A 144,179-nucleotide genomic window follows, 5' to 3' on the forward strand; every position below is an offset into this window, starting at 1 on the left:
TTTCATGAACTTGACGAAATTTGTAAAATCACTGTGACAAATCAAAACGTGTCCTTCTCGAGTAAACATAGCGCGCTATACATTTTGTAAGATATATATAGATGGTGCATACATGCATTGAATGGACAATCACAAACTCGTTGATGATGTTGTGACTGAGAAAATCTAACGCTAACGGAATTTAATGGAAATGAATCAAACATGAGTAATGACTGATGCGTTTTTCACCCTCCTATTTATCTATCTGACTTCAACCAGGGCACAAAACCGACAAGAATTGCCGGAATTTTTTCTTTCCAATTGCTGAAATGGCAAAACAGGCAAATAGAAAGGGAGACCAAAACAACCCACGACTGAAAAAGTGTACACTTCGCACTAGCGACGCAAGACCTTCACACACACGCTCGCAAAGCACCTTGACATACGATCACGGACGCCATGAAAGATTTCCAGTGAGGCTACACTCAAAATGGGGTTGAGTTCAAGAATTTCTCATTCGCTTAGAAGGTCACAATAGGTGACACATAAAAATAGTTACAATGTTTGTTAAGTGCATCTAATATAAACTTACTATAGGTGTGTAAAATGTTACCCTGTTCAGAGTGTAGACCGTAGTGATAAAATTGTAAATATGTTATACTCGCCCCATATACATGGCAGCTTGATCTAAACGTTTTAACAATAATACATCATCGGTGATGGCAGTCGCGTGACAGTTTGATGACATTTATTTTTTCAGTCTGAAGCAATGACAGAATACCTATGTCTCATAAATGGCATTTTTTGATCGTACGCTAGACTGACATCAATCAGATAAATTTATTATTTAGTACCAAAACGTCCACACTGTAAAATTTGCGAAAGTGCATTGACATTGATGTAACTGATAAACTCTTTTGTACAGGAATAAAATAACATCACGTGGATCTTGTTTGTTCATAGTGTAGACCTTGCCCCATTTGGCACACGGCATTGTACCCTGTTTATTACAAATTCGTAAATTGGCAACGGCGCTGCTTTGGCCATTTCATTTGAGTTCAAGTTCAAGTTAACATGATTGTCGCCGAAGAGTCAGAAGGCAACATAAACCTGAACATTGTAATGACTGCGAAACAGAGAACGTTTCATTAAAACCCTCGCTGCGGCTGAATTTCCAGGCGTCTTTCATGCACGCCGGCTCTGATTACTTCAGATATTTCTGTCCCTAAACCGAATCTACATTAGAACATCATTTCTGTATCATTTTCAGTTTTCTAATAAAAATCGCCCCATTAGTTCCATATTCCCTCATTTTCTCATTCGATCGGCAAACATTTCTGAACGAACTATATTGTTGATATAATGCTAGACAATTTCCGACGAGGCTTTTCAGACATCAAAGTTGGGTCACATTACCGAATGAAAATATCTCAATTGGTCATGTGGTTCTCGGTATTTCTCACAGCGTAATTACCTTAATGGATCGGATCAATTGATTATAAACCTCTGTCCGATACTTAAGTGTTAGTCTTTGCGTCGCCATTTTGCAAAATCTTTCTGCGTTCTCGAAATTTTAACCGTCAAACAACCCATCCGATGAGATCTAACGCGAGAAATCTAGAATATACATTGCTTAAAATGTTCAATTGGTTTTTGAAAGGATGAGCAATAGATGCAGCACATATGTGGTTTGTGTTAAAAACATCTTGCATATTTACATATCGTTCATTCGCATTAGAGAGAGAGTTTGCTACTATGATACCTCCTCAGAAGTCTGGAAAAAAGGGTAAATGAGGATAGACCATCAACTTCATGTCGATCAAGTAGTATTGCCACGAGTAATTTCCGGGTTCGGCACCTCACTGTCGTGAACGCTGATTCTGGACGATGTACCGACAAAGCAGGGTTTTGTTTTGGCGGTTAGAGGAATGATTCTGGGCACTCAGACGTCATCATCGGTAACGAAGCGCCACAGACCGCATCTTACATCGGCCACACAACATTCTTGTAAACGCTGAACGAAACTCCTTGTTGAAGATGGTGTATATGACAGGGTTGCAGCAACTGTTCGCATACCCGATCCAAATGATGAAAGCTTCTGCGTGTTTGTTCAGCGTACAGGTTGAGCAGAATGGCAAAATTATGTACATGATGAAAAAAGGCAGCCAGCAGAGAACGAATCCCCCCATGATGATACCAAGAGTCCTGGCGGCTTTTCTCTCTTTGCTGACCGATATCCGCTGTTTCTCTTCTCGCATCTGGTCTATCATGTCCTTGACGCTAGAGTTGGCGGTCACCGTCACGGACGGCGGTCCAATAGCGGAGGCGTTTCGACTCGACCCATCGTGCAGGTTGCTGTCACTGCTTGAGCTGGGCTTGAAATGAGTCGGCTGGCTAGTAAAAGTCGCAGTGCTGGCGTTTCGGCGTTTGCGTAGCCGAAGTCTGGCAGCCTTATAGATGCGGAAATAGACAACGGCCATGACAACAAATGGCACGTAGAAAGAACCCAAGGCGGAATATATGACATACCCTTTTTCGGACGTCAAGAGGCAAAGTCGCTGCCAGGGCAGGATATTGTAGACTCTGGTGTGATCGTTCCAACCGACGAGGGGAGGCATAGACACCAGAGCGCTGAGTCCCCACACGAATGCTATGATGACTAGGACCCGCTTTTTTGTGCGCTTTGCTGCGTACGAGATAGGGTCGGTGATGGCCCAATAGCGATCCAGGGCAATAGCACACAGGTTGAGAATGGATGCCGTACACAAGAACACATCGCTGGTAAGCCAGATATCACACAGGGAATAACTGAATATCCAGTATCCATAGAGATAATTTATTGTAGACAACGGCATGATGTAGATCGCCACAAGAAGATCTGCAACCGCCAGCGACACGATGAAGTAATTCTGTACGACTTGGAGGGAACGCTGAGTTAAAACTGACGTTATGACAAGAAGATTGCCGAACGCGGTGGCTACGATGAGGGCACTGAAGAGAGTACCAGCGACGACGGCTTCTGGTAGCGGCGTCAGTATTCCGACATCTAACGTTGTGTTGTTGAGAGGTACCATTCTCGAAGATAACGTACTTGTCCTAATACCGAGACGGAATTTAGAGTTCGAAAGCGACGCAGAAGATATATGATGCACTGATCAGATGTTGCCAAGCCCCTGCGTGGGTAACGATGCTCTGGGCACTTCTCTAAGACTGCACACACAACCTGACGGGACCAAGACGCGATTACAGCATCACCGTTGTCAAGGGAGTTTCCTCAATAAACCGTCATTGCAAAGACACCTGTCATTCAGAGGTTCGTCGGACATAATGTTAAAAATAGAGAGAATTCCACCTGCTCTTACCGAAACAGGTCCGAATCAGGCACGCCGCGAGTGGCTGACATGCGTTGTCTCTGCCGTCAAGCTCGTAGAGGCGCATCAACGTTGAACGGACAGAAAAGTCCGACTGAAACACACGCTGGCGTGCTGCTGCTTTCCGTGGTAACCGTCACACAAAGGCTTGTGCTCTTCATTAAATATTAATAACCGAGTCAGAGGTTTTGGAAAACGATAGCGATCAACGGCTTTCAATGCAACCCGTTAGAGCGCACTCCTCGCAGTTGAAACACGTCTCTGGTATGAAAAGAAGTTGCTTATTCGGTTAAAGGGAGTCAGCTCAGCGTTGTGGACAACAGTCCGTCCATCAACAAATAACGTCCATATTGATATAACATAACATTAAAAAGAGTCGGTCACGCGAGAACTCATTCAAGTTAATACAAAAGGCAACTGTTGCGTCACTATGCATAAAGCAGTCTCTCGTACATTCTACGGATAACTCCGGAAGATTGCAGACCAATCTAACTACCAAGGGTCGACAATAGAGTATCGACATCGTATTCCATATCGGCGCACACAGGTAGTTTCTGCAACGATGGCGAAGCGTGGCAGCGGCGTACAACAGAAAATCAATTTATCATTCGGTCATCAAAATGTCGGTACGGTTCAAAGGTATACGAGGAGGACAGACTCGGAGAGGATGTCAGTGGATCAATCTGGAAAAGAAGTAGAATAATGAATAAATTGGTTTGCATGTTATGTGAATTGTTTGACACCACAGCAATTAGCAATTAGCAATGGCAATTCAATATTTGGGAACTGGAAGACATTGGCTCGATCAAAGCACAATTATAAGAGAATGCACTGCTAACACGATGTTAAATCGATCACACAATTATGGAATTATGAGGCAGGTTGTCTTGGTGCCAGATAGCGGCCCCTCCATTTTATGGCAATCGATACAGTGTATGTAGGGTTGCATTACATGGTCTTAAGGACCAGTTAGCTGCTTCGGCCCGTCAAGATCGATCAAACCAATCAACTTACTTAAGATTAAGGAGAGTGGTATTAAAGGCTCCGCCTGTCATAGGTTTGCGGTGCACATTATTGATGAAAACTCAGCCTTTAATTGAAAAAAGAATGCATAATCCCAATATCGATATCAGCCCAAAGGGCGATTCGATCGAGCCAGGTGCTACAGATGTCGCCATGGCAACAATTTCAAAGGGGGTAGTAAACTTGGTCGACCCTTTATTTTCAACCTTGCCTGTACACAAGTTTATCGATAAATAAACCAACTAAGAGACGGACTAAGATACTTCATTTTAAACACACACACGGTACCCACGGCTGTGTGAATCTTAGATTGGGACAACTGTTATTATCTGATCGTGCACAATTGCCATACCTCGTCTTTTTTATTTTACTTTTTTATTTTATTTTTATTGTTTATGACTGTGTGAGTCGTCCAGAATATTATGAACATATACTTCCTCTTGCAGTTCTGCATGTACCTTTAAGTTAACAGAAATTTTTCTCGACCCTTAGGGAAAACTTTCTGTCATCGCTGCAGATATACTTATAAATGCTGTCAGAACTGGTCCAAGACATTTTCCGTCACGTGACTACACTGGCGTGATAGACAGCTGAAGATTGCGTTGCATTTACAGGACATTTGAGCAACTCTGTCATCATAACTGAACCGATAAAGTCATCCCTTTGAGGCTTGAGGACTGACTGATCTGCATATGAAGTGTTTACTTGAACACTCAGTTGCGAAGAAAGTTCAAACTCTTTTGTCAATTTTGGTGAATTAGCGGACTTTGGTGAAGCGTTGAGCAAAATATTAAGAAACGGTAACAGAGTCCTAATGTTAGTTTTGGCGATGACCCTTACAGATTGAATTCCAGTGACACAGAAGCTGCTCAGGCAGTTCGATATGTCATCGTTTTGATAGTGTGGCAGTGAACCAGAGCCTCTTCCCTATGCGGACGCGACTATAAACTTTACAATCTAGTTATAATTGAAACGTAATCAAATTACGTCAGAAGGACGTTGGTTTTCACATTTTAATCGGACCGGCAACAATTTTCATTCAAACGTCTTTCATTTACATTTCCGGAGCAAATTGAAATCGTGCGATGAACAATAATGCATGGCTTCCAGTATAATTTATGTAAAAAGCCCCGCGTCGTCTTCAGCTGACGTTTACTTTGAAATGTATGGAGCTAAATCTGATGTCGATTAAAACATGACATTTATTTTGCATAATGGCACCATTCTTATAATTTACGATGTCTCACGAGAAAAAATCGCGCCACGCCAGACATTTCGATTTGGATTCCGCGAATATACTCACGAAGTAACCTTGCTTCAACCTTGTCGACAATTTCACCGACCCCATATGTCTCTGCCTGGCTGGTGCACCATGGAGGCTTAACCCCATTCACAGAGTCACACATAGGACTTCCGTCGTTTTGAATATTCCTCAAATGTGCAGTCATCCGTAAAACAACCTGCCTGTACTCGTTGTGTGAATCTGCACCCGGTAGACTTCCGTTTCCATGGCATAGATGCGAAACGAACGTGTTCTACAATCTCATCGATTGTGACGTCGGCAGGTGAAAATTCATAGATTTAGATGTGCGATGCCGCAAACAAGAGTGAATAAATTCACTTTACACGGCACGCATAACAGGGTCATCAATCAACGACGGTAAAGATCATAGGTAGACATGCTTGGCCAGGATATGAACCTATAACTTGTGCAAAGCTCATTTACAATATACCCGAAAAACTATAAATAATATGAAGCTAGTTCTCATGCACTGAGTTGAGCTCACAGTTTGAATGTATATACATCAGTGAAATTAATGCAGTAGCTCACTGAACGTAGCGATTTTCAGATCAGGAGCAATAATGGCGAAGAAGGGCAAATATAGGTCTAACCCCGATAATCTTGGTTGACCTTTACCGCTCCTATAATGTATAGTTCTTAATATTCACTCTATCTGAAATTTATCAAATAGACATATTTTAGCGATTTCCGCATGGCCAATTCCCCGGACCCTGGAGCCCTTGAAAGCGTCTCATGCGAAGACAGAAACCGCGAGTAAGGGTTATTGTTGAAGTGCATTTGTTCGCACGACGGTGTAAACATGTCGCGCTCTTCGCTACGCCCTTGATAGTGATCTTGAAGTTTGTGTCTGTTGCATACCAAAGAACCGAAACAGCGATCCCTGGAATCGACTATTTCTTCATCAACGAACAGAGAAAACTCTCAACTATTTTAGTGACTGCTTTTAAACGATTATTTTTTCTGTATGAGATTAACTATAGGCCTATTCCAATGCATACCTTTGGTGAATTACACCAGGCGGATTTATCATATGACCACTGCAAATCATAATGAAAAAAAAACACTAAAAGCTTAAACTTTGATTAAAAAATTGCACTCGATGAACCGTACTTTATAAGTTAACTTTAATTGGAAGCTGTTGCAGTGACGAGCCGCGTACTTTGCATGAATCGGATGGGGATTGCAGTGATGTACCATGTATGTAGTATGTCTTTGTTCGGTATACACCAACAATAAAGATTATTTTAAAAAAAACTAAATAGTGGTAAAATATGGCATCCCAGTGGTAACATGTAAAATAACCCCCTACTTAGTCACACCCGGCCGGATTGTAGAAAAGCTCGTGGGCGTTCTGGATTTTTCAAAATAAATGAAATTAAAAAATCGGATTTTTCCTCGAGTATTTAACAAAATTAAAAAGATATTGTTGGTGTTCAGCTAGTCACCGTGCACAAGTAGGATCGGAAAATACATGCTCGAAGTAGCACTACTGTCAGTGACTAGATAAGTAATGGACATAATATATAGTTCCCAATGTGGGTGACTTAATAGTGCCGGATATAACTGTAAATGAATTATTACTAGCGCGAAGAAAACGGAAACACAAGCTCGGTGTCCTATTCAGAGATCGTAAACCTTGCCATTAATTATGTAACCTGAATTCATGGCTTTATTAGCGCAGATTTCTTAGCTCCGATAGCTGGGATATTAGCTTAAGAGTTTGAATCTACTACATAATTTCAATGCAGTGGAGGAAACATAGATCTGTGGAAACGGCAATACATTGTTTGCGAGTAAGGATTACAGATACAGTTTTGCGTTAACAGTTGCTACGTTCTGTGTCGGGATTACCCTATATTTTGACCACGCTGCATGGTTTCCGACGAGAATATCATCCCTAAAAGCACTAGCGATAAAATTAGAGATAACGCAATGTGTATGTACCCTATAACCTGCATTCAGATCAATTAGTATCCATTTCAAAATAATTTTTACTTCTGTTCAAATCCGTGAAAATTTTCGTAGCTACCATGAGGTCGTCACAATTCCAAGCGTGTAAGTTTCTCAAGTATTGCTGGCAAACTTCTCTCTAAAGCGAATTAAGTCCCAATATTGTATTCTATGGTGTTATTTTTTCAGAAAGTGTGGATGCGTCACGATGTACCATACGTCAGTGATTGACGTCATTTTCATGCTAGGGCAGTGCGAGTATCCTTAAATTTAGCGCGAGTGCTTTGAGGGTAGTCGCTCTATTATATGCGTCGAAACTGCTAAAAGCACGAACCTCTGCAATTTTTGCCCAGTCCCTTCTGGTGATAACTGCATTAATAATACTATTCACTGACAAAGATAAGGGCACATGATTTTATAAATAGCGTAAAGGTGATGGGAATCTCACGAGACACAAATAAATGTACCATTCGACCAATATTTCGACGTCTCCATTCAGGATTCCAGATCACCTAACAGTGATTGACTATATTGCTTCAGGAATGCAGGATGATGATATACAGCCCATGCGTTTGATGACGCAGTAATTGATTATGCAGAAGAGAGGCGGTGATTTTAAGAGGGTTTGGGTCGATTTTTCATTGATTTCAGATTACCCTATCATAGTTCGGTAAAGAGAGCCGCCTCTATCCATTTAAGTAGAGAAATGAGGATATCGATGGTACCTCTTGGAGTTCGCAGGCCTCCGGGCGATCGTCTGATAACAACTGACGCTCTTGTAAAGAGAGCTAGGCACCAAATTGCACAATGGCTTCCCAAACCTCGTAACGAGCTTTTCTGTAGTGTAGCATTTATTATTCGATGCATATTGATCTCTTCAATTTATTTTTACATGTGTACCCAATAAAATATTGCACGGATATTACTGACTTCATGCAAGACTACACGTTCTAAAAATACTAAACAATACATTTAAAATGCAATATAATTTCCTAAGTTAGTCCCTGTGTGTACAGTTTATACAAAAAATCTTTGTAATGTATTGGCCTAATGTACAAAGGTATGTTCGTCCATTTGTGAGCATTCGTCTATCTTATGTATGTATGTATGTATGTATGTATGTATGTATGTATGTATGTATGTATGTATGTATGTGTATGTATGGATGTGTGTGTTGTGTGTGTGTGGGTGCGTGCGTGCGTGCGTGCGTGCGTGCGTGCGTGCGTGCGTGCGTGCGTGCATGCATGCATGCATGCATGCATGCATGCATGTATGTATGTATGTATGTATGTATGTATGTATGTATGTATGTATGTATGTATGTATGTATGTATGTATGTATGTATGTATGTATGTATGTATGTATGGATGTGTGGGTGGATGGATGGATGGATTGATTTGTGTGTGTGTGTATATGTGTGTATTATTATATATATATATATATATATATATATATATATATATATATATATATATATATATATATATATATATGGATGCATGTATGGACGCTTGCTTGCTTTCTTAAAATTGTACGTATGTAGAAGCTATAACCCTGTTTGTTTTGAGAAGTATGTACCCTCCCGTTTTGTTACTGTCACATTTTTCTCTTCCCGACCGAACGAATCTAGTCTAGCAATATGACGACACTTCGGCGGTAGTTAGGTAGGTAGGTAGGTAGGTAGGTAGGTAGGTAAGTAGGTAGACAGGCAGGTAGGAATATGTACCTACGTATGTAAGCATGCACAGACGTGCACGTAACATTCAGTTTTTCGTTAGTACAGTGATGATATAAGGGTTTGCAGAGTGTACATGTATCGCAGAAATATATAACCCGGGTTTGTCTGAAACTGCGCAGAGAACATCTGCACCTTGGAGACAGGACAAGCACCAGCGATGGCACTGTTTCGCATGCCACTAACAATACTTCAAGTTCTGGTGTGGATGGAGATCTACTTTTCAAAACAAATACTGTTTGATGAAAATAGCGATGATTTTGGCGTTTCCATGAACATGTCAAAGGAAGTACTTCGATTTTGTAAGAAGTAGCATGTGTGTTCAAGTATATAATCTTATCACAGATCGATCCACGCTAACCGTACGACAGACACACAGCAGCGTCTAAGGGGGTACTTTGTCTGGTAAAAATAGCATAAGAACAGCTGTCAGAAATTTACTCTATTTGTGGTTTAAGGGGCAAATTACGTCAAACATCCTTTTGAAAAACAGCCGGCGACATACTTATAGAGAAATATACACAAAGCGAAAAGATATAAGATGTATGAGACGATGACGTCATGTTAATGGAAAATTACTGACATAGTGGTGAAAATGGAAGCATACGTCACATTGTCGCGCTGGATGAAACCCATTGTAACTTATTCAACATTTTATTGATGTCAGAAAACATTAAAAAACGAAAGTGCAATTATTTGAAAAGGAAAGACAGATCACCTGATTTTGCAATGCTGCTTTTTGATCAAATACTAACCCGCCAGTCCGGCGAACCGACCGAACGACCAGATCACGTTAGACATCAGGAAAAACGGACAAAGGTGATTACACTTTGCATTCTGTTTCACCTGGAGACAAAATTATAGATTTCTTGTCATTTCTCCTCAATGCAGACTAGCTGTCAACATGCACTCTTAGTGTTAGTCCTATTGCTTAATATACTGGAAAGGTTGCCAGACCATGTTGTTAAAAATCGCTGGCATTAGCTTAACATTAACAAGTGACATGCGTCAGTATGGATTTCTGAACAAATTTTCAGCCATCTTTCACTGTCATCACATCATCCTACCACTAAGAGTCAAAACCAATCCAAGTCTAGGACTCTCATATTCAGAAATAAATCATTAAAATCTGAACGCATGCATAATTGTTGACGTATATATGTAAGTTATTGCAGTTATTACCTAAATTTAAAATTTAAACTGTAAACACAGAAAACTGCAAGAGGAATGGATATTATGTAGTTAGGTAGGTAAGTAGGAAGGTAAGTAGGTAGGTAGGTATGTATGTATGTATGTATGTATGTATGTATGTATGTATGTATGTATGTATGTATGTATGTATGTATGTATCTATGTATGTATGTATGTATGTATGTATATATGTATCTATGTATCTATGTATCTATGTATTATGTAGGAAGGTAGGTAGCTAGACAGGTAGGTAGGTCTGCATAGAAATATTCATATAAGTGCATACTCTTATGGAGACAAATATATGTCTGTATAAACTCTTTCAATGAGAGAGAGAGAGAGAGAGAGAGAGAGAGAGAGAGAGAGAGAGAGAGAGAGAGAGAGAGAGAGAGAGAGAGAAGTTGACATGTAGCTGTGTGTTTGATGTTCAGTGTACATCCCGTCAAAATTCATCGTTCAAGAGTCAATATACAAGAAATCTAATGATCGGATAAACTTTAAGCTGAACACACATCAATAATTCTGGAATTCTTGAAATCATGCGAGGTAGCGAGGTATGTACGTTGTTTTTGATTGAAAACAGTGCAAGTCAAAAGGGAATTTCGGTTCATATGTTGCTATGTATTTGATTCTGGAAATTTGCGATGAGGTTGTGGCACACTTGAAAATTAAAAGAATGCTCAGTACGTTATGTCTTTCATGTAATTATGCCTTCTTTAAGATATCACTTTACAGGTTTTGGTAGACTTAAACTGACGTTAATTGCAAAAGTGTCAGTTGTACCAGTAGTTCCTTCTTGTCGATTTTGCAAGCTCTGAGCGCCACCTACGACTGAACAGAGAATATATTGGATTCTCATGTAAGACAGTAAAATTGTTGATTGAATTGGAGGCCTTTGGACAAAGTGAGGCTAGAAATATTCACATAATGAAAAGCTTGTGATAATTCAGATGAAATTTTTTAATGATGCAATGGGCTCTTTGTCAAGACATACATAAATATATACATACATACATACTCCATCCATCCACCCACCCACCTGCCCGCCCGCCATAATTAGCTACCTACCTACCCATCCACCCACCTACCTACCTACCTACCTACCTTCCTTCTACCTACCTACCTACCTACCTACCTACCTACCTACCTACCTACCTACTTATATATCTTAAGTTCTGCATCTCAGTTCATTGAGATGACTGAATTGAATCCCATCGTGTGAAGGAAAGCTTTGAAAGCAGATGCAACTGATTTGGCTGTGAAAGACCTTATTTCGGAGAAAGCCGCTCTCGACTTTATATACATAGTTATTTGACCGGTCGATGACTCTACCACAATCATGTTGTTGACGCTTGCGCAATGAAAAGTCAAATAGAATATAGAATAGAATAGAATAACTTTATTTTCCATTTATGGTAAAGTACCTTTCGCTTCACCAATAACACATTGCAACCTTAAGTGTTAAATATTAAAAATATGAGATAATTTTCCAATGGAGAAAGGTCTATATTGAGTATAGTTATTGCACTTCGAACAAACGATTTTTTGAAAAGGTTATTTCGAATTACGGGTATACTCTGTATCGCCGTCCGGATGGCATCTTCTCAAAATGTAAATGTACACAATGAGAAGTGTCATTGATAATTGCATTGGCTTTTCTGTGAATGGCGATTCTATACAGATCGATTTTGTTTCTTGCCGATTTTTTTTCCTGCCATGCTGACGACAGGTGTGAGCTTATGCGTACACGTGCAAATACGTGCAAGTAATGAAACTGGTCTTACAGTGGTCATCATTTTGCAAAAATGAACTACTTTGGGCCAAATTCGTCAAAATGGCCCATTGCCTATCATCAATGCAATATATATTATGTATCATTGTTTTAAACATTTATATACATCTTCAGAGCCCAGAATTTGAACAAACCAAATTTTCTGAAAATTGAATAAAATTTTCACTTTTCGACGAAAATAGGTCAAACTGGCAATTGTGTATAGACGGGTCCAATAAGATTGCTAGAATCAGCACCACATTTTACATAGAAAAGGCTTCTCAAACCTTCCTCAACTAAAATTCAGATTAAAGCAACCTATCTCTTACAATAATCAGTTTGATGTACGCAGACCATTATTTACCATCTTTTTCAACGTCGGCTTCCTAACAGCATCACCATATTGAGGACTTTACATAGCAACTACAATTAAACTGGAATGGTCGGCAAGACATGGCATTTATCAGCGGTAAAAACGAAACGTACAGGAAAACGGACCCATTGATTAAGGACGAATGTATGTACATGTATGCATGTATGCATGTACGTGTGCTTATTAACAAAAGTGCTAATAATTAGTGCACTTTACACAATAAATCTCTTCACCCAAAAACTGTTATAGATATCTTAAGCCAGGGGAAATGGTTTGTATATTTTGACGCACGAGAGCAATCGTTCCCGTTAGATCTTCACCGCTACGGTAACCTTATATTCCTCGTTTATGGTTGCGTTTTTATTTTTGCATTGCTTTTTGCATAGGTACAGATAACCGGATTTTCTTAATATGTTTTGTCTGAAAAAACGTGCATATACTATTTAGAGAGAAAGTTTGTCTCAAAACCGCAACTATGTAAAATGTGTACTTTGAAGAACTGGTCAGGAATAACTTAGTGCCTCGTAATGACCAACCATGATATCAGATGATGTAAATTTTGACACATTACTGGACTCTTAGTAACATGACAGGAAAACGATGTAATTGATCGATTCTAAAATCAGACAGGAAAAAGTTAAATCCGTGAAAACTCCCATGTTAATTTCTCATGTTTGTTCGATGTTCCACAAAGTACTTAGTATTGGTATGCTTTCAGTACAGAGCGACAGATCAAATGGCTGATCAAGATAACTTCGATGGCCACCGAAATGGAGCAAAATTCCAAGCCAAAAAATTGCATTACCGGTAAAGGTTTGTGTAAAGCTGTCTCGAATACATATTTGAAAAATCGGAATGAATGTCTTACGCTGACGGAAAGATACCCGTAAAGTAGATCATGCTTTGCAACTCGTAAACATGACTTTATGGCCTATTTTTATGATTGTCTGCAATGCGACACAAGCTTTACCAAACTGTTACCAACAGTCACATAAATCATCCGTACGAATCTCCCGATAATAACCAAGATATAATCTTGTCACATATTTTGAAATGTGTAAGGATCGTCAGACTAATAAGAGCAAATCGTGAACTCATCCCTTGACACCAGATGATGTTTGTGAATGTTATATCACAATCTCGCTAATTTATGAACCGTTTTCTTTACATCATAGCAGATGTTATGATCGAAAATAGCCAAAAAGTTTCAAACTAGCAAGACATTCGCTACGCTACGACAACAGGAACACCCAATCGTCGCGTTAGCCCAATGCTAATTTGACTCCTTGTACTAACCATTCACCGGGGGGATCTGATATCTCAACAATAATAAGCATAATCTTCTACAGTTAGTGCATAACGATGGCAATTAACTCCAGCTATATTACGAAGGGGTTATATACTACTTCAAATACACAGTTTGCAATAAAGGAAACAGTAAAACTCAACTTTCTGTTCTTTAAATCGAGGAAGTTCTGCCAGCCAGAACTAAGCTACATTTCCTTAGACCTATCTCGGCTTCTATGTAATGATCACTTCTCGTACGCACGGCTGCCTTTCTAATTCTCTTGTTTCTCTCCGAAGAGTTTTAAACCCTTTTTATGTGATTTTCTCCGTTTCATTTATTTCATCTCTTCCATGATATTGGAAAAAGTCTTAATTTTTGCTAATACGTAGACATACCCCTTTAAAGGAACTCTTATACATTAAACTTGCATTGATTAACAGCCTTTGAATGCTAATTGTTGTGCATCGGATATTAACAGTACAGTCACGGTGTGAGTCATTTTGTGCAAAGGTTTTTTGCAGGAAACATCCTCCATAATTGCAGGATCAATGGAAAAACAAATCGACGAGAACAGATAAAAGCGGAAATTTATTTTTTGGTGCGAAGCAGTGATTGAAAAAAAGGCATTAGATTTGTGAGTCAACGCCAGGGAAAGCTTCGTTAGGAACAGCGATCTTCTTCGAGTGGTAATTGGTCATACATGTAGCGTTTTTTCAGAAAAGCATGTTGTGTAGCCAAATTACTCTTTTACCGGCCACTAACCTAGCCATGTTACGAACGACAGACGGAAACGGTAGAAGCAGAGACCGAAAGAATAATCCCTCCCGACGGTTGTCGAGAAGTTAATGGAGCTCAAATCTTATGTTCCTTGCAAGGAAAAAAACGGTTACCATCACGGATTTCTACTTAGGCGTTAGTAGCTGTTGGCGTTTTTTCTCATAAGCACGCTGGGTTTTCCATATCCACCGGGAGTTTTGCAAGCCACTTTAAGGCAATTTCCGAAGATTATCCCAAATTGACGTCGGAACAGGAAAAAAGTGCGCACGTGATCAAACTTGGCAGAGCAGTAACTGGTTCTCATGACAAAGCTGCACAAGGATTTGTACAATTGCGTTCTTAGTATGCCAGCATAACGTAGACTTGGTCGACAGAAATAATCACAACAAAGGGAAGACACTTCTGAGCGTGACTATGATCACGGATGAAGCCAAAATGGGCACCTCGATTTCGAAATGCGCGCTTGCCAAGTGAAATTCGATTTCAAGGATGCATTTGAGGTGATTTAAAGTCTAAAAATTTGTAAAAGACATTTTCAGGATAATATTCTGAAAATGTCTTATACAAATTTTTAGAGTTTGACCAATTAAGTCGCCTCATTTTGACACTTTTACCTATACAATAATAGAGACGCTTGAAGACCTACAAATACACACGTTTAAACAACTGCTTGAGCACGTCCAGCGAAACTTATCTGGAATACTTCTCATCCCATACTTTCCCTTCTCCGCGTATCTAAACGCTCTTATGTTGATTTTAATGTCATTAATTTCCATCAGTCGAAAAGGAAGATTGATGGCACATCGCTTTACAGAAGTAAGAATGCCATTAGAGCTTATTCAAATGTCTCTACACAGTTACAACAGTAAGTAATGACTGCTGGAGAAATGAGATTAGTTGATGGGTCGCTTGGTGTTTTTACTTTTTAAAAGGCTGGCGCCGGTCAGCTTTCTATCTCGATAACAAAACAAGATACCTTTGTTCCTTATAGACTCGGATATTTTTATTTTTTTCTGGAAAAAAAAAACAGACTACAAAGTGCTCATGCTATGGATGATGGTGTTTATGCATCAGGGCGACATGCAGAACATTACCGACGAAAGGCGGGAACACACTTCCCCAACCTATACTTTTTATTAATATTTCCTCAATCGAAGAGTGCCCAGAGCGTTGATTTCAGCGAGGTTACATTTTCTGAAATGGTGACATGTAATATCATGAGCATAGGATTCTGAGGATTTTGATAACACAAAGGACAATCCATTATCACGTGTACTCTACCCCTTTGTTCATGGAATACCCAAATGAGTTGGTTGCCGAGGAAACTCCCACCTAAAGAGAGGAATTTCTGTAGATCGATTTCAGTCCTTCAGAAATGACGCAATCGAATAAAAGTACGACCAATGCTGCCCATATGAATATCAAGTAGCAAGGAGTATGTTGGGGTACTGGTTCACAATAGCGACTTTCTTGGAACATGCGTGAATATGTTGACCATTTATTGTTATTATGTATAAACAAATCTGATCATGAAAACATGGCTCTGATAAAGCTAGATATTATAATTCAGTATTCAACTATCTATAAAAAGGACATAACCCATACGCATGTTTTCATCTAATTTGCAGAGAGGAATATATCCTATGTGACACTTTGATTTTGGAGAAGGGTGTCAAAATGTAAAAGTCTAGGGCAGTTGTTAGAAGGCTTTGACTAGTCCAATCCCTTTTTGGCAGATATCGATAATTCAGGTTCAGACTTGATAATACGCCATCCATGTCAAGCGTGGCTGGTAGGTTCAGACCCCTCAGATGCATATAATTTTTGCAGTTTAAGGTTCATAAGCACGTCATCATGCAGACCTATTAACGCGTTGACCAGGCTCTTCTTGCTCCAGCAGTCTTGCCTGAGACCACCCTTAAACAACAAATACTTGTCATTGTGGTGCTACTCGCTTTCCTAGCAGCATCATCATGGACTGGTTGGAATTTACTGGCAATAATTCTCATCTGTTCGGCACGTACTCCGAATTGGGCACAGCTGCGCCTGTGCACTCGACGATTATACATTTGTTTCCATGTTGGTTTTTATAGTTAGGATTAATCTATTTCAAACCAAACCGCTACACTGCTGTCCCCATCGATCGGACAAGCATGTCGTAGTGATTAATAACATATAAACGGAAGTTTAGCAGCTTTAAATCGTCATTTGTTCTTCGCGCTACAAGCTGTAGGAAGGGCAACAATTACGTGGCGTGTAACACAAATTTTTTACCGACTCCAATTTTAGCAGAACAGCTAAAACCAATACCAATTTAACAAGAAGATCGATGAGATCGCGCCTTAAACAGATAAAGTAATGAACCCTTTAAAAGGATTAAGTGAACCGTAAATAACAAAGGTTAATATGATACTTAAATCGTTTAATCAGGCCGTGAAATGATTCGTTTTCATGAGAACTGTCAGGACTGAATAGCATTGCTTGCATTCGAAGTAGAAGGACCGTTGATAGCTAAGCTTAGGATTAGGAGGGGGAAATATCGTACATCACATTCATGTTTCAGATGAAATTTCATCAAAATCAGTATTTTTTATCTTTCAGGTAACTCTGGATGTTAACCGATATCTTTCTCGCGATTGTAAAATTGCAATCACAAGTTTGCAATTCGTAATCGTCGACCGGTTAAACTAGCGTGGCAAATATCTCACTCCCTTGATGACAAGGCATTATACAGTCACAAATCAAGTGCCATAGATGACAGGGCAGTGAAAGTGTTAAGGCGCCAATGGTAAACGCTTTTGAGTAAAACCAAAAAATGCATATAAAGGTAAGTTCTAACAACGCTAGTTCGCTCCCTATTATGCTGTACTTTCAAGCACTCCCAAGCTTGTGCAGACGGGCGGGGATAGATGAGCATTTACACAGGCACATGTATGTTTGACTCTTGAAAATCATTCATATCACGTAGCACATTTGCCGACGTCGACTCTCAGATGAATACTTAATTTATTCCTGTCGCTTACTTAAACGTCAAATCTCTCGGAAACGGGAAGTGTTATTTGCAAGGCTCTTTCGGAAGATGCATGGCTCCGGGACTTTTTATGTCTGGGAATTTCGAGAGCCCATGGCGAAATACAAGACCCAGAAATCATTATCGCGATATGAAGTCACCGTTATTGCTATTTATACCTTTGAGTACGTTAACAACTGCACCCATTCGTAAAATATCGAGACTCTAATCTCCACGATACACTGTTTCGACTACATCATTTTACTCTCTGATACTACGCATAAATGTCATTTCATTTGGTGCAAATCGTTTAGGACGGTGTTATTGACGGCAGTTGCCAGAGTACTATACCGGGAAGAATTGAGTGGGTAGTGTTGATTTCAGCAAGTTTTGGTTTGAGTACACTGTTCATTGCTGTATTCTACCACGGATGTACAAGTACGAGCCAGACGTGCTTATCCATAAAGTCTACCATCAGCCAACTCCATGTTGTGATTCCCGTCGCAATCTCCTGATCAGTGGGGAATATAAATCCCGTTTTTCATTAGAGGCCAGCTAATCGATCCCCAGTCCTGGGAGTGGTTAGGCATAATTAATGTTTACAACTGAGCAAAAACGGATATCTCGTGAGATTTCAACCTATTCGTCCAGGAAATTACTGGCCGTGCACATCCTATCAGAGTTTTCATTACTGACACCTAGCACTAAACACGGCAAAGGCTGTCGACGGATTTCCACCATTTTGTGCTACCGCCCATGATTGACAGTACTGTATTTGCGTTGTGATACCTAAGTAAAACCAAACTGCTATGACGTATTGGAAACAATCAACTTACTTAAAAGAGAATTGTTAGGTTTTCTTAGCTGTGGTCAAGCATTCACACATAGATTACAAAGTTTGATGCGCGCCAATTCCCTACCGATATAGGAAAGCGCTCTTCTGTAGCAATAACCTGGGTTACTCGTAGTTTGTCGAGTTATAATCTGGGTTGCTTGCATTTCGGAAAATGAAATGATGATGAATTGACATCATGACGGTTTGAGGCTCTTGTCGAGCACAGTGAGCATTAAGCCTTTGAACGAGCTGTAAAACAAAGTTTCAAGATAGCTGTGAGCGACATGCAGCAATACTTGATTGTCGTTTACAGTGCGAAAGTCGCGTTTGCCCAGTATTAGTTCGTGCTAACTCTGAAAATGCTTTGATTACCATATATTTGATGTTGACATTGTTTTAAATGAGTAGACTACAAGACTGACAGACTTGATCAATAATCACCGACCCTTCTTTAAAGCTTTATTTGGTCGCTGAAGCGCTCTTACCTAAATCGAGGCAGCGTAAACATCAATGCAATGTTTGCCGTTAGCGTGACATTAAAGCCATAAAACCCAATGACTGGAGATATGAGCTGTACTGTCAAAAGTTACATGAGCATTGTTGTCTCACAACTGCTGCGAATACATCATGCATTAAAACCTGATATTTCTGGATAAAAAGTAACTTGGCCGGTCTTATCATTGTTGCATTATTTTCAGATTTCGAATCTTAAGACAGGTAAGCTTACAATATGGAAATTCAGTGTAAGGTTTCAAAGAACAGCATGACGTGTGATCATGTTTTAACTTCTTCCGAAACATTTCCTGGTGAGCAAAGATTCACTGTAGGGCCCGCATGTACATGTAAAGGCCTAAATATGACACCAATAAGATAAAAACAGTTCCGAGAAAGTACAATCCTATTGCTTGTAATTTTCGCACTTGAGATATCTCCCTTGCGTCATGAGTGATAAGTGTGTAAAGAGACACTGATAAATGCCTTAGGTAAAGCATAGTGATTTGCTACCTGCAGTTCAGTAGTCGGAGAAGTCTATTCACGTGCATAAACTGCGCCTTGTACACTTTGTGAAGATTATTTTTTCTGTTCCGTGCGCCGTAATTGTCGGGCGGTAGAATATCATGTTTAAAGAGCGCCATGGGAGACGGTAAAATAGGAAGGTATTGTGGCCAAGAAAGATGTCGACAGCGTGTGGTGCCAGTTGTTTTCCCTTGATTTCTCGTCTTTTAGGGTTTGGAGCCAAGAGAAGGAAAAATAGTTATCACCAATATGTATCTGAAGTGTACTAACTTGCTTACGCTCGCGCTCTAGGAACACTCAAATTAGGGAATGGGTACGAAATCAAAAATAATGTTTAGTTGTACATGATTCTGACAAGTTAACAGGGCATGTGAATCCAGTCTTCTAAGGTCACTCATGCCTCTTAATCAAATATTGGACTGATTGTTTATCAATTGTGTGGCCTGGGGCATGGATTCCTGGGTTTTATCGCATTGTATCAAATCATGATAAGGAAGCTGAATAAAATACTGACATTCACTTACCATGCGTTGCTCAAACTTTTCACTGTTTCAAATATTGTAGGGCTCTGGCTTGATTGTCAAAGTCAACTTTTGAAATTTAGAAATCTAGAATTTTTGTGCTGCCTCCGACGCTATCGATACAAACTGCGACACTATCGCAAGTATCTTCCAGCTACGGTAAATCACAACGGACAGAACGAAAATCCAGTTGCACAGGCCTAGTGTTTATTAACATCGGCTAGATGTGACATTTTCCCACGTTTTTCATATAATCTATACTACACATGCATATCAGAGCAAATCCATGACGGGTAAAATGTCTAGGTACCTCCTGTAGGTCCACCTTTCAGACAAGTCATTAACAAGTCCCAGATATATCTATGCCCCAGTGGAACCATTAACCCAAAGGACTCGAGCAGAAAATACTCATCAACAAGTTTTTTGTTCACTGCTTCACACATAAGTGCAAGAGTTATTTTAAGCGAATAAAAATATTTTCTATTTTTGCTGGGATTATGGACATTAAGTATGGCACTAAAACATTTTTGCAACTATTTTTATAGGCTAAAAATGTTCTTAGGGCGCGGAATAAATTCAAATACGGAACATAATTGTGCAGTAATTCCATCAACAAGTACATTTTCGAGAAATTGCTTCGGACATTTGTACGCATCAGTAATTTCCATCCATACCATAGCGCCGCCATTATCATTCACCTTGGCAAGTCTTGGAACTTCCCTGTCACTGTTTTGCGTATCCTGTCATGCATTATCCGGCAATTCAGTAAAGTCAAACTCTTTTCCCTTTTGAACGAAAGTTTTGCATGCAACTGCACACGTAGTGGTAGCTGTGTTGCACACAGCATCTAGCTGCGTTGACGTCCTTTCGACAATACTCATATCACCAGTCTTCAATATTGGATCAATTTTCGACAACGCAAACATGTGAAATGTGAAAAAGTGCCAATATCATCTTTTAAATTAAAATTCAACAATAATAATTCATAGTCTACAATGTTTGATCAAATCTCGAATAAAGGCCGCGTAACATATGAATACTGGCATATCGTTAAACAATGAATATTGCTGTTTCGCGCCGACGATCAGTCTGCCTCATTTACAAGGAATGATTTCAATTTCAATTTCTAGTCTCAAATCTTCGGCGTAATGTTCATGCTTACAAACGTTGCAAATTTAAATATCTCAGAGTGTTCAGCTAGCGTTAAGAAATGTTTACCTTGCGTCTGCCCCAAGATCCACTCGGCTTTGAGAATTGCAACCTCGGATATTAAAACTTGTGCTTTAAAGGTACCCAAACGTCGAACCCGTATATATATGGCCCTACAGTATTCGAAATATTGCGAAACTGTTGAAAAGTTGTCTGCACTAATGATGACTAAATATGATCGGCAGTTCAGGTTCTTCAAGAGTGAAACAGTTCTTTGTTTGGTTGGTTGGACATCGTCATGATTGTGAAACAATCGTACGTGGGATGGATGTGATTTTAAATGTTTGAAGATATCAAAGTGTGTTGGCGTTTCCTGGAAAGCACAGTACATTTACATCTGGTTTGCAATAGATAAGTTTGCATTAACGGACAAGTCAAAGAACCCACTGGAATTACATCGACTAAGAAAGAATATGTAATCAGCTCAAATCCACTGAGAACAAACACGACGATAATCTTTTAAACGGAGGTACCATAATTTTTATCCTGATAAGTGAAGGCACTGACTGAAGAAAACTTTAACTATGTATTCATTTCGACGATTTCTATCTAAAAATGGAAATTTGAAAATGGAAAATATGCTTTAAGAACAGCATTAAGGGTTTAGTTTACACACACGAAGATAAGATCAGCGGATTTTACAGTATTGTGAGTGATACGTCATTAGCTATTTTGTTTGACGGTTTTAAATCACAAGATTACAGAGCAAACATTGTTATCTCGTCTTAAGTTACATGTATTTTCATTTGCATCAATGTTCTGTGTCTACACTTATCTCCGATTATCGAGATAAATTATATTTTAGTGATCACAACATCAGATGAGGGATTCGGTGATGCATGAGTGAAATAGCAGATAACCATCTATCTTATGCCATTAACTGACCTTTAGCTACAGCTTGTATACTTATCCCTGTTCTTGTGCAAATTGAGGAGTTGCTGTATATGTCGCAGTCACCGTTATATGAACGTTACATTCTCACTTGGCGATCAATGAAGGACTGTACGAGAGAATAGAAGAAACGCTAGACTGGGTAAGACGAAGTCGACATTTAGCATAACGGAGATGCAATTGTCAACAAAGCTACATGTACGACGAATCGCCAAGAAGATCAATTCCACCTTCGATTTCTACTATAATACTCTTCATTGATACTGCTTTTGGTATTCAACGTTGGTCAAGGTCATCTGTATTTCCATGCGTTGACGAGTAAATATGTCAGGGGACGCACTTTCATTTTATTTACACGGCAATATTAGGGGAGAATTGTTTACAAATCATAAGGACATTGTAAACATGTGCTTTAGTTTCGCTGTGACTGTAGGAATGAGACGCTGGGGAGATATTAAGAGTCTGTTACAGTAAGAAAAAATAAATCAGGCCATCGTTGGTTTATGTACTCATATTCGTGACACCATGCATCAACTATACCCGTACTATAGCTTTACGTACCGCTACATCCCTTCATCAGATCTGTCATTGACCACAACTGTCAAAATTAATGACTTTCAATTGTTTATTGCTGCCTTATTGAACTTTGGCTGATTACAGTTTTGAAATGGCTCCTTTACAACCAGCTACCCTATGGGCGGATGCTATAATTGATAGTCTTTGTAACCGAGTCTTACAGGGTCTGCATAAATAATTAAAGACAAACGAATTGGAAGTACACGAAGGTAATTACTCAATAATGACATTTGCCTTCAGCAATGCGTTAATTTTCGTGGACAAGAAACTCTGTTCGAACTATGAAATATTTTAGTGTGCGTGCTTCATCGGTGAACCTCATTAAAACGGGGAAATGCACCTAACTGTCAAACGAGCGATTTCAAAACGCTAAAAAAGACTCAAGACACCCGCACCGAAAAAAAGATCAAAGGGATAGCTACATCTACATGAAAATATATAACAAACTATCAAAGTGACGTTGGCCTGTGACACTGATACAGACACTGACCATAGGGCTTAAAATGTGTACGCATGCGCTGGAAATCCGAAACCCTTGATCTTGCTTTTATTCTGCTTCAATGGCCCATTGCCTTATACATGTGGTCTGCTGAATGCAACACGCCGTGATGATTGGTGAATCAGAGTGTTTGTTTGTGTTTTGCTGTCGAACCGGCACATGCGCAAGACTGAAACACACAATGATTCGGCAAGAGGTGTTTACACGTAAGTATATATTGTAATGCACTTTGAACAGACCAATAGAGGAAACAGACTAGCAACGCGGCATGGCTTTTGTTCCATGGTCGTCTCGGTAGACTATGGCCTTTTCATATTAAAATGAGCTTCACAGGTTTAGATTTTTTGGAGACCTTTGTTCGTGGTTGATAATTGCACGAGATTATGCAAAAAGTACGACGAGATGGCATCGTGCTACCAGTCGCGTAGCAACCATACTTACTTTGTGAGCTCTCAGGGCAGAAACATTGCTTCACACCAATCAAAACATAACACGCCCGCAGTTTCATAAACACGTCCTTCAATGACCAACTTTTAATAGATGATTTGACTGGCCGTAAACCATTGAGTAAAACCAGACAGTATCGATAAAAGATTTCAAATTTGGTTGAAACACACTCATTATATATTCATAAAATGTGAGAGGAATTTTTAAAATGGTAAAACTCACTTTCCCGAAGCTCAAAACTTTCCCGTTTTCGCCAGCATGCCGCTTCCACTCAGCACCACATGAAAACAGTAACACAAACTTTGCCGAACATACTTTCGCTTAAAAATTAGCGAAAATCCGGAAACTACCGAAGCGTGCATGGTCGGCACTCTTCGGAGAAGCTAGGCGAGAGCTACCTGAGGCGAGGCGAACATGGATGACTTACGTAACCGCTTCACGCCTTGAACAATACCCGTTGCCAGTCTGTTTCTATTTGTCTGTGCTGCAAATGACCGAATCTGACTTCTGATTTCTCGGGCGTTTTTTCAAAGTTGTCCCTTTGCAGGATAGTGAAATTTTCATGTCCTACGATAATAAAAACTACTGCCCGTCCTTTCCCTGGCCGCTAAAACGAGAAAGCATTCCCCGCCGGAAAACAGCTTTGTTGTCAGCCCCGGATGTAAGCCGAACACGAAACTTCCAAGACCAAAAGCAATTTCGAACCTGTCCATACTCCTATATCTGGGTATAAACGTAACTGCAGAAAGTCTAACATACCCTTGAATATTATTCAATATCAATGGCTCCAGTCTGACAAATGCTGAGAAATGCGCCATGTAAGCAACTATATTACAAATGCAAACTTAATGCATTATTTATGAAGTTCTGATATTGTACATATTAGTTATTTATACGATCGTACATGATCGAGCGATCGTACGATTTTCATTAAAAAGTGTAGGATCCTGTCATTTACTCGAATTCAGATAAACTGTTTATTCAGCTTTGATAACTTTGTGAAATTCATTGCGAAGCTTAATCTCGCGATTACAATATTCTTCACGTAGTGTATATAAAGTCATGGTCATAGCAAAACTTTAATTCAAAAATTTCTTTTTCTTCTAAATTGTTTTCCTGGTTATTGTTTCCACTTCAGTATTTCCATGTATACTATGGTAAAGGTAGCCTTTACCTTCGCATCGCGCATCCTACCTACTTATTATTCCCCGCATTCACACATGTGCGCTACAGTCGTTCTGACGTCCGCCTGTCCGTGGGAATTTAGTAGGTTTTTCCTGCGATTCAAACTGACGACGTACGGTACTCAGTAACCTAGCTAAGACATCACAGTCAAAACCATTAGGCCAAATCCCCATCCATTAGAAGAGTGGTTCAATAACCCAGCTAAGGTGTTACAAAAAGCACTCATTAGTTAAGAATGAAACAGGTATGAAGATTTTGTTTGGAATGGTAAGAACTTGCAAGGTTTTGTCCAGTGTGGCTTGCATATTATATTAAAAACTGATTTTCAAACTTAATGATCCAGAAGAGTTATAAGAACAGTCGTACAAAATTTGTTGAGATATTCTGTAAATGTTGATCAAATAATCATATAACGCAGTGAAAGATATTAAGGAGTAACATGAAAGCGAATTGCAATGATAATGAAATAATGAAAGATATTTAGCAGTTTCATGACAATTCACTGGTAATTTACATAGTTCCCTTTATTTTACGTAGGTCTATATATCAACGGTTACCACATCAAATTATATGAAATCTATAACAGAAAATGCACACAAAAATATATGGGTGAAATGAAAGACACATCGCGGTTTATTGTCAAATAGTTGGTAATTCGCATGTTTCACGAACTTTCACAACTTGGGATATATAATATATTGACCAAGTTCTATGAAACTTACTTACTACACATATTGAAGATACAAAGACATGAAAGCACTAGAAATAAATAACATTTCGCAGGCCCATGTTATTTGCAAAATTGTTAATTTGAACATTTGATTGTATCCTGATGGAAGTTTTGTATCGATGTGATCACACCAAATTTGATGAAACGTGGTAAATATCTTATATTGTTCATCGCAACATCTAAATGAACCCAAAGAATATTACAGGTAAAATTATTGATAATTTGCAACTTGTACGAATTTGCAGGGTTTTTTATCTCAGGTACGTCTGCATCACATTTGATGATGTTTGCTGGTGAAGGTAACCATAAGAAGATATGGGCACATTGTCAGAAGAAACAAAAGTGTAAATATACAGGAAAACTGACCACCCTAGGTATAACGAAACATTGTAGCATTTTCATTCCTCATCGGATACTGTATGGGCCTCAACAGGGGAAAACCTACGCCACCTACTTATCTGAAAATGTCAAATTACGCGAAAAAATGCGTACTTTAAGATTTGCTCAAATGTCTAGCGTCGGACAGCAGAGGCAGTTAACAAAATTGATATACATCAGTAGAATGAGTGTACCGAGACTGTGTAAAAGCAATTCTTTTGTTTTGCCATCAGGCCTATCGTTATTGCCCGAATCATATCTTATCGACTACACTGCAATACCAGATTGGCATTTATGAATGACGTTATCGCAATCCCCCAAAGAAACGCGTTCGCAAATTCGCAGATTGTAATGTAGACTTTACGCCTGAAAGAGAGAAAGAAAAGCACGTCTGTGCTTTATTAGACGCCCGCGAAAATCGGTCGATTTTTTTTCCTTCGGATTAGCAATGCTGCCAGTCTGAGATTAAGTGTCTTCTCCATCGCCTTCAAAATCTAAGTCCTCCTTTTCCAATCTCCTAGTTTCATGCCGTGAATTCTTGAAAGATTTCGCTACTTCTGTGGAGGAGACGTTTTATTGCATTACTTGCAATACGTCTCTTGGACACGTTCGTCATCGAAGGAAGAGTAGTTTGTATCAGAAAGATAACCATATTATTACCTGAGTAACACTTTCAGATATGACGCTAAGCTCTTGGTTAAACCAATACACCGAACATGATTGTTCACAATCTTTAAGATGCGCCTGAAGATGCATCCTCACACTGACATTAACTGGACGAGTATCATCATCGAAAGCACACGGTTCAAATGTACCTAAGTCGTCATTACAAGAATATTCCTTGGATTAGTTCACAGAATATGCACTCGTTCGCACCAGGTCGTAAATGCAATCTCGTGGGGTAAGGTTTTACGCACGATTCACAGACGTAATGTAAAGTTGAAACAGACAAGTGTTGTTCTATATCAGGGTATTACGATAGGATTCAACTCGGGGGATTATGTCGGCTGACTGAAATCTCTTCATCAATGCGTCCTTCTCGCACTATTCAATTAGACCTTTCTCTGCGACCATTTCCGGCTTAACAAACATTGACAATTTTCAGATATTTCTTCACGACACGCGTCGTGACGCATTTACAAATCAGGCGCATTCAAAGCCCAGCCTCGTCGATTTCAATACGCTCTGTCAACAAATGTGAAGACATTCTGATTGTTGTGAATGTTTTCAACACGACTGAGTTTCTGTGTTGCTATCTCAAATCGGGAGGTGAAATGCTGCTACTGTGTCACGCGTTCAGTAGACAGAGACATGTAACTTCAAATCCGCTAAATCCGAATACATTTGCAGATGGAGGTTAAGTTGGCCAACATTTTTGTAGGCGGCATGTTTTTAGACTTGTGATCACTGAACTCTCTGTCTTTCTCTAGCAACGTATCGACGGGATAGCTGGCGATTAGCTCAAACACTTTACACAGACTTGTGTGCGTATGTTCATCTGCCGATTGACAGCTATATATATCTGTTACCGATCGTAATACGAGAGGCCACTGACGAAGAAGTGTAAACATTTTTGTGGATCCTATTTTCATGAAGCTCGGTAGGGTTACACCATTGCAGGTATGATAGTTCAACAAACTTTTATCAGTGACCGCAGTAAATGTACAATTTCAAAAGCTTAAGAAACATATTTAAATTCGGATATAGGCTTTCCTTTTCAGTTATGTGATGTAGTAAGATACTTCTTTTGTCTAAATTGGCTTGAAGGAAATTAAATTGTTTAAACAAGTTTTCACGTGTCGTATTGATGGCGGAATGAATATGTAAACCCTGTCTTCATTAGGATTCTATAAACCATATGGATGTCTTGTGCTGTTTTTACTGGGATCATATTATCCTATCTATTTATGCTGATATATATGATTAAATCACGCTATGATGACTATTTGCTTCATCTGCCAACGTTCATAAAACAACAGAGAGCACAATCAGTTTTCAGCGTATAGGGAATTGTGTTGGCAAGGGCGACGAAAAACCTCAAAGATTATGCTGTGCATTTCCTCATGTTTCTGTTGTACAAAAATGAAATACAGATTCATCTGTGGCCCTGGAGCTGACACTAAAGGTTATAAGGTGAGCGTGTCTGTCTATGTAATCAGGGGGTGGAAGCTATCTGCTCTTCCTAACTAAAACTCAAAAACATGTCCAAAGGGTACAAATCGTTCCCTGCGCGACATGACGAAAAACACCACTTCAACTGAGCAGGTCATGTGACAGTCCCACTCCAATCAACGGCTGTCGCTTCTTTTCGCACGTCCTGACATGTAATATTCGTACAATCGATGAAAGAGCATGTTCATATTTTCGTTCAGCAAAAGAATTAGATCAAGTATAACTGTAGCCCATCTTTGCGATAAGCCCATAGGAAACATCTTTCAAAGGGAGTAAAATGGATTTTACACCGTATAGTTATAGTGATAGATTATTGTGATCTTCGGGAGTTTCCCGAATGCGAGGGGAACTATCTCGAGCGCACAAATTATCTATTTATTAATTGCATTCTTATTATTATAGAAATAACGGACGACGCGCTGACCATTAACGTTTATTTATTTGCAAGGGCGAGGGGAAAGGTAAAAATTAACGGGCGAGGCTTGCTGAGCCCGTTAATTTGGCTTTCCTCTCGCCAGCGCCCATAAATAAACGTTACTGGTCAGCGCTGAGTCTGTTATTCCAATTATATTATCAATGAACCCCGAAAAACCGTCAAAATTTACGAAAATTTCCCGTTTATTTTCTGGTTGATTATGATCTTGGTACAAATCACACTTTTCGTTTCAGCCGTAAAGCTAATATGTTTACGATGTTATTCATATTCATGGGCATGAAAACAAACCATTACTATGTATTTGTGGGCAGTCACGTGGTTCAGCTCGACCAATTAAAACGCAATGAACAGGGCATGGTAATATAATTATAACTTATTTGTTCGTTTGTTCAGTAGTATGTCCCAAACCGGATTTTTTGAAAAACAGATCAAGGTTTCTTTGGGGACTAAGTATATTCAGCTATAATTATGTAATGTCGGATATCTTTCCTTAACCCTTTCATTCTTCATACACGTACGTGAGATACGAGCTTTAAAAATGTATTGTTTACGGAAACAAATCTTTTGACGGGATCATCAATTTAACACTTTAGCAGGAAATGATGTCGGTGGATAATAATACCTTTAAGGTGATGAGTTATTATAAATTGCTCCTGAGGTGTTCTCAAAGCGTGGAATTACCCTTGTAATCCTCATGTCGATTAATTTAAAAGAAGGTATCCATCATAGCCAGTGATTTTTCAAATCTCAATATACAGTTTGGCATGTGGAACTTAACACCTCAGTGGAATTCATAAAGAAGAAAACAAGTGATGCGACTGGTACTGATGAGACGTTCGTCTTGATATCGCTGTGAAGGGTCGGTAATCATGAATACAGCGTCACAATAAAAGCACTCAATATAAGCGATGAGGAAATATATGTCCGATTGTTAGCACCAAAGTCCCACAGGAGAAAAGAACCGAAAAGCTGGGCACGTGATAAGACGGGGGCTTTTCAAAGCTTACACGTTGCCGGTTCCTTCAAAATACTGGCAATTACAATTTTATGAACATATATGGTTGTTAACTGTATTAATTTTGTAGTTCTTCTGAATAAGTACAGCGTTAAGCCGCAATTAGCCTGTAAACGTACTTGTCGCCATCAAAATTTATGCGGATCATTATAATTTAACGACTAGGAAACCTTTAGAAGCAGATCCCTCGGAGCAATCACCAAGGAACATTTCTTAAACTTAAACATTAATGACTTTCGATGCAGTTGAAATATTCCGTGCCCACGTCTTTGCCACTACAGTAGGCTGTCTTTATGCATCAGTACAAGTAACAACTGCTGCCGAAATTGTGTTTAAATGTTTTTGAATGAGGACAATGAAATGGAATGCTTCATGATGAATTCGAGGAAGATTAAAACTTCGGACATTTTCAGTCGGCTATGGTGAAAATATTAAACATCTTCAAAACCTGAAGAATTGACAACATTTCCTCGCTCATGTCGTTTGATCATAAATTCCTATAATTTCCCCTCGGGTGTAGGAGGCATATATAGGTCTCCGTCTGGGTTGTGATGGTTCAGATACGTGAAATAAATTATTTATGGAAGCAGAGACCAAACCACTGGCGTATCTCCAAGGAATGTCTGCATATGTAATTTCTTATTAATAGGGGAGTGTCGATCACTTTCATGTCGCCTATCCATTTCCTAGTATTCATATGGGGAAAATGTCTGTAAATTAACTAAAGGCAAATGATTAAGTGGGATGTCAAAGTGTTACAAAAGTTAGATAAACTAACAGTTGGAATTATAAATCGGGTGGGAAAGCGACGCTATAATATAAATCATAAAATTAATGTTTCAAAGACGGATAGAAATACGCACTGTAATAATTAATCTTGTCATCAAATAAAATTCTAAGGCTACAAAAGATAGATAGGGAGGCAAATATGTTCTGCATTTTCGATTTTGTTTTTTCCATTGTGAAACGTGCTTTTAGAAAAGTTCACATCTTTTAATACGTCATATGACAGCTGTCAGTGATTTTTTTTGTTTGTAATTTAGTAATAAGGTTTATCAATTGAATTTTAAGTTGCATTCAACGTTTTCCCTACGTAGAGCGAGTTAATGTCATCCATCATTCAACATTGGAAGCATAACCGGTACAAGACATCTATGCCTGAAAACTTTAATATTAATATTACTGAAAGCATACATGAGATATGTTTGAGAAAAATCCCGCCGGAATAAGACCAAAAGCCCAGTCTTCGGCGAAGAGATTCGCTTTCTAAGATGCATCAGATCAGATACACTAGCATTGTTTGCTCTATGATATTCATCGTAGTGATCGAGGGAGAGACAGAATTCCTGGGAGTAGAATGCTTTGCTTTTTTGAAGGTGTCGGCGGCGGTCCGTTTGGTGGAAATACAGAAAAAAAACTATACCTCCTGAAGCACAGTGAGCATCAGACATTTCGAACATGGCGGCCAATACTAATGCGCTGTTTGTGGCTTTGCCCGAAATTATGGATTCCGAAGATATTTGAATGGTGAAAAAATATACTTGAATAACATTTCTTCATGTAAAATGACTTAATACTTGCCCTGGGTAACCGTTTCCTGGTCTTTCGAATGGATTTACAAGACAAGCTCATACAGCGGTCCTAGTGGTTATACCGATCACTACAGGCAAACACTCAAAGGTTTACATCGTTGACGGGTATTCGTGAGTTGCTTTAAAACCCCAAAGCTATTCAGACCAAAGAAAATAGAAATGACTTTGGCTGTAGTTAATTGACGGAAGAAAATATTGTCATTTTTCCATTTTAACCTCGGTAGCATTCCATACGTAAATCCTTACAGTATATCCTGTGCGATATTGATCACAGCATCCGCCTGCGGCGAACGATACGTTAACGAATCCCATAGGTCAGTGTGGGTGTTGGTGGACTCAGGGCATGATCGTGTCTGAACCTGGTTCAAAGAAACACATAAAAGCCTGAGAAGCTTTCTTCTTAGGAGCCAACTGAACAAGCGTGTTTAGCATTGCCTACTAAGTACACGTACCTAAAGACAGAATAAACAAGTAGCCACAATATTCCACCGCTCTCTGGTTAAATTTCGGTCGGTCGGATTTTTCCATCACTTTTCCGAAACTTTCTACAAAATGAATAATTAATATCGGCTTGAAACGAATTCAGTCGATTTGGTTGACATGTTGCTACATTGGCGTGGTGGACGACGTGTGGCGTAGTTAATACGACGGAAAGAATTCAGTAAATACATGTATCTCAATCGGATTCGAAATCAGCCCATATTAGCTACTCCGTGAGCCAAGAAGTCAGCAATTAAACAACTGCTACTTCCTATACCCGAAAGAAGATTATTCAGTAACAGTGTCATAAGTTGTTACAACTTTGACCATGACCTCTCCGCGCAACTGGAATACAAGCATCACGCTAGCATGCATCGCACACAAACTCGATCAAAGCAATGAATACGGCTTCTCTATAGGCTGCAGAGAAACATCAGGTCATGCTCATTTTTCGGAATGCCTGAACATGCAGTGAACACGACAATGGTGATTTTCAATGATGTACCAACAACGACCTATAAACCATTTCTCAATAGAGAATAATTACGATGAAGGGAAGGCAACCCCCATTGCTTTTCAGTCGCGACGTGAAAACCGAGTCATTGAATGCTGTTCTTGTAATAATACCACCGTGATTTAAAGTTGTGGTAGTTGGCGCTTTTGCTGCAGCAACATTCTCCATCTCCCTTGCCGAAAGTTAAAAGACATGCACACAAGATGTACTCCTAATCATAAATTTGTACCATATACTTCTAAATGTTTTTTGAACTTTTGAGATACATCAAATATTATAACTATTAACAATCAAGACGACCTTTCACTAGTGGCAAAAATTATGTTACGCACACAGTTTGATAAATAGTGTTTAAATAAATGTTTCTGGATTGGAAATGGGCCACAGCGATGAAACAGGATATGAAAAGCTGAATTGTTACTCAATCACGTCACGCAGTCATACACTAATTAATGTATCATTGTTTTATCGATTTCAAATTTGTAAAATTCCCACGACGTCAAGTCGTCTACTTCGAACAGCGAGCATATTCTTTAGGTAGCCATCCACTCCCGCCACGGCGAGACATTCATTTCAGTCACGGTTATTGCAAGTCGATGCTCAATTGTAAGGAAAGTCTAAAAATAGATCTGAAGAAAAAAACGCAAACCAATTTCGTCTAGCACGTTAAAAGAGCTAGACGTTGGTATCGTCATCGTCATGAAAGAAAATAAAAATCGTTCATTTTCATCCCAGTGTGACAATCTAAAAAGTGCGTCGCAGCATCCATTACTTAATTGCCAATGAAGAAAATGAATCCTGAGTTTCATCTTTGTTTAAGCGAACTAGGGTGTTAGCTTTCAATCGGAAGTGGATGTATTTTTCTTCATATTTCAGCATGTTATGTGATATGTGCCTTACCTATATTGCAACATCACTTTCTGGATCGTGATGGATTACTCCACCTGTCAATGTTGTTTGTGTAGCAATAGATCCGGCAATATGTAAACTTCAAACGAATCCGGGTTTTTAGTTCTCTACCGATAACAAAACACATTACGGCTTTTGTATCGTAGTGAACGCTAGTCGCTGGGATCCAACTCTGCCTACACAAAGGATTTTTGACCTCTGGGTGTGCACAACTTTGCTATCAAGAAGAAATATCGAAGAAGGCCCCTTTCATTAGTCATGTGTGTTGTAATTTACGCAGTGATCACCACGTAGGTGTAAAATGTCAGACAAATGGCGTCGATAGAAGAAAAGACTAGACTGTGTTATTAATGCACAAGGTTCGAAGATAATTTGTTGGCTATTCTGCGTCGGAATATAAGCACGAACTCAACTTGTGTATCACTCGTTATCTCGGATCGAAAATTTTGTCTGACGCCTCGGGTCACGGATTGGTTGGTTGCTCACGGGAGCGGAATGTAGAGTTCTTTTCTAATCAGGCTACAGAAATAGACAAAGAAGACCGTGACCCTTAGAATTTTAACGGAGATGTGCAATGGAGACAACTAAAAACTAGTACCTCTGTTATCGAGGGCTCCTTGAGTTATAGGCAGGAGGCTCGGGCCTATAGTAGTTATTGGCACTGGACTACTTCAGCTTGACCTGTCAGAGAGATGTCAAAGGTAACACTTCCGGTGTGCTACGTCAAAACTAGATGGGCGTGCGTTGAATCCAAAGTAGCATTCAGATGTTACTCAGCCAATAAAAGAACCAGGGGTACTTTAGCACGTTCAGTTTTGAAACCTATAACACCCTAAAAAACAAACAACATGAAAATGTATATCTCCCGTGTTATGTTGGCAGGAATTATTGAAATATTTCATCCCTAAATTCTGTTAATGTTTTTATTCTCACGGCCATATGTCTTCATTAATGCGGTTATGTTTTATCAAGTGTATGACCGACCACGTTCATTGAGGACGGGCCTTTGAACATCTCGCTCACGTGAAATAACATCTACCGCTATCGAATGTCAGCCGGTTATTTTCATGGAAAAACCTCTCACAGATTCTGAATTATTGATAAGTAATCCATTTACAATCACTAAAGTGGGGTCAAAAGTTTCTCTGTTACGTTTCGACAGCACGGACGATATAAAATTTAAATATCAGTACAATATGCAAAGGATGACTAGATACTTTGTACACTTACGACCGATACATAAAGGAGATGAGTCAGCAACTTAATGGAACCGAACACGGGCCAACATTTTGGACAAATGTTGGACGTTCAAGATAGTGTTTGCTTTGCTGTTCAGTGGCAACGCCAATGATTTTGATCGCACAAACTAGATATACTTGCCACCGAACGGATTGCCATGTTTGAACGGCAAAGCAGTTTACACTGCTGATAAAAAGCGTTCCGTCCCATGGCGAGGACGTCCACACCAAATATTTGAGCAGCGCAGAATATGTAAAGCGTTTATCGCAATAAGTGCCATCATGTCGAGTTTATTACAGGTCATAATAACAGATCGCCATAAATGAGTCTTCGTGCGAAGAGTTCCATTATTCAGAATGTCCACATCAGATAAAACAAGATAAATATAGCAGAACATGCTTTGCCTAACAGATATCACATTGCATGTTGGGGATCATTTTAGCTGATCACTACCACCTCTCATCGATAAGCAAGGAAATCGGAAGCAGAGAATAAAAAGCTTTTTGTTCGTATCCGAGGTGTACAGATCTTTGCGCGGCGTATTCAAGGCCAGCACTAGATGCAGATTTTGAATTGCCTGCGGCATCAAAGTGTGCCCGTTACAAGGAAATCGAAGAAACATAGTGGGGAGATTTTGAAGGAAATCGAAAGTAGACCAAAACGAAATTAGTAAAGTCATCATTATGCACTTATAATTCGTGGTCATCGCATTAAAACTCTACGGCTCCAAGTGAAATGATTTTCATTCCTTCTTGATAACAAAAGCTTGCATATTTCGAATGCACATGAAGCACACAACTGGGAGATGATTAAGTATTCATGATGAATTGTCCGCCACCGAGTTAAAGTGAAGGGCCCTTGCTAATCTTTCACTAATGTTGCCATGGAGCAGCGTCTTTGAAAATCCACAGCCAGATCGTCTATTTGACGACTGGAACGTTATAACATCAGCCCGCCAAAATTAAGCAGACGACGACAAACTGTAACTTTTAGTAATAGAGGCCATTTGTTGACGAGCGGCATTGCAGAATTAACATTCTGAACGTAAGCTGCATAAATTTTAAACCTGGAAAATAGATTAGGAAATAGTGAAAGGATAACCATGAAAGGATACCCACGACCATATCCAAAATGTATTTGCATGGAAATGGAAAATATTGAGATCGTAGTAGTTGTCAGCATGAAAAGGTGAAACGAACCTGTCCAAGACATATGCCATGAAAAGAGGTTTTAATACGTTTTCAGTATTAGCTAGATGACACAGATACAATTGGCGGACACGCTGACACATAAAAGCTGATCCCATTTCTGTACACGTGACACGCACAACGGTAGAGTGGGTTTTGAATCGGCACTCTGGCATATCACTTTGAATTGTATTATAACTTCAAAAAGATTTTTGCTTGAAATTACCAATTTAAGGTATTATTGACACGTTATCGTGCAAAAACGGTCGCCTTCCAGTACAGAATTCATTTTGCTTGTCAATGCACAGTCAATAAACTATTGAGAATTATTTCGCAGTGAAAACGGGAAAAAAAGTTCCACAAGATCGAGTTTGGATTGTTAAATTTTTCAGTTTTAATATTCCAATGCATATATCATAAACGTATATATAAGGAAAGGCAAGTATGCCTATTTTGTAATCATAGGCTGTCCTTCTATTCTTTTTACCCTTAGCCAAATCTTTACATACACAGACCTATACAACATAAACTAGACAAACGCATTTATGCTTTTACATGCTTTATGCATGCATTAAGTAGATTTATAGCATACATACATACATACATACATACATACATACATACATACATACATACATACATACATACATACATACATACATACATATATATATAAATACATACATACATATATACTAATATAACTAACATTATATATCTATATAATATATTATGTTAATTATATGTATGTATGTATGTATGTATGTATGTATGTATGTATGTATGTATGTATGTATGTATGTATGTATGTATGTATGTATGTATGTATGTATGTATGTATGTATGCTATAAATCTACTTAATGCATGCATAAAGCATGTAAAAGCATAAATGTATGTATGTATGTATGTATGTATGTATGTATGTATGTATGTATGTATGTATGTATGTATGTATGTATGTATGTATGTATGTATGTATGTATGTATGTATGTATGTATGTATGTATGTATGTATGTATGTATTGGTGTGTCTGTATGAGAATACGAACTCTCCAGAATGCATGACGGCGTCAATAAAATCTAGTCATGCTATCTGTGAAAAGCGATCTCATGTGTAAAATATTGTATGTCGGTTTATCCTAAATGCCCATGCACAAAGTTGGAACATACGTTGTACAAATACTCCATAGATTCACTTATAAGCTATGCATGGCAATGTTTATTCTATCCAAACCTCCCTAGGTTTATTTTGCACTTTACGAATCTTGCTGTTCGTTTTGTTCATCAATCTACTTTGTTCCACATAAAGTAGTTCTTGAACGTTGAGGTCTGCCTTTTAGCCGGAATGTCCATTCTCCGAGCTATACTCGGGCCATTAGCTATTAACTTTCCATCTGTGTTTACTTTATCACAGGCTGGTAATTGCAAGCGTGTGCAACCTTTTGAAGTTTCCACGTACCAGTTTTTTCAAACAATTCTAAAAAGTGTCTTATGTTCACAATGCTTTATACAGAAGTATTATTCTTAAGTGAACTGCAGATGCATGAACAATATGGTACCATCATTAAACAACATAAACATCATCGGACACATAAATAAAGACATCATCGTACACGAAAAAGTAACAAATGATATTCAATTTTCATGCTGAAAACAATATGACCATCCGCTCCAAGGCTTTTACCAAGCCAAGTGTACTATTTACAATGCAAAAGTCTATATACAACGGTATTGAAAACACGTTAAATAAATATATCATCGACCGCTTGGCTGAAGCAAACACGGTGTGAATACTCGAAGTAGTTATATCGTGGTATAATATGTTTTCATATCTGCATTTGGAGACAAATTCAAATTGTTGATTTGTCAGCGTTCATTATGAGTAGTTTCACTTTTAGTTAGAGATGCATTTCTTAGGTATGGATGAGTTTCCGGTTGCTCTTCACAGGATCTTCCAAATATCCTATATGGTTTGTCTTTGAAAATGTGACCCCAAACGTGTATATCTATCTATCTATCTATCTATCTATCTATCTATCTATCTATCTATCTATCTATCTATCTATCTATCTATCTATCTATCTATCTATCTCTTTTCTCCCTGTCTCTAATATTATATATATATATATATATATATATATATATATATATATATATATATATATATATATATATATATATATATATATACACTGTTTTTATGTTTCCAATATCTTTAATACTTTTGCCTTACGTTTCCTTTGTGGCGTCGAGCCTTCTGCTTACGTCAGATGTAATGGATTTTTGGCAACTATGATAATGGTTTTAATAAAGTTAGACGGAAGATAGATTACTGAAATGACGTCTTACTTGAGTAAGTCGTTAATGGCATGTTGTACCGTTACAAAGGACACACTTTGCAATCAATCTCCGTAGATTATTCTAATGTTCTATCGTATGCCTTGTTTGGATATGCATTGTTCATGCATGGTGTGGTGACATGGAAGGAAGTGATTCTGACAGAAATGAAAACTTATATATACACATGCGAGGTTTTTGAATACGCCTGCGGTAAGGCCACGTTTGAAGTTTCAAATACCTGCCCAGGGCATATGTGAGAACCCGTTGATTTACGCTCATTTAATCACAATCAAATTCTGTCGTCACATTTTTCAGGACGACAACACACAGCAAAATGGGAAAGAAGTCTTTGTTGAACAGATACTTCTAATTGGAAGATAACGATATAGCATTTTCGTTCTTTTGCTATAACAATCAGCGACTCAGACACATTTGCATACCTTTTATATAAAATACAAAGGTTCGTAGTCAACTTGTTCAGCTTGAACAGGTCTGTCAATTAGTCGCGTATAGTTGGAAAAAAGTAATTTTTTCTATTAAGCAGCTATTACATCTATTAATAGCGGAACATTATCGCATGGTAATAAATAATTCTCGTGTTTGAGCTCTTGGTCATAATAAAACTAATTTTGTACAGTAATCAATTGATTGTGAGAGAATTTACCGTGTTGTTTCGGCTTGGTTGAACCGACATATATTACATATTTTGACAAAACATCATAGCTACCGATCAAAAAAGTTGACGTTATGCTAGTGACACCTTCGAAGATGTTTGTTTGTCTTATCGTAAGCCTGGGTATGAACTTGAGACCACTGCGTCGGCGACTTGCGCACGGAATAAGCAGAGACTTAGCTGCCCTGTAGGGTATCTCCAGGTCGTTGCCAAGGCTGCGGTTGAGCGCTCTGTCGAAATACTGGGAACAATGTTCATTCGATTTCTCGGCGATGCCACGATGATACATTGTCATGTCTTGTAGAGCAAAAAATATTACAGTAAATGGAAAGGAAAGTACTAAATTTCGCCAACAGCAGTGCACGATCTTGGATATTATCGCATATGATTCGCTTAAGCGTGGCCACTCTGGTCCACTCTTTGCATACATGGATGCATTGGAGTCGAAATTTGGAAAGCATGAAATGTTACCGAAGCTCTAAAATATTGTTGTCCAGTTTAGTTTAGTTTAGTTTAGAGAGGGAGGGAGGGAGGGGGAGAGAGAGAGAGAGAGAGAGAGAGAGAGAGAGAGAGAGAGAGAGAGAGAGAGAGAGAGAGAGAGAGAGAGAGAGAGAGAGAGAGAGAGAGAGAGAGAGAGAGAATTTGTCCAACACTGCAAACATCGACACCAGACATCTTGTTCAAGTTCTTACGTTCCATAGATGCACAGAGTGGATTATGTGTCTGGATCTAACTTTTTACAAGCGATGCAAACGCTATAAAGTCTGGAACATCTGACCCCCCCCCCCTCCTCTATAAACTTCCTCGTTTGTGCGTTCCCACGCCAGGAGAGCTTCCCCTCGCGGTGACTTTGATTGTGCCATCAACGTGCAATATCGCTAATTCATGCTGACACAATATAACTTGGATCATCCCTTTTTTATAAAAAAAAATCAGCCTCCATGTCAAGCCAATATGGAGTTTTAGACAGATAAATGGAAGAAACGGTAATAGCTGATAGGTTAATTTGGACAACATTTTGTAGCATCGATCGACAAAATATACAGTACTGCATCGATACAACAGGGTGCAAAGTTCAGACCAATAGTCGATAACTTTACACTTTGCCTGTCACCCGGATTGATTAGTTTCTACTGTAACGCGGTAAAAATAATTCCTTCAAGGATAAAAATTGTCTCCGTGCGAATGAATCAAACGTAGAATCAAAGTTTACATGTAGATTCTCATAAAGGCCAACAGAGTCAAGCCTTTGAGTGGCAAAGACAACTTTTGTCCCCTGTATACAATATAACCCACATAATTTTTTTTCAGAATTTTTCCAAAATTTTGATCACAAACTGTAGCTAATTGAATAGTGATGTCCATCTAGTCCCAAATTGTCAAAAAAAAAAAAATACAGAGAAATTCAAAGTTAGTGAAATTTTACACTAAAATTTTGGTGGGAAAATTTACAGCAATCATACGGTTAATGTGAACATTTGTTAATTGTTTCATGTGTTATTATGGTTTTGAGAAAGGACAAGTGCCAGAGCAAGGAACAGTCGATGCCACATGAGTAAGCAGATATGCCGGGAGAGATGGGAAGATGGGGAGATGGGAAACGTGAAACGAGACGGACACACAGACACGGAGAGATTAGCATATATATGCTAACAGCCTTTAAATCATAAACACCAAAATATCGTTAACCATATATTATCGGTAAAATGGAAAGGATAACTTAATGAATACTCCTTTTGCAAAAGCAGTAAGCTACTTTGCAGACGATAGCTGGCATTTATGCCCGTTAGTTTCAGTGTTTATCCTTGACAACCACACACAATTTTTTTATATCTCTAACTGTGCACTCTGTATTTTCTGTCCAATTTTGTATGCGCGAACCACGTGTGTCCGTTGTCAAATGAGTTTAGTCATTTGCAAGGCTGCTACTGTTGACACCCAAGGCACGTTTGCGTTGCTAAGTAATGTGTGTTTAGCGGTACACGCAGGGCATACTTATGGCTAGCCTCGAAACCTTTGTTCAGCAAGATAGCTCCGCGTTTCAGACGAGCATCATTCAGAAATGTTTTTTTTTCTTGTACAGACGGGGGTTTTGAAAACAATTTTGGCGCCGTTCTGACGGCGACCTGGAGAGTTCGTCTATTTTGATAAAATCCAGGTGAGAGACGGGGCTAAAGTAAGCTTGTATGTGCAGGGGGCCGTTAATTATATTGCCTAGACAACGTATTTTACCATTATCTGCTCTATCAGTCTTCGCTTTTTTGTCATGCCGACGATCGAGCCAAGTTTTCACTTTCGTGCCGTGAGCACATCTGTGTCTTTCGTCGCAAAGTTATTGTTCGCCACCTCTCCTGTTCAGTCCGTTGAATCTGTGTTATACATGCAGTTTTACTGTTTTAGGCAATGCCATCCATCATATATACAGTGATAATAAAAGGGTTCAGCGGCAAGTGGCCGAACTTTTGGTCTTGTCGATTGACTTCTGGAGTCTTGGTCAGTGTGGCAAGTTTCGCGCTTTCGAATGAAATCATGTTGAATTTTCGTGTGAATGTGCAGTCTTTGAACAACTGTAAACATGATCACAATGATATGGTGTTGCTGTGAACATCTACGCTCTATCTTAGCTCAACTAATCCCTTAATGATGTATTAATATGAATAATCAATGTCAGGTGTGCGTTAATATTTTGAGTGCTTCATCTCAAATACCCGTCCAATTATCTCCATCGTCATGGGATTTATTACCTGAGACTATTTCATCGCAATTCTTTACAAAGCGCTAACATTTAAGCTCTTTGAAAAAGAAACGTGTCTGTCAATACGCCTGTCAGTGTGCTTCGTAGAAACTGACGGAGCATACACGAAGTGCGCATGTAAAATATTTTATTGTAAATGTTGTGCGCATCATATAGTAATACGAAAATAGATGCTTTCCTAACTGTTCGGGAAAATTTGGGCTTGGGTCGGATAAAACGACGCTAATTCTTCACGACAGCATGTGCTTGGATGAAAAAACAGATAATCGGGAAGGGCAAAAGCTATTCCAGCATATATGATACTATCGTTTTCTCTTCTCGAATAAAAGAAAACATACCTGATAAAGCGAGCGAGGCCAATGTAACGACTGGGATTTCTGAAGTGGAAAGACAGAAGATGTAAGCTAAGCGAACTCCATTTACCAAGCGAAAAATGACAAGTATACGTCAAGGCCAATGAAAAAAAATTAACTACGGGTTACGAATACTGAGACCTGCGTGGAACATAAAAGATTGCTCTGATTCTCTGCCTCCGGTGGATATGAACATTAACAAACAGCTGCCCACGGCATAGATACGTGATGCAGTGGTTCTCAAACCGGGGCATAGATCTCTGACGTATCCAGTCGAAATTGTACGGTGTATGTAGTACAACAGCCCGACAGCGCTCCTCGGGTGAAAAACTGGATAGTTCGTCCCTTGTATAAAAGACGTGCATCATCTGTGACATTTCGGAATGTAGCGTATTTGTTAAACGAAAATGTCTGATGTCAGACTGAGATGTCATCTCGTGTGCGCATTTGCCAACTTTATTGCATTCAGTGTCTCGTACTAGCTCTGATGACTCGCGCGTTGAATAAACAGTTTCTCGCGAGACACAAACGATGAGTGTGGTAGTCAGATAGGTATTGTAGAATATAAGAGTTTTGGACAGCTTTAGCGTTGGAACAAACGTAGGTTTCGCTTGGCACTCGTCGTATCGAAGAATTCCAATTAGCACAGGTAAAACTACTATCAACATAAAGGTACGTAAATGAGCACGCGACGATCAGAACTTAATACAAAACTAATTTAGAATGCAGTAAATTTACATCAACATATAATCAACAGAACCAAAGAAGTCGCCCGAGAGATGACTGTATAAAAAGACGAATGATTAATTACCTGCAAATAGTGGAAGAAAGGTCCTAGGTGAATTAGAGGCGATCCTTTGATTTAGATAGTGTTCTGTGATTCTCCGCTCCAATGAATACGTAGCTGTACCAAACCTGGCTTTTTATACATACGCATACGCGGTGATCATGCATACGCATGCGCCTCGGTAGTATGGAAAGAATCGGTGATGGAAAAATCACATTATAATTATTTGGTGTCATAAACGCTATCTCCCCTTTTTTACAAAGACTTTGATAGAATACACGCCAGAAAAGCCAGTCACCAAGATTATCGATTTCGCTATCCTTTGTGATGTCGATGGAAAAAGGCGTCGTGTTGCAACACTCAGCGTAGGACCAGCTCTGATCAGGCTGATGTACTGCAGGGGTACGAGGATAAGTGGACTTTTCAATGCTCAGATGTAGGAGGAGGGAAATGGATATCAACGGTTATTGCTGTTCAACGAGAGGCGTCAAACTCTATTAGCGTCAAAACGGATACTGGCACTCGGTCAGAGCCCCACGTTGTTCCAATTAGGTGCTGCATGCAGACGGGGCGTTGCATATAGTTGGGGATTAGCTACAGCTGCACGGTTCCCCCTTTTTGAAAAAATGCAAAGCTCTACCACGCATGATATGTGTACAGCCCACTCGCAAATGCTGCAAGGATTTCAAAACTGCGTGGAAACAACCCGAATGGTGTTTTAATAAGACCCAAGTGAAATAATAACGGCGTCGATTGAACACACAGTGGCATAAAGTTTTACCTTTCTCGCCTTTAATCCGTCATCCTGATTTCGATCTCAAAACCTACAGTGTGTGTCCTCGATCATTACATCGACTGCAGTTTCGGGAGCGACAATATCGCTTTTCTCAAATCTAAAATTAATCACGAAACATGAGAATTGTGCGGGGTCGAAAGTAGATCGGAGAAGGGAATCTGGCAGTCATAATTGGGAATCAATTTTCTGCGGGTTGTGACCCATTTAAAAGTGTTTACCCGTATGCTGCGCTCTCGTCTGCGAGTAAATAAGGCGATGCCGATGTGCGCGTATTAAAACTTTTCACACGGGGCTTGCCAAACAGTCTGCTGGATATGTAATAAACCGAATTCAATCAGTAATGCTGAATGCTTTAGACGAACAGAAAGTTTCCGTAATTTACAGTATCTACTGGAACGAATACAAAAATTAGATAGGCTGCAAAGCGTGTTTTCCAAATTCAGTTATTAGATTTGTTTCGCAGTCTTTATTCTTTGTCACATGAGCAACGATGCCATCGGATATTTTCACTTATAATGCCACATGGCGAGAGTTACTTTCGTCCATGTAGGTGTCTTGTGGTGGAGTGTGGACCGTACCTACACCATTGGGCGTGATGGCCGTGTTTGCACGTTAATACCATATAGCTCGTTTTATGTAATCATGAAGTTGCAATCTTTGAATTAGCGCGAATAGTACAGCTGTTCAAAACATAACAAACCGTACCTTGTCTGTAAAGTGAATTTGTAAATCGCTTTGCGCACGTGACAACACGTCGAACATATTTTCGCCGCGGTGACGTACGTAGCGTTACAATAGTAACGACCTTATATGCCGTCTCAGACGGTATCGAAAGAAATATAGACATTTGCAACCATGCAATGATTATGTGAACACACAGTGACGCGTTATCCAACTGGACATAAAGCAATTACCGCGATAATTGCAATCATACCGGTAAGAGTTAACACTTGAACAAAAAAAAGCTTGTAGTCTTGAAAAGTAAATTTTCCTGTACAGTAACACTCTTACATTTTTTACTGATTTGCAGACAGAAAGTTATAAGAATGCATATGGTACGCCCCTAAAATCATTACAAAATTATGCTTGAATATCCAGGTCTGCGAAACATTTATGACACGAACAATTTCACTGAAGAAGACATAGTAACGCATGGGTTCGTCAAAGGAGAACTGCCGAAAACGGAGGCAGCACCGTCAACTGGAACCCGTTTTAAAGTTCGACACGTGCATATTAGTGTCCATTAGCTAACATAATCGATGTGTTTTGTGACAGAGCGCCAGCTTGCTTCTCTTGAATGTTGAGTTCAAGATTAGTGGTAGAATAGAACTGGGGAGCTATTTATCCATTGTCGGTTATCCAGGTCATTGGAAATAAATTCTCATGATATTGATGTGGTTAGTACGATTGAAAAGCAGTACATATATTTCACTGCTTCATTGTAAGGGGTCAATTGGACATGAAAGCGATGAGGTCATAGCTGTCATCAATTACATGCACGCTGAGTTTTACATTTGAGCACTCATTACGCATAAAGATTAATAGACCAGCTCTTAGGTAAATAAATCGTCATAAGAAACAATAGTTTGACGACAATTTTTGGACACATTCATAGGATGTTTAAAATTTCATTATAGATAATGAAAATAAATTAGTATAACATTACCGGGAAATCATATCGGCCTTTCGTACATTTAACAGGTAAGGTGATTTATACAATCATCATCATCATCATCATCATCATCATCATCATCATCATCATCATCATCGATCATCATCATCATCATCATCATCATCATCATCATCATCATCATCATCATCATCATCATCATCATCATCATCATCATCATCATCATCATCATCATCACTATCATCGATCATCATCATCACAAATGCTATCACAATTATTATCATCATCATCATCATCCATTGTTGTGTTCCTATAGAAACAAAATCGACAAAAATACTGCCGGCAAGGGAACTGTTTTGGCCTGCTAATAGATTTCATGGATCATGACGAGTTTGTTCGTGGTCGGTTTTGATGTGGAATAACAGAAACATAGCTGAAACGTCCTCAGAAAACACAAGGCATTAAAGAACTGCATGTTGTTGTTGTTTCGTCTTAAGTTGTTTTACTTGATTCACAAACATACTAAAGATTACAAGCGAATAACAGCTGGCATGCGTACAATGTGCAAATAGTATGAAGTATGTTTTGTCGGACTGACTCGCGCCTCCGAGCTCCGTAGTTATTTTCCACGTTGGAAGTTCAATGAAAAAATGTTGACATATTCCTTTAAGCCAAGGACCAATCCTATGATCATTTGCATTTTGACGTGACAAGTTTTTCGTCCACTGATACTGTTTTCATTGCAATATGCACGTAGGTACGCAATGGGTATAGCAGTCAGTAGTCTTGGAAATGATCATACACTGACACCAGTTTTTGAAATGTTTCAGTTATTATGGTGCAATCCACAACAGTTGTACATTAACATGAAATGTAGGCAAACAATGATGCATTCTTTCGATATGCTTATTACACAGGATGGTATTGTCGATTCTTGGGAAAACAGAAGGCCACTTCAGATTATACACCTGATGTTTTTGACTGGATACACTTTGAACGTTAGGTACAAATATTTTGGTTGAAGGTGAAGGGTGTGTGTAATAGATCATGATAGCGCTAGAATACCAACAATCAGCAATTTACACCGAGTGTCGAATCTAGGCAGGAAACACCCAAGGCTATCCGACAATCTGTCACGCTTTCCACTGTATTGCGTGGTTAAGAACCACACGAGTTACCGATGCGAATGTTAAGTGTTACTTAGTCTGAGCGTCGACATAGTTACCACGGCCCTGAGGGCAAATGCGAGGATGCAGTGCGTATGAAAAGTTTTTAATGTGCAGAACCGTGATCGGGACAACAAATTACGACTATCGATGGTCGCAACTTGGCTCTAATTCCCCCCTTGTGTGAGCTACAGAGGTAAATTGGTTGTCAAATCTTCCACATTGAAAGGAATTCGCGAAGTAAGCAGAGGACGGGTACTACATAATACAAGAGATTTGTGCAACACCGGTGCAGACGATGACGAAATTAGATGACCATACAAATCTCATACTACTCCCTTCTTGCCGATTACTACAGTTTATTCGCAGGAGCATATTGGGTTAACTTACACAAATAGGTAATTAAGCCGATGCTTCATTTTAACAAAATATCACGTCATGTTTGTGGTTTCCCGGTGTTACTGCGCTAAATCCCGTTGTATTTATTCACGTGTAAAATTCCATTGGTTCCCACGGGATATCTTCCTCTCATAAGAAGAAATTAATTGTAAAATGATAGCATCTGTCGCCAAACCAATAACATTTGCTGTTTGTCTAAGTAGGCTTAAAGTAATTCGACTCCAATGGCAGCATGTACATGGTTGTCAGGTCACTCATAACAAGTGTTAACGCCACATGTTCGTGTTTTTAGGAGTATCGAAAATATGAAAATTGAGAAAAACGGTTCCGAATCTACACTTGCCTGACACAGAGAAATAAATCTGACATGATGTTGATGCTGCGGACGATACTCTGCAGGATCGTTGAAACACCTCGGCGTTTGTTTTGTTTCGTTTTTGTTTTTCGACATTGGAAGCAATGCCACGTGCAATATATAAGATGGCGTGAGAGTCATCTATCAATAGGAAGACAGCGAAAATGTCTCGGCTTACCTGCCTTGTGCGTTGCTATTATGTGTGGAAGCTTGCCACCAACGCCTCGTCGCGTGAACAAAATGCGAGTGGAGCAACGGCGTTGGCAATAGTCATGAGAGAACATGTGCATAATTTATTAATGTTTTGCAGAAAGTCACGCGAAACGTGGCGTCTAGTAAAGTTGCGGGTTTTGAATAACCAAATTTTCGCCGTCCTGGTTTTAAATATTACAGACATTAAACTCAGAATAAGCCCAAGTGCACTTCATGTATTTTTTATGTCTAGCTGACTTTTCTTACGTTAATCGATTCAAACCCACACATATACACGTCAGATGCTTGTATTTCTTTAATTGTTTATGAACGCCTATTCTGTAGCAGAAGCAGTACACTTCCCGTGATTGGCTGTCGGTCTCAAAGTGAAGCTAAGACACTCTCCAAAGAGCTTCTCTCAAACCTCAGCGCGACCGATGTTGTAAATCCCTTTTCCTCGGGGCAGGTACTCAGAATCAAGTGTGTCACATTCGTAGCACCGGATCAGGTCGTCATGTTGTCAATATGCCTGTTACGATGTTCTCTGATATTTCGTCAAATATACATTATAATGACGAGCTTCAAAATTTCGCGTGATATATTACATTTATAGCCTACGATGGACTCATTGTTAATGGTCAACGTATTGGGAAACCTAATTTACATACCGTGCAATGAAATCGTGCAACAAGAGAAATGGTGTAACGATAAAAAACATAACTTTCTTTCCATTGATAAAAAAACAGTAGTTTGCCAGTAGTGAAGATACTCCTTGAAACATGCATGTCCTTATCCTTAAAACGATGACGTTACGGTATCTCGTGAAAGGTAGTCATACGACTCGCAATCTATGTGAAAGTAAAGTGTAACAGAAGATACCATTGAGACGAAACAAAAAAGCGGCGATACTGGGGAAAACTGCAAAATTGAAATGGTCGTGTTGTAATATCGATCTCACTCACCGAACTGAGAGAATTGCCAGGTAATCAACCCATCATTGTAAAGGAACGCGGAACTAAATATAGCCAACCAATTTCCGACTGATACGGCTTCGCCCCCCAGAGCTGTTGTAAACCAACACGTCAGGACAAACTGCAGAAGATGCGCTGCCTTAGATTAATCATTCAGTGCGTTGCCAGTATCCTGCGCCTTAAATTGGGATGATTAGTCGTTTAATAACACAACGAGGAAATCATGAAAATGAACATGGTATATTAAAGCGATCACACATCTTCGAGTGCACGCAAGCAGCCACACATTAGATGGGCTAAATGAGTTCTCATACCTCATCGGCTTTAATCTGCCTTATGATTGCGTATATTTGCGAATCGATGTCACGGATAAATGGATAGCTAAAGAATTTCCCTTGGATCCTTTAAATGAGCTATTTCTGTATTTTGACAGTTTACGCATACTTTAACCTCACGTCTTGCTGTCAACTAGTAAAGGGTCATCTCAGGGTTAGTTTTCCGCATCAAACCTAAACAAGCATAATCAAGCACAAATATAAACATAGTCAATATTCACAAGAGGTGGCCCTTCAAACATGAATATAATTCTTGTTGATTTTCATGAGGTGGTCGCTTTTTGAAGTGGGTTAAAACATTTATGAAGTGCAGGTGACAATAAAAGGGCGCATTTTCCTCCCTTGGAAAACTGCAACGAAAGTCAGATTTCACGCAGACATGTCAAATTCTAGATGACATCCCAGCTTCCGTTTTTTAGAAATTAATGGAATTTGTGTATACAAAGCCAAAATAATGTTTGGAAACGTATGTTGAAGTGAACTCTCATTCTTGTATTCAGTTTTGGATGATTGATATGCGTGGCTAACGGTGGCCATAAACTTTGAAACCAATTTCATGGTTTGGGGATGTAAACAAATCAACGGCACTGTGATCGAGTTGAATTGTCGTAACTGTGACGGGTAAAGCTTATTGATTTATCTAGTTTACTTATAACGAGAACGCGCAAACTTGAATTTAAATTTGCGGTAAAGTGTGTGGTAAAGAGAGGCTTTAATCTTCAAAACGTTTAAAATGGCGAATGTGCCTTGACATAGTTAAAGGAAGAGTAAGGTTGACCTTGTGTACATAAATATCAAAAAGATAAAATATCTCTCTCTCTCTCTCTCTCTCTCTCTCTCTCTCTCTCTCTCTCTCTCTCTCTCTCTCTCTCTCTGACACAAAATAAAAGTTGGCTTTGCAGGTAATGAAATCACAACAAGGAGAAATATGAAAACGTTCCAATTTTTGCTAATCTAAAAGCCATATCTATCCAAGTTTTGGCATAAGATATTCCTTTGGTCGCTGTAGTTTACTCTCAGCTGACTAATATGAATTACATGTCATTCAGCATTCGATTACATTGTTTTAAAATTGTAAAGTTTGTACAGGCCTAGTGTTTTTGCGGGGACTTAACCTTTCATTGACCCTTCATTGTACGTATGGACATGAGAGCGATCGGTAGCACACAGATTATTCATTCATTTGGCATTTGAAAATTGCTGTATCTCATGCAGCTATGAATATTGAGGACATTTCTCGGAAAAGCACTCATTGTATCTTTGAAATTCAAAATTCATAATCTAATAGCTGTATATGAGGTGCCGTCATCTTTTCCGTCTGTGAGTGATTACGCATGTAATTTCTCCATTCCCCGTTTAATACGGGGTCTTATTTCTAGCGACTTCTCTTCTTTAATTATATTTCAATGAAATATTGCGCTGACCTCTGTAAAAGATGGCTTCTCAGCAGAGTAATAACAATAATGGAATAGGCGATGCTAAAAGGTGCAATAACATAGGTTAGTAATTGCACTTAAGGGACGGGTCTTTGCCATGCCTCAACGCTTTGCATTTGTGAATACACTGGTATGGATCCCCCCAACACAATATCAATCGACGTGGGGCAGTATAGAAAATTCTGTTTTATGCTAAGCCAAAGGAAATATGATATTTGATCTTTGATAATGGGCAGATCAGATGGATCTCGGTGTTTTGCGTCATGGTTTTTCAGAGATATATGAATTTAAGGTCGCCCAGTTCTCCAGGATAATGTTCGGTGAAAAATTGAGGGCAATTTTAGAGAATGTATGCCAGGTTGGATTTACTGGAAAGCTTTTTGACTTCACCACAGGATACCATTCCAAATTGTTAAAGTGGCATTAAGACTTCTCCGTCGCCTAAATATATATAAACCCAATACCGCTGAGAGAAATTATCGTTGGCAATTTCCAGAGGGTTTCATGGCATACTTGTAAATTAAATTGGCAGCAAGAGTAATCTGAAGACTTGGGAGAGTATAGTGACATCAGTGCACCTATTTCATTAATCCAGAAATGAGGTGGCAGATATGGTTCACTGTCGTCACAGCGGGTCGATTCACACCTTGTTATCCTCGACCCAGGAATAAGAAAATGCTCGAAGTTTGTAGCGGCACCTTAGGATGGATAAAGGATTAATCGGCGAAACTTGCTGCGGAGTGTCGAATATATATATATATATATATATATATATATAATATATATATATATATATATATATATATATATATATATATATATATATATATATGTGTGTGTGTGTGTGTGTGTGTGTGTTGTGTGTGTGTGTGTGTGTGTATATATACACAAAATGTATACAATGTGCCCTCCCGGTTATCACCATTACTGTTGCACCATTTCACCAAGTGTATCATATAATATAGAGCCTAGTTAAACATTTGTCCACTGTTGAAAGGAAAGAAACATGCAACAAACACTGCTCCAGTTTGTAAACATCTGGAATACGTCCCAAAAATGAAATGCAGATGTTACAGAAAGGTGCATTTTAGGAAGGGTTGTGTTAGCAATTATATTAGCAATGTAACGTACGGTTTATCACTTAAAGTTTGACAGTATTACCTGACAGAACAATGTGTCCAAAATAGATAGATTTTGTGCCATCTGTTACTATAGATGAAATTATACGAGCACGTTTCCGGACTACAAATGTCGTTTAACTTTAAAGTCGTGTTACGCCACGGATGTGTAGGACCTACAGTGTAGTTAATTTGTCATTTATCAGCAAGTCAACCCGGCGTGCAACTTTATCAGGCGAGAGAAATTTGAAATATTATGATATTAAGGTGGAATGTAGGTCACTGGGGAAGAAGTCATCCTCAAATTGAAGACATTTTATGCAGATGGTGACCATGCATAATTGGGCAACTTAATTAGCATATTTCATGACAAACTACACGACAGTCTGCCTTGCTTCAAAAAATATTCAAAAATGTTCCTCAGTACTTCCATATTGGGTTGCTCTCTAACAATCAAGAAGAATGCAGCCACATGATCGCCAAAATTAGTTGCAACACTTAGTTGACTTTACAGTCGAAGACTTGTGCAAAAGTGTCAGAAAAGTTAAAAAATTGCCAATTACGATGCTAGATGGATAGATTAGAATATAAGGTGTTCGTAAAAGGTGACAAGGTAAGAAAGGTGCTGTCCGCGGGGTTATGGGGATGACGCCGCTATATGTACACGTGTCAAAGAGTTTTGATATATTCGTATCTTTCTCCTGATTTCATGATTTAATATTACGCCAAAAATTAGAAATCTTTCTTTCATCGATTAAGAGAATGTTCCCTCATAATTGGAAAAGCAGCACCGCATACAAATCAGTCAATTAGTAGTCTTGCTGTAGCGATGATACACAATAATGACAATTCGAATTATCCAGCAAACTGGATGAGTACGATCTACTACCTCCATGGCAGGAATCATGCAGTAAATCGCTCTCTCTCTCTCTCTCTCTCTCTCTCTCTCTTCTCTCTCTCTCTCTCTCTCTCTCTCTCTCTCTCTCTCTCTCTCTCTCTCTCTCTCTCTCTCTCTCTCTCTCTCTCTCTCTCTCTCTCTCTCTCTCTCGTCCTTTGTTGCCATTTTCTGTTGTTGTGCACAAGACCGGCTGGCGTGGCTTTCAAGTAAGCAGAGCGTATATATATTGCTTGCCTTGCAGATATTGGACGTTGGCATGAATAGTATTGCTCACAATCAGTTAACTTCATGCCTAGATTTTTCCTTTGATGCGTTTGTAGTCGGCGTAACACCAAGCTGTGAGACAGCTCCATAAAACCCTGTTTTGATGCGAAATTTTGACAAAAATACGAAAACCCCGACAGCCCATGCCCCGCATTTTGCATTTGAACACTAAATGCGAGGATAATGTTCAACTTAAGTTGTTGCTGAACTAACATATGTCGGTCAAGCATCTAAGAATAGTAAATTAGAGCTCAAGCTACATGCTATGTAAAACAAGTTATTCAGTTAGGCCGATAACTATTGCGAATTCGTGGGCAAGCTTCTTGCAGTGGTAGTGGACAGGCAGCAAACGAGTTCACACTGTCTAGCCATCACTTTGATGTTAAACTTCTTGCAGTCTTTTTTCCCAAGTTATTACCTATAGTGGTCGATTTGTCGTCAGCTCACCACACATGGACAATAGGTGGTCAGTTCTCGGGGAGTTAGTATCCCATATAGCCACGCTGGGTCCATTGCTTGTCTAATCAGTAGTCGTGAAGCTAGTGTTGGTTGTAAAGTCGTAAAACCACTAGCAGTTGCCTAGCTGATATTGGTATAGTAAGTCACTTTCAAACAACTATAGTTGTCATCAGGCTTATATTGGTACAGTAGTTAGTAAGCGATATGCATACTTGAAGTGGATCGGCGTAATCTTGGCTATCGGTGACGTCAGCTTGTCAATGAGCAGAAAGGGACAAAGCTGCCGTCTTTCAGCATTATTTTTGTCAATTATGAATCACTAAAGAAGTCACTTATAATGGTCTGAGTATTGAAATACGCCTAGAGGACAGCCAGCAAAGCATTTAAGTCTTAGCATTTCTTGCAGATTAAAGAACAGATTAAATAAAGAAACAATAGATGCTAACAAATACCGTGCCCAGCGAGTCAACAATGTGAGACATTCCATCGGTCAATTGTAGCCATAGCATGTGACTTAGTGTTAGTACTTTGACATTTAAGGCCCTTGAAAATGTGATACACTGGAGTAAAAACGAATATTCTGTGATATTTCAAAACTGGGATTACTTTAATCTCCTCCGCGGACGGTTTGTTGCACATTTGATCCGATTTTGGACAATTCAGATCATGTGTTTTTGAAAGAAACGGCTTTACTTAATTTTCACCCCACAAAAAGAGCAGCCGACAACGAATGTGCTCATATCAACACTGTACTCTGTAGACTTATTCTACACTGAAGCGAAGAGAGCGCCTTCACAATTGTCCGTACTACATCATGTTTTGACTATTGAACCAATAATTTTGTTCAATGTTTAAAATTACTAGAGCAGTTGCTACCAAAACACTGCTGATGTATCCATTTGCTACTTACCTGTAAGGTACAATACAGAGACAGATCCAGTGAACGGATGAAGAGTATGACCAAGCACCACTCACAAAAACACATACACCGTAAGCGACAGCGTTCGTCGTTTTCCTGTTTAATTCACATTTGCTTCTCCATGGTCCAGGGCAACTAAGTCTCGCTGTCGCACAACGTCGTGGTAAAAATGGGGATTTTCTGTGCTTTATGGTATTATAATAGGCCTCGCCCTCTATATTTGTTATTTTCCTCTAAAACCCATGAATAAATCATATTACAGTCAGCGCGTCGCCATTCACCACTTCATTATATGATGCTCTCCGTTAAATTTCCGAACTTTTGGAATACAATACAACAACTGTCCATTCTTTTAATTTATTGTTGTATCTTGTTTCGAAACGTAGAACTTGACCATAGAGAAATGGCCAAAATTTTGTATCGTTAAGTATCTATAAAGATATATATTTTTTCCAATTGAAGGTCAGTCTGGCAGAATAAATCGGTTTGCGATCCCCTTGCTTTATTTGTGAGCATACTTGTAATTGGACATTAAAGTTACATTATTCTGGGGAAAAAAGTTCCTATGCTGACTGTATCTTTGTGAGCAACACACTATCGGCGAGATGAACAACACGGTACTACTTGAATCATACTGTTGATGTCAATTTCTTTCTGAGTGCAAGATATTAAATATTTACACGAGTAATCGGACAAATATGCATTAGATGGAATTGAGTTGTCATGGTTTGTCCAGTGTAGGCGGACGATCAGTACAAGAGTGACGTTGAAAGCAGGTGGAGGCGACGTCTTCGCGATCACACCTCCCGGGAGTATTGCTTCAGCTTCCATTTATATCGTTCCTATTTATACTCAGGTTCTAACACTAATTAACTCTTGTGGAAAATGAACATTTTAATTCGGTTTTGTCTCCGTACGCAAGTGTTTATGTCAATTGAAACGTTACGGTGTCCGTTGGGTGTGATATCGTGACAATCCATTCATCCGAGAAATACTCGTGACTGACTTACTGCAGGTTATTATTTTGAAACACATGATGCAAAGCTGTTGAATTTTAAGGTTTCGCGGAAATGTAATCATGCCTACAGCCTTGTATAGTGGGCGATATACAAATATACATGCGCAAGTATTGGGAAAATGTATAAGGAGAATATGTGCGCTAAAACCTGACTAAGAAGGGTATGTAAAGTCCACTGGCAATTCTCTCTTAAAGGAAAAGTTTCATTTCACCCTCAATGGTGTGTTTATTGATACAGCATAGAAACTTCAAGTGTGCTTCTTGAACACATCGTTTGTAACATAAGGCAAACATTCTCCCGAGCAATAACTGTTCAAGCAGCTGTGAGAGTTGCCCTGGCAGTTCAGTCGCAGAAATAGCATTTTTCAACATTACAGAGACGGAGTCTGTCCTTGTCCTTAACTACAGTCAAGCTGACACAGGGTCATCTGAACACGTTAGCGACATCTAACTGCATGCTATTTAAACGTGCAAAGCATGTCAGGCCATGACATCGCCGATGAGTGTACACGACTGGCTACCCGAGAAACTGAGAATAATAACCGATATCAAACATTATTGTTGACTTTGAGAATGAAGAGATTAGCATTGAGCGGTTAGAAATATGTTAACGGTAGTCGTGTTATCTATACATGACTTATAAACTAAAATCTGGGCCTTTGAAACTAGGCAAAAAGGATATCAAAGCCATCGACCTCGAATCCGATTTCGATTAAACCGGCATATATTGACATATAAAGTATAAACACGTTTTTTATAAATAGACTGGCATCGTTGAAAGCCATTTTTTGCAGTGGCGCCAGAGGGAATCTTTTTTCTATTGGTTTAAGATGCGAAAATATGGTTGCAGGAGACGCATATTTTTCGTCTCTTCGAAGAATGGAATTACAACCAGACGACAATCGTGCACACCTTTGTCAGTACCACATATGGCTGCGCTTTACAACATCGTGGGATTGATACTGTAGTCATTGAAAACGTTCATATGAATAGCTGTTTGTTCGTGCAAACTTCTCGGGAGAAACGGGACACAGCTTGTAGGACAGTTACTTTGTTAAGAGGAGGCAGAGCCATTGAAGTACCGAGGTGAGCGCCGTCGGTGCAGTTCTGCCAGCGGTGTATGCGGAATCACGTTTTATATCGAAGTATCTAGAATCATTATTGTGATCGGTTAGGTTGTCAGATGCGATATGATAGATGTAGGCCTAATACTAATCCCTACAAAACATTGAAACAGAATCTTCCTGATAGTAATCACTGTTTTGTTTGCTATTCAGAACGAGTATACCGCACCAAGCCACGATGCTAGCAGGCCTAGAGGCAGTTAAAGGAAGTATCCCTTACCTGTATGTGTGTGTTCATTTGGCCAGATGTCTAAAGATCATATGACCGAAAAGAAAGTCGAGGACCTTCATAAAATGGAGCCGACTCCATGGTGAGGTGAGATGCGTTGTCTAAGCTCGGACGAATCGCTAGTATTAACAAATGGATTTCGTCGTCACGTCGGTTGTCTCAGGATATTATTTACATACCAACAACGAATCAAAAGGCGACTCATAGGCTTGCGAAGAAAGCAAACTTCATCCGTAACAACGTTAAAATCGAAAAAAAGATTGCGAGTTCATATTGACATATGTATCATTCTATTCGTTTGGTACAGCCGTCTAGATAATTATTATATTTTAAAAGTAGGGCAAAGGAACTCAGAGTATGTCTGTAACGTCAGATATGACTGTCCCACATGCCGCTTCCGAACAAGATCGCCCCTGGGTGCCATCCCTGAGAGCTCATCTCCCCCATCAAGAAAATTTCAATTATTGCGAGACACCAGAACAGCGTGTAGAGAATGTGTATGTTATTACAGTAAAGTAAACATAACCATCACAACATTCAACTTAATTTGATTCGGGCATGACCTACGCCTGTACACGCGCCAGGTGTCTTGATGTTCTTTTGTTTTCATGGCAGGAGAAAATACCATGGCAGAAAGCAGTAGTTTATTTCTTCCGCGATGGCCAAGTGCTATCCTCAACCAGATATAAACTGAAATTGTTCACCTATTTCAGTATATATTGCAGCTGTATATGAATTTAAACATTTGCCACATGTTTGCAACTTATGATCGACATAATGCAAAATATTCACCTGAAATTAATTACAAGGTCAATAAGTATATAAATATGAAATCAGCTGAAATAAAAATGCTAACTTTCTTTGACTGCTGTTATTGTATTATCATTTTAATTGCCTTTTGTCAAGTCCTTCAAGCTATACATGCCAAACTGTGAATGGTCATTAGATATACAAATTATGAATTAGCTGACATGAAAAATATCTTTCACTTATACAACATAATTGTCTCATCAATAACATAGCAAGTTTCATAAACTCTTTTAGGGTTCTTCCAGTCTTATATCTCTAATTGGGAAAGTTAGTTAAATATGCAAATTGCAAGTTTTGTCAACTTTGGTCATGTCAATCCAGATATATCCCTTATAAGAAAAGTTCGTTAAATATGCAAATTAGTAATAACTTTATCTTAAACTGCTAAAACAATTTTCATGACTGTCATAAGTATCTCAAATATACATAGCAAGTTTCGTCAACTTTGATCATGTCAATCCAGATATATACCCCTAATTTGAAAAGTTCGTTCAATATGCAAATTAGTGATCAGCTGAAGTGAAAATGTTCGATGACTTTCAATATTATTTTAACCTAGTATCACCAATGAACATAGCATGTTTCACCAACTTTGATCAATTTAATCCAGGTGTATATCCCTAATTAAGAAAGTTCATAAAATGTGCAAATTTGGATTTAGCTTAAGTAAAAATGCTTAATGATTTTCAGTGATGTTATATCAGTGTATCTCAAATATACATAGCAAGTTTCGTCAACTTTGGTCAAGTCAATCAAGATATATAACCCTTATTAGGAAAGTTTATTGAATATGCAAATTAGGAATTGGCTGAAGTAAAATGCTTAATGACGTCACTTTCAAAAATGTTAAATCATAGTATATTCAATATACATACCATGTTTCGTCAATTTTAATTGAGTCAATTCAGATGTAACACTAATTAGGAAAGTTTATTAAATATGCAAATTAGCAATAAACTGTCATGTCACACCTTTATGTCTTTCATGGCGGTTAAGTCCTTGTGTGACTAAGATTTGTAGCAAATCTCATCCAGCTCTGTGCAGCCGTTGTCATTGTATGTCTGTTTTTACCAAAATCATTAATTATGCAAATGAGCATGAAATATGCAAACCACCCATCACAAACACCACATCTTGCCATTCTCAAACACTATCTATGTACCAAATGTGATTCTCATCCGATGAGCTGTTCTTGAGATATCGGGCACACAGATACACACACACACACACAGACACACAGACAGACACCGCAGCTTACGTGTGTGAACACGTGAGCTTAAAATAGCTTTTAAAAAATTAGTACGCTTGAAACATTTTGTATTTTGAAGACTTCTCCATGCAATTTAACAAAATACATAGGAAACATATTTTGCTAATTACGTATACAATATCACTGTTTTAGTAATGAGTGAAAACCTAGAAGCCGCTTTAATACAGGAGAAATCAGCATTGACGGATCTAACATTCATTATTGTGTCAAGCGAAAACAGGAAACCGCTTTGATTATGCCTCTTCTTATGAAACATACATCTACCAATTGACATTTTAAATGCGCCATCATCCAGCCAAGTGGCTGCGACCGATGTGATAAACACGTATTGCTGAAAATAGAAGAAATCGAATCGATCAACATGGCGTTCGATGTGAGTGCAACGTGATATAGCTACTTGAGAGAACACACGTTCACCGATACATAACTGGTGAGTCTGTAAAGAAAATATTACGGCTGAATTTGTGGATTAAACTTTCATTTTGATCTAAATGTAGGCAACTTCGCTGGAAGTACGACCTAAATCAGCGTGCCTTCAATTATGAGGTTTTTTTGGGGGTGGAGAAAAAAACCACTTATTTACTTACAGGACGTGGTTATGTTTCGCAGTTAGTTGCTATGAGAAAATATGTTTTGTCAAACATAGAACATTAAAATGGTATTTGTATTAAAATGACTCAATGTGTCGAATTGATGATACATATTTCATGAAAATATAGGTAAACATAGCTGGAAATTTCGAAGTTCATGACATCATTTTGCCAAATTAAGATGATAAAGGATAAATGCGAAGCAAACATCGGATAGTGAAGCGTTGTATCATTATCAACACGTCTTTTACGTCTCCAATTATGAAACTATCCTGGCACGCGCTTCGGAGGACGAATGTCTTCAATCAAATGAACAAACGGGCATCGCAGACTGTATTATGAAAGTGCTAAACCTTTACGAGCTCAAGCAATTGAATATCAAAATTTGAGAGATCACGGTAGAGACGGGGTACTTTTCTCCTGATGTGAATTTACAACCCACTTTTTTATTTTTTAAATTAGACGACATGCGATGTTGAAAGGTGACTGACGATTCCCAATTTATCTCTTAATGACCCACACTCGTTCATAAAAGGATCTAAACCATTGTTAAGTGAAAATGTGGAATTATAGATCTCCATAAATCCAACCACTGAACCTGGGATCTTTTTAAAGAACATTATCGTCTTACATCGATGAATAAAGAGCGATGGGTCAGAAACAGATACCATAACTTACTTAAATTATCTATACAGGAGAGAGACATCATTGATGACCACTCAAAGAGGTCTGAAGATGATATCTGCGTGAAAATGATATCCTCACATTCTCAACGACAGGTTACTTGTAGAAATAACAAAATCACTGGCCATTTTCTATGATACTAAATCGGGAAAAAGTAAATGGCTATAGAATTAAATTCGAAAGAATTTTTTTGGCTCAATTTCTTCGACAAAAAAAGTCAGTATGCTTGAAAATGTCACTTACATATTTGAGTGATAAATGAACAGTAACAGTGCACAAATGTGCTCTTTTATTTGCGTTCAAAGGCCTCCGGCCCATATGCGAAGGGGGTACAATGGCTGGTATATTACATGAAAAAAAAGTATACAGAGCTAGCTATCTGAAGTTTTAAGTAGATTACTACAAAAAAGTACTATTCTGGCTACAACTGCCTTCAGAAATTACAATTAGAGCTAGTTTCCGTTCTAATTTTGAAAGCTTGAAATACAAATTGACAAATCTTAAGTGTTATTTCTATATCTGAAATATTCATTAGAGTCTGGAATTTACAAAAGTTTGGTTCTCGAATAAATGCACTTGGCAGATATTTATCTCGTAATTCATTATATAAAGGACATACTAAAAGAAAATGATACTCGTCTTCCACGTCACCCTGCTTACAAAAATTACAAAATCTGGCTGATGATTCAATGTTTTTGTGTCTACCATCTTCAATAGCTAGTGGAAGTACAGAACACCGAAACCGTGCAAACATTTGCATAACTCTCCAGTTACAATTTGACAACATATATTTTTCTGGTTCAAGTAGAGTTTTAAAGCAATTGTAAGTTCTTAATTTTGGTTTACCCATAGCATTAGCTTTCCATTGTTGTTTTAAAATATCTGAAACACGTGTTTTGAAAGCTGATATAAAACTTAGCGTACTGCCAACTTCTTGGGTAAGCCATACATGACCGAACCCATAGGAAAACAAAATGTGTTTTACAGAAGTTGGTGATAAATGAACAGCCTTAGCCGAAAATAGCTAATGAGAATAAAAGACGTCTTGTCTGAGAAGATTTAAAATTCAAAGTACGTGAAGAGATTTTGACGGAATATTTCTTTTCCAATCTTGAAGATCACATTGCAAATTGCTAATATTGACTTAAGATGTTGCTATTTCTTGGAATTTAACTTTTAACCTTAGTAGGGGTGTTACCAAGCTGCCCTGGAGACAAGCCAGGAAGGTCATGATGGTGACTTTGCAGGTAGGCATAAAATATACAACCGGCAAGTTCAGCATTTAAAATCACTTTCTGCCACATCTCAGGTTTTGGAATACATTACACGAAATTCAAAGAGAGGCCGATGTGACCCTGAAGTAGACAGATGATATAAAAACATGATGGGGAGAGATGACAGTGGCATTGGGGCGATAAGGTAATTTTCATTAATGTTCCCATGAGCTTCGTCAGAAGGGCTGGGGATCTTGAAAATTCCAGATCTCAATAGAAGGATTTCCAATATATCTCTGAATAGACCTTGCACACGATCGTCCTGATATTTCGTTTTAGAAATGTATGAATTTCATGGTAGCTTTATCATATGGTGTAATACATTTACGCGAGAGACAACTTGGGCGAGGAAGACAATGCAGGTGCATCCAACGAAGCTGTTGGTGCAAAAAGGTGTTCGAGCTCAGCCTTTCAGAGGGCGGACAATTTTAAAACAATCAGTGGGCGGGAAGAAACGGTCAGTTAGTATAGTGTGCTGGGAAGAAATTTCAGTTTTTACAGTGGGCAGGGAGAGAATTTCTGGCTATTGGTACCGAAAATAGGTAGATAGGGAGATAATGTTGTTGTTGATAAACCTTCAGGGAAGATTAGGCCCCAAACTAAGTGGCGAGCAATGTTCTAAGTTGAAATGATAGGTATACACGGGAATATTTACATCTGGTGGGCTGGAGGGAACTCTCAGTGGTGGGGAGAGGGCAGTGGGGAGCTCGAACTGTTCTTGGAGTGGGCAGACCATAGATAATCGAGGGCATTATAATTCAGTGGAGGGCATGTTTTGCGCATATTGTGGTAAGAGGGCAGTTATGAACAGCATCACTTTACCCTCTAATTTATAAGGTCGGCGTAAAAAATATGTGAAATCAGTATAACAGGGTAAGAAACACGTTTTGATAATTTTGAACAACTGACTGAGTTAGCCAGTTGGCTGCACCTGACTATGTGTCCGTGGTGTTCTTAGTAATGTTCGTTCTATTGGCAGAAACCTTATCCAAAAGACGATCGGTGAGGCATTTTACGGAACCTGGTAATGAGATACCGTATACACGCATTTTCTGTTTTCAATCAAGGAAAAATAATGCGAAATTTTAGGAAAAAGAATAATCTCATTACTCTTCACCCGTGAATCAATAACTATGAGAACCATTAGAACACAAAATCATGAAACGGCCGTTCCGAAACATACTCGTTCGAGCTAATGTAATATGGTCCGTTGTACGGAAGAATTCAGAGAAAAAATACAGACCGATTCTTCCATGCAGCCAGGAAAGAGATACAATTTGTAGTCCATTGGTATTGTCCTATTAGACTAATCTATGAATCAATTCGACATTGTTGTGGCCCAATAGTATCATAGTCATGACGATAAACAAGTATGTATTTAATTTTCGAAGATTAAAACGTTCTTTCTTCATTTTGCGTGCGGGGACTGCACTGCTTTTTGTATTTTCAAGTCGAATATGATTTATGTGAAAAACTAGTAACAAATGTTACAATTCAAGAGTGTGTGCAATTTACCGAGTATAAAAGGTAGAAAGGCTTTGGAAACCCACGTCACGAAAGAATCACTTAGAATAATCACGTTATTCTTGAGCATTTAACGATCTGCAAAACTGCCATCCGAATGCTTATTTCTAGGAACGCAGACTAAGCTGTCAAAAACAGACTTGTCAATCCCAGAATTCGCCAGGCATTTCCCGCAAAAAAAAAAATTGTACTATTGACAAATAATGTGGACCACAGATACATTGTTTCAAAGACTCGGTATTTTTGCTGTCAGAATATTTCATCTAAATTGAAGAAATCCTTTATCGGTATTCTTCCCCAAAGGCAATCTGAAAATGACTTAAGATCTACACCGCTCAGTATGGCCACTCTTTCCTTTCCATAAAACAAAGTCATGCGGTGTCGGCTAGAGTCAATTGAAAAAGTAAACACATTCGATATTATAAAATGCCCTCAATTCGTATTTACCATGACACTGTGATCGATATCAACCGTAAGTCTGATACGGGATATCAGAATACACAACTTGGCAATTTCCTTCCAGAATATTATTCATTCTTAATTTTGCGATACGAAATGCTTTCCTCCGAATGTAATACTTTTGTAATAAGCGGCTTGCCATTGAATGTAGTAAGTCCTCTTCTGTTCTCGTTGCCTGTCCGTACAAAAGCGAAACGAACGGACGCACTTTGGTGTGTTTACACGACGGCTACCCATATCGTAATGTTTTTGCGGCTCATACATAGAAAGTTTGTTCGTGAAATCGAGGGAAATGAGCGGTTTTGTTGGTGTCTTCTGTGCGTCAACAAGCGTGGATGTTGTCGATATTTGGCGCGGATGCCGGTAGATTTTGTACGCAGATTTTGAACGCAGATTCGATATTGTAGATAATTGGTTGTGCTACGTTATAAAGTATTTTGATTGCGTATTTATAATGATTAATGAGCGTAACTAGTAAAGTCTTAGTATACATCAACTTAGTGGATAGGGAACACAATTAATCATTGAATTCTCGATAAAAATTGGTCTAAAAGCTTACATTTTAACGGATATAAGGATAGTCTCATGTAATGAGAAAAATCTTAACTGCGTATCTAAAACAATTTATACAGCGGTGTTGTATGATATTCATGCAAGTCGCCTATAATGTTACCGTAAGATTCGGCTGATTTTTTGTGAATGTCAATCTTTTCATGACGGACTCCTCGCCGCTAGGATCCCGTACAAGAAGACATATGGTAGGCGAACCTTGGCTTATACATGAAAAACTTCATAGGCGAACCGTCACAAATAAATGATTCATACGTACGTATTTATGCGCATAATTCAGGTGAACATGCATTCATTTATGCATGCATGGATCAATACATGCGAGTACTTCTGTCTGTCTGTCTGTCTGTCTGTCTGTCTGTCTGTCTGTCTGTCTGTCTGTCTGTATGTATGTATGTATGTATGTATGTATGTATGTATGTATGTATGTATGTATGTATGTATGTATGTATGTATGTATGTATGTATGTATGTATGTATGTATGTATGTATGTATGTATGTATGTATGTATGTATGTGCCTACTTCTAGGACATAAATTCCTGTCATCATGCGATAATTCGACGTGACAGTAGAGAGTGTATGACCACTTGGCAGGCATTAAGTATAAGAGAGATCGCACGTCAGCAATATTTAATCGTCTGAGCTGAAGACTATTCGATAAAAAAGTGCTGTGTGGATCTCATTTCCCAACACTTAAACTTCGTCGAGCTTATTTCCGCTGTTGTTAACTTGGAACATTACTCGTAGCTGGCATGATATTCGTCTTTACGTGACTAACTTGGTGTTCCTTCATAAACAGAATTATTAAACATAGTAGCCCCATCGTTTTAAATTGTCACTGAATACCTGCACACATTTTCATGGCACGCAGAGACCTTCATATTTACAAACGCATGTTCTAACATACGGATATCAGTACACACATACAGACTTAGCCAAATGTGACATCATATGTTAAATATTATGTGCACGTAAGAATGTACATTTGCGTCAAATAGCTCCAGCTTTTGTGAAAAAGGTTCGTTTATAGAAAGCTTGTGTTTGTAAACTTAATCTAAAAATTCATTTATTTTACCCCGATCTATATAATCGACGGCCCGACTGCTGAAAGATGACAATACAGACCTTACTATGAATAAAAGATTGTTCGAGACTGCTGGCATTCATAGCGTCGCAATGATAACATATGGGTCTGATGTGCCGTGAATCATAAGTAGTACGTCCTTACCCACACGAGTTCTTTGAATTTTCAAAAAAATAAATGTCAGCCTTTCAGGGTTGCTCTATGGCTTCACTTGATTGCGATGGGGAAATTAGACTGCAGGGCGTCGTTTGAAACGTCGACTCCTACGATATCAATGTGATGTACAATAAAATGACAGCGCGTTCAAACGTGCCACTGCCATGACCTTGATTCGACCTTAAATGGGAGACAGAATTCTCTTTCATGTAAAGGTCATACTTCCACCTTAACTGAAGATGTCTGGAGGATGAACGGAGGTAAACCAAAGTGAAGGATTTGTTTGAATCTATTTTCAAAGAATGAAGGGTATGGATGGCCAAATTTATGTTGGCGTTTGTCTGTTGGCGTGATTGGTGTGATCATGCAGGATTTTCACAAGACTGTTATGAAACTCAGAATAAATGAACAACAATTTACTGTACATTGTTCATTTCCATCTGTGTTCATTTTTCTAAAACCACAGCACCTTCAGTTTTGCAACCAGAATGGTCCATCATGACCCTGAACTCTCTCAGATAGGGTCAGGTTACACGATCCGAGGCTGGAAATTGAGGTCAATTTTATAGTTACAGGTCAGCATCCACTCAAATATTTTTCTTAGTCTATTAGTAAAAGATGGAAAATTGTTTCAATGTTGTGAAATGGTTTAAGATCGACAGCAAGTACTATTCTGTCACCTTTGGAAAATCATGCCTTGACATGGATGTTACTTTGATTGCAGTCCTTTGGTACTTTATGTCTCTCTCAGAAGGATAAACAATGACTAGAAGCGGATTACAAATGTATTTATGACAAAATAAAATTTCCTCACATTACCTTTTCGTGAGAAGATTTAGCTCAGAAAGTTTACAAATTCACAAAACGACATTTTTCCCTTATAAATCAAGGCTCGATTCATAGGACTAGACTCCATGTTAACCGCTGTCGCCCCAAACGTCGTAGAAGATTATTTCTATGGTGTTTGGCGTACTCCGCATACATCACAGGTAATGTGCGTTTAATCTTCACTAGCTGTAATGGTCACAAATGTGCTCACAAGCCAATGATCCGTGCCTCAGTCGTTCAATGACCGCGTGATTTTTACGACAAGCGACATAAATCCCGTGATTAAAAAAGCGTACCTTACCTGGCATAGACCCCGACAATAAAGAGTCTCCAATGATCAGGACGGCATGATTTCGCCGCGACCACACGACGCTGCCGCCATTCTTGTCACGCAGTGAGGGGAATGACCTGGCGACGGTAGAAGAATATCGTCACCAGCTTCAAACCCTTTCTAGCCGTCTTTCACCTTCTGACGTCAAGAAATGAAATGTCTCTAGATGTACATCATTTAATCCACAGAAACTGCAGGGCACTTGTAGCTGCCTTTAGCGCTTAAATTATGCAAAGGGGCACCCGTGTATTACCCTTTAACATGTAAGTACCATCGACTGAACACATATCAAAGTCTTGTACAAGACGACGTGAAGTAAATGTCATGTCAATTATTGAAATTAATGTAAATTCCCGCAGTGTTTTGATATTTATAATTTTTACATGTCCCGCTGAAAAGTCTATTCGTGCAGTGTCATGCGCACACGTAATGACAAACACAAAGTTGGTGCCGAGTAGCTGTCATTGAAGTTGTGTTACTGAGGATAATATTCAAATAGAAAACTGAAAGAAGGCTGCTTCCTGTTCGGCATTTTGATTATTTTAGTACTTCGATTATACATTCAGCTCAAGCAGTCTCAACTTAAAATTGTGATAGGTCATCTCGGCAACATGGACTGGGATGTTGCGTCGTCAATAATGAAGGAGAACGAATGATTGCGCCTAATAACTGGGGAAAAAACATTGGAGGCAAGGTTTCAATTCTCTCCCTGTCTGTCTCTATGTCTGACTGTCTATCTATCTCTGAATGAGTATTGTGCACATCTGTTCAACCACTGGCGAATCGGTCCTCTAATGTTTACTCCATGCAACTCATACAGATATAAAACTGACTGGTTCTAAAAAACCTTGTGATGGATAGATGGATGGATGGATGGATGGATGGTCAGATAGATAGATAGATAGATAGATAGATAGATAGATAGATAGATAGATAGATAGATAGATAGATTGGTAGATTGGATGGTAATTTAGTCTATTGATACGCGTAGAAACGCGTAGAAGACTGTCCTCTTCAAAATTTTGAAAGCGAACGCTATTTTCATTAGGTTGGTTCTGAACAAAGTTAAAAACAAGTGGGGTACTCTACAGCAGTAAGCAGGGGATGGTTCCAACTCAATGTTTATTGCCTAAATGTCGATTTGTTCTACTTTATAGAATACCGTACAGTTAACGCCTACGTTTATGGAAACAGTCCAAAAACTTAGTATCTGGATTTAACAAATGAGGAAAAAGCAGTACACGAAAACACTTCCTCTTGGCATTTTCAGTAAACATATTTCTATGTCCAGTGTGCCACGCAAAAAAGGATGCAATGTTTAAAAGTTCAAGGAAATGACTATTTCAACCGATATTGAGTCGGATATTTTGACAATGTTACCACTTAATTAGCGCTGGTGCAGCCATGAATAATGATCCCCCATGCTGAGCCATACGCGAGATTTACGCATTGAATTCCAAAGTCTCAAATACCCAGATAAATGGTGTCACATGGCGTTATCGGAAGCGATACTTAATAACACAGGCAAGTGAGACTCTCACACTCAAACAATAATCCAGAGTAAAGTAATAAATCGCTATACAAAACCGACATGAAAGGCATTATTACCTGTGCAAAGAAAGATGTAATGAGTACGCTTCGTGCGGACTCGAATCGTGAGTTTACATTTGGCGGATTTTCGAGCAGAAGGGAGACGCACGCGTGTGTCTGGTGCCGGGGTATACAACGAGCAGCTGCTAAGAATTCTTGGAAATGTGGACAAAGTTTACCAGTAAAAAGAAAAGTACACCTGAATTACAAAGCCAGCCGACTCAATAGCTGAAAGGAATAACGAATCTGAATAAAGCTGAGAGGCGAGGTCTTCAAACATGTGAGTTGTTGATGGAAAGATAATTATTATTACTCGTGCAAGCTGCATCTGTTAAATGCACGTAGGCGCTAAAAAGAGCGCTATCAATGAACAAACACTCTCTTCAATTTGTCGACATTGTTCTGCACCTGTCCATAGTTTAAGTTTTATCCATAATCAACATAAAAGACGTGTGTACGACCGTACAAAGTATTTACAAGAAGGCTAAACTAATTCACTTCGGAGATCTTATAAATGTAATCTAACAAACACAACACGCGGATAGCGATCACACCTTTTTAATGGAAAAATATTGGAAGACATTTTCTTTTGTGATTATGTCGCCAAAATATACCCACCGGGTATTGCATACAATTTTTCAGTAGTTCTCAATGAAATGGATCGTTTCTTCGTGGTTCTACTGTAATAGTTAGTAAATTACTTCGGCGTTAAAAGGAATTCTGAAACCAAGGGGCTTCTCAAGTGCCCCCAAAGGAGGGAAACGCGCCATCCATCATCATCTGTCGTCGCTTTTTTCACACTTCATATCATAAGACGGCAAGTCTTTTTTAACTTTCTCACGGAATCGGCCGCCGTATCTTTTTTGGCTTGCTTCAGAGCGTGTCTGCAAAATTGTGCTCAAGTCTACGGAGACGAGGTTTGAGAAATGTACCTTGGTGCCATCTGGGTATACTTTGTATTGCTCTGTGTCCATTAGTAATTTTATTGTTTGACCTTTAGGAAGCATATAGAATCTAATAATGTATTGGTACACTAAAAGGCCAGGGGGTATGCAGATATGTGCTTCAAATTACCCTCAAAGATGTCGTTTGCGAGGTAAATGTTGCATTCCTTTATGTTTCATTCGCTTCTCCGACAAATGGAAAACAACTGAGTGATTTAGCAATATTCCCATGTATGTTACCACGTGCATACAAGTATGACGCTCGACTGTTTTGAAATATTTATAAAAGCTTATAAAGATGCATTAACTGCATCCATGCAGTGGTCTTGATCATCGCTTATGTCTACAGAACCCATCTGAATTCATTCAAAATGCAAAAAATTGCCCAGTCATAACAAAGCAATTGATAACTTCTGTGATTCTCAATGATGTTGTGGAACAAATGAAATCCATTCCGAGCTAAATGTTTTTGGTGTATTTTTATTTCAAATTTTGAAACGCATGACTTTTCATCGATGCTGTAACTTTGCCGCATCCGATGACAAGTGGGTTCTTTTTTTGGGGGGGGGGGGGCAAAGGCAGAACGCGAAAATACCCCAAACAACTGGAAAAGCTTATCCTTGATAGGCTGCTCCTCCATAATACTTGTGAATCATTCCATGCAATCAGTGATCTTAACACTTGAAATAAGGAAGCTATTGTTTGAAGTGTGTAACAGAAGTGTCCGTAATAACTTGGCACATGTCTCTGCTTAAATCATACATGTATGGCCATTTTACATGCTTATAAACGGATAACATACAACTCCCGTCAAAATGAGACATTCACTTTCAGAAAGTTCATGGATGTAAATCCTGACGATCGTTGAAGCAGAGCTGGCCTTGTGAACGACCTTAAACCGTTACATTAGGTAAACAATCTGTAAGTACTGGCGTGCTGAAGGTGGGAAAAGTAATTACAAACAGTGGTTTTGTCCGACATACGTCGTTCTAAAAGTCCCAAAGTACGTACATCGGTCTCGCGCTCGGCAGCACGTAAAACTGCCGTCTAACAGGTCAATAAATGCACCTCGCATAAAATTGCCTGATGGGGTAAGGCATGTGAAACGCGACATGAAACCTATTTTGCTAACAGTGGTTCACGATATAGGCACAAGACAAGGTCGGGCCAAGTTTACATCTGATGAAATGGAAAGTGCGCTTGTGTCAATACACGTATGGTGCTCACATGAGATATATCATTTCTCCATCCATGATTTAAAGTTGACGTGTACATGGAATGTGCCAATCACTCCGAGATTATGAGCGTGTGATGAATTTATACGAAGCCTCTTTGTTAGTCGAACCTTGTGAACATGTACAGGCACACGTAGGTTATTAAATGAAATTCAAATTTGACGATGTTACATATTTGTACGTGAGAGATGTTTCCATGGCAACATGCAATTGAATATTTCTGTTGTATGGAAGGTGCGCCATAAAATGTCTCATTATTCATCTACAAAACCTCTTCAACTTCCAGCACCCCATATTCGACCATAAAAGGCCAATTGCGGCAGATTTAGTAGAGTAAAATCATTTGTAGCATGCATGTGTATAGGAATACTGTCACGGTAATTGTGTTGTACCAGAGAAAGAGAAATAATCATAGTTTCAGCATCACCGTATTATTTGAGTTAACAAGCACTTTGAAAATACATATTGTGAACGTTCGCTCGTACTCTGCTTAAGGAAACTTTCAAATTCTATTTTATGATCCGAAATTAAGATCAGGGGTCAAGATTTCAAGCTGACCACCATTCTCTGTGTTACCTCTCGTCTGCATAAAGGTTAAGTTTCGATTTGTGTGTTGGAAACAAGAGAATAAACGCTAAAATTTTCTCGACATGGTACAAAATGAGTCCGTAAGCGATGTTCATATGCGAAGGATTGTGAAATTTTGAGAGCCCTAACAAAAAGGAGTTTCGTTTTGCCGCCACGGATTCGACCTTGATGCTTAATAAAAAATCCATGACCAGACGCATAAAACCCATGTGACGATTACGTCGATCTCTGCTGTTATTGTAGAGACTTTCTAATAAATTTGCCGCTTGGAGTTTAGTAGAGTCTTCGGAACACGATGTTCGAAATCATTCTGAGTATTTCATCGGCGAGCGAAACGCTAACGAGCTAAACGAATTTCGGTAATGTTTACGGCCATACTGTGTGGCCATACTGTGTATGTGTGCGCATGCGCTTATGCATGTAACCATGCTCACATTGATGATGCTCAAAATGAAGTGAAAACTATGGTAAGTGAAAATCGCCCATCTTTCGTCATGTCTCGTTCACGAAAAAGGATATCACAATATTGCTCTCCCACTGAATTATTCTGCCCTCTGATCTATATACCATCCATGATTCACAGTCCAAACAGCCACAAAGTAAGAAAACTGTAGAAATTGTCATGCTGAGGAACAAAAAGCTAAGCTACATTTCTTCTCATACAAAACTGTTCAACTTCGTACTATTGTACATGTGACAGCGTATCTAATATGAAAGTTTATTCGCGATAACCTTCATTTACTGAGATATTACCTAGATGTCACTGCGATATATTTTGTTATTTATCAAACATTGACTGAAATTTTTCTTCAATCACTTTCATGTTGATGTTTTTGTAGCCGATCGGAAGAAATTTTGTGTCAAAATAGGTTGCCCATTGGCCTAGCTATAAGTTGAAAATAGAGAAACGAGAAATGTATTTCTGAACAGACAAAATATCAGCGTCACTTCCCACGCATGCGTCGACTCGGTTTCAATGCTTATCCGAAAATCCTCTAAACTGGTCTTAGATTTATTCCATTCAACTAAAAATCTCTTATCCTATTTAGTGATTATATAGCTCCTATCATCGATTTTAATTGCTGTCCAACGGTCAAGAATAGCACACGTCTATTTTAGGCGAGCCCCATTACTTCTGCTATTTGACGTGGGAAGGTTTTACGATATGATCTGGCATTATCCCGGTATATCGTTTCATCTAATTTCACGTATCAGCCGTGTAAACCATCGACGGGTTCGGATTGAGGTCGCTGTACATCATTGAAGATGTACGCGGTCAATTTACTCTCTAGGGCACAGAGAAAAAAAGAATCTCGTTCAAGTATTTTACTGTTTACTCTCACGGCGATAGTGGATGATAGCAATCACGGCAGAACAAACACTGCAGATATGAGAGAATATCTTAATTAGATTACTGATCAGTGAGTTATTGCAGCGCTTGGCAGTGGTCATGCATCGACAAATACAAGTTAACACTGTTTACAGTCAGTCCGTCTGCCTGTCGGAAGAACATCATCGATTCCTTACATATAATCGCATCTCCGATTCTATAGAGCAGATCTCTCGTACTGTGTAGATTTTCCGTGCAATTCAGAAAACATATACCTCTTTCAGTCGGCTGGACCCACAATATAAATGTTGTAACCGAGCCATTGATCATCAATGTAAACTGACCAGGGGAAATATCACTGGAAATCAAAGTAATATATCAAAGTGTGGCAGTGGTCGAACGAATAACGCCAAAATGATAGTTTGCTGGTGAGTTTACATCATCACATTGTGCAATTAGCTAACATCTAAGTTATTCGTAGTCACGTGCTAGACACACACTAAATACTTCGCGCATAAAATGTAAATGAAAACTGCGTGCTATTCAATAAAATCGTCCTCAGTGTAAGTAAATCGACGCGTGTGCAGTGGATTCCTATTATGTCGGAATACCTCTCCGCTTCCGCACTCATTGTTCCTTTCGGTTGAAGCAAGTGCCATTCATAGACCATCAACCCTTATGAGCAACGAGTCTTCACCATGGTAACCGCATGGAGGTAATCAGCTCTCTCACATTCAAGTTTATGAAAGACCGGTGGAACGCACCCGACAGTTGGCAGATGTTATAGAATTATTCCGATATTTCACCTCGTCATTAGAAACTAAAGCCACGGTGTCTGTTTGTTTGTTTGTTTGTTTGTTCCTTGGTGTGATACTTTTCTCCGATATGTAACCATTTTGTAATATCCTAAAGGTGAGGAAGCCAAGATATTAAGTGTACGATAACAAACACGAGCGAATTAAAATTGTCTCATAGACATACAAATTACAACCATACGTTTATATTTGACATTACAGACATTAAAAGTATAAAATGTTCTCTAGTAAGTTATCAGTGTTATTAGACTGTCCAGCGTCTTCTGCAGTTGTCATCATGATTATGTTAACTATGTTCCTTATTCCAAAACAACATACAACTGGTCTTCAATTGACTATCGTAGTTACAACAACGAGAAAGTTATGGAAAAATGTCTCATGGCTATGCACTCATACACACACACGTATATGTATGTATGTATGTATGTGTGTATGTATGTATGTATGTATGTATGTATGTATGTATGTATGTATGTATGTATGTATGTATGTATGTGTGTGTGTGTGTTTGTGTGTATGGATGGATGGATGTGTGGGTGGGTGGGTGGATGGATGGATGGATGGGTGAATAGATGGATGGATGGATGGATAAGATGGATGTGTTGGTCTGAAGATTTTAGAGATAACAACCGGTTGTTAACTCGAGGCTCTGGTCATTCGAAGCCACTGATCTTGCATGCCGCTCTTTGATATTCTCCCAGTCTTATCAAAACATCTGACGATTCGTGTTTACAGTTAAGCGATGCAATTAGTACTCGCTGTCCGCCTGACCTTCTGGCTTCATGATTCCATTACTTTGCAAACCTCAATTTTCCCCTTTCTCTTTGTTGTCCTTCAGTGATAAATGAGGACTCCCTGAAAGTACGTGATATGACAGTTAAATAGTATTCATTCTGACATGCGCTGTTGAAACCATAAGACTCGCGCTGACAATTCTGAGTTTATTGCAGAATATGACTGCCAGTCCCACGCATTGTTTGTTTCGATTATCCTTAGAATTAATTATGGTCATTTAAACACCACAAACAAAATGATACAGTATATTTAGTTGTGGTGGAAAATCGAACATGATATGCTTTTGTCATTACGAGACTAATGTAGCCAAATAATCTTTGCGAGCGCACATGTAGCGTCCTTATAATGCATGCAGCTGTGAGTGCCTGCATGATCTATTGGTTCGGACATATTAATAATTAATATGTGTGCAGTGTTTCCGGAATGGTCATTTAAGAAACATGTGTTGTGCTCCCTCTTACATGTCCCTTGTAGTTATTGGGAATGAGAATGTTTAGCAACACCACAATCCCTCCACGAGGAGGGACGGTGGTCTAACAAAATCTTTTTCATCGGTTAATTCTTGAAGTTTATTTTACATATTTAAAAGGTCATCAACACCCATCAGGTCAATCGACTTTAAATGAGCATAAAAATTAGGCCACACGGAAGATCACTGTGACATGTGGTATCATCATCGGGTCAAATAAGTAAAAAAAACACTCATGTGTTACATGTGTCATAGTAAGACGAGTCTGTGGAAATCATGTTCGTAATGGGGTCCACAAATGGTCAGATCTGCGCAAATGGAACATGTCATCCCGCCCTGGTTATAACCGTGGTTGACCTGATACCGACAGGTGAACTTGGCAAGGGAAATGGGTTAAAACGTTTAAGTGCAGGTTGATTGGGTAAATACTAGAAAAGTGCGTTTTCTCCGGGGCCTTATATGACGAAAAGCTGCAGTTGACAAACAGAATCAGCGCCGACTTACGATCAGATGAAGTAGACAATATCAACACTCCTACTCAGGGGTAACTTTCATCGGCATATGTTCCATAACTAAACGCTCAGAAGATAGTGATAATATAATTAAAAAAAACCCGACATGAATGAAGTATGTCCTATGCAGCGGTAAAATATGTAAGATGTTTACATTTTATATGAAAATGGTCAAAGCTTCGCGAAATACAAGGTTAAAGTTTACGTACATGACATCCTCTGTCGTCGCTTGTTTTGCAAAACGGTGCTGTCAATTTTGATTGCGCATGTGTGGTTTTTGTTCTTAGATGACGAGATTGACAATCGTCAATCGTATGTTTGAATGCAGCGTTTCGTCCCATCATTCTTTCGTTCGTGACTGAATCATGAACACTTTTAAAAGACGGACCACTCCATCAATTGTCCAATCATCGGTCTTTGAATTCAATCACGTTTATTCTCAGCTTCAAATACAGATTCATTCATGGACACCGCGGAACCGAGAAGCGGATCTTGATGGTTTCACCTCTTTCGCTGAAAATTTGAAACCTCATTTACTTCATGCAGAACTTATCATACTGATCAAGTAGCACGTAACAGAGCGCCCTGGTTTTTAAATTAGAACGAATGTCAGCGGTAGCACGGATACAAGTCATTAAAATTTGAACGGAATTTCCTACTTAAGAAAAATAGCTTGATCGGTCGATAATTGTCGTACAAACTTTAAGAAGGTAGACGGTCCGTCATGCAGCCGTGACTTCGTCGTGTTTTCCATTTGACTACGTATAGCAACAAAAAAATGTCACAGAATGTACGTCGGTCAGAATCACAGACTGTGTTTGTACGGCACGATTCTCTCAACTCATATGTACTGACAAAGCGGAGCTTTACTTCTATTTGCAAGATCCATCATACGGCATTGATAACATTCATTTTTAGTTACAGTAGAACGCTCCGCGAAGACAGATATTTGGACTCAAAACTCTTACAATGCCTTTTGGTCTATCACTTGGGGGAGGGTGGGCTAATTTGAAACTCGTGGAATCAATAAAGTTTTCAACGGCTTATTGTTATGGAAATCGAAAATTCAATTTTACCCCATATGGTTAATACAGAGATGGTAGCAATTTTGAATTCAAAATGTCGGGAAATTTTGGTAATTCGATACAATAACACCAATAATTTCACATTGACCCTTCTTGCATTTGAAGTAGAATGCTTGAATATTTCCTCCGGGAAAGTTTGAGTAAAAGTTCCAATTACGAGACGCGTACTATCCGAAGCCTCAAATTCATCCCTTCCAGTCCGTGAATATCATTCATATCTAGGTCAATGCATTGAGGTCACTCACAGTCAAGTGCAAGAAGATTTGATACGTAAAATAAGCGTGCCACAACATGATCCTGCTTATACATCACTCGACTCGCAGCATGCATACCCATGTAAGTCAATAATCAACCCACCAGGCCAAGAAAGATCGGTTTTCTGTCTACGGTGTCGTCTTTCCAATTATTACAACATAGCTTGCCAATTTCAACCTTAGTCGAAGACATGTTCACTTAAACGTCGTATCAAAAGCTTTTGTCGTTGGTTCTCCGAATGCGAGACCTGAACAACAAAAGCACCTTGGACTGTGCTTGTTATGACAACGGCGTAAATAGTCCTGGTTTCTTAAATCACGAATCTCTCTCTCTCCCTCTCTCTCTCTCTCTCTCTCTCTCTCTCTCTCTCTCTCTCTCTCTCCTCTCTCTCTCTCTCTCTCTCTCTCTCTCTCTCTCTCTCTCTCTCTCTCTCTCTCTCTCTCTCTCTGCGTGTATGTATGCATGTATGTATTATATATATATATATATATATATATATATATATATATATATATATATATATATATATATATATATATATATATATATATATATTATTATGTACATTTGTGTGTGTGTCATATGTGTTTATGTTATGCTGAGGTGACCGACGAGCGATGCGTTAACATTGTCAAATAACCAAAACAACACCGAGGGATTTGTTAATGGAAAAATGAAAATAAATCATACAATGTCAAACATGGCGACTTTACTTCTGCGAGAAGGACACACGCTTATTTTTTGTTGTTTACTGGTACCTCATGACCAATATTATATCAGTTGTATAATTGGTGTATATTTTTCGTTGGATGGCGACAACGGCGCTCTCTGTCGATGGCAGCATGTACAAAAACTCTTATGATTGTAAAAGGGTATATTGATAATGATGTAACGCAATACATATAGAGGTATAATGTTTATCCGTGGAAAAAGATCGAGTTTCTTATTCCAGAGATACCTTTGTGGCTTGAGCAAGGCAACACTTGATAAGCTTTTACTTTGTCCTATGCTTATTAGAATGCTACAGTCCCGAAGAGACTGTTCAGTTTGCATAACGCTTGTTGCACACGGCACGTTTTGCCACACGCACTTTGTTGTGTGCCCAACAGGCTCAAATAACAGCTAGCAGCGCCGCCTTGTATGAGGCGCCATGATGTCGACTATACTCCAACACCCAACACTGTTCGGAAATACAATAAAATTTGAAAGTAAAAAAAAATCCTCGTAAGGTTCACGTGGAATCTTGAACGTCACGAGAGTCGGGCAAAATTGACGCTTTACATGATCGATATGCGGTTGTCACGCCGTACTGCTCACGCATCGCGATTCAATTACACCATATGTTTTGATTCTCAGATCGAGTGTGTTACCGTTCTGATCTGTGATCGCCAAAGGCAATTTCGCATTCATGAACACACAGAGAAGGTTCATCCGCGGCGAAGATGTAACCACTGGTTACGTCACGATGCTACACGAGTCCAATGCAGCGTCATAATGGCTTTTATTTCTTCCATGTGATAATGAGACCAAATGCTAAAAGCTTAAAGTTATGAAAAATATGTACCAGACAGAGAATAAATGAGAACTGCACGCACGAAGAGAGTGGTTCTCCTCGATCAACTTAACAGACGAAATACCGTTCGCATTTATGTTACTCGACGTAAGATTTACGTACGATTTGCTGCAAGTCTCTGTTTGAACGGTTCAGTTTGGTCTCTCATCCGTGTAAAGCAAAGATGTAGACAGCGACTGTATTCGACAAATATTCCATCAAAATCGAAATTTGAAGCTACTATACTGTAAAATATGAGTGACACTAAATTTACAATTGAATCACAGCCAGACAATCTTGGTTCAAAACTAATGATGAAACTCCATTCAACTCCAGACGAGACAACTCTTTCTATTCTTTAGTGGTGGCGCCATTGTTGCAAAGGCGGCTACCGTTTATCAAGAAAACTGGCTTTCATCGCGCCGTTGTATCTTTTGTAGGGACGTCGTTGTCGCATGATCGGAAAATAGGCATAGCTTTGTTGATCAATCAATTGATGAGTATTTTCTAAGGATTGAAAAGCCAGAATTCTACAGAGTCACGATCTCAACATTACAAGTCAGCTCTCTATTGGTGTTCATTTTTGACCCTTTTCGACTGCATGATTTGCGAATATGAAGCTTTCGAGTGAATGTTCATAACAGGCTTACAGGTCATCAGGCACTCTAGAAATCACGTGCATTGCCATTATGGATTACATAGGCGACTGTCGGCTACATGCAACACAGTCAAACTCCGCAAATATCTCCCACTGATGACAGGTAAGGCTAACTAATAGTCCCTTGGCGCTCAACCAAAGTGCAAGTAATAGCTAGCCGGGGGAACCATAAGCTAATTGTATGTACAGTTAGGCGCCCAATCCAAGTTACGATCAAAATATGGACCATCATTATCTGCCATAACAAAGTGCAAACAACCAAATAAATCTATATACATTGCCGTAAAACGTCGTTAAATTCACACTTATGGCGTCTATTTGAAGGACGATATATTTAAGTGAGTATCCTTATAGCTTTTCCGATAAGCCTTGCTCATACAGTCTTTTTCGGCATAAGGCAAATGGTTCAAGATTAAGGCCAAATGCATCATTTATTATCAAAACCGTGAAGTTGAGTGCGAATGCCGCTCGCAAAATGGCTCTCCCTGTGATTGGACAGAACACATTAAGTCTGCAAACGGTATATCGACCGACTCAGATAATCGATGCAAGCTCAGACCCTTGAGAATGAACCAAAGAAACAAGGCGTTATCAGACATAATTGCGCTACTAGTATTCAAACGTCTTATCCGACTGACCAATTACAACGCCGATAGCAGAAGGACCCTACAAGATGTGAAAATCGATTCTACTTTTTGAAAGTGGTACTCATCAAAGAATGCCCTTTCTTTTGACACTGAAAATAGTGCTACTTTTGCACTTGCCCACAAACAAAAGTACCTGGTCGATCGTTTATAGACAATTTGAGTTAAAAGTTCACAAATCCTAGATTGTCCTTCCGAAATCAAACTGCGGTTCCCTTGTAACTGTAAGATCTCGTATTCGGAGGAACTGTTTGTGGGCTTGTGTCCTAAATTAAGCATTATCCAACACTGTGACGTCATCACTGTTGCCACTGACCTATCCTATCCTATCCACACTCGCGAGTCAAACATTCCGGTCAACGCCGCTCACTCTGTGCAATCTGCACGGAGTCACCAGTGAGGTACTTCTCTCATGACCAAAAATATAATCTGATTTTTTCCTTCATAGACCCCCAAAAAGTGTCTGTGGTTCCTTCACAAGGCGGCCTGCTGGTTCAGTTTTCCTTTTTTATTACTCCCTGCTGAACAAACTGTTAGAAGGGAATCTTACAAAACTAGCATACAGTGAATTATTTGATGCAGGCAATTACTTGAAAACTCCACCCGGTTGCCGTTACCGACACCTCCTTGCAGTAAAACTACTTTACGGGGCTATCGGCGAAATTGCCTCGTTGCAGATAATTATACTTTAATCGTCACTTGTTAGCGTTCATGACCCTCTGTGATTTATTAATCGGTTCGGCTAAGTTGAAAATGTAGTGATTAAGCGTGCTAACAAGTTGCCTTCTTCGAGGGATATTTACAGTTACCTTAGACAAGCAGAATGACCAGCTCGTACAACGGCCATATTGCGACCTTGTTTGTCCTTACTCAGTCTGTAGCAAAATCAAGGCCCCAGGCGATCGCTTCTTCCAAAGCCGCGCGACGAGACGGGTCTATTGTTAACGAAATCTACAACCCGAGCAACATCGTACGTGCCGGCACGTCTATTTAAGCACAGTCCTCGTGACTTAAGGTAGCGTCTCTCATTCGGGCAATCACGTGATTCGAGATAGGTTTTATCTCAACTCAAGTCCTACGCGGTTATTAACTCGTCGATGTTTTTTTCGTGATAACGTTATTTCGGAATGTAAGCTGAACAATAAACAGAGCGAAAAATAAATAATCAAAAAAGCCTCTACATTGACTATGTTATACATATGTTTTGGTAAACGCGAGACGACCTACATCTACATTTATATATGAAACTGACAGGAAACTAAGTTGTCACCATTCGTGACCACTTATTAAAGGTATACAATCACCTGTAATCTAAAAATGGCCATATATGGTCAAAGGGGCGTTCCTTGGTATTCAAAATGCCCATGTTAGGGCGCTGTTTTTAAAAAGCGGCCACCCGCTTAAAATCTGTGATTGGTTAGATTTTCTCTTTCCATGGTAACTGTGGCAAAATTGGAACAGGTGACAGTATACCTTTAATTAGAGAGACACCGATTTCCAAAACTGATGGCGAAGACTATACATGCTCATTTCAGAGGTACACCAGTGTAGTTCACTTGAAACATCACCGACAAAGAATCACAAAAAAACAAATAATGAACAGAATTATCCATAGCATTTTGCGGAGTTAAGCTGTGCATTTTTTAAATAACCCCCCCCCCCCCGCCGAGGTCGTTCCTGCCAAAACATTATGTTGAATCCATGAAAATCGTGTTTGAAGGAATTTTGAAATGACAAATACGTATAGTGATTAATGAAATCAGATAAATTAGATCCAGTAAGATTACAGTCAAGCATTTGTAGCTCCTGTCTACATTTTTTAGAATTTATATGATGCACGACATGAAAGACAAACTAAAATGAATGAGAAATTGAAATTTAATGGGTATGTATGTCGATCAGTATTCACGGTCAAACCTACAAACGCTCATCTCTGAGACCGAATTGCCCAGTGATTTAGTAAATGAGCGAGCTGATTTCCTCATTCTGCAACTTACCCACAGTACACCTCGGTTTGCTGTCGTGATCAGCTAGGTTGTGAAGTTTATCTTTTGTTCTTGCCGAAATAACGTGAAAAAATCTCCCTATTTGTAGTGATTGTCAAACAGGTGCGCCTGCGTATTTTACAGAATCAAAGGATTGACCTTGACTAAGAGGTTCCAAAATTAGAAGCTTGCGGTCGTGACCGTGGCATTGCCAATCAAAACGTTATCAGGTAGCTTTATTATATGTACCGAGCTCATATCGTGAATACTTCGAATCTCAAAAAAATCGAAATATGAAGTATGATAAAAGGTTTTTTGACAAAAATCAGCTTGATCGTAATTTTTGTGTAGGCCTATGTGACAGCGATCAGCAGAGATACAGGGAAGGTGATTTTCTGACAGACTTGTGGGTGACTTGAGAGTACTCTGTGACGAAGATGCAAAATAACTCGTCTTGCTAAGGTCCCTGTACATTTGACCTATTTGTCTCCTTTTCCAGGAAAGGTTGTAACATGAATAGCACGCATAGCAGCGGTTGTCTTGGCCCATTTTGATGCTCAATGTTGCACTCCCAATCTGCGTGGTTTTGTAAGGTTAATATTAGTAACTCTCTCTGAGATAAGAATTTGCTTTTTGGTTTCGTTTTGCCTCTTTTCATTTGATCCGAATGATTTTAACTGCACAAACTACAAGACTAAAACGCACGATTCAATTTTTTTATTAACTAAAACCATTTGCGAGGATAGAAACTGAAGTTTTCATGCAACTGGCTGCTAGGCTGGAACGTTTTACTTCTTGATTAGATAGGCGTTTGTAAATTCTGTCTGAGTGTTTACTGAATGCATTGACATCAAGCACCCTGGCAACTTGTAAAATTGTGGAAGGTATCTCTTTCAGGTAAACCATGTCTGATAATTTCACGCTGAACACACAAGGTCGATGATCGCAAGAAGAACTAAACACTCGGCATCGCAGACGATCGATACGGCGATTCCCTAAACCTCATCGGTCAAGAGATGTCTGGCCTCTCGCGATATTATCTATAACTCTTTGACGGCATCCTTCCGACATTAACTTGACAGTCTGTGTCGCCATGGTAACCATCGGGGCAACTGAGCGACGCATTTTCTCTCAAAATATTTGACGAAAAGAAATTCCTGAAAACCCCGAAGTCAAATCACGGTGACGTATGCAATTGCGTGGAGTGAGTTTATTTGTCTGTCATGATTCAACTCGCTATTTCTTCTAGCGGAGGCGGCGAATCGTGACCAATTAAATCAAATTTGAATTCACCAAGACTCAACTAAACGATCTGATAAGCTCAAAAACCTTTTTCAGTGTCTTGAATTTTCGATAATTGCCAGATCTACGCCTGACTTTCAAATGGCTCACACAGCCATTGCACTAAGGGTACTAGCTTCACAAACGCCGCACACGCTTTCGTTGTCGTCGCTTGCTTGAGAGGAAAGTCTGCTGTTTCCATGTCTAGCAAATCCGTACATACCTCTACATGTAAATTCAGAATACGTAGGTGCCGTCAGACATCGCTGATCAATTACAACTGATAACACATTATACGACAGTAATGACGCGGACAGTATTTTCCCACATTATTTAAGGGTTACCTGACTTTCAAAATTTCGCCTCTCGACATAGCAACTTTCATGAGCACTTTTCATCGCCTATTTCACTATGGTCCATTTGTATCTGAACTACTATATGAGGAGGTATAGTGTTGAGAATTCTCAAAGAAAGAAGCATTTTTGCATTTATGTGAAATATGGATAAGAAGTTCATTTCCGTTTCTAGAGCACATCGCAATATGCTAAGCCATATTTAATACTGATTTGTTTTGGGACTAGTCTACATTAGTGTATATAGTTTTCAGAAAGCGTATGGTGTCGCGTTTGAAGGTCGGCATTTAGCCTGCACGTCAGCATTACCAAAGTTTGCTGTTTTCATTGGGCCAGAACAAGCCAAAAAAGGAAACCCGACCAATCAAATTTGGGAAACACTCATGTATTTCATGATAAAATTAATTTCAAATGAAGCTTTACCTAATTTGGTTCCGTAGGACTCACAGTCTGTGATAAACTGACTTTAGTTCTTGATTTGAAAGTCAAGAATAATCAAGCTACGATAATTTGTCTATCGAATACCATGAGTAAGCGCAATTCTGAGAACTGCCCTCTATAAACTTCCATGAAGTCTCACGGCAATTAATAAAGTGATTGCATGATTGGCACATTTCCCTAAAGAACAATAACGTTCGTGTGCAGGAAGAATTCAATTTCATCAAATCTATATCTAACGAGAAGTATTCTGAGAATTCATTGTGAAAATACTCATTGAAAAATCCACTCATATCAGGGAATATGCAATGGCTTGCAATGGCTATTGACACGTTATTTTCCAAATAGGCTTCATTATTGTAAGGTACCACAAAAACCTTGTTGACTGCTGAACAACCATGACAGACATTCACAAAAGACGCGCCATTTTCAGAAGCGCCGTGTGACTCGTAGTATGAACATTATAAACAGAGCGGGTTCTAGGCCTCGGAACTTTAACTGACAAGCACGCTCAGTTTCGGTATGTTGGCTTTAATAATTGTCGCTACCTCCGAGAACGTTCAACCCATGCGAAGTCGATTTCAGGGGTAGACACGGGGATAGCACCCGCTGCCCAGGGCTACAATTAAGGGTTTTCACGATCGGTAATTGCTGCGTGGGCATTGAGCTCAGCCATTGATTAAGATATTGCCCCTTCGTGGATACTACACCGATGTTCGGTCAAGATAAGGTCACACTTTAGGTTAGACATCACTTTAAGAAATAAAACTTTCTTGTTAGTTAGTGTTCTGTTGTAAATACAAGATGACTTCTTTAGTATGTTCGAAGTGTAAAAAGGACAAATTGGGTCATTTTTCATGAATTTTGTTTGATACGAGGTATTACTTATATTGTTTGACTTGTTGAAAGATAATGAATGGGTGACCATGCATATAGTTGACCCCGGTTCTAAACAACTTCAATGAAACCATAGCGAGAATGAATTAATGGTCATGACCATTAATTCATTCTCGCGTTGATTTAATGTATCGTGTCTAAAACTGGAGTCGAATGTATGCATGGTCACCCATTCATTCAGTATCTTTCAACATGTCAAACAATATAAGTAGTATCCCGTATCAAACAAAATTCATGAAAAACGACCGACTTTGCCCCTTTAATAAAAGTTATTATTGTGTTAGAACATGAATGGGTGAAATAAGGACCGAACTATTTGTTCACAGTCTAATGGGCTAAAGTGCTGCATATCATATGTTATGTGTCAAAGTTCACACACACTAAATCTGTATCTGAATTGGCTGCATTTGAGAAATTAAGTCATTTAAAACAAAAGGCTGCACAATCATATTTGAAGCACAGATGAGTTCTTCGGAGGGATTGTTGACACAACCTTCAGCTATATATAAATTGTATTTGAGAAGCTGACGGTTATAAATTGATAGGTTGTCATGGAAACAAGTGACTGCAAATGGCAGTTGATATGCTATCAGTGCACCTGGAAAAAAAACAACTCTAAGAATATTTCGTGTCAGCACATCGTAACACGACAGAGTATTTAAGAGACGTTCACATCAAAATTTTACTCATCCTTTCATCTATTTGTCATCTCTGTCTGTCAAGATAGAGAAGATGGGAAAAAAGGTCTTTGTAAAGTTCAGCACGGCTCTATACAGATTTCACAGTAGTATTTTACACATTTTTCTTCTTTCTTGCAATAAGAGCTGTTTTGTACGTCCTTTTTGCATAGCCCATTGAATAGGACAATACGTAATTGAATATACCCAGTATAAACTTTCCGCAGTTTGCTGTGCAGAATTTCAAGTGTTAGTAAGAGAAGTATTTTTTCCAGCAGTACTACAGTCCTGTGGATTAATTTGTATCTGACTGCATGTACACAGCTGGTGAATAGAGTAAAGCTAAGTCGTGATGTTTCAGCCGAATAGCTGTGTTGGTACCCTGCAGCGTGCATCGTTATTTAATACCAATGCCATGCTAGTCTGTCGCAGGCCTCTCTGACGTGATGTTTTCTTGTAACAGAAATGCTCATAAGAGACTGCTTTTATCGAGAAAGTCATGTACACGCTACTGATCTTCCTGGCAATCCATTATAGATGGTGAAAATACCGTGTTGTGTTTACTTATCCCTGTGTTACATGTCTGCCTCTGTCTCTGTCAGAACATAAAAGGGCGTCTGATGATGTAGTAGAGTCATGAAGATAGTACTATAATCTTTAACAAGAAAGATTTTTTGCAGATCGATGTCGAGTGAAGATGTCCAATTATTGTCTGCTTTTGCGAAAATATCTAAAGGGTCGAAGTCAGATTCGTATTTAGCAGCAGACAATGATGTACTTTGTGAACAAGCTGGATACGTGGCTATGGAAGAGACCGAACCTGAAATGTTTGACTCCTATTTTATCACTACATTTTATGGGAACATAAAAACAAAAGATGTAAAAAGATGGCGCGATGAAATGACACAGTTCAACTGAGGTGTACATTAGAAGCAGAACGAGCCTCGTAGACGGTATTTTGGACCTTGAGTTTTTACAATTTCCATTTTGCTAATTGCGTGAACGCATTTTGAAGCTTGTTGGTTAAATGATGTTTTCACTGTCTCGTTATTTTAAATCGAAAATTGTATTTTCCCATGGAGTTACCAAAGTGTTAGCGGCCATTTTGAATTTCAAATATCTGCAAATTTTAGGTAATTTGTCAGACTAATCCCACTTTCACGGTGACCTTTGATTTTTATTCTTGATTATGAAAGGAATTTTCTTGAACTACTACGTATTAATCGAAAGTTTAAAACTTCTAATTTCAAGGCGCGTACAACCTTAAGCATCTCAATTTAAGTTCTCTTGTCAAGAGACCTATGCAAGTTCAATTTTAACTACTGACTTCATCACTTGACGAAGTTTTAATGCCCTGTTTCGAGATATGACATAAACAACAATAGGGAAAATACACATAAAAAATTAACGCATTTATTGTCATGAATTATACTTCTTAGCTGTGATTCCCGTTCTGAAATTTGTCTAAAATGTAACCTTTCGATGTTGATTTGATTGACAGAGCAAATATTCCAAAACTATGCAGGAATTCATAATGCCTAGGTCAACTAATTTCGTCTATAAAAAGTTTGATTAAAAAAGAACGACCAATGGCAAAACTCCGTAAACTTAATTACATATCGTTGTGGCCACAAGGAAAATGATCTCATCTGTAACCTAATCAAGACAATGCCAACGTGGTTTAGGGCTTATTTGAAATCACATTTAGGTAATCGAAAGAGTGGTGTCGAGATGTGAGATTTAGAATAAAGGACATATGCTTATCTGCAGTGTAAATGCATTTTCACGTCATTTAATTACGGTTTATGGGAGATTTATTTTACAGTTCTGCACTACAATTGAACTTCATCAATGTGCTCAATCGACTAGTCACGCCCTTCTAATGATATTTTGTTCATGCTACCAGTTCGGGAACCCACCAAAAACAGCAAATTAGGAGTTTTATTACGTATAGTAAATTCTTCATCGAAATGAGGCTGTAACCGCTAGAATGACTCAATCTGCGCTGTTGCTACTCGACAGTCACTAACCAATAAGGCGCCACAGTGCAACAGCCGCCTTGCCAAGTTTGACTTCCTGTTGATTTCTGACAAAGTATTGTGAAAACTTGAGTGTCAAAATATCTGTCATCGGGCCACATTCAAGCTTAAAAGAAGACCATTATCACCGTACCCCCAGAGTGCTATAATGGCATAAAAGACAGACACTGCCTATATTATAGTACTATACCTGAGATATTTTCTTGTTTTTAAATCATTTTTTTGGTTTTTTTGCTAACTGAGGATTCTGAGGTCAACAGTGAGCATATTTCGGGTTCTGTATGTAGCCTACAAGGAAAAAATTAAAAGACGGTCAAACTACAACCATTCCACGTTTTACACAGCATTTTAGAAATTCACGATTTGGGGGGTAGCTCTGTATCGCTGTAGCATTCTTGTTAAGAAAGACACGATTTTCTTCTCTAAGGTAAAGATGTGAAGTCACCAAATTTGATAATGGGGCATGTATTTCTCCAACTATTAACTTCTTTGAGCCGAGAAAGACACCAAAACTGTTGTCTATACATACAGCATGTCGACTCCAAAAGCAGCCACTGTGAGCGTTAAACACGATCTTCACAGCTCGAAGTAAAAATGCAAGTTGACCGTCGGGATTTGATGTTGAGATCAAAGATCAACTTCTGCAGTTCGTCCAGCCTTGTAGAGATATAATCATGGACTATATATTAGTCGACCCCGCCGTAAGATGACGGAGCACCTGCGTCCTTTGATGTAGCGCAGATATTCGGCATTTCCTACATTCACTCTCGCAAAAAAATCCTTGTTCCAGACTGTTCTCTGTCGTAACATCTCAGTAAACGTAATATGATACTTTAGCTGCTTTGAGTATATTACAATTTCGAAATATCACTGTGAAGTTGATAGTACGCGAATATACAAACGAAGATATCGTAAACTTACTTGCTTATCCATATTATCTCCACATGCCTCCTCAACATTCTACATTCAACATTCTAAATTTCAAGCATTGATATGGTCCTTTTTACAATATTTTCTGTACCGCCAAATCGATGCAATTGCATATCATGAAAGAAGTAATATTGGACAGGTTCTCATCAGATAATGTATTGTCAGGAGTAATGATGACATTCCACACATTTATAGCGTCACGCAATTTTGGAATGATATCTCGATCTGATTTTAGATCGGTTTCTCGCGACGGGAAACATTGCAGAGTACGTAATTAGTTCAAGAGAATGCAAATTATTCTAATTATTCCTTGGATAGCGACTTCAACTTCTAGTGGTTTAGTACAACACTCACCCTTGGTTAAACAATTTTGATATGCATACTGCGCATATCATTTATTCAGCGCTAACCTTACAAGCTATCCAGCGTGAACAAGCTATCGAGCTGTATGTCATATGTGTGAACTAATGCTAACTGGCTCATCTACTGACACAATTATAGCGCATTAAGTTGACAAAGTAACCACCGAACATACTAGAAAAAAATCCTCTTTTACTCATCAGTTAGCACGCCTGGCGTTGAATTTATCAATTTATTCTTGCAATGGTGCTTACATATTTAACGATTGCTGGGTGCTAATAAGCAACTCGGTAGCTTATAGAGTGGATTAACAAGTCCTAATCCGCAATGCATGAGGGTTGGGCAGATTTAATTATGATGGAAAGCTACTACCGGGTTAACGCAATAGATAAATAGACACCACGCTGAAAGAGTTTAAAAAGTTCTTTGTTTGGATGACATGGTGAAAAGGGCAAAAGGAGGTCTACCGAGACCCGACAATATGTATGTATGTATGTATGTATGTATGTATGTATGTATGTATGTATGTATGTATGTATGTATGTATGTATGTATGTATGTATGTATGTATGTATGTATGTATGTATGTATGTATGTATGTATGGATGGATGGATGGATGGATGGATGGATGGATGGATGGATGGATGGATGGATGGATGGATGGATGGATGGATGTGTGGTTTTGACGGTATGTGATTGCGTCAGAAAGGTAAGCCACACTAGAGTGGGTTTTTTTTCACCGGCCCATTCTTATCACCGATGAGATCCTTTCTCCGGTAAGTATTGGGAATATGAACATTATCCATCAAGGTCTGTAAAAGTTCCAGGTACAAGATAAAGCAAGGAAAGACAATCGTCTCCATCCTTCCGGGAATAGACTTCGTGATGGTTTCGTTAACTAACTCCGATCAGAAAATGTCATTAAAATCCAACAAGGACTTGAGCAACTACACAACTAGGTCGCATATGGTCTGGGGGCAAAAGACGTGCCAGGTATTCATGACTGCGACTTTTTCCGACCAAGAAAGCAATTTCAATCCACGCGGGGCATTTTAAATAGACCCTCAAAAAACTACACATATGATGGAATGGGAGAATTTACTACATCTCTTGTGAATAAGTAAATGTAGTGACATTCATTTAAAGCCAAGCCTGAGGTCAGCTACCTTCACCTAGAAATGATCAAAATATCAAATCAGTGTATCGAGAACCCAGAGCCATTCAGTGGTATTTTTCCAAGTCCTAAGCAACATCTCACCTCACAGCAAAAAGCGCATCAGAATAACACGACATGATTAAATAGGTAAGAGTGTACGTAAACAACGAAGAAATGGTGATAGATGTTTTGAAAAGACAGAACCCATCCAAACCAATATCAGTCATCCCCCGTCTTTCAAATATAAGCTTAAGCTTTAATGGAGAAGCGTTCTTTATAGCAGATATAACCCTTGGCACCTGATACTTCTTAGATGCTATGTCAGGAATATTTTTCATATTTACTCGACGGCTCAACACATTTAAAACCTTCAGAACGATTCATGGTACATTCTACAGTTGATTATAAAGTAGCATGATCGTAGGTATGGCGAATATATAAGGAAATACTTACTATTTCTGTCTTTACGTCGATCAGTCACAAAATCCTGTACTCTGTCAATAATGTCTGTGTTGTCCAGAATTGAAGACTTCTCTGCTTCGATGTTAACAACTCAGACTTTTTTTTGAAACAATCGGTGTACTGTCAGGATCATGATTATAACCTTTATCCCTTTATACGGATGAAGGTCAGTGCGAACAGGAAAAACACACAACTGTCAGAGCGGCCTCGTTTGACCTTCAGAGAGGAAATCCGAATCTAGCTGACAACATTTTCACGATGTAACAGCAAGATTAGCTTCACACTGTGTGTGTAGTCGGAAACCACTTGGCGTGGTCGATGCAATATTTTGTGTTCATGTTGACAGTCACAAGTACGGCTACACTCGCTTTGCATTGCAATTTGAAACCTAGCTACTTACGCACAGTATGCAACATCTGTCAAGGAGAAACACCCTCTTGCTCTTTCTAGGCCACAGAACATTTCCCTTTGGCGTCTGATAACAGATTTTTTATCTCAGCTGTTGCTTCACCGGTTCCTAACGCCATACTACATTTGATTTGATTGACAGATCAAAGCAGCCGAGCCGATCGGTTCCCACTTTTCGTTTAACCTACTTTCAGGTGTCACTTTAATCAGGCATTTTATCTTTAACTTGTTGTTGTTTTTCTGTCATTCGGTGGCTTATCCACTCAGTTTATCTCAAATAGTGCTCCGTTAGTCTTGAAATATTTGAACGATCAACACTTACGTTTAAGATTGAACATTGTGTTTTGAAACAGGTTTCTGTGTCGGTTGAACAAAGGTTACAGTCCAGTGTTAGCAATCATTAAGCAGCTGCAAAAAAGAACAACATGTCTTCATACATAATCGCATAAATAAGCATAGATGCATAAGTACGCCTGGGGAGAAAGATTGATCGTTTGCTGGATCTGGTAGGCAGACCAGTGGACGAATGGGTACATGTAGATGGTATAGATGGATGGACGAGTGGGTAGGGATAGATGGGTATGTAGGTTAGCAGATGTATGGACGAATGGTTAATGATAGATGGCTATGAGGTTGGTTGATGGGTGGACCAGTGGGTAGGGATAGTTGGGTATGTAAGTGAGTAGGTGATGGAATGAATAGGTAGGGATGGTTAAGTAGGTTTGTAGATAGATGGACAAGTGGGTAGGGATATTGAAAAAAAAAATATATATATATATATGTATATTACCATAGATTAGTTCAAGAACAAAGTAATAATATAAAGTGTATATATATATATATATATATATATATATATATATATATATATATATATATATATATAATTTAAACATAAATCTACTTAACTATACGGCGATTGATAGTGCATTCGTGTAAAAGAAATTTGATGACTGAATTGTAGTCTACAGCACAAACTTTGAACAACTTGTTTCCCTTAGCGCATTTGTTTACGTTTGACAATTGACGTACATTTAATCCGCTCGAATAGGGTGATAAGAAGTGCTGAGCAATGAAACAAATATGATTTTGAGATTTCATCCAAAGATAATGACTTATGCATTAGAGTCTACTGGGAAAACTGAAAACAAAATTCAAGATAAATCTAGATATTAATTAATTAATTTGCCTGGGCGTCATTTTCCCCAGTCCATTGTTGGCGTCTTCAGTCCGCCTATGACATTTTGTTGCTGTCCACTCCCAAGGTTTGACAACCATCAATAATTATAGTGTTCACAAGCACAAACTGTCTATGATCATCAGTCATTGAAATGTAGCTGTTTCAGTGGCCAACCTCAAAAAACTAGTTCATAAAATAATTATTTTCCTCCCCCTTCAGACGGAGTGATCTATCGGTATGATAGGCATTGAGTGAAAAACAGGAGGCCCCTCATGGTACTTTGTAATTATCAAGACCCCCTGAACACTTAATTGGGGTTTTTTTCGTGGTCTCCGCATTTTCTCCCCTCCCCTTGCTATAATTTTGCTCGTTCCCTAGGTTTGTTGTCTTATTACAACGTATCTAATTTGGTGCGGGTTTGCTCGGGGTTTAACTATCATTCATTCATTCATTCATTCATTCATTCATTCATTCATTTTATTGCCTTTTTTAAATCTTTGACTTACAAGTTCAGTGTTACAAAAACTAAAAATAGGAGAAAAGGCCAATATGGAACCAGAAAAATGGCTATATGCTAATCGAGTCTGATGTTACATATTCCACCATATAGCGCTAAGTGAAATCTTTAGTATTAACCTATCTCAAATCTAGTCTTGTAACAACCATGTTTTAATGTTTTGAACTGGTATCGTGATGTACCCATTTTAACAATATTCGGTAAATTGTTCCATAACTTGCATCCATGTACGAAATTGCAAATTGACCAAAAGAGGATGCATTCAAGGTAAAGATAGATTCGCACTAAGTTTGATTCTAGTGTCATAACAATGATCTGCCATTTCATAGTAATCTTGCAAGGAAAAGGGAAATTCTGATGCTGCAAATCAGAAAAAAAAAATCTCTACAAGAAATTTGTGAAGTTATAAACATCTAAAATTCCCAAGTTCTGCAATAAGAATGAGGAGGGCTCTTGAAATCCAGAAAAACTTATTGCACGTACACACATTGTTGAGAGATATAAATAGTATTCGCATATGATGAATGTGTACTACCCCAGACTTTTAGACCGCACATTATATTAGGTAAAATGAAAGCATTGTATAATAAAACAAGTACATTTCTTGGAATATAATTTGTCAATTTGAATAAAATTCCCGCTTTTTTCCAGATGCATTTATTTATTTATTTATTTATTTATTTATTTATTTATTTATTTATTTATTTATTTATTTATTTATTTATTTATTTATTTATTTCGACAATGTGTTCTTTTCACATTAGATGTTTATCAATTATCACTCCGACAAATGATGTTTCTCAGGCTTCAGTAATGACAATGTTTTTGACAGATAAAACACCTGTGGTTAATAACATTTTGCGTTTGCTGTGAAAAATTATATAAGGTCAACTTACTAGCATCACACCAAAGTGTAACATTCTTAAGGTGGTGATCAACTACAGATATATCCATATTTCGTATATCAGCTGGAAAAGTGTGAAAAAGGTTTGAATCATCTGCAAATAGTCGAAAGTCAAAGTAGTCAGAAGAATTCGGTAAATCATTAGTACTAAAAATATAGCCAGTCCGAGAACAAATCCCTGAGAAGTACCACAATTCACTGGTAGTTTTTCAGACATAAATCCATTTGTAAATACATATTGGGATCTATCGCTCAAATAATCTGTAAACCAGAGAAGTGGGTCTCCCTTCACACCAGAATGCTCGAGTTTCGATAATAGTACATTGTGATCAATAGTATAAAATGCCTTCGTAAAATCAATAAAAATACCAATAGTCGACTTTTCCTGATCAATTAAATTAATCAAAAGATTGATGAGCGACGATTCTGCATTTCTTTTTTCACGAAAGCCGTATTGATAATCTGCTTAGTTACAATTTTCTCAAGAATTTTACTTACTAGAGGTAAAACAGAAATTGGACGATAATTTCCAGGTTCACCTTTGAACTCTTTTCATCAATTGGGACTACTTTAGCAATTTTCGTGCATCGGGAAACTGGGAATTTTGAAACGACAGATTAAAGATGTGACAAAGGGGTTTTGAGATTTGCTCCGCACCAATAACAAGTAATTTTGCAGGCAGGTTATCATAACCAGTTCGCTTCTTCAAGTCAAGGCTCATCAATAAGTTGTACACTTCCTGTTGAGTTGTCGTATGTAGGAAGAAAGAATGAGTTAAGTGTTCTGGTAAAACCAAAAGAGGAACGATGCGTTACAATCATACTGGCCAAGTTTGAACCGACATTTGTGAAATAACTACCCCATTTACAGCCTCTTGTGGTGTACTATACATTTATGGTATGCCATCTGCAGTTATCGTGAGATGATCTGGCAAACTCTGGCCTTTATTTTCCTTATGACGTATAGTTTGTTAATTGCATTCCAAGTCATTGTTGAATTTTGACAGTTTTCCATAAAGAGTGACATATAGTAGTTTCTTTTTGGAGCCCATAGTAAGGACGGAAGTGAGTACATTGCTGTATCATTTGTACTGTACAACAATAGTTGGTTTATGATTTGACTTAACAGCCGAGGTAAATAAAAAACATGCTTTTTATGAATGGAATTTTCGATTTATTTTGTAATCCAGTGCTTGCGCTTGATCACATTTTTCAGTGATCGTGAAACTAATGGCGCATGCCTATTACAACAATCACTAAAAATTGCAAGAAAATTGCAATATAAGTCATTTACATCTAAACGATCATATACACTATCCCAAGATTGCTGAGAGATCACATCTAAAATCATCTGCTATGAAATTTCTATAATTTCTAAAAACGCTTCAACAGAATAAAACAATCGTTTGCTTTTCAAATTCATGTTACTGTTCATACGTGCTGGTGTAAGAGACAGACCCACCGAAGTAGCATTGGAAGCAGATGCTGAGACGGTGCTCTTATAGGAGGTTGGCACGACCAACTACTTCTAGTCTCCAGCTGGAGACAGTACTGTCACAATTTTACATACGAAATTGATGTAGGTTACCATCTTTCATTCACCTCGTCAAAACAGTTCTGTGTCATGCAGTAAACTCATATTTTTGGTCGACTTGCTGACGCGCGACGACTCGATGTTTTGTCAAAATGAATAAAACTCCGTCCTTGCGATGGAAGATCATTCACACAACAAAGACTGTCTTTCGGAAAAAGGGAACCAAATGTGGTACTACAGAAGATTTAACAAACAGCATGTTTAGACGTAGAATCTGACTGGAGCGTGGTAGTACTTTTACACCGTGGTTCTAAAAATTGATTGCATCAATGCGATGGCCGCAGTGTGTGCAGAACAACCTTTGTTTGGATAAAATTGTCCTGTTGATTCGCAAGGCTATATTGCTTTGAAGTGAACCGAATTAAGTAAACAAATAGTGACACCGCAAGGTTGCCTTTGTAGGTTTCTAAGATGCCTGATGGCTAGAAATTGTTTTTTGAGATGATACGGGTTTCACATATCTCTGAATTTTGAGCATCAAATCTGACTTAAACAACGCAAGTTGTGAAGTTGAACGAGCCAGTCGAAAAAGGGACTAAGGTTGCATTCACAAACACCTCTGGAGGGGGGTGGGGCGGGAGATTCCAAAAAAGTTCTGAGATTTTTTCAAATACCCCCTAACAAACCCGCAATGTGTTCAAGTCCCCCTCCTGACTTGCTATAATTTTGAAGTCCCCCGAAAGGAAGGCAATTTGTGGCCGATATAGTGCTTCGTCCAAAACTATCAAATCATAATACACGTGAGTCTATTAAGATTTTTCCAATAAAAACAAGCTATATCTCTAAATTTATATATGTGTGATGATTCATGTAAATGTACTTTGCTTGAAGTGGCAGGTAAAAAGTGCATGTGTGTACGAAAAATTTGATTTTTAGATTTCATCGATAATGTTGATTTACTATACATGGTAGTCTATGAGAAAACTATGAACGCGTATTTTCCAATATAAAACTAGCAATATATGTGTTTATCTATAGACGTTTGATAACTGATATAAATGTACTTGATTAGCATTGGGTGTTTACAAGTGCACATGTGTACAAGAAATTTGATTTTGGAATTTCATCGAAAATGTTGATCCACTATACATGGGAGTCTATGACAATCTGCAATATTTGTGTATATGGACCCTGAATAATTAACATAATGGTACTTGATTAGTAGAGGGTGGTTACATGTGCATATGTGTACAGGAAATTTAATTTTCGAATTTCGCTGCAAATGTTCAATCCACTATACATTGTAGTCTATGGGGAAACTATGAATAATTTTTTTAAATACAAAAATCGGTAAATCCGTGTAATTATGTATAATTACTATTGATATTAATGTACTTGATGAAACTAGGGTGGTAACAAGTCCGTATATGTGCAAGAAATTTGATTTTGAAATTTCGCCAAAATACTGATCCACTATACATTGTAGTCTATGAGGAAACTATGAATTGTCTTTTTAAATACAAAAATAGCTAAATCTGTGTATTTATCTACTCTTGATTATTGATATTAATGTACTTGTTTAGACTTATGTGGATAAAAGTCCATGTGTAAGCAAGAAATTGGATTTTTGAATTTCACTGAAAATGTTGATTCACTATACATTGCAGGCTATGAGGAAACTACAGATAACGCATAGGTTATCGGCTTCCATATTGTTATTAAAAGGTTGTTTAACCTGAAGCTCCAGTTGTTATTGATGACACTATGCGCTATTCTAAAAAGTTTATATGCACTATTCTAAATAGTTTGTATTCTGTCAAAGTCCTCAAAAATACAAATATACATACGGCGACATGAACGTTCGGCATTGACCTAAACCCAATGTATTGTCAATGGGAGAATGATATCACATAAGTTATCTCCCAAATTCTTATTGAAAGCTGAAGTTGAAGCTTTTAGTCACTATAGAGGAGAGTTTTGCACAACAGAGGGTTACGGTAAGTAGAAATCATGACAACCTAAATCTTTTGGCTCAATGTGGCTGCTTGGATCATCAATAAATTGTGAAATATACCCTAACACTTGCGCCCGAAGGGTGCGCCGAAAATGGAAATGGCAGGAAATGTCAAAGCGCCAGAAAGTATTTGAAAAGGAATTTTATATTCAATAAATTTTTTAAGTCCTCCTTTTGCAACATCAATTTTTTCAGCCCCCCCCCCCCCCCCGGCGTGTTGTAAATTTTTCAAGTCACCCCTGAAATCTCCCCTTCCAGAGGTGTTTGTGAATGCAGCCTAATTATTCCACGTTTTGCACATTGTTGTGTCATAGAACAAATGTCTAAAAGATAGTATCGTATTGATATGAGGACAACGAAATGGAAGTATGTTTGAACATTCTTCATATATGTACGACTTTGGGATTTGCTACCTTGATATGTTAGGTGCGCACTTCTTCGCCTTTTTTGTTGAAATTTTCTGCTTCATTATTAGGAGAGAAACTGACATCCCAAGATAAAAATTAGGTAAACCGAAACTTAAATTTCTTAGGAGAAATACTATAAAGAGTTAACGGGCAAATGTCGCATAAATATTTATCGGGCTTCTTCAAATCTGTCATTCAAAGGTTTGCAACTATTACTCTTTGCATTTGCGATGATTGACACGTCGATATCTGGACAAATTTTGTCAAGTACGTCGCATAGTAAACTCGTTCAAGAGTTGCAAGTCTGTCACAGAAAGACAAGTCAAACGAACTCTTTGAATTCCTGCCAGTTACATCCAATGTGAGATGTTGACTCGATGCTTTCTATCATCTGAGAGATCAAGTGAAAACTCTCAAGAGAGTAAAGTAGAGAGGTTGTTATTCTGTATTGTAAAGGAGATTAAGAGTGATGACAAGGATTACGGTGAAGAATTCTCCGGACACACAATTCTTCATATGACGTGATACCTTTGCTGACTGTACATGTATGTAGACCCGGCGGGATGTTCCCTGAGAACGCTTGAAATATTAATTTATCTCGAATTTTCGCATGCTTTATTCGACAGCGTACACTGTCAGTAATTTGACAGCGTTAATCAGGATTTAGGCCGACATGATCCAGTTTCAGTCATCGAGTTCAACTCGTTGACATGATATGTTACTCGTCGACTTACATACCCACACGATGCGAAATTTACGCTTTCCGTAGTACCATTTGGGCGATAAAAAGTTTCACGTTTTCGCAAAACATGAGAGATTTATTGTTCCTTAATTATCTTTTGAGAGTCATGTTGAGCATTTGCACTTTTAAGGGCTGTTTCGGTGAATCAGATGTTGTTTCAAAGCTTCGGCACTATAAGTATACGTACAGAAGGCTTCTGTCCATCTTATTGTCGTGTGATATCTCCCAATTGTGGCACGAAGGGAGGTGAGTTGCAAAAAAAATGCGATGGGCAACGCGATTTGTACTCGGTGCTCATTATTGTTGAAATAGGGATTGAAAAAGTAGTAATCAGCCAAAAAATAATATATAATTATTTAGAAAGCCGAGAAACCTATACAGAAGTCATCGTAAACATGTTTCAGATTTCGAGGCAAATCTCTTACTCGATTTACTCAATGTAGGGGAGGCTGACATTTTTCCGTTTTTTCCCATGACCTTCATCTTTTAATCATTCGAAGCAGGATATTTCACTTTTCCCGATCCACGAAATATACGGACATTGCATCAGATTATACAACGCATACAAAATAAAGCCACCATTATTAAGTTACAATGTTTGGACGGAAAACATTGGCGGGTAATTGTGTAGGTATACAGAATTGGTCAGGATCATAGGACGTTTTGTGACTTTAAGTAGACATAGACCATGGTAATATCTCGAAGTAATTTTGTTAACCATAGTTACTCGTCATTTTACTCAAAATTAACGCAATCAACGTAAACATACAGTCGATATTGAGATCCTGGCCTCCAAATCACCGGGTTACAGTACTTAGACATTGTTGAAAGTTGGTTGTTATGATGAATAGTGAAGAGAATACATACAAGTATATATATATATATATATATATATATATATATATATATATATATATATATATATATATATATATATATATATATATAAATCAATCAGAAGAGTTCAACTAAGTTTTCGTGTGAAGATCGCTTTTTGCGTCAAATCTAGGGTTGCAAAAATTCTTAACAAAGTCTCATAGATTAATCAAGCTACAAAAGATAGATTTCGACATTAAATGTGAAATTAAGCCGAAGTGAAAATTAAGTTCCGAATCAAGGACAAAACAGAGGTGAGACGCAAAGTTTGGTGTTGATGACCTGTCGCCATGGCGATAATATAAATATCGTAAGTTAATTCTGATAAGAGGGCTTATATTGATGATTATATAAATATTTGTATTACACTTTCTCCTTTAGAATTTTTTTGTCGGTGTTATGTTGAAATATGATATCAGTACCGGTCACGGTAATTCTTACGGATGCAATCTGAACAAATGTTTTCACAATTTTTTTCTTACAAAAGCTGAATGATACGTCTTCTCGGCAATTTTCATCGAAATTTCTCAATGCCTGGATTGGGCTTTTTTCACTTTTTACTGCCTATATCAATTTGGCCCATTTAAATACTCTGAAAGTTTTGAAGACTTAAGTTACAATCAAGACATAATTAAGTGTTGCCCTAATACCCGTAAATACCGTTCCCAGAAGCTAATACAACATTGATTCAAAGGCCATACACAAAGCAGGCGTAATGTCTAATAAAGTTGGGCATACGTTGCAGTCAGGTGTACATTATTATTGCGACTTATCACATTTCCAATTTGATTCTAAGTTGCGAATAATAAAAGTAAGCTGACCCTGTGAAGTGTAGCGTATGCCATGTAACAGAAATGTGCGCACTTCAGAACTAGAGCTGTTAAATATAGGAATGTTCAGGATTTCTATGCTGCTTTAAAGTCAGGAATAGACTTAGAGTGAATCTTGCTATCGCATTCAGTGCATTCAGTGAGAAAATTACGCTCGCTAAGCCTGCCTTGTATAAAAAATGCCATGATCTTATTCAAAGAGAGGCGATTGTGAACTGTGGTAAGGACAAAAGTTAGTTCGATTTAAGTTTATTGGCTCAGCGTCCTGGAATCACTGGTGTTATCTTTTTTCCATCTGAAAGCATTTGATAATTATTGTGATACATGTTTTAAATGAGGACGATGACAGTATAGATTCAAGCAGCGGAAGTTAGTTTGTTTGTTTTTTTGTTTTCTTTTCAGATAAGAAATAAAAAGCAGATAAGCTAGGAATGATCGGCAGTGTTTGTTCAAGCATAAAATGCCGGAACTAAACTACTTCGCAATGTAAACTGGAAATAGAAATCCTGATTGCATAGATGCGGTTGAATATCTTGTCGCTGTCTCTTGGTTTGAGTGAAATTGTCACGTAAAATAGACACCGTCCCTTTACGTCAAACACATGTAACACCTAACTTTGCATCTGAATATTAGCCTGCTGTAATTCTATCTAAATTCAACAACATGGCCAAATCCTCTGAACACTCGAATGAATTATTTGTCCTCAAACATGTGTACCGTATCCGAATTAATTAGTTTCTTTTCTTGAATGCATTCGCTGCCGTATCTGAAACTCGTGATTTAAGTGTGTATTCAATAGCGCCACACAATGAATAGCTTCTGTTGAGACTATATAATTGTTGCCTGGAATTCTGTTCAGATGTTAAGGCCAGCTCCATGTCCATCAGTATAAGCTCCCACGCTGCCTGATATTAACGCTACATGCATCGCTACGTTGTTCGGGTGCTGTAGAATTTTTTTCCCAGGTGTCCCCCGGGTGTTCAGGGCATCACACCAGGACGGAACTACCAGCAGTGTACATGCAACTAGATAGTGCAGAGTATGCCCGTGCTGTTTTACAGAGTCGGTTCATGAGCAGTCCTCATGATGTGTCTACTGAACCGCGCGGTTTATGGAACAACAATGTAAAACAACAAATGGCATATTACAAAGGACTGCAACAGAGCAGCGCGCGATTGGAGATATAACACGCCTCGAAATTGAAAGACTTAATCTTTCGCTCACTCTTATCGAAAGGGAATTTTAAACAATTCTCTTTCGAAATCGAGAATAAAAAATGTGGTACTAGAGAAATAAATTACCTAATATTTCCCGACAATAGTCAAAATGGCCGCCATCCCAGCCGTGTTAGCTTTACGGTGAAAAATTAGATTTTCAGTTTTTCACAAAATAAGCTAGTTGACTACATAAGCTTAAAAATTAGCCCTACAAGTAGTAGTGCAAAACGTATTTTAAAAGTTTGAAAGTCTAGATATCTTAGGGCGTCCCAGAGGCGCATTTTAGCGCAACAAAGTTCTTGATCGCATTTATTCACCCGTCCTAACACTGACTTCAACCAGAACCCTTCAACAGGACATGACTGGCGAAAGACCTTGAAATATACACTCTCGGTCACGCTCTGTGTTGAAGTTACTGTTTCAATGAAACACATAAGAAACGTTTGAATTCTATATTTGTACCCCTGTTAATCACCTCCTCGTGCTGATGTTCCTGTCTGACTCAACAATTCTACCTCCTAATTGTAAGTAATAGCCTTTTAACCCTTTGAGTGCTGGAATTTTTCCCACCAAAATTGTAGTGCGACATTTTACCAATTTTTATAAGTTTTCTGTATTTCTTTGGATAATTTTGACAAAATGGACATCACATTTCATCTGCTACAGTTTATCAAAATTTTGGCAAAAATCTGAAAATTGACTGGGATATATTTTATAAAGGCAACAAACATTGATTTTGGCGCTCAAACGGTTAAGCATATACCGAGCGATATACATCCCCTCGGTAAAATACATACGTAATACATTCTGTGAGCTGAACATTTCTTTCGTTGCCAAAAGCATCTGTTTTAAGGAACAATTTATACGAATGATGACAGATTGAGATGACAGATCGAAAATTTGCGTTTAAAAGCTTAACTTGGAGAACGACAGAGAAAAAGCAACCAATACTTCATTTTGATCACTCGTATATTATATTGCAATCCATTTTAATTGGAACGTTTTATTGCAATTCGTGCTCCTAGTCCCTTGTGATTTTTACCTACAAGCACACAAAGCACCGTCTATAATAATGCGTTTCGTTGGACTGCGTGAAAAATTAGAGCTCAGACTTTAAAATTTGCACTAAAACCAGTCCTGTGCAAACATGAGGTACGACGCAAAAGCATTCTGCATCTTCTTGAAAGAAATTTGGCCGACGATGCCGCGGGTCAAAATCGCTCACGACTGGATCTTTATTAATCACTCACTCGTCTTCCACAGTGCACCTTAATCTCCCAAGTCATGTGACCTCTGCTGTAAAATCGATATCGATTTTTTTCTCACTTTTCACCTGTCAGTATGCCGACACATCTAAAACCTTAAATTAAATGTGCACTTTGGCGCTATAAGATATTGGATGTGGGTTTGGGGGACTTTTAATTACTTTGCAGAGAAGTTGGTTCTCTCCCCGAGGAGCGATGGGGAGAATCTGCGCAAGTGTGGAATTGGCGCCGTGCCAGACAAAGCAAACGGGTACCTTGTAGTATATGCAGAATCTGCAGCTGCTGCTTCATCCACTGATGGTCAATTCTAATCAGATGCTTTGACTAGGAAGGCCTTGTTTAAAAATCGTGTGCAAGCTGATGTCTGTTAAAGGGCGGTGGTCGTCGTTCCGAACGGCGCTAAAAGGTCGCTAGGGACCCCTACGACCGATATAAACACTGTATCCAAGCTACGTTGGCGATTGATGAAAGTTAAAACATGTTTGTTTTAATGTACATCGTAAAATTTAAATGTCGCAGCTATTTTTACATGATGCATCTATATATATGCATGAAATACATTGTTTGTAAACAAGAAAGTTGCACATGCGCAGTTCTGACGACCACGTCCCTTTACATGTTGTTAACAAAGAATGTTGAGGAATTTAGCGCCAGCCGTTTGTAAGAATTTCACAATTGTTGACAGAAAAATAATAGTTTCTACACCTTTTTAGTCAAACATACATGAGTCTAATGTTGTGACAATTCATTTTTCAACGTTTACCTTTATGACATTTAGATATTTGTGGAGTCTTCGGGCTATTTTGATAAATTTGATAAATATTACCCAGAACATAAAGAAAACGAAAGCTGTCATAACTCAGTGGGTGAAATATGTGCCCTTGCCTGACGAGGATATAATTTTCCCCTTGTCAGTGGAGGCTGACTGCGAAAGACGCCCTCTAGGGAAAGGAACGCTTATGAACAGACGTATCATATGATCATGCATAGGGAGATGAGGAACTGCCCTCCACGCTGAGTGTATGTGACCTTGAAGACAACAGAGTGACTCAGTTGTTTTTGAAAGACATAGATATGAACACTGCATTAGTCCAGAGCAAAACCGAAATTGTTCGTCAGCTTCGCAACAGAGCTACGAGATACAGAGCATGCGCAGCTTTGACATGAAGGAGATCTATTGATATTGAATTCTATCATAGACCCTATGCTGGATTTTGAGGGAAAAACATACCAGGAAGATATTGAAGGCTTATGGCATTGTGATTTTAGTATTGTCATTCAAAATGTGACCAATGACATAACATGTACATATAAAGTTTGTTCTGATCTTACACATAACGCAAGTTGTCGTGAAATTCTAACTACTTGCCAATACATGCACCCGGTACATGCACCGCCGTAGTTGAAAGAGCTTTGAATTTAGTAGTAATAGAAGGCCAAATAAATGGCATCGATCGATGGCTATTGTCCCCCGACATTTAATGAACGACTTTGGTACCTGAAAACGGGAATTTATACCATATCTAGGCCCTCAAATATATTTCAAATATATTTTCATCCGGACAGCTGCTACATACGCCGGCCATTTTGAAATCGTGTTTTTACCCACAGTTCAGTGTGCGCCGCTTATCGTCTCACTTGAACCGTAACGTTTGAGTGGATCCTCAGACGTTCGCAAATTTTGTAGCAAGGTTCGAGCGCAAATCTTATACTATATGAAAAATTGGTGCCCGCTCCGAAACGAATTACAAGTTTTTGAATTCGAGCGGTTGCAAAGGTCACGGGTTGAAGTGGACGTACGCCCCGGGTGGGACGGTAAGGGACATGCACTGAACTGTGGTTAAAAACACGATTTCAGAATGGCAGGCGTATGTAGCAGCTGTCCGAATGAAGAGAAAGGATATATTGACCTTTTTTAATCCAACAATTCTCTGGTGCTGAATAAGCTCAGAACCCCGTAAATTATACATTTTCTGAAAGCCTAGATATACGGTAACATTTTAGTAACCACAGTGTCACCATTATTTACACAACTATCACGTGACAGATAATTTGCATAACCTTTCAAAAATCGGTTTTCCCTATGTTTTGTCTCAATACTCCAAAATATCTGACTAAAACTTTCTGTAATGCAAGCTATCACAACGCTCTTCCAAAGTGTGTCTCAGATTTTTTATATCTTGCTTAGTTTTTTTTTTGGAGCACAATTTTAAAGAAATCAACTTCTAGGGTTAAATTCACCGCTCTGGAAGTTTTTCTAGCGTTAAACTTGTTTCAGAAGGTTTAAAAAACTTCTGAGACAAACTTTGGAAGACCTTTATAACAGCTTACACTCACACAAATTTCAGCCTTATATCTCAAAGCATTGAGACAAACCACAGGGAAAACCAATTTTTGAAAGGTTATGCAAATTACCTGTCAAATGATAGTTATGTAAACAATGGTGACACTGTGGTAACCAAAATGTTTCCCTATATCTAGGCTTTCAGAAAATGTATAATTTACGGGGATTCTGAGCTTATTAACCACCAGAGAATTGTTAGATTAAACAGGTCAATTTCCTGTCTTGGAACCTAAAGCTTTCAAGGACTGTCTGTGCTTGCGAACCGAACCCTTAGCAGGTGTCTATTCGCTGTGAATGTGCAGAAACCTGCGTGTCAGCTGAAGAGGGTTTGAGTATTGTAGGTCGATCTTTGAGTCCCTGGATGAATGTAAAACCAGAAGGCGGGAAATAATCATTGAATAAGTGGGGATTCACTTTCCGTCAGTGAAACACTAAGCTGAAATAGGTCACAGGATGAATGAACATCTGACACGATCTTGTAACTTTTGGATCCCCTGTCAATTCAATATGTTTTCACACTCCATGTCTTTGCTTACTGGCTTTCTTAATACCTACCAATTAAATTATGAACAAAAATTATATTCATGCGGTGGCGGACGAAAATAAACAAAAACATCGGTATATACTTGAACTGTCCTAATCATGGTATTTTACTCCCCTATGTTTTGCATTTGCTGCGGATGTTATGTCAATCTTTTCAAATGTGTTAATTACAGGTAGCACTTTGGTATGTTTACACCTGGTTTACCATATTCTGACCATTACTACGTCAATCCAGCGTAAAACTGGGTCGTGTGATGTTGGTTCTGTCGTAGTTGTGTCCTGGGGACCGGTGACTTTCTCTTGTAACTGATTGTGGTTTGTTTACTGTTTAAAGATCCATTAGCTGTAACTTTGGTCATTTTTTAATTTTGTTTGTTCTGTGCATCATCTGCAGTTTCTGGTGTGAATCCCTGAACCATGGAGAAATTCCTAATATTTAGCTCATAAATATACCTTATATGAGTATAATCTACATTGCTATTGTTTAAATTTTGTCTTCATGTCCGGACTAGAATACATTTATCAACAATAACAATGGTCATTTCACATATACAGGCTGTGTTGGCAAGCAAGACACCGGGCATTGGTCATGATGATCGGATTATAGTAAACTTCTGTAGTTGATACATTGAAACAGAGTAGTGAAAAATTAGTCAACAGTTACAGCTAATGTCCCTTTAAGCAAACCTTCGATGCCGCATAGTGTGATGTATATGGTTGTATCATTTTACTTGAGTCAATGATGTGGAAGGTGTCTTTAACAGTATTAACCCAACGGTCACATTACAATCTATGCCTACAAAGTGTTCACTACAAACCGCTCTAGTTTTTCACTTTACTTTTTTAATCTTTATTTAAAGAGGGTTGAAATCTGTTCAAGGAAACCTGGTTAGCCGTAAGGGCTAATCTTCCCGTTAGCCCAGTAGTGTGATTAACTTCAACTGTACACTAAATCCAAATTCTGTAGAATGACGCATTTATGTGAGACCGTTGGTAAATTTTCAGTGATTAAATTTTTCAAGGGTATTTGATAAATAATTTACGATTTATGATAAAGTCGTGTTTGCAAACTCATATCTAAATCGGCGAGTTAATCGTTTAGATATGATTTCAATGTTACAATTCTGAGACTTTGTATATCGGTTAAAATATTCACATCCACCAGATATCACGAGGTATCGATGTTTTGTCTGAAATACGGTACAATTAAATTCGACCGAATTCCCTTTCGAGTAATTGCGCAGAAACTACATTTTACTCAAGGGCGCACTTCTTTATCCCTGGTTCTCACATTAGTGGATACTGGAACTGCTCGTTAAAATTTTATCAATCTCCTTTGAATTTTTTATGAAGCAAATAAATTTTCTGTCAGATAAATCAGATAATTTAATGGGGGCCTTTCAAAACTTGTGCAAGATCAGACTAGCGGTAGAATGGGCAACGCACGGGCAGACACACAGACATAAGAGCAGGATCTGGGAAATGCAAAGCCAGGTCAATGAAGGAAGTTTCCTAAAATGTGTGGTTGTTATGCATGTCGTAACCGAAAAGGCCAAAAACCTGCTACAATAGCGGGTCAAAGGTCACTTTACATCACTGTCACTATTACGCTCACGCTTAAGTAAAAAATAAAATCAAAGAATTCTCCTTGCTGTCCCTGAAATTCAGCTGCCATTGCATGAAGAATAAATAAATGAAGAATGTCGATTTGTCACGCCATCGCGAAAATGTTGAAATACTCGCAAGAGACTGATACATTTACCTTTCCCTGTACGATACACTTGGAATCTAATTTTCGAATGTGAAGACAGATTTAGTAGTCAAGATGATAGATCATGTCTCTCTGGAAAGACCGATCTTTGCCTTTTGCTCACGACAAGCAGAAGATACAAATGGTGAAAATGACACCGACAGAAGTGATGAAAACCACACCAATAGTTTATTCAAAAACGACTCACGTAGACCATTGTTACCTTTCTTGCCACATGTTCGATCAGTGAGGTTTCTTTTCGTCGATGAAATCGATCGGGTGTATCATTTCACAGTCTAATCCAAGAAAAAAATCGAGTCGCGGGAACGAACCAATGGATGCAGTATGTGTAATGTGCAACAGCTCTATTCAGTTGGCGCTTTGAGGAACATACAATATTCGCACTGAAGTGACGATACTGTTTACTCGAGGTTATCTGTAACATTCTACACACCTGGTCTAAAAGTATCACGTAGATATTTTATGTTCTAGTCACACATTCTATAGTTCATTTTTTACGGATGAAATTCCGTTATTATGAAAACACCAAAACATTTACATAATTTCTCCGACGGAATATTACATTTCAAAAATTACAATTGCGTCCTTGTTTAAAGGGAGGTGGTCATCGGAACTCTGCTCAAAGGTTGCCAGGGACCCCTACGACCGATGTAAATACTGTATCTAGGGTACTTTGGCGATTGATGAAAGTTGAAACATGCTTGTTGACAATGAATATCGTAAAATTTAAATGTTGCAGCTATGTTGAAGTGATGCATATAGATATCATGCATGAAATACATTGTTTATAAACAAGAAAGTCGCACACGCGCAGTTCCGACGACCACCCCCTTTTAATGAATTCTGAATATAAACAGCAAGCGAAAAGTACATACATCATTAAGCCGGAGATCTCGATAAAATTTACGTATTGATGATATAATTAAGGACATTCGATATTGCAGTGTAGTGATAGATGAAGCTTTGGTCTTAAAAATCCCTACGTTGGCGCTAAACAAGCTCACAGAATAATTTCAAGCCCATTGTATCATTTGATGCATACACTGGTTCATGGTATTCAAATATTAGTCCAAGGCCGTGGCCTGTTTAAACATTAAATTCGTGAAGACAAAACACGACTCAGCTGGTTTCTGGATTTTTGCTGATGATGCTACGCAAGGCTGGGTAAAGATATCGTCTATCTATAATTGGATATTTCCATTTGATGTTGTTCAAACAATCGCGTTGACTGGCGATATCCAGATATCAGCTTATTCAAATACGTTTGACCTTTCCTCGGCGCTCTTATCGCTTCAAATCTACGGTGTTCGAGTATCATTTGGGACCTCTGCAATTTAACAGCAAAATTGCAGGTTGACTCTGTTCTGTTATTTCCAACGTCGACGGATGGTGAAAACCTGCATTCAAGTCACATAGTCTACGCAAATGCGATACACAGACGTTAACAGGATCGGTTAAAAGGTCCCGGCAGGGGAATACGGCAATCGTCAGGGCGCCCACAATCTTGAAAAAATGACTTCACGCAATCGATTTTCCTTCCCCGAGCAAATAAAGAAGATCTCGACGCACTAGATCTCATTAAGAGACTTTTGAATAAGTTTGATGAGTAATCCTTTATTCAAGAATACATTATTATGGATGTGATCAAAATTATGATTAGTACTAGGGCATTTGGACACGTACTGATCGCATTCAAGATAGAATTGGATTTTCTGTTCCCTTCCAAAACAAATGCACAAGGCAACAACACCATCAAAATATTTCAATCTTCATACTGTTGCAATTCTAGGCTAAAGTAACCCGAAAAAGTATCTACAAAACTCTTCTAAGTACATCTCATTGTTAGGTGTGTTCCTGTACCGTTGATCTTTTTTATTCATCCTATATGATCCTGCCTCTCCGTTATCTGTCTGTACCTCTTTCCCCACCTTTTCCACGTTGTATTTTTGTCTGTAGTACGTCTCCGTCAGTGTTTCTTTCTGTCCTCGCATATGGCTCCGTCTTTCTCTTTCGGTGCCTGTGTATCTACGTCTTTGCTGATCCCCCCTCTCTCTCACTCTCTCTCATCGTCTGTATTTCTGTCACCGTCAAACCGTCTCCGTCTCTGTCTTATACAGTGCAAGATGCGAGTTAGAGAACTTTTTGACATTGCTAAAGAATCATTAGCATAAATCTTGTAATATGCATCATCTGGCACTAAATGTTGTTTCTCTGTCTCTGTCTGTCTGTCTCGTTGTCTGTCTGCTTGCCTCTGTCAGACCGTCAAGTCAGTTTCTGTCTCTCTCTGTCTCTCTCTCATTCTCTCTCAGGCTCTCTTTCAGTTGTATAACTGTTTATAAGAAAATAGATTATTTTCAACCTTAGTCGATAGATGAATTTGTAATACCACTGTAAATCCCTTTATGAAAGAAAAATTACTGTCAAGGAGATTTCATGGAAATGTACATAAAAATGCACCATTGACAAGTCTGTATAATAACACTTGCATTTTTTATTCGGTGAATATTAACGTGAAAACATTTTTCTATGCTCGATTTGTTCGGTTAGAGATTGAATCAGTGGAAAGGCTACAATGCATGCAAATGATTTACGTTGTCGTAATGGTTGTACATCATAAATGGTAAAGACAGCGGCGGCATCAAACGATAATTAATAATTATTATGATTTAAGTGGTTTGTAGCCACTGTTCACCTGATCTCCCTCATCATGATTGCAAAATGAAGTCAGATTGCCGCCAAAGAAAATGTTTCATCCCCATGGGGGAAAACAAACCATGCTCGCTAGGCAAGACCGAGTCCACTGTGTGAGGATGCTCTATATAGCGCGGCACAGGCATCCGATAGCATAGCATACATTACCAGAGGCACGGTTACTCTAACCGTGCCAGAGGCATAGACGAGCACAGCAATGATTACGAACGGTTTTGGGTTTAATGATTAAGCATCTCCGTTTTAATTCAGTACGACACTCTTACTTGCACTGGGAACTGCGATTATTGATTTCTTGATTTTTAGTGGACTGACATATTCAGAATTGAGTATGTTGGCGTAGTTTCCCAATGATAAGCCTCACTTCTCTGTTTTCACGCATTAGGTGTTCGTGAAGAAACATGTTGCGTATAGGGCTTAGAATAGTTATCATCCAGACGTGTTGTTTTTCATTCTCAAAGTAATAATGTCATATTTCATTATTACACCAGAACGTTGTCACGAGGTCATGTCGCACCGATGGCATTCACTCTTGCGTCGGTGTAAGTTTGCAGCTACTATATGCATGTACGTATGGAACAACCCGACACAGAAAACAAGGTCACCATGTGTCTCAGTGTGCACATGATGAAAGATATGATGTCGTCTCGTGTCTTTTCTGGATATGTTTACGCAGGACAAAGTCACTGACGTTATTAGGAAGCCAGTCTGTAGTTAATTTACGCGGAATGGGCTGGCGAATCCTACAAGATAACCCTAGAAGAAAGTGAATACAATACGGCATCTAGCAAGAATGATGAATAAAATATATTTATCAACAATGATGATAATACTTTATTGGTCGCGTGTATACAATATGCAAACAGAATTCTGTTAATCTGTCCATTGTGCACCGATTTAGGAATTGAATATCTGCCACAGGAGAGTTTTACTGAGCCAAACTTTGATAAATTCCAGAGACTTGTAAGTTCTTTAAACTCAGAAATATTAAGTAATCTTTGTAAATTTGTATACAAAGCAATAGACCTACGAACCTCAAAAATATGTAGTGTATAGACATACGTATATATTTACTTATTTAGTATATATTATTTACATATTATTTTGCTATCATCTGTTCAACTTTTCTTTCCTTTTCACTCATTTATACAGTCTTCAATATTATAGTTATGCGATTCTGAGCGTTTAAGTGAACTTAGATTGGTTCACTTTTCTCTCCCCTTGTATATGAGCCGATGGCCTTAAAAAGCAATAAAGTTATTATTATTATTATTATTATTATTATTGTTATTATTATTATTATTATTATTATTATTATTATTATTATTATTGTACTTGGGCCTCAGCCCAAGTACATTTGTTTTCATTCCGTGGGAAAAAACTGTAAGGTATAACCATTTCTGGCTGAGACCAGGGAGGGCAAAATGTATTGGCTTCATCTTTCTTGGCATAATAAATGGCGTAACGATGTTAACTGAATGGAAGTGCTGCTCTCAGCCAGTCTTGAATAAGTGAGATGTGAATATAAATGCTTCTCTATCTGAGTTCTGGCCACAAAATCTTCTGAATATAATCAAAATGTGCATCGAAATGCAACAATTAATGCACCCTCCGTTTCCTAGGCGATGGCACGACCCTTGCTACACCCACTGGACGAGCCAAAGTGGGAGGGGTAATTTCGGTTTGGTCGAACAGGAGGGCTCGAGACCAGAATTGAACATTTAAACTTGAAACATGTTTAATCACTGACAAGATGTGGATTAGTGTTAATCAAAGAGAAAGTTTGAAAAGGAAAGGTTTTATATCCCGGACACAATGAAAAACATTACGACTGGAAACTGTACCCCGGTTGAGAATAGTAATGCCCACAGCGATGGAGAACACTTATCCTTGAGCTGCGAAAACCAGACCATCATTTCGAAATAGAGCTGCAGATTCGAGAAGCTCGTTAAAAATAGCTATGTACACCCCGCAAGGGGTGGTTTCGCGTCTTGAGGGCAAATTTCGCCTCCTTCATTTAGAAATCGTACGTTTGTTTTTTCCAGGGGAACACATCATTTGACACAAAATTTGCATGAAAAGGGGTCGCCAGTAAGCACGTGGTCAAATCTGGCATAAGAAACAATATGAAATGTGGGTAAAGCCAGTCCAAAATAAACTGATTTGAACTTTTGTGTTTTGTAATTTATACCACTGCAGTAACATGACTTTTTTTGACACATCACACAATGTAATACGTTTTGAAACTGAATACTCCGACGTATTCTGTGTCCCCTTTGCTAAAAAATACGGTATGCCGATTACCATGTAAGGAGATGATGACGTCAAGACAGATTTGTAGTGCGTTTGGTCTTGGATGGTGCACGAAGTTTTGTCGAGGTAGCTTGTGTATTTATTTCCTAAATGGGAGATATTAGGGTCGATCTAAAAGAAGGCCGAAAAATGTTATGATACTCTAAGCGAGCTGAACTCCAATGCGAATGGTTGGATAATTTGGAGGATGTCTAGACTGATCTCGTTTCATTCAGATTATTTGGCGGTCAGTATTGAATTTCAACTGCGTCACAAGTTTGCGTCGAACGGTCAACGAACGATATTTTAGAAATCTGGAGACATGGCACATCGCAGTTTTATTTAGTATTTTATATTTTACAAAAGATGTAAGAAGCAATGATTTTGTTGAAAATTCTGAAAAAAATATAGGAAGATTTGATCGCGAACACATTTTCACTTGGGGGTCAACTAGCCCTGCGTACGATGCTGTGTGTTCCGCTACAGCTAACCGCCCCGCTCACCACAGACCTGCAAAGACCCGTACGTTGGGTCGGTGACTTCAAATCCATTTTGGGACTTGACGTAAAAAGCCAAATTACTGCCGAAATTCAGCGTTCTTGGGCCCAAGTCGTATCCCAGCCTACCTCAGCTACTCGATCGCTTCCAAAAATGACAGTCTTTTATTCACTTCTCGTAATAACCGTCGATGTCGGCAACTCTCCTCGCTGGCCCTGCGTACGATGCTGTGTGTTAGCTGTAGCACATAGCATCGTACGCAGGCTAGGGTCAATATGGGGTTCGCAGCCATGTTGCCTCAAAACTTATTTCTGTCTGCACTCAAAACTCAAAAATGTCGCATATGAACCTCAAAAATCGATGTAATTTTGTCAAACTTCGGCGAAATTTCAGCCTATAGAGAAAATTTCATCTAGGTAAGGTAAATTTACTGAAATTTGATCGACAAATAATCCTAAGCTTGAACGTGACAGCTCGCCTTCTCCGGGAACTCATGCATCCGGCCAGCTGCCCATATGGCCGGGTGCATGAGATTGTTTTCAAGCGACGGCGGCAGACCGTACGGGGCTCTGGATATGAACCTACCGCCGGTGTAGCTGTAATAACTGTTGCGTTGTTTTTAATCACCACGGACGAAGTCCGAGGGGACTTATAGGTTTGGTCATGTCCCCGCGTCCGTTCACGCCTTGTACCCAACCCCATACAGATGCACGTCGATTTGTTTCACAATGCTTTCAAATTTGGCCGTGTTACGTTAGAGGACTTTTTAGTTTACACCTCCATAGACTCCCATGTATAAGGCAGTTCTCCATAGATTCGCATGTATAATGCCAAGAAAAATAAAAATTTAGTTTCTCATCGTATTCATATTGCCTAAACGATGCAGTGACACAGTATTTTTGTCCCCACGGATAAAGTCCAGGGGGCTTATAGATTGGCTCATATCCGTCCGTGAGTCCATCAGTGAGTCCATCGGTTCAAGCAGATATCTCAGACATTTTGACAAAATATCATGTGACCTTGGTGACCTTTGACCTCAAATATACATTATTGTCCACAACTCAGTAACCACAAGTGCTAAACCTTTCATATTTGGTATGATGGGACACCTTATGACGCCACATATTGTACCCCATTAATTATGTGCATATCTAATTATGAGCGAGCCAATAGAGCAAGAGGTCTGATTTCTGGTATATAGGGATAAGTTAACAATATAATTTGTTTGACAAAACTTCACGAGACCTCAATGACCTTTGACCTAAAATATACATATTTGTCCACAACTCAGTAACCACAAGTGCTACACCCTTCATATTTGGTATGAAAGGACACCTTATGACACCATATATTGTACCTCATTAATTATGTGCATATCTTATTTTGAGCGAGCCAATAGAGCTAGAGGTCTGATTTTTGGTATATAGGAATAACTTAGCAATACAATTATTATGACAAAATGTGACGTGACCTCAATGCCTTTGACCTCAAATATATATATTTGTCCACAACTCAGTAACCACAAGTGCTACATCCTTCATATTTGGTATGATAAGACACCTTATGACACCACATATTGTACCTCATTAATTATGCGCATATATAATTTTGAGCGCGCCAATAGAGCTAGAGGTCTGATTTTGGTATGTAGGAATAACTTAGCAATACAATTATTTTGACAAAATGTCACGTGACCTCATTACCTTTGACCTCAAATATATATATTTGTCCACAACTCAGTAACCACAAGTGCTACACCCTTCATAAATGGTATGATGGGACACCTTATGACACCACATATTGTACCTCATTAATTATGCGCATATCTAATTCTGAGCAAGCCAATAGAGCTGGATGTCCGATTTTTGGTATATAGGGATAACTATAGGGTAGAAATCTAAATATACCCATCTAAATATTAGACATCTACCATCGAGAACAAAAGAAATTTGCTGTAATTTGAATATTTAAGGAGTTTAAGCAATTCCGGCTATAAATAAAGAACCCCTGCCTCAAACTCCACAAAAGTTGCTAGACATATTTTGCCGTTGTCATGCCATTGCTTCGTTTAATAACCAGTTAATCAAATGCCTCATTGACAGGAGGAAATTCAAGACCATATTTGAATAGTAGTATATATTGTCCTCAAAATTACTCTATCACGGCCCAAGTACTCATTGCCTTGAAGCAATACTGCCTTGTTATTATTATTATTATTATTATTATTATTATTACAAGTTTAGGGGCTATAAGTATTATATAGAAATCTAATAACAGTTCATTGAAGCTGTGGGAATTTTGAAAAAGAGGTGTTGTTTATTTTAATTTTGTCAATAGGGGCGACTTCTAATTGTCGTACGTATATTCTCTCCGCCCAGTTAGGTGTTCCTTTTGACATCACTACCATTATGAATATTCATATACTTGCAAAAACTGACAGTCGCTGTGTCTGGCAGCGCCTGCTCACAGCTGCTGAGCTGCACAGCGTAGCCTTGGAATGCAAGCCAATCGTGGCAGTCGAGTCGTGGGCGTGTAGAAAACAAGGCACAGCGACTGTGGAGAGTCTATGCCAGTGTAATTGTCCTTGTAAACGTATCTTCAGCGTGGCATTTGTAGTTGTGGCGAAAACCATAAACCCTCTCCCTATGCTGACGTTGTTGGTTTTATTTTGTTCATGTGTTCTGTAAGCAATCAAGGAAGTTTTGGGATGGAAATAGAGCAAAGGCATGAGTTTCCGCGAGATCTGTGCTACAAATATAACTTTACGCATGCGCACTCTTTTGCCAGTGTAATCTGCCAATATGAGCATGCGCAATTGAGTGAACGTGCGCGTGAATGTATATGTGTAGTCTGCACACTACGTCTCCTGTCGTTCAGCTTTGCATGTTGACAGAAACTGGAATTACTGCAGAGAATACTTTTCAGGACATCACATGTGAGTCTCTAAGGTAACATGTAGGACGTTTTGGAAATCCTTTCAGAAAGTTCACGCCGCCTGTGGCCATTTTGTGGAGTATAAGCTTATACGTACCTGGAGCGTATACAGTATTTCTACTGTACAGTGTACTATATTGCCGGATAATATGCGATGGAATTTTGCGTTTCACGTCGTTCAATCATTCAGATGGAAATGCTGCCCTTCTCCAAACTTTGAAAAAAACAGGGTGACAGATTTGGAATGCTAAAAATTGTATATCAAGAATGACGTAATTTAATGAGAAGACATTTGTATTCGAGCACGGCTACAGTTTTTGATTCGAGAACTCTCATCATGATGGACCGTGGTTGTATTCAACAATCGAGAGGGCAAGGGTGAGTCGAACTTTTTCCTATGTCCATGTAGCACTTGTGCAAAAATAAGCGAATCCACAGGCCTTTGGCGAATCAATAAATGAGTTTTTCACCATGCTGAAAGATTGAAAGATCCGTCCGTCACTTTGGGACGAGGTAGATAAATGCAGTCAAACCCAGCTGGGCACACGAAGACGACCGGCCGTGCGGTGGAACTTTGCAACAAAGTTTCAATATCTGAACTGACGTACTTGAATGACAGGCACAGGAATCGATGGCCAATAAAAACGCATTCTCGTTGCATTTTGATAATAATGTATCAATCACAATGACACAGAAATTATGCCTCCTCCCGGCAGAAGGGCCATGGCCAATTTTTAGCCCTGCTACAGTATGTCTCAGTGCTGAAAAGGCCATGTTGTTGTCAGGTTGTCATGGCGACTTTTAAAATTTGCATACAGCTCTGAGAGTGAAACGGGTTGTTAATAGGTCACAGAACTTTTGAGTCCCACTGTCGTCCATTATGCCTGTTTCCTTGGGTATTAAAGGTGTGCAAGTATACACATCAAATGACTAGAAAATTCACTTCATGGGCAGAATCTCGTAAAGTAGCCTTTTCTTGTCTGGTTAACGAAAAAAGATACCCCTGATCTAAAATATGCATGGTTTTAAATAAAAAAAACTGTGGTTACCTAAATGGTTTTCATGGCAACATGAAAAAATGAACATGGAGTTCATGCTGTGATAAATACACTTAGGAGAGCATTTGCATAGTAACTGGGATTACTTTTAATGGACTTTGGAAAAACTTTGAAGTTTTAAAACGCAAATAGGTTACTATGGAAACACAGGGCAGTACAAATGGATATCATGTTTTGTCTTTCTAACCCAAAATAACCCTTTGGTATAATATTTCTGTTGATTACTGGATTTTTACTCTGAATATTTGGTCTTTCTAACCCAAAATATCCCTTTGATATAACATATTCTGTTGGTTACTGGATTTTAGGTGGAATCTTTGAAGAACTGGTAATTTTTACTCCTGAATGGTTACCATGGAAACATCTCACATTAAAATGAGTGTGATTTTTTTGGTGTGCTAACAAGAAAACCATTATTATCAATTTTTTACATCAATCAATAGTTCTTTAATAGGAATTAGGAAAAAGTAACGTTTTCAATCCCAAAATAGTTACCATGGCAACTCGAAACATTAAGATAAGTCTTGTTTTTGTGTTCTCTGACCCGAACTCCCCCACTAGGTAATTTTCATATCAATCAAAGTAACTTTTCATGGGATATTAGAAAAACTGAAATTTTCAACCCCTAAAATGGTTACCATGGAAACATGGGGCAGTAAAATCGATATCATATTTGGTCTTTTCGACCCAAAATACCTTTATGGTGAAATTTTCACGGAAATTGAACCTATTATTATTCGCGTTATTATTTCTATATAATACTTATATTAATTATTATTATTAAAAGTTTAGGGGCGATAAGTATTATATAGAAATCTAAAAGCATTTCATTGAAGCTGTGGGACTTCTGAAAAAAAGGTGCTGTCACTCCTAAATGGTTGCCATGGAAACATCTCACATTAAAATGAGTGTGATTTTTTTGGTGTGCTAACCAAAAAACCCCTTATTATCATTTTTTACATCAATTAATAGTTCTTTAATAGGAATTAGGGAAAAAGTAACATTTTCAATCCCAAAATAGTTACTATGGCAACTCGAAACATTAAAATCAGTCTGGCATTTGTGCTCTCTGACCCGAACTTCCCCACTAGATAATTTTCATATCAATCAAAGTAACTTTTCATGGGATATTGGAAAAACTGAAATTTTTAACACCTAAAATGGTTACCATGGAAAAATGGGGCCGTGAAATCGATATCATATTTGGTCTTTTCGACCCTCATGGTGAAATTTTCACGGAAATTGAACCTTTTATTATTCGTGTTATTATTTCTATATTATACTTTATTAATTATTATTATTATTATTATTATTATTACACACATAATTCGATGTGGCTTGGCTGAGCCAAGCCACAAAATCTAGGAGAAAACACCAATAGGTTGGACAAGAGCACTGTCACTTACATTTACACACACAACCAAGCACTAAAAGCACAACAAGCAACAATGGACACTACTTCTAGGTTCAGGGGCGAACAGCTGTTGGTGAGTATACATATGAAAAACGTGTGTTGTAAATTTGAAGTTGCAGCATTGCAATGTACATTACTGATGCCCTTACATCGTGAAACATAAATAAATCGATTGTACTACTGAAAGCGTAAACAGTGATGTATATTCAGTAACTAAGCGAAATGGACATCTTCATGTTTACAAAACAAGGAAACGGCAAGTAAACAAGAAGTTAGCGGACTTTGGATTCATGTAAGGAATATTGTTGTGTGTGGAAATACGAGGAAAGCTAATAAGTATTTTCACTGCATGAAAACCAAATAATTCAGATAAATTCACATTAATGAGTTGCCTGTATTATAGTATAATACACGTGAATTCACATGAATCCACATGAATACAGGCTTGCTTAATACAAAAAATGGATTCTTGACTGTATTCATCTGTATATGCACTCTTCAGCTAAAATACAGGCAATAATCCATGTTAATACAGTAAGTATTATAGGGTTTTTATGCAGTGTTACGTTTTTTCCTATTTATTATTATTATTATTATTGTTATTTATTTATTTATTTATTTATTTATTTATTTATTTCAAGAGAGTAGTCTAAGTTACAAAAAGTAATTGTAATTTACATCAGAGCCCTCACACTGGACATTATACAAACAGAGAACAAACTATTATTATATGCAAGACAATAAATATAATCACTGGAAAAACAGTGAGTACTTATTGATACAATGCCGAAATGTATTTTGAAATAACGCATATCACAATGGAAAAACTAATTACTCCAGAGAATAACCTTCATTCATATATTTGTCGTGGAGAAAATTACATAACTGAGTTTTAAACTGTGGCAAACCCTCAATGGTTTAAATAGAAAGAGGAATATCATTCCAAATGATAGTTGCACGATAAATAAAAGACCTTTGTCCAGTATTTGTCTTGAATAAAGGAGCATATAAATTACAGTTACTGGAACCACGAGTATTCAGATCATTCATATCGGATACATATCGGAAATGGTTTAAATAGTCAGGCGCTAGACCATTAAGGACTTTGAAAGTTTGTACAGCCATAAAATAATCAATTACAGACAGAAAAATAGCATGGTACACTAATAAGAGGACTTTTACAGAGGTTAAAGGACTCAGCTTAATTACGCAAAATACACACTCTTATGGACAGTTTCTTGCATAGATTATCGATATGAGAATCCCAACTTAAGACACTGTCAATCTCAATGCCAAAAATAGTGTGATAAAAACATTTACAATGTCAATGTCATCAATACTCGCATGGAGAGATACATTTGAATCAATAAGATCATTGACTTTTGGACGTGACGCAGCAATCGTACTCTTTGATTTAGAAGTGTTAAGAGACATGATAGCATTGTTTGAAACCCAAGAAGAAACAGGTAAAATATCGTCAAGGATTTTAACTTTAACTTCCTCAATATTGGTGCCTGAAACACATAAGGTCTGATCATCAGCAAACATGTCTAAGTTGCCAACTTTAAGACATCATAGGGGAAGGTCATTGATACAAATTAAAAACAAAAGCGGCCCCAAATTGGAACCCTGAGGAAGACCACAGACAATTGGCAAGACCTTCAAGTTTTCACCTAAATAGTTAAAGAACTGACTACGACCTATGAGATAAGAGCGTAACCATTGTAAAGATCATAGTTCACAAGATCAAAGATCTAAAAATAATAAACCGCTGTATAATCCTTCATCAATATTCTTCAGAAGTTGGTCTGTAAGCTTAAGAAGAGCAGTATGACATGAGTGAAATTGTCTGAAACCAGATTGAGAGCTAACTATCAGGTTGTTTGTCTGGAGGTAATTGTAAATGCTATTGTACACATGTTTCTCAAGTATCTCAGATAAGGCAGGCAGAATGGAAATAGGCCTGTAGTTGCAAATAATATTCTTTGGCCCATTTTTATGGATGGGAACAACTCTAGCGCACTTAAAACAGTTGGGAAAAGAACCATTAGCAATTGACATATTAAAAATATTGGTAACAGAGTCAGCGATACCTGCAACATATGCTCAAGGCTACTGCGATGAGAACGAATAGGCCTATATATGATTCATATCTTCATGTTGGCTTTTCTTTATATATACATTTGTGTTTTTTAATTTTCAATTTCTGAATCATGTTTCAGATGCCAATTAGCATGGGGTTATCTTGTATTGATAACATGCAAACGTCGTCCAATTTTTGTGGAAACTGAGGTTTGAAACATATTTACCTATAAAGTCTTATGACACTGTCATACATTCCTTTGTCGTCTACCTTTCATTTAAGGTAGAACGCACCTCGGGGACAGACGATCGGACTCTCAAACTTTTACAATTCTCTTCTGATATACCACATGTGGGGATTCATTTTAAAGCTCTTGGTGAAAGAAACGGCTTAGTTTTTCGAAATTCGAAAATTTTAATTTTTCTCCATAGAGTTAACACAGGGATGGCGGCCATTTTGAATTTCTAATATCTGTAAATCTTGGGTAATTTGTTTCTCTAGTACCAAAATTTGCACGGTGACCCCCCTATTTTTATTCTTGATTTTGAAAGAGAATGATTAAAGATTTTCTTGAGGAAAGTTAGAGCAAAAGTTTAAGTCTTTTACTTTCGAGGTGCATATTACCTTAAAGAAAAGTGGCTTTGCCAAACATTTAATGGCTTGTGAAATGCCACAGTCTGACCAAGAATACCGAACGATTGAAAAAACAAATACCTAACGTTTTGTAGATCGAAAATTCAATATACTAGTACCACCTGCTTGGTACTATTAGGGCCTATGCCTGCCACGGCACGTTAAGGTTGTCCACTGCTGCAAGAAAACTTGAGTGACAAAGGTCTGCCCCCTAAAACTTTCAAAACGTGGTGTTCGAAAACACACAGATTACAAGAGAACGATTGTATATTTCTGAAATCGCCTTCCGTAACGAGGCAAGACAGGTGTAGAGCATACATTGTCTTGAGCGATATGTGGCAAAAGTGATTGTTACGTTGTTGCCCAAGGTTGGCATTGAACGTGATTTTAATGTACACAAACTCTTTTCATGGTGTTGCGAAATGTATAGGAAAACGTTGCGGCTTCATCCTTGCCCTTTACATTGTCTGTCTCGAGCAAGGGATGCTGGAGAAAATTCGGGAACATAGGATGAATGACTTCATTGGGTATGAATGTTAGTGTTTTTGAAATATCATGAAACTCTCTTTCGAATGCAATTTTGTATGTAAATATTTTAGCAAGGATGAAATGTTACAGGTGCGATGACATAATACGCAAAAATGGTAAAGCCGAGACGTATCTTCGACAGTAATATAGATATCAATAGTGATATCCTGAAAAAAGTGCAAATATTCACGAAAAATGCCCCCTCACACACAAATTGAAATTGGATCTGTGTCTTCTTACATACAAATGAAGAAAGATCGACCATCATCTGTAATCGACAGAAGCTACGCGTGATATGTGTCCAGCTTATGAAACCGTTAAGTGGCCAATTCAGAAAAAGACCGCCATAAACTCTCGCGTCATGTTAACAGTGATTGCTCAATTATTTCCAGCTTCGAATTTCCTTACTATCTCATTTCTGATCAACTGTTGATACTCTACTCACGTCCATACTTTGCACGTGGGAAAAAAGAGGTAATTTCACTGAACTGTACTTAACAGAATTGGCAGTCAAAAAAAGAATCCAGTCGCGTTTCACCTGTTATGTGTACGTTGGTGTTACACTGGGATGTGCCAGTTTATTAGATTTTGTAGAGAAACGTCCTGCAAAGTGATGGTTCATTTTGTTCTCTGACTGACAGCGTAATTGCGCCCAAATCTCTCGACAACCGCGGGCTATTCATTTCCTTTCATATTGCAATTACGCATTTGCTTGCCCCATTCTAGTATTACACGCATTGTTCTCGACATTGCGAGATTCGCTGCACATGCATTTTCACACAAGCATGTGTTAGTGTATGTACGTAATTGCAGAATATGCGATCGTGGACAGCATTCTAATTTTTTTTTAATTTTAGTGTCATGCTGTACCTCAATCTTACGTTTGTTAAATATCCTCTGGTAGAGATCCAATTAAATACTGTTTTCTGACGCGATGGTTTAATTTTATCGCGCGTTTCGTGTAAGTATGAAACAGTCGCTGAGCTTTATAGCTCGCGGTGACGACTTAGGTCCATATTGTTAATCAGCTGTCCATGGTTACTGTGAACGGTCAAGTCTGTTGCTACCGGAAATGACTTACCAATCAACAACATACAATTACAAGTCATGCAATATCATGGTCCACCCCCCAATCATCAATCAATGCTAGGGTTCAATATTGTGTTTGATATTGACATACCTTGTATCCTCCGATTATGTTTCATCTTCTTGAACCATTATAAGAGGGGGTTTCCAGCATCACAAACACTGTGTCTCTGACGACGAAGGAGATTTGTTTTCAGCGTAGCGCGAAGGATGCTGATCTCCGATGAGCAGAAGGCTTACTGCCTCCAATCCTGCCTCGGCTTCTCTTCTGCAACCGACGTCATCAAGTCGCAAAGGATGCCGCCCGTGGCATCACTGTCTCATGACAAGCCTTCCATCAGAGAACCAATCTGGGCTTTCTCGAGGTGTATAAATATTTCAGCAACTCGCAGCTGCCGATCCAAATATGAATGTTGTTTTAAATGCTGAAAGAGAGTGTACTATGAGACAGACTGTCTCGACTGGGCAAAACTTGTCTCAGCCCGATACGAATCAATGGTTATTGAGAGTGACAAGTTCCACCCATTTATGAGCTCATCTGTGACTTACGCGTGAGAACGAAATGTGTTTCAATTACCTAGACACAAAAGTGCCAATTACTGTCAAATTCAGTCAGTTAAGTATTCTACTTTATGATATTGTGACGAGTAAATACTTTAGGGTAATATTTGCTCTGTATGATTAAACGTAACATTCCGGACGAATAAACATGTCGTTCAAATAAACTGGAACTATGTTTGTACTTGACACCGTAACTTTTTTACGTTGTGAAAAAAAAGTACAGAAAGAGTTGTTTTCTGGGTCACTTTTATTGCGAACCATTATAGAATCCATAAACGCATCATTACCTATAAGAATGAGCAAATTTTTTGCCAAGGTGATTATGTCATCATCTTTGCGTCCCTTCGCTAATAGATATATGTTTACATTAAAGAGATGTCTGTGCTAACCTTAGCAAAGTAACTCGTGATATCTCTGACCCCGGGGTCTTGTGATAATGTTAAGATACAATTCGGAAAACCCGGCACGATTTCCGCGAACAAATTGACCTCAATAAAACGCCCATTGTAACTATCAAACGTATTTATGATGTTCAATAGTTGCTTTCATAAATCTGTACGATTTTAAATTTCTCGTTTCTGATCTTCAGGCAGCGGTTTTGAAACCTAGCAAAGGTAGGCGTTCTTCGAATTCTGTATTACTGACAATTTGTAGAATTTGGGATTCCTTATAACATTTTAGATCTCAAAGCTTTTTTATTACTTCTAAGAATGAGACAAATTCATCCGTAAAGAGTCATCTTGTAATATATGGTTGTAAGACGTTTGTTACTCGGTAAAACTTCTGTAGGGTATCAAACAGGAAAAATGAGAATTCAGTGTCGATGGTTAGGCTGTATCAGAGATAGCTGGATGAATCAACTTCCTGTACAATGTAGCGTATCCGCTCCAAGGCACTCCCAACAAAGGAATAGCGGATTGCTCTTGTTCATCGGATATTACACATTGCATCATTGATGAGGATAGATACTATTTTGTTGCGAATTTTCTGTTTTGTCGGAAGTATACCTCTTACTGCATACATTTGTAAACACAACGATGCAAGATCATTGTGTTTGATCGATATGGATCGAGCTCCAAAATCCATATAAGTGTGACCAAATCACTTTATATTTTACAGCAAAATACATCGTGTTCTTTTGTAGTTCATGCCGCCGAATGCCTACGGCTTGTGTGCTTCCCAATCAGCGTGGAATCGCTCATTTGGCAATACCGCTAGTTTAAGGGTGTTACGCTTAGGGAAAATAAGGCTATAGAATCTTTATCAGCTGATGGCAAGGATTAATATTTTATATACAATTATTAAAAATGACTGTCGGCTTAGACAGCATATATGTTCACTGAAATTTAAAAGACCATAGTGTACATATAATAAGATCAGACGTTCTAAATGTCTTAGACAATCCGGCCAGCATGCATGAAAACTGTTGATATTCTCGCAAAAATGCATTCTTACCATTTATGCCAGTGCTATTGTTATGTCTGTCCGACTGTCTGCCTATATGTCTGTCTATATATGTATGTATGTATGTAGGTAGGTAGGTAGGTAGGTAGGTAGGTAGGTAGGTAGGTAGGTAGGTATGTACATATGTACGTATGTATGTATTTATATACCTATGTGTATTTTTGCGATTCAAATAATGCAAAAATTCAAATATTTTATATTAAAAACTGAGATGAATATAAATACCGCATTTTGGCAGAAGGAGAAGTTTGCTTCGAAGCAAATGTGCAGCTGTAGTCGAGAGACCGAACACTAATACTGACAAACAGACTAGTGTTCATAGCTTATGCATGTATACACGCTACTCGTATTGGTTAGTTGTGCTGATTCCTGTTACTTGGATTTTAGACTCTGCTATCGGAATATTTCAGCAGTATCAATAGCGTAGCCGCAACCTAAAATTTAACCGTCCAGTGTACGAAGGGTAAATACAAAATCGTGTAAAATATTGATGAGCTCAAGATGTCTATCTACGGTTCATATTCCTGTCACAGTGTAATCTCTTTGGGAACTGTGATTCGTGCGCTCGCTTATTCAGGTGTAGATGAAAATAAACGAATCACCATGGAAACTGCACTCATTTAAGTAAAAAGGCTCCATTATGACAATTTCGCGACAGAACTTTTGCCAATACATATTACTCGAATTCACTCGTTGGAGTCGTAATGATCTAATATAGGATGGATGTCTCGTCTTCGTTAAGGTTTACATGGAAATAGTCAGTTTCTAATTCAAGTGCACTTTTCCATGAAAAATACATGTTAATTAACGTTGCGATCAGTAGACGGAAAACAGCAAGCGGGGTGGGGCAGGCGTGGTTCAAATTTTCCGACCAACGAAAATGTATACATTAAAAAGGTATACCGTATAATGATCGTATGGATAGATAGAGAGAGATACATAGACAGATACATATATACATACATAGATGCGTAAATACATACATACATACATACATACATACATGCATACATGCATACATGCATGCATACATGCATACATACATACATACATACATACATGCATACATACATACATACATACATACATACATACATACATACATACATACATACATACATACATACATACATACATACATACATACATACATACATACATACATACATACATACATACATACATACATACATACATACATAGTAGGTACATTACGTTTACAATCATACAGTAAAATTGCACGGTATCTGCCTCCAGCTTGAAGGGATTACAAATGATGGATGCATTTGTTTATTTCTAATCTTTTTACTCCTCAAGGGAACATATGAATACCTTTTGATTCTGTTCCGCGGCTTTGTGCGGAATAGTTTCCTTGTGCCTGATATCCTACGTTTCGATTCACCAGTTCCCAGGCGCGCAATCGTCTTCTGAGGTATGAAATTCTAATCGCATGGCTGATGATCTGAAACATGTGATGAGTCGAAGAGTCATTTAGGGAATAAATTCTTAATGTGTCAAATCTGTACGTGTACCCAGATGGAATATGGGGTCGCAATGCATGCGGGCATTTATATGTTTCTTTTTTGGAACCTCCATGAATGTAATAATCTCCATAAATGTAATATTAACCTCAATTGTAGTAAAATTAACTACAAAGGTAATAAAACAGCCAACCATGAATGTAACAACCCGGAACCACAAATGTAATGAAAAAAATAACCATAAATCTAATAAAACTCAACCATAAATGTAATAAACTTGAACTTGTATGTGCATATGATCATTTGTTTATCAATGCCCCAAGTAAATAATAAACTTTAATAAGACTTGTGTAATGTTATTGCATACTTCCCTGAAAGTATGTTTATTTCCAAAATACAGAATAGAATATATTGAAAAGGCCGAGATACCAATCAAGCCGTTAGATAAAGGAAGTGGAACAGCAGTTCTGGACGTTAATAATTGCAAAACAAGGAAGCGTCACAGTAATTAATCAACCGGTGACTCAACACAGATTTTACAACAGACGACTCAGAACAAACAACAGAGAAAAATACAACCTTATATCTGGCAAACTTTCGAAACTGGATAAGGGACTATGCACTGACACGCAGATTACAGCTACGTCTCGCCGTGCCAATCAGTTCTATACGCAAAACAGCAAAACGTAAAATACACTTGCAAAATACACATGATATGAACGATGTGTGGAGTTGCTTTCCTTTTATTACAATGATAAATATTTAAGGGCTGATTCTTCAATTGCGATGACAATATAGATTTATTACATTTATGGTTCAAAGTATTACATTGGTTGGTGTTTTTATTACATTTATGGTTACCATTTATTACAATTATGGTTGGTGTTTGATTTCATTTATGGTTGATTTTTGTTACATTTATGGGCGATATTACATTTATGGGTGCATTTTACGGTTGATGTTACATTTATGGAGGTTATTTACATTTATGGAGATTATTACATTTTATGACGGTTATTTACAACCATCGTCCTCTTACAAAAAACAGACATGACCTCATCTGTCTAACCATCATGATGGTTAGAGTGACATTTACACGTGGAGGTTGACTAGGACATGCAACAATTTCTAACTCAGTAGCGTTGTTGTATTTTTACATCTCACACTGGTGCAGCTTGTGATGGCATAGCCTACAAAAGCAATTACACTAGTTGCCCTCTCTCGGAACTCTAAAAACTGCTTTTAAGGTAGAATGCGCCTCAGAGACAGATATTCGGACCCTCAAACTTTTTAAATTTTTTTTCATATCTCTCACTTGTGGAGACTCATTTTGAAGCCCTTGGTGAAAGAAAAAGTTTCACCGTCTTACTTTTTTGAGAAAACAAAAAAATTTTTTTTTACCCATAGAGTTAAGACAGGGAGGGTGGCCATGTTTAATTTCAGATATTGATAAATTTTAGTTTCTCTAATACAAAATATTGCACGGTGACCCCTGATTATTATTCTTGCTCTGAAAGTGAACGGTTGAAAGACTTCTTAAGGAAAGTTCGAGCAAAATTTGAAGTCTTTCACTTTCGAGGCGCATAGTGCCTTAATAGGGTTAGCGTGGTTGTTGTGCCATCCGCTTCTTATATTGAGTTGCAACATGTAGCAGCGTAAAAGCAGAAAAAATCTGTCACCGTACCGACAGACCAAAATATATCACGCACCCAATGACCTAGAAACCGTTGATTCATAGCCGAATAACGTTCACTGATCACGGAAAACAGGCCTCAGCTATTCCTAGCAACATGAAGTTAATTTACCCTTTTAATCCTGAAAATTTGACACCGAGTGTACTAGATTTTTAAACTCTGGCTCCAATGTCGAGCATGATTCATTCAAACGGTTCGATGCACTTCTAGTTTCTTCCCCCACTATGGTCTCGCTTATTGTACTTTAGGTGACTAATTTGCGCATCGAGTTCGGTGTTTAACACGAAACTGAAAGTTTTGATAAGATAAATTTTAAGCTGTCGTAGAAAATTAAATTCATGAATATTTTACATCCTTTCTCGTGTAGGAAGACTTTCTCCTCTGCTTGAATGTTTTCCCTAAATACGTAAACCTTGCCGGAATAGGGTCGTTGTAAAATCTATGGTAGGGGAAAATCAAGTCTTGATTAAATTAACAAACAGACGATATTGAATGTAATCTGGCATGAGATGGTAATCTTTTATTTACTCTGATCAAGACAGGGGATGTTTTCTACAGCGTCACGCTATTTTGCCCTTCCCCCAAGGTCGAGGTAGTCTTTTTCTCGATCTTCTACTGCTTTCCGTTTCGTACCACTGGGCCAGAGGGAGTATGTGTAATTAAATTCTAAATACTTTAAACCGACTCATCAATCATGTTTCCAATTACTTCTGTGAATTTCCTTAGGAGAGTCGATACCTGCGCCAGCTCTTTTCGGTAACCTTCGGGACACGCTATGACGTCACCACCGAGGGAATATCGGCTACTGTGTGTAGCTGAGTGTCTCGAAGTCGAGGAAAAACTACCGCTGTGTAGCCTGTGAGACGTTCTCGAATATTCTGCACCATAACAGACGCCCTCTTTTCGTCTCACAAAACGGTATACAGTAAAGTGAGTTTGAGTGGTTTCAAAGTTTCTCCTGCGGAACAACTTACTGTAATTATGGTGGTCACTCACTATAGTGTGTAGGCTACGATGTTCGCTAGATGGCGCTATGACAATTGTTTTCTGCCGAGCGTTGTGCCGGGCAAGGATTCCCATTGCGATTGTAATTGTCTGGCTTCAGAACCGACTTGTTTCTTATGCTGGTCAATGCTTTCTGAATCAGCAATCATTGAATATGTAAGATATCAAAGGGATTCTACTGTATAAAGAAGAACGAGAAATTAACCCATCTGCGCTTGCCTACTGGGCGAAAATGGCCACCAGACGGCGTAAAAAACGAAGCAAGAATTTTATACTGAGAAATCATTGGGTCAATCTCACATTATTTATCGTGTGTATACAGTAGGTTTAAGAATACCTGCGCGTGAACAAAACTAGAAATGAAGTTATCATTCAACCAAATAAAATACAATGTGACACATCTTAATTAAATTTTAGAAATAGTCTTCAAAATTCAAAATAAGACATAAATAAACATGTTTACAACGCACTACCTACCTATGTAAAAAGTACCCACATACATACATACATACATACATACATACATACATACATACATACATACATACATACATACATACATACATACATACATACATACATACATACATACATACATACATACATACATACATACATACATACATACATTCATGCATACATACAATAGGGTATTAAAATTCAGTATCACGTTATAATACCTTCAACAATACTTAACGAAGTATGTCCCTATACACCCATGCTCAGTGTGATTTCTTTGGTCTAATTGTCTTTGCACTCAACAAATTGATGTGAAACATAAAGTGTGTATTTCCAACTGCACAATCCCCTACGATCAAAGGAGCTGCAAATGTCACAGTCTTGTGGGGATATTCTATGCCATCAGTAATTTGTTGCGGTAAGTGGTTATCAAAGCGATAGCTATCGCTGGGAAATGCGAGTAGACACATAGACAACGGAGATGTCATCAAATCTTCCTTGGAGTCAGCCACCGCACTACAGTTGGCGAATTTATTGTGTAAAAAATACTATCATCGACTTCAATCTTACTGTCGGATCACTTTCACAGTACATCTCCCACTCCCCCATTCGGTTATTCACAAGTCTTGTTGTATCCCCCAAAATGCCAGCGCCGATCGCAACATTCCGCCTATTCTTTATCCTTGTTCAGAAAGTATCATAGCGCCAATTTTAGCCAGTGCAGTGATCTTATCGTAAAAGAACCGTTGGTGGCGTCCTCTCCTTATCCCCGTGATTCACGTTTTCTGACCTAAGGCTAAACAAAAAAAGTTGTGTTGTTCCGATAACCCGACCTACCCTATTTTTCCCTGACGACCCTAAACTTTTTAGAGTACGTAAACAGGAAAGTAGAACAATAAAAGGGGAAAAAAACGTAATAAAATCACGCGTTCGTTACCTTGCGTTTGATTTTTGCTTGATACGTTTTTCTATAAATGTTGTGGCCAGTGTTTGACGCCCTGAATCCCTGAAAAATGCATATATAAAAACAAAAATATTTTGGGAAAAAAATCCCTACCTACCTACCTACCTACCCAATTTTTGAAAACCATGTTATCGGAACACCACAATTTTTTTCAGGGGGGGGGGGGCTTTATCCATTACAACCATGCGACCTTGATGATCGATACAAAGCTCGCTGGGATATCGAACAGCTGATCTGCGTTCCAGCTAAAAGCAAACTTGCGCAGTGGTTGGCCTGCGGCATCATACCATTGGATAAAATTTTGACAGACGTCACAAACAGCAATGTCATTTTTGGTCATTAACAGTAACATGAACCGGTCTCTGTAGTTGACCGAGTCTCTTTCCCTTACCACCGATCTGTCTAATGAAGACACCCTTGACGTTGAACACGTATACAGCTCTCGCATCGCGATCCGCAACGTAGAAGCCCCTTTTGCGATCTGTAGCCACTGATACCGGACATTTAAATTCGTCATGAGCCAGTTTGTGGGCATGAGTTTTGTAGTTCTTGTCTGCTTGTGAAATAGTGATGATGTCTCCCCCCCCCATTCTTTGTCAAACCGATACCGTTAGCCGTTTCCTCTCTTGTGTAAAGCATCTCTCAAAGCAACAACAACAAGCAACAAATAATTTTATCAAATATTTAAATCTAGGTACCCTAACATATTCAAGTAAATTCAAAATTTATTTACACTATATTTGTAAACTTGGTATTTCTGGATACATTAGTATATTTCCGATATCAATGATACAGCATTGAACAAAAATTCATCTATTGATTTTTGCCTGCATTCATTTGTATTCATTCATGACTTTCGTATTTCAAATTACAAACCACGGTTCCTCTATCACGAGGACCGTGTACAAACAAAGCTGTTTGCGACATTTTTTCTCACAATTTTACAACTCCAGTAGTCGTACGATGAGCCTACTAGCGAAGAGAAGTACGGTTTACACGACGGCAGAATAATGCATACAATGTATCCATCCCCTCCCGCCAAAACTTTGCGTGAAACACTGAACACCTCATCAGGATCAGGCAGGTCAACGGGTCAGAGCGACACAACTTTCCCCTTCATACATGTAAGTTCAAACATTGAAAGTCCTGCAATGATGACATGCCGCGGGACGACACATCTGACAGGTTGCGCCTGTGCAGCGATCCGTCGACTGACTTTTTTCATGAACTTTGTTTGATATGAAAAGTCGTGTGACTTCTTGACTCATGCTGAAATACCGGTCAGTTGTGCACAACCTTACCTCTCCTTGCACCCTTAGCAAGATTAAACTTTCGGTGAAATCGATATTTGGTACGGTATATGTTCCAAAATATCAAGTTCAAAAATTCAAGTTTACGACTCTCATCGTGCATGGCTGAATATATTACTGTTAAATAAAGTTTAGACTTTTTTCAAAATTTTGTAATGAAATCTTAAATGCCGGTGCCATTCATATTGATAAAGATAGCAGCTTTCCCTTACATTTTGGTAATTTTTATTTGCCACAGGAAAGCAAGTCAGAATAAAAAAAATCTATTTTTCTTGATGTCACAAACAAAATCATCTATTTGAATTGGTTGCTTTTACGCCGGAAGAACAACTAAATCTTTCGCCCTCTGTCAGTCATGGAAGCATAACTACTGGACAGCGCCCTCAATCATACAGTACCCGAATGAAGGAAGTGCCACTACTTGAAGGTGAAATAGTTCCTCTCAACAAACTCTTTCTCTTTACACTCTTATTGATCTTACATCGTATTTCAAAATGTCGCTTGCGCATCGAGGGAAAACACGGTGGATGCTACCGTACAGAAACGTACATTTCATAACGACCAGTTTTGTCGGTCTGTATCAAATATTCCATCCGAATGCAATTAGAAATACCATGTATTTGTGACAAATGAACTATGTCCACTCATTCCGTCATTGGTAATGCAAGGCAGTTGTTGGAACAACTCTAAAATATTAAAAATGGCAATTTTAATGGTTTCATTCATGACTTTTTTTTAATTTTTTCTTTGCCGACCAGCTATACATCGTAAGTTATTAATAATGATCGACAGTTACAGACCTTTAGGTATTCAAAACAAATATGTTGCGAATTTTTGAACCAATGACAATGAAGCATCGACTGCAAGGGGGTCTTGATCGGCGTTACTACGGTAAGTGGTACGAACTATTTTCCATCACTGTTCGGAAATCACTGACAAGAAACGATAACCGTAGTAAAATATTCAGTTACTCTTATAATTATCTCAACTTCAAGTAAAAGGTGGTAACAATACTTCTATGGAAGGCAGCACTGTTAGATCAAGACAGCGTCAAATGTCGCAGTATGTAATTGAGGCTATGAATTTATGAAGTCGAAATCCATTTTCGTCCTATAGGTTACTGACACTTGCCGAGTCACATTGTTACAACGAGTTCCAAACGAAAATTCCACATTTCATTGGCGGGTGCTTCCTTTTTAGACTGTGAAGCAAAATAATGAATAGAATTTCACCCGTCCATGTAGGGAGATTCCTGAGTTCTGAGTTGACAAGGGCGCCCTCTTGCCGATTCCATGACTTTCGTTCAAACGACATTTTCGTGAAAACAGGAGTGTACGGACGTTGTTTCTTGTTCGATATATATATATTTTCTAAGATTCACCGCATCGTTTTAACCAGTGGTTTTAATTTCAGTGTTTATTTATTTGTAGGTTTATTTATTTATTTGTTTGTTTGTTTTTTTATTCATTCATTCATTCGGTGTGACAACGGAACAATATTCTCATGCTTTTGAAGAACGTTAACTCGTGAAATGTACACCTTTATAAATACGAGCAAGTAATAACCGGAAATTCTATGCTTTTTCGAGCCATTGAAAGGCGTAATCGATTAGATTTCATATCAGATAGTCAAAACTTGTGGAATCGACTGACCATTTTAAACTAACAGAACCTGTAAAAACAAGTCATTATGAACCTGTAATGTGTGAGTAACAGTAATATAGGACATAACGATGATGGAAAACAATAACAACTCAGAAAAGAACGCCGTCGGTTCCTTTGACCCCGTCGATATCGGTGTATAGTTACTGACGTTTTGAAATGTCTGCTATGACCAAGATATGATCGCTTGCGTGGCCAGTATTGAATTTAAAACACTGAGAATAATGGATGGCCGAAGGAAGTACCGAGCACATGCAAATTCGCTTTTATCGAAACAAGTAGCCCTCTGCCATATAACTTTGCAGCTATGTGAGAGAGTTGTTGTGGGTTTTAGTGGAGATACTGCTCACTAAAATACATCATTCGGAATTAAGATGACAAGATAAACAGGAACATCACCAATTCCTTCACTTTTAAACGTGATATTAAAATATTTCATCCTCTTTTATGTAACCTTTCCACCGTTGACGACTGTCGGGTCAAGTTAGAACTTTTTTAATATCATGATCACATGTAAAACAATATTCATCCAATAGATACCAAAGTAAAATTCCACGTCTTCGTTTTGTTTGATAAGATGTTTGATTATAGTTTTATCTATATCTTAAAGTATCATTTTACGAGCTCGTTCGGTTTTATATATTCTACATTAAACTTTCGCATGGTTTTTGGATCCGTTCATTTGGTCGATATCACTCAAGTAGGTCGAAGGTTAGGCTTTATAACTTCCTCTCTCTCTCTCTCTCTCTCTCTCTCTCTCTCTCTCTCTCTCTCTCTCTCTCTCTCTCTCTCTCTCTCTCTCTCTCTCTCTCTCTCTCTCTCTCTCTCTGAGTTCTTTTATAGACAGGGTGTGAAGCTACCGATCGATCGAGACAGAAATATGATTAAAATCTCGAACTTACCCAAATAAAAGCAATCCTTAAACGACAGCAACTTGATGTGTTATGGTTGAGCGCAGTTTACAGAAATAATGTTCGCAAGTAGCTCTAGTAATAGTATAAAACGAGCGTGGAAGGATAGATTTGACCATTGTTTTTTCACCGGCGGGGGAGGGGAAGTATTCCCTTTCTTGGGCAATTTAGAAGAAGCGTGTGCACATGGTATTAGGGGGAATATAGGGAATGTACATGTATAAGTTGCAAGGTCAAAATCAATTGGCGGGGAGGAACGGGAGAGGTCAATGGCATGCGTTTATTATGGTGTTCTTGGGGAAATTTCCCCGTTGGAAGCGGGGAGAGGGGAATACTATCTATTTGGTTGGGAAGGGACGTGGCTGCGAACAGCTTTCATGTTTTCCTCCTTTTAGAATCGTTCAAAATATCCAAGGACCTCTAGTTATGGTATTTCTCGAAATAGCCCAGGATAGCCACAACAGACGCTATCCTTCTTTCCAATGATGAGTGGATGAACTGTTGAATAGCACAAACGGAAGTGACGTACAAACTGTCTGTGCGCTGATGAAAACGAGTCGTATAAAGCTGCAATGCATGTGGAGAATACCTCTATACCAATATGTGGGCGCCGTCGGGTTATTTTACCATAAGAATACGCGAGCTTCAGTTATTTGTGCTATCTTTTGCTCCTATATGTACACGTCACTGGCCAATCGATTTTTAGAAGAAATATAACAATGAAAACAGGAAATGCACTCTTTTGAATTGGCCGACCGTCAATGATGCAAACGCTAGTTCAAAAACAAGAATGAGTAAAAGAAAATAGATTTGATCCTGTGTTTTTAAAAGTCTATTAGGTGTATGTTGGAATTTCATTTTGCAGAGGTGGCGTTTTGCAGTCCACCGGTTTCCTTCAAAAATTCCAGCTGTTAAACAAGTATCAAAAGATTTTACGGTCGACCAACATTGTCTGGCATGATCACGACACGAAAGTAGTTGACCGGATACATTCTAAAGTTAAAAGCGCCGCCATGGGGTTGTGTGATCTTTCCAATGTAAATACACGTGAAATAAAGTTGCGTGGCAAATCGACTATGGAGGGTAACACTGACCTTTTTACTTTTGTTTTGTTTATCTTCATAGCCTTTTGCTTATTTATACGAATTTATACCAATCGATAGTGCTTTGACCCTGCTTATTTAACGAATCCTTCTAAATATGTGATGCTTAATAAACAACATCGGTTGATTCGAGTCCTGAACTGTTTTAATCGAGATATCATGATGAAGTGGTCTGCTGGACTCCATACCTTGCTAGTACGTTGCCCTCTTCTCTTTTCTGCCATATCAGTCTCTGTCTGTCGATGTGTCTGTCTCTTTCTCCGCCTGTCTCTGTCTGTCTCTGAGTGTGTCTGTGTCTCTATATGTCTGTCTCTGACTCTTTGTCTCTGTCTCTCTGTCTGTCTCTGTCTGTCTCTGTATGTCTCTCTGTCTCCTGTGTGCCTGTCTCTGTCCGTCTCTGTCCGTCTCTGTCTGACTGTCTCTGTCTCTCTCTCTCTCTCTCTCTCTCTCCTCTCTCTCTCTCTCTCTCTCTCTCTCTCTCTCTCTCTCCTCTCTTCTCTCTCTCTCTCTCTCCCTCTCTCTCTCTCTCTCTCTCTCTCTCTCTCTCTCTCTCTCTCTCTCTCTCTCTCAGTTGTTTGTCCTCCTCTATACACCTGTCTGCAAGTCTCTCTTATTCTCTTATTCTCGCGATTAATCTATTTGTGAATTCCCATCCAACTACAGATCCGTCAATTTTTGGGCGTCACCAAAATTACGATACAAAATCAAAAATGCAAAAGTCAAACACAATGACTCAAAGGTAACATTACCTTGACATCAATCTATCTAAACGCGATAAAAATTCGTATGCAAAGTCGGTATGTGCCAGATGTATCCACTCGTAGACGAGGAAAACCAATCTAGCTAAAGACAACTTGATCTGACCTGTCAAAAACCCTTGGATTCGACCTACTTACTTGAGGTGACCCAAAATTTAAATTATTTCATTCAAAGCATAGACCAACACCATCATAATAATGTGCGTAGAAATATTCGATTATACTGATGTTTATACTTGAAAAATATCGTTTCCTTTATGTAAACGCCAAGCCGCACGTACTTCGAGCTCATTATCGTGTACCAAACAGAACCCACATAATTTTTGTTGCTTTTTTGATGCAAGCTTCGCGAACAAAAGGTCCTGTCGATGTTAATAAAAAATTGAAAATTCTCATTTAATTACATTTTTCCCCGGATAGGAGCAAAATGTGACTATTTTGTGATTAGTTTTGCTATAAAGAAGATGCAAATTTTAATGGTTTTCGTTTATAAAACTGCCCAGGGCTTCGCGTGCAATATCAACCGTGGCTCATCTGCAGATGAGAATTTTCTCAACAGATAAATCGTAGCTGAATGTCCCGGATGCAACTTTCTTTGTGAAGCGAAAACATTCCCTGAAAGGGGGATATTTAAGAGAACTCCGAAAATTTCTGTGATATAATGACTTCACATTGTGTCACGTTCTCACTGAACGACTCATCACCCCTTCAATTGAAAAACGCACAAACTGTCAAAGGCGACCGTATTGCTATAATGATGTTGTCTCTTCTACGCTGAGACGTGATCTGACGATAAATGACAAAAAAGTACGACTTTTAAGTTCATCAGTTAGTGAGAATATTTAGCGATCACAGGGTCTCGATATAGTCGGCATGCTCTAGAATGTTAATAGTTTGTGTGTGAGAAAGCGTCGGGGTTCTGGAGGCCAACTTTCTGACATAAACGAAAGACAAAGTTGACAGCATTTTGTTCATGGAATGTCGTCTTGGCAAACGAAATTATTACCAAAGTCTAAATCAGGGTATACATCTATCCTGCCTGTACACATATAAACGTTAAGCGTTAAATTCCACGAGGACATACCTTCGCAGTTTATTATCTTTCCTATTTTCACAACTTGGAGACATTCCCGATAATTACGTTAACAGTCGCTCTGATGTAAGCTTATACCATGATACTCCCTATAATTTATAAATTGTTTCGTTGGCACTGTCGACCAATGGGCGTCTTACTTTAGACAGAGACCGCGGGAAACTGTATCAGGCAAGCTCAAAGTTAGAATCGGGCAACACTAACAGTGTTTAACAAGATAAATAAAGTCATGCCGCCTATACAACATTCTATTGTTGTTGACGGCGTTATGCCACGGTATAGTCTTTTTGGTGAGGCACACCTATGCACACGGCACTGAAGACATGCGCTCTATCATTTAATACAGAAAAGTTCCATTTCATTGAAGAACCAGGTGTGAACAGAAAATGCCCCCGTGTTTCAGTAAACGTGTGCAGCTTTCCTAACAATTTACACCTTCGTTTTCTCTGATAATATGATCATATCTTGCACCATCACTACTCAAATATTACAAATTTTAAGTAGATATGCCTGAGATTATAGTAAATTTTGAAATTAGTTAAATATGAAAATTATCAATCATTTGACATGAATCTGCTATATTCTTTTCAGTTGGTTCATTTGTTGTGATGAGCAACATCAGATCTGTTCCAAGTTTCATCAAATTGATGTGATCACCATTGAGCAGCGTTAATGAAAATATCATTAAGTATGCAAATTTACAGTTCGCTGTGTTTGACTTCTGTCATGGTTTTTTATATCTTCAATATGTACAACAAGTTTCGTAAAATTTCTTCAAGAGATAATGTATATCCCTAATTGTGAAAGTTCATCAAATATGCAAATTACCAAATATTTGATATGAAACTGTAATAAGTATTTTATTTTATATATATTTTATTATAAATAATATCTCTACAAAGTTTCCTTAAATTCGGACAACCGTTAATTATGCAGTTAAGCAAATTACTGGCATTGGCCTGCGAAATGTCTTTCACTACTGTTATATGTCTGTATTATGAATATATGTTTATTATTATATATATATATATATATATATATATATATATATATATATATATATATATATATATATATATAGTTTTATTAACTTCGGTCAAGTCCTGCAAAGGCTAGTAAAATTTTGTGAAATATACAAATGAGCAATATCATTGCCATGAAACCGCTAAGTGACCTTAAAAACTGTCACATCTTTGTTTAATCAATATCTGTAGCAAGATTCATCATTTAATGCAGTCGTTCTGGGAATATCTGACGTCTGGACAAATTAATTATGCAAATTTTATGCAAGTCACATCCGCAAAACACTAACCTGTTCTTGCTATCTATGTGCCAAATTTTATTAAAGTCCATGCACCATTATAGATTTCGAACTCTTAATTATATTGCAAAAGTTCATCAAACAAGTCTTATGCAAACTAGCAATTAACTTTCATGTCAGCTCTCACTGCCGTCATATCCCTGTGTGATCAACCTTTGCAGCAAGTTTTATCACATTGTGAGCAGCCGTTCTCAATGTCAGTTGGGTTTTTTTTCAGAAATAATTAATTCTGCAGACGGTATGCATGCCGCACCCACCAAAATTTAATCACTTATTGTCATTTGAAGTCAAATCTATATATCTGATTGGATTCCAATCTATCGAGCTGTGCTTGAGATGTCGCGCCCACAGAAATACTGATAGACAGACATCAGTGCGACACTAGCTTACGTGAGTACAAGCTAAGAATGATGGTGCCTAAATTTATGTTAATGGCAGAAATACGTTTTTGATAAATCACATATTACGAGCTGCATCTTCTTACTTTCAGTTGTTTTCTGATCAGTTGTGATTAATTTCTTCAAAGTATGTCGCAAGTTCTTGCGTCGTGAAAAATTCGACAAAATCGATGACCAGGTATCGCTGACGTCAGCATTATCGATTATCACATAATTGTAAGTGCGACAAATCCAATTATCGTTGGTCGTGTAAAGAGAGCATCTTTGTCTCAATTAATTTGATAATTCCAGTTATATTTGAAGTCTGAAACTGTCAATTGGTTTACTTGATTATCATATAGATAAGTAACAGAAATGGTTTTAAGTATTGTTGTCATTGTTTTCACCGTCGGCGCTTTTTCACCGTTGTAGTCTGGGCCAAGTTGGCTTTTTTGTTTTCGCACCGTCCCTCCGGGTGGAGGGACGGTGGTTTTCGTAATCACTCTCACTGCGTCGTCGGCAAAGGCCGACACGTCATCATGATAGACGTTTGATTGTGGTAGACCAAGGACAAAAAGAAAAATGCCCTCACACAGCCGCTATTGCCCTCGTAGCTGTCCTTAATCGCCACCAAGTTCGTTAACATCATCACCATCGTCCATGTCGCGGCACTCGATACCTTCCCCGTGACACTAAACGCGGTTACCCAATCGAGACAAAATTGCTACTACGTGATGGAGACTTACTCTGAGCAGTTAATACCGTACGAGGCGCCAAATGTAAAAACAAAAATTTACACAATCACCCTTATTTCAGAGATAGAACAGCTAGAAAATGTATATAGAGAGGAATTTTAATATATATATATATATATATATATATATATATATATATATATATATATATATAAATTCCTTTCTTTATACATTTCCTAGCTGTAATATATATATATATATATATATATATATATATATATATATATATATATATATATATATATATATATATTACAGCTAGGAAATGTATAAAGAAAGGAATTTATAATATATATATATATATATATATATATATATATATATATATATATATATATATATATATATATATATATATATATATATTAAATATTCCTCTCTTTATACATTTCCTAGCTGTTCTATCTCTGAAATAAGGGTGATTGTGTAAATTAATTTTTTTACATTTGGCGCCTCGTAAATACCGCAAACTTTCCTATACAGTTACTCTATAAAATAGTTACGTTGTATCTGAACATCAGGTTTTTTGGTTTTTGTTTTTTTTTTGTGCAGTGGCTGATGTATCGATCTACATATTTCAAAATGAGAGCAAAGCGATAAATTCAGGAATGTATAAAACGAGATGAAGTCTCGAATGAAGAGAAATGAAGAGACGCTGAGTTATGGAGACAAAACCGGAAAGCCTTCCCAATTTATTTTCTTCTAGCATTTCTGTGCCCTGCAAGACGATTAATAAAATGATTAGATTCCCTCCCGAGTTCATAGAGATCAGAATAAAATTACAGTCTTCATGCATAGGCTACTAATATTTCTTGTCGCTTTTGAAACGGGACAACATTTATTAACAGTTTCTGTAAAAAAAAACACGTGCCACGTAGAAGACCGCGCTCTGTATTGGAGAAATGACACCAACGAACTGATCTACAAAGAACACTGAGTACTTCGAGAATGTGCCTGGGCAGGAAAATCATCACATGTTATCTTGTGAACAGGATTATAGTGTTTTACGATGTCGATAGACTTCCGAAAGAACCAACACTCGGTAAACGCAGTCAGCATGTGAGCGTAGAGTTTCAATTGATTTGGAAAGGGCCCTGTCTGTGTACCGAATCCTGTGAGAGTAGCTAGCCTTCCGGCTGGAAACTTCGGAAAATATTTGATCATACGGCGCTTTATTAGCGCGCTTGCGATGTAATATTATTAAGGTGAGAAGGAAAACGCCGTGCCCTGTCGCGTCTTTTAGCGGCAAGTTAGTGAAACGTGACGCCGAGTGACACGGAGATCACTGGAAACTACCCAGGTGTCCATCTGTGCTCACGAAAGTCGTGCAAGTCGTGAAATTTAGCGAAAGTTGATTTACACGCCGCAACCACAAACGTTTATCCGTTCGGGGGAAATTTATTTTTCACTCGGCAGCGTTCCAGGAAATCCGACGATGCCACTAATTTTACGATTACATTAAACGCTATCAACGCTAATGAATTTTACTGCAACTGAATAAGTTGATCTCCAAGGATTATACTAGTCTATGATTTCACCAAGTCGTAAATGTAAAACTTTGTAAACTCTGTGCGAGGGGCTGAGGCCCTGCTGCACTGTGATCAAATAAAGTAAAGTAAAGTAATGATTTCACCAAGTCGTAAGTGAACAAGAAGGTGTATCAAGGGTTTGATCTTTGAGATGGGGACAGATTCCCGATTGTCCGCTTTCTGCAATATAGAATCGTAACTAGATCCGATTTTCCCGGAAACGGAATTGCCAGCTGATAAGTGCGGTGTGATAAGGGAGCTTTCAGTAATTACAGGGGGGTGGGCCGGGGGAATTCGGGAAAGGGTCACTTTTTAGAAAACAGCTCAAGGGGGAGGGTCACTTTTTATAAACCTATCTTTGGGGGAGGGTCACTTTTGACAGAAGCTGATTTTATGGCCAAAACTTTGATTGTCCATGTGATATTTCCTGAATAGGAAATCACCAACAAAATATGTACACATTATCCACAAGTTTCACAAGAAAGAAGATGCAGTGGTATCCTACATTAAACACCTTGAACAGTTAAAACTGATAAAAGACAAGCGACGAAAACATATGCAACAGGTGTAAAAGTGTATATCAATTATGAAATGTACATAAATGCAAAGATATTGTCAGTTTTATATTGGAAAAAATTGTGCATAGTTCTCTCATAGACTCTACCATGTACAGTAAATCAACTTTTCAGTGAAATTCCAAAATCAAATTTCTGGCACAACCATGGACTTGTAACCACTCTAGTCTAATCAAGAACAATAATGTAAATAATCCAGCATACATAAATGTACAGATTTATCTAATTTTGTACTGAAAAAAATTATTCATAGTTTCATCATAGACCCCCATGCATAGTGAATCAACATTTCGGTGAAATTCCAAAATCAAATTTCTTGCACAACCATGGACTTATAACCACTCTAGTCTAATCAAGAACAATAATGTAAATAATCCAGCAATACATAAATGCACAGATTTATCTAATTTTGTACTGAAAAAAAATTATTCATAGTTTCATCATAGACCCCCATGCATAGTGAATCGACATTTCGGTGAAATTCCAAAATCAAATTTCTGGCACAACCATAGACTTGTAACCACTCTAGTCTAATCAAGAACAATAATTATTTATTATTATTATTATTATAAACTTTATTTCGGACTTAAAAGTCCATATAAATGTTGTGAAATGTTATGTAATTATGTTATGTAATGTAATGTAATGTAAATAATCCAGCACACAATAAATGTACAGATTTATCAAATTTTGTACTGAATAAAAATTATTCATAGTTTCATCATAGACCTCATGCATAGTGAATCGACATTTCGGTGAAATTCCAAAATCAAATTTCTTGCACAACCTTGGACTTGTAACCACTCTAGTCTAATCAAGAACAATAATATCAATAATCAAGATTACACAAATGCAAAGATTTAGCTATTTTTGTGTTAGCAAAGTACATTTAAATACATTATCAAACGTAAATAATACACAGACATAGCATGTTTTGTGGGGGAAAATTGTCAATAATTTGCCTGATAGACTCCATGTGTTATGATTTGATATTTTTGGATTAAGCACTAAATCAGCCACATCTTGCCTTCTTATAGTTGCACAAAATATGGTGACCCTCCCTCAAATGTATGACATACCATATCTCTTCAAAAATTCTTGCGTGATAAATTGCGACTGTCCCTCCAAAAACACCAGCCCTCCCCTCTGTAATTTGTCCTTAACATAACAATTGAACCAATTGTTATGTAAATTAGCTGATACTGTTTCAGTTATTCCTGGGGAGAATACCGCAGTGGTTGGGGGAGGGTCAAGTTTTAGAATGTCGGACAAGGGGGAGGGTCACATTTTAGACAGGAGGATAGGGGGAGGGTCACAGGTGTGCGCGAAATTCCCCCGGCCCACCCCCCTGTAATTACTGAAAGCTCCCTAATGTGTTTTTTTCTTTGTCTTAAAAAAAAGAGTCAAAATACGAGATCGCAAAAACAAAGTCTGGCCATACAAGTGTGTTCGTTCTTCAAATACAACAGCGATATGGTCAGTATTCTGCACTTTTAGGCTCTGAAATTAGTTCCCTGATCAATACCGTTAGTCCACACGTATTTCATCTTTGTATTTGTTAAGTTGTATTTGAACTTTGAATAATAAATTAGGCTGTTGCTTCTTCCGGTCACGTGATTGCTTTACGCGTTCGATGTAAACACAATTTTGAAATTACGTTGACATTACATCGTATTCAGTCTATACGAACAGATTCGTTCTGCCTTTCTTAAAGAAGCCTTTAAAAAGTCAAATATGGATCAATATTTTCCAATTACACGGAAATATGATTTTAAAATGATTTCCCCGGTTTGACCTTGTCATAGGAATAAGCACAGCACCTATATTTCATAACCCTTTAATAAGCTTCTGTAAAAATGTAGCTACATATAATAGTGCGCACCCATGTTTCGATGTGTTCGACTTCGGATCACAATACACAGTGGCAGGTGAAGAAAAATGACTCTCTTCCAAACATGACATGACTGTTTATGATATATATATATATATATATATATATATATATATATATATATATATATATATATATATATAATGCTGGGTTCTTTTATTTTTTTATTGAAAGTAGTCCTAAAAAAGTGAATAGTAGCTGTGACTACAGAGAGCTAAAGACTTTGTATATCTCTGTCGTAATGTTATAAGATCTCTCATATACATGTTCATTTGGTCCATCTTCATTTTTGAAGAACAACATGAAAACACATAAACACAAAAACATAAGCAGGCACCAAAATGAAAGAAAAAAAGACAGAGCCATTCCTACCACTGTAAATAATTTAAACAAAAATTACAGAAATAGATGTGCCATGTCCAGTGTTGAGATGTCAAGAATGCCATATATAACAAAATCTCGCCGTTCTCAAACTATTGAGAAATAGTACCTTTTCTTTCAGACATTGTCAGTTCTAACTCATGAATATATTTAATATCTATCTTTAACAGTTGAAAGTTTGGATGATCTTTCTTCAGTTTATATTTATATTTGCATTTCTTGTAGAGAATAACGATATGATTCAACCTATCTGACCATTCTTTGTCTCCAAAAACTATTTGTTTGAGTAAAGGATTTTTCGGACAGTTCAGAACTTTGTTCCAAGATTTATACAGTTCATTCCACATGTTTTGGAAAAAATACAATCAACAAAAAGATGAACCATTGTTTCTGATGCTCTTTGACAGAATGTACCTCTACAGGCTGTTTCATGCTCTAAGCAATCATGATTGCTAAGCGAATGAAACAGCCTGTAGAGTGACAAATACAAGTTCCTGTTCTCAGTATTACCGCCCTGCAGAAAGGTATTGAGCATTATACTTTGCCTGCATCGACAGGCAAATCGCTTGTGCTTTATATATATATATATATATATATATATATATATATATATATATATATATATATATATATATATATATATATGCTGTCTATCTATCTATCTATCTATCTATATATATATATATATATATATATATATATATATATATATATATATATATATATATATATATATATATATATATATATATCCAACTATACAGATGTCCTCGTAGGAAATTACAGTGCTCAATGTTAAAGCAGAGCGTTATAAATAATAACAAAAATTACTTCAAGTACAAAGTAATAAAATCTGTTACTTAAGTTTCATGAATCCTGCAATATTCAGACAGCAGTGAAAGTGTTTTTAGCTCTATACATTACACTATCATATAAATGAGAGTGTAGAGCTAAAACCACTTTCACTTCTGTCTGAAGATTGCAGGATGCATGAAACTTAAGTAACATATTTTATTACTTTGTACTTGAAGTAATTTGTGTGTGTGTGTGTATATATATATATATATATATATATATAATATATATATATATATATATATATATATATATATATATATATATATATATACAGTTAGACATTTTCCATCAGCGTCACTACTACAAAAAACAAAGGTGTCCGGCGTGCGTTTGTGAATGTGTTAAGGTTCTACTCTTTTTTGTTAACTGCAGAAAAGATGACAGTGATATTATAATTAGATAAAGTTCATGAGCAAAGGTGATGAGAGAACTCGTTGGTAATTGTGTCGTGCTAGTTTCACATACATACAGCTCTGGTTTTCTTTTCCATTGTGCGAATGTAAAATGCTCGGAGACGCTTTCCAGTGATCACGATACGCTTGAAATTGATGTCTTTTCCTCTGGATCATAAAAGTCAATCATCTCTGAACCCAGGCTAGAACTTTGGGAGAAACCCCGTGCCTACCTCATTAACGGGCTGACCTCGTAACGCTTATTTAATGGAAATTCTGATCCTCGGAGCAATCAGAAGTACACGCCAAATCGTGTTTGGAATATCAATTTTACTTTCACTCGTTGCATAATAGAGTATTCAGTGACGATGATACCATTAATGGACAAATCTTGTACAATCCGACTTGGTCTGCAGAACAGTTCAAAACGTGGAACTTTCGTAAGTCGGTTGGTCTGTTTCCCTTTCAGTCAGTTTCTTTCTTGATGCTGTCTGTGCCTGACAGGGTCTATGTAAGCATTTATCTACAATGTGTATACCCGAATGTTGTCTAGGTGTTTCGCTCCCAGATTTGCTGCATTTCTTGTCTTTCTTTCAGTGAAAGGAAAGTTTAATGTACCTGATGTCCTTTTCGTATTACTGCATATGAAATATTTCCTTGTTGTATTTGAGCGTAATATAATGCAACCACTGTTAGCATTGTTGATGTGTGAGGTTTCTCATCAACGTTAACTTTGTCGAACACTGACGCTGTAGTAAGGTTGAAGAATAGTAGTGGCTGCACTCAATTTTGTTACGATATTGGTCATCGGGAAGCGACTGTTTATTTCGCGAGCATGCGTAAAACATTACAAAGTTTTTGGTCCAGAGCTGACTTACTCTCCGATACGACATCCATACATCATCTTCCGTGTAAACTCAAACAAAAGTGAGACGTGCGACAAGCAACAACGACAAAAATGTGCATTATTGTCACGAAAATTTTAAATATATGGTAAAATAAAATTTCACTAAAATTGTCTATGTGTGTTCTATTTTCTCGTCCAACGTTCACTGCGAACTCTCTTTGTTATATTGTGACCATTATGAATATAACATCTTGATAGATAGACAGATAGATAGATACTAGATAGATAGATAGATAGATAGATAGATAGATAGATAGATAGATAGATAGATAGATAGATAGATAGATAGATAGATAAATAGATAGATAGATAGATAGATAGATAGATAGATAGATAGATAGATAGATAGATAGATAGATAGATAGATAGATAGATTAGACATACATGTAAATTTATTGTCGGAAACCAAGTTCATTAATGTGAAGGTCAACCTATTAAGTGTGGAATTTCAAGGTTATTACCACACCGTTTATAGTACTTAAAAAGGT

General features: G+C 38.2%; 1 protein-coding gene across 5 annotated transcripts; it reads right to left on the reverse strand.

Moving 5' to 3' along the window:
• Positions 1 to 475: 475 nt before the first annotated feature.
• On the reverse strand, positions 476 to 120,510 carry LOC139119892 (probable G-protein coupled receptor No18). 5 transcript variants are annotated; one of them, XM_070683837.1, is made up of 3 exons: positions 42,538 to 42,619; positions 41,712 to 41,750; positions 476 to 4,033 (listed from the first exon to the last, which is right to left on the reverse strand). In XM_070683837.1, the coding sequence occupies exon 3, from the start codon at positions 3,051 to 3,053 to the stop codon at positions 1,932 to 1,934; it is 1,122 nt and encodes a 373-aa protein (XP_070539938.1). In that variant the 5' UTR covers positions 3,054 to 4,033; positions 41,712 to 41,750; positions 42,538 to 42,619; the 3' UTR covers positions 476 to 1,931. The 5 variants fall into 5 exon arrangements, with proteins under 5 accessions (XP_070539938.1, XP_070539940.1, XP_070539936.1 ...); XM_070683839.1 differs by lacking the exons at positions 41,712 to 41,750; positions 42,538 to 42,619 and adding an exon at positions 120,336 to 120,510; XM_070683835.1 differs by lacking the exons at positions 41,712 to 41,750; positions 42,538 to 42,619 and adding an exon at positions 47,038 to 47,107.
• Between the last annotated feature and the right edge of the window lie 23,669 nt (positions 120,511 to 144,179).

Source organism: Ptychodera flava, chromosome 20 (assembly GCF_041260155.1).
Source record: "Ptychodera flava strain L36383 chromosome 20, AS_Pfla_20210202, whole genome shotgun sequence".
Lineage (NCBI taxonomy): Eukaryota > Metazoa > Hemichordata > Enteropneusta > Ptychoderidae > Ptychodera > Ptychodera flava.

Coding starts and splice junctions, on each gene's coding strand:
- LOC139119892 (XM_070683839.1), bottom strand. CDS start 3,053: ATGGTACCTCTCAACAACACAACGTTAGATGTCGGAATACTGACGCCG.